At 38.9% G+C, this 144,179-nt stretch overlaps 4 protein-coding genes, 1 non-coding gene and 1 pseudogene across 7 annotated transcripts; 5 read left to right on the top strand and 1 right to left on the bottom strand.

Moving 5' to 3' along the window:
• The first annotated feature begins 39,677 nt into the window (after window positions 1-39,677).
• Window positions 39,678-39,783, top strand: LOC132629555 (small nucleolar RNA R71). The gene has a single exon (XR_009578325.1). It is a non-coding gene; the product is annotated as a small nucleolar RNA R71 (small nucleolar RNA).
• Window positions 39,784-43,727: 3,944 nt separating this feature from the next.
• On the top strand, window positions 43,728-48,556 carry LOC132626602 (probable glycosyltransferase At5g03795). The gene is made up of 3 exons (XM_060341521.1): window positions 43,728-44,271; window positions 46,641-47,208; window positions 47,795-48,556. Exons 1-3 carry the CDS (start codon window positions 43,815-43,817, stop codon window positions 48,276-48,278), a joined length of 1,509 nt encoding a protein of 502 aa, XP_060197504.1. The 5' UTR covers window positions 43,728-43,814; the 3' UTR covers window positions 48,279-48,556.
• A 6,286-nt stretch (window positions 48,557-54,842) lies between these two features.
• Window positions 54,843-56,827, top strand: LOC132626601 (large ribosomal subunit protein bL34c). Its single transcript, XM_060341520.1, has 2 exons — window positions 54,843-55,120; window positions 56,418-56,827. The coding sequence occupies exons 1-2, from the start codon at window positions 54,928-54,930 to the stop codon at window positions 56,672-56,674; spliced, it is 450 nt and encodes a 149-aa protein (XP_060197503.1). The 5' UTR covers window positions 54,843-54,927; the 3' UTR covers window positions 56,675-56,827.
• Window positions 56,828-75,179: 18,352 nt separating this feature from the next.
• LOC132626600 (probable glycosyltransferase At3g07620) lies at window positions 75,180-89,102 on the top strand. The gene is made up of 3 exons (XM_060341519.1): window positions 75,180-75,528; window positions 86,484-87,051; window positions 88,451-89,102. The coding sequence occupies exons 1-3, from the start codon at window positions 75,255-75,257 to the stop codon at window positions 88,983-88,985; spliced, it is 1,377 nt and encodes a 458-aa protein (XP_060197502.1). The 5' UTR covers window positions 75,180-75,254; the 3' UTR covers window positions 88,986-89,102.
• Window positions 89,103-90,511: 1,409 nt separating this feature from the next.
• On the top strand, window positions 90,512-91,183 carry LOC132628665 (probable glycosyltransferase At5g03795; annotated as a pseudogene).
• A 33,167-nt stretch (window positions 91,184-124,350) lies between these two features.
• LOC132626598 (syntaxin-132-like) lies at window positions 124,351-143,616 on the bottom strand. 3 transcript variants are annotated; one of them, XM_060341516.1, is made up of 13 exons: window positions 143,457-143,616; window positions 137,141-137,260; window positions 136,914-136,970; window positions 132,364-132,412; window positions 128,641-128,729; window positions 128,487-128,560; window positions 127,782-127,824; window positions 127,639-127,699; window positions 127,524-127,549; window positions 127,343-127,420; window positions 125,923-126,003; window positions 125,203-125,268; window positions 124,351-124,845 (listed from the first exon to the last, which is right to left on the bottom strand). In XM_060341516.1, the coding sequence occupies exons 1-13, from the start codon at window positions 143,472-143,474 to the stop codon at window positions 124,672-124,674; spliced, it is 936 nt and encodes a 311-aa protein (XP_060197499.1). In that variant the 5' UTR covers window positions 143,475-143,616; the 3' UTR covers window positions 124,351-124,671. The 3 variants fall into 3 exon arrangements, with proteins under 3 accessions (XP_060197499.1, XP_060197500.1, XP_060197501.1); XM_060341517.1 differs by lacking the exon at window positions 125,923-126,003; XM_060341518.1 differs by lacking the exons at window positions 124,351-124,845; window positions 125,203-125,268; window positions 125,923-126,003 and adding an exon at window positions 127,000-127,256.
• Between the last annotated feature and the right edge of the window lie 563 nt (window positions 143,617-144,179).

The following is a 144,179-nucleotide window of genomic DNA, read 5'->3' as shown; positions in this document are numbered from 1 at the left end:
TATCATATCTCTTATCTTATATAGCCAATTATGAGTATAGGCTTTTAGCTTTCCGGAATATAGGAACTCATGAAGAGGAAGGAAAATCATGCTATGAGATTCATGCCATTAGAAAGAAAAGACTAGCTTCACATACCTTTGACGTTTAACTAAGCTATCGCTTGCTTTCTCTCCTTCGATATCACGTTTCTACCTTCAAAAGAGAGTTCGCACTATCGTTAGTTAATTCGACTATAAGAACGCGTTACTAATTCTAGGAAAAATTTGGGCAGTACTTCCTTTGTTTATACTACTTTTCCCACATGCTATATCAACTCCCACACACTCACAACAACATTCACAACATCGCAATCAATAATCATCATTTATATACATTGACCACAATCCACCATGTTTCTCCAATTTCTCCACATTTATGGGTTTTAGCTCATCATCACATTTTCTCATACATCACACATATTCCATGTTCTACACGTCATTTATAGCATATTTATACTCCCAACTCATCAACATTCATAATTCAATCCAACTATGGCATTCACATTTTATGACCCATTTACTACACTCTTCTATAATCCAAGTGTTTCAACGTATAAATACTTCAATCATCATGAGGAAGTCATAAAACTTACCTTAGATGTGGTAGGAACGAGCCTTGAGTAGCAATACTCTTCTATACCAAAAATCCTACTTCACTTCTTTTGCAATTTCTTGGTGCAGATGAACTTTGATGAGTTTCACACTCTTGATTTCATGGGTTTAGTGTTGTTGATCTTGATTTTTCCTTTGCTTCTCTTGTGGATGAATATTAGAGAGTATTCTAGATGTTTCTTGAAGTGTGGAGTGAAAATGAAATGAATGGAATGAAAAAGGATCCCTTATACTTAACTTAAAATCTGATTTTTATGAACAGTTTTCGAAGTGCACAATGGCCGTAAACCCAGTTTACGGGTCATATTCTGGTTTACGATCTGCCTTTCACGACCGTATTTAAGCATAACAGAACCAGAAAGGTTTGCTGGAGGTCATGGTAGTTTACGGTCACAGTTTACGGGTCGTATTTCGATTTACGGTCCGTATTCTGAGTCGTATTTAACCATTTAGTCATTTGGCAGAAAGTTGAAGTTTTGGAATGTTGAAAGACGATAGCAGTTTACGGTCCGTAAACCACTTTACGGGTTGTATTCTATTTTACGACCAACTGAGCCGAAGTGCAAATCTGCAACTTTCGCATTTTCAAAGCTCATAAGTAGTCATCCCCTTCTTAGTAAACCATCGTACATTCTTACTCTTCGTTGGTCTATTCATGGTACGTTCACGGAGAAATTTCCGAGGTGTAACATAAACACTAATATACTAAAGTTTTAGATACGGAGTACAAACTACAATGCTATATTAATCGTGTTTTGAACATAGTATGTATATATATATATATATATATATAATGTCCAAAAAAAAAAGTGCACTCCATATTAAAAAATTAAACAATATTCATGTAATTTCCAAAGTATCTCATTAAGTCAATAATGATGGATTCATTACCACGTGCGTATCAATCCATTAGTGGGAGCAAATGAAATTGTTTTTCTTCAAAAAGTTAAGTAGTCAAACCATACAGTTTTCTTTTTTTTTATATATTAGCCTGAGATCTAATCTAGATATTAAACTGTTGTATTTGCTATTCCGCCATGTCATTTATTTGTTATGTTCACTAAAATAAATATACTTAAAATATTTATATTTTAAAATAAGATAGAATTTAATTACTTTTTTATTTGTATTCTTACTCTAATAAATGTGAAAAGAGATTAATGTCGTAAAAAAAATATATCAAATGGAGATCAAATAATGAATAAGGTAAATTAGTCAACTTATAATTCTAATCGACGTTTTCTTAAAAAACCATGCAAAAGACAACATGACAAGTAAAATGAGCTAAACCGAGAATATTTACCAAAAATTAAAATAGTATTTCTTCGTTTAAATAGAAAACCAATTTCTACTTTGTTTCGTTTTAAACATGTAAAATTAATTTAATAATTTGAATTAGAATTATCCAAATCAAAATTTGATAAAAAATAATAAGTATTTTACACCTTTAAATTAATCGAATTAAAATTGAAAGTATCAACTGATGCTTAAATATTGCTATTGCTTTATCTCAAAGAGAGGAAAATAGTTTCCTTTTAAATAAAGTCTTCTCTTTTAAAAAATATTTATAAATTTTTCGATTTTGTATTCGGAGTAAACATTAATATAATAAAATTTTAGATACGGAGCACAAACTACAATGTTATATTAATCGTGTTTTAAACATAATATATACTCTCTCTCTCTCTCTCTCTCTCTCTCTCTCTCTCTATATATATATATATATATATATATATATATATATATATCAATCAATTTCTACTTTGTTTCGTTTTAAACATGTAAAATTAATTTAATAATTTGAATTAGAATTATCCAAATCAAAATTTGATAAAAAATAATAAGTATTTTACACCTTTAAATTAATCGAATTAAAATTGAAAGTATCAACTGATGCTTAAATATTGCTATTGTTTTATCTCAAAGAGAGGGAAATAGTTTCCTTTTAAACAAGTCTTCTCTTTTAAAACAAATATTAATAAATTTGCCGATTTTGTATTCGTAGCAAACATTAATATAATAAAATTTTAGATACGGAGCACAAACTACAATGTTATATTAATCGTGTTTTGAACATAGTATATATATATATATATATATATATATATATATATATATATATATATATATATATATATATAATCACTATTCAAAGATAACTACATACACATAGATGCACTATAATCTAAAGTGTTGGGCCCGTGCGCAGCACGGGCATAGGCCGTCTAGTCCCAACAATAAGCTTGAGATGGCCCATGATCTTACAAAATAGTTGGTATATTTTTTCTCATTTTAGCCTCGTAACACATTCTTATGCTCAAATCAAAATTAGAACTTTTTCTTAGGACCTTTAGTAAGCTTGAACTATTACATAAAGAATCTCTATATAATCTAACCCAAAATGGTAAGCATTTACTCCCTCATTCATTTTTCGGAGTAATATTAGAAGTGCTTATCGTGCTAAATAGGTCGTATCATAAAGTTTTGAGTCATATGTTAGTCATACATCAAGGTTGGAAGTTGGAAGTATAGCGGGTTGTGATTAAGAAATCGACAAAGGTTCGTCGAAAGTTAATTTTGAAGTCCATTAGAATATGACCAGTTTCCTCAGAGCTTTACTCCCAGTATACTTAGAGTTACGGAGTGATCCACCTATCAAATTAAAGGACATTAAATAATATGTTTGAGTTTTACTTTATTTATTTTTGAACTAAATTCAACATATAGATATCTTGAAAGTATCTCTGTCACCCTCTTTGTACATTTTATTTTCTTTTATGATACTTTAATTGTTTTTTCCTTCTTATTATGTTACTAAACTAAAATATATCACATTTAAATTTTTTATTTGAGTTCGTATAAAGTACAAAAAAAAAAAAGTATATCTTGAAAGTATCTCTATCACTCTCTTTATACATTTTATTTTCTTTTATGATACTTTTATTGGTTTTTCCTTCTTATTATGTTACTAACACTAAAAAATATCTTATTTAAAATTTTTATTTGAGTTTGTATAAAGTACAAAAAAAAGTACTTTTATTCTAGAACACATATGCTTAAATTGTATCCAATTTACCTTTGTTTTCTTTTTATTTATTAGATTAGACTGCATATACATATACAGTGAATACAATTTTTTTTAAATGGTAATCTCTCTCTCTATATATATATACACACACACACAAGAGGAAAAGACATACATGCAATATAATAGCCATATAAAATAAAATCAAACTTGAGAACATAATACAAATAAAATTTTATTTGCACAGCGTTACTGATATAGTGAAAAAGGACTTTTATACATTCATAATATTTTCACACTCATTCTTTGCTTGATTGATTTGGCAAAACTCTTCCATATATTTCGGTTCTCCATCGTACTTGTTCATTTTTCAGATATTCATTTTGCATTTGTGAGATATTTATATACATCGGATCTATTGAAACTTCAAATTCCTTAGTTACACCTGTCAAAAAAGATGAATGTAATGTTAATTGTAAACAACCGCGAAATAATAACAATAAAAAAATTAAATTAAGCATGAAAATATACCTTGAATATTAATTAGAGAAATTTGATGTGCATAACCTATAATCCTTTTGCCCATTATAGAAATCCTGTACGACAAAAAAAATCATAAAAGTATTCTTACTGTTTAATTTACTGCGAGCGTAGTATTTTGAATAAAAAGAATATAAGAGGCATAAATATGATCTTATTAGTACTAAATAGTGGGAATTAAAACATCTTTCCGCTATCCTACATAGTATATATGAATAGAATAATATTATGACGTGTAGAGAAAGAAATAATCAATACCCTTGTGAATGAAATGTTCTCAGAAAATTCTCTTGAGATAAACAAAAGTTAAATTTGAAAATAATTTAGCAATAGAAGAGAATAAGAAAGATTACATAGATTTATGTGTCATTAAAAGGGTATATATAGTAAGAGGTTAAGAGCTGAAACTTCATGCCAACTTAATTGCATTTAAATTCAAATTCGAATACTTATCGGTTAGTTAAACAATATCTATTTGATAAGTTAGGATTCTAAAATATTGTTATCATATAATTATATATTTGAGTTTGAAAATGATATTTAAATTGGTTATCCTTATCTTATAATTACATATTATGTTAACTTCTTTTTCGAATTAGAGATAGGATAAGTACCCTTTTTTTTTTCTTTTTTTTTTTGGCTGAATGGGATAAGTACTTCATAAGTGATGGAATTGTAGTCACTATCAACTATCGGGTTTGTTAGCAATTTAAACGGACTTGAACTTGTGAATAATTTTAATTCTGGCATTAAACATTTTTAAGACATTAAATCTCATATTGTGTGTATTTTGTTACACTTTGAATCTTAACTTTTTTTCCTAATTGATTGAATTTTTAGAAAGTTGAGAAAATCAAATCTATTAAATTTGAATATATTTTATAGATAAAAATTCTTTTAAAACATGCAAAATACAGAAATACACATATATATCTGAAAGAAATTGATATGAGTACTAAATTATTTGTTAGCTTGCAATTCCATTGGTTAACAACTTAAAATTCAATATCATTAACCGAATGAGTTTTTAAATGTGCATAGTTCGAATAATTTCTTCTTAATGTGCTTTTTAATGTCTCTTGTTATGATAGATAATTTTAAATAGCTAGCAACTAAATATATACCGTTAGAATTAACATCTACTACACTTGAAATATATATATATATATATATATAAGCATTAGATTATTCGTGATAGCTTTTTTTTTGCGTAAAAGATTGTTCCTAATAATTTAATTGCAAGCACTGAAGTGACATTTGTTGCCTATTGTTTTCATAAAGCTTGATTTATTAGAAATATATAAAGTAAATTGAACTATATAAAAAACTCTGGAATTGTGCGTAGGGTCGTGCTAAAATGTACAATTAGGATGTGACTACACAAACTCAAGATAAAATCACTAAAGCAAATGTGATATCCGGATATATACCGTTACAATTAACATGTACTACACTTGAAATATATATATATATATATATATATATATATATATATATATATATATATATATATATATATAAGCATTAGATTATTCCTGATAGCTTTTCTTGAGTAAAAGATTGTTCCTAATATTTTAATTGCAAGCACAGAAGTGACATTTGTTGCCTATTGTTTTCATAAAGCTTGATTTATTAGAAATATATAAAGTAAATTGAACTATATAAAAACTCTGAAATTGTGTGTAGGGTTCGTGCTAAAATGTACAATTAGGATGTGACTACACAAACTCAAGATAAAATCACTAAAGCAAATGTGATATCCGGACAATAATTCTTAGAAGAGTTTCAAAGAATTTTCTCAACATGAAAGAAGTGGAGCCTTGACTTTTCTTAGCCCCAAAGACTTGACAAAATTTGAGAAGACCAAAAATACACCAAGTCCTGCAACCGTAAATGTGATGGCAAAGTTATTCCTCTAATCAGTCCAAAGACTTTCCAAGTTTTCTGTTATATCCCGTGTTTTCGCACATTTGGAAAATTAGAAATAATCTTGACTTTTAAGAAGTAAGGCCATAATTGATTCTAATTAACACATGAGTTGTTTATGAAAGAATATTAATGTGGAAGTGTCGAGGAAGGCCAAGGGCAAAAATTGGAATTTCGGAAATTAGTTTCGGGATTACAAAATAAATTTATAGCCAATTGGGCTCACAAAAATGGAAAGAAAAATGAGGCCCAAGAAGTTGAGGGTGGCCGGCCATGGACTTGGTCTTGGCCCAAGTCCATATAGTTGATCATGTGACTAAGCATGTGATCAACTAATATAAAGGGGTCCAATGTTCATGAAAATTCAAGAAACAAAAAGAAAAATTGAAGAACACCCCACAAGGAGGCTCTCGGCCGAAACCCTTAGGAAAGAAAAAAAAAATTCTAAGTCCTTCAATCTTCTTCTTAAAATCTTGTTCTTCTTGTATTGGTAGCAAGTTCAAGACGCTCTCCGGCGTGATATAATTGGTTTAGCGAGAGGGCGACGTTTGCGGCAAGATTGAAGTTTGAAGAAGAGGTAAGAATTTATCCCTTATTATTGTGTTATGAAGTATTGTTTGTGTTGTAGCATGTAGAAATGAGTTGAAATTTATGTTGTATTCTAGTTGTATGTATGATAGAATTCATATGGAGAATGAAAGTTGAATAAATTTGGTTGAAGTTGAAATATAGGGGTTTGGCCGTGTGGTATGGTGTTGGAAGGATGCCAATGAAGTAATTTTGTTTAATGTGTTAGTTGTGTTATTGTGATGCTTGCAACGTAAATGAAGATAAAATGGTATAAGTTTGTATTGAAATGGAATGTAGAAGCTTATGTCGTTTTAGTACGATCTTACGACATTGCGAAAATGAAGTTGTTAGGTTGCAAGTCATGATGATTATTGATGAATTTGGAAGATGAAAACATGTCATGAATATGTATGCCAAAGATTAGAAGTTTTGAATGAGTTATGACTTCGGCGGAAAGTTCGTATATTATATATATCGTGTGTATAATTTAAGGAAACGATATGAAACGCTTCTAAACTATGTTGTGATGATCTAGTTTGATAATGAATGTGAAATCATTGAAATTGGTTTGGAAATTGAAGTTGAAATGAAGATAATGGCATTATGTCGGCAAGTAGAACTAGTGTTGCCATATTGTGTTTCTAATGTTTGTTGTTGATGTTGATGTTGTTGTTTGGGTTGTTGTTGATGATTGTGAGCCGAGTTAAGTTCTCGGGGGTGCTATATGTATAGGGGAAGTGCTGCCGAAATTTCGGTAGACAAATATGAGTTGAATTGAATTCGTAGCATCTATAGCTTACAATTGGTAAATGTGACCATTTGCAGATTTTCGACGAAACGGAGAGTGAGCTTGGATAGGCTTAAAAGCTCCAAAGGTATGTAAAGCTACCCCGATCCTTCTTTTGGCATGCCTAAGTGTATTAGGATCGAATTCGGGCCTCGAAAGACTTTCTGCCCCTCGGAATCCGCAAGTGAAAATATCACTTTTTCTTTCAGTAAGATTGAACTCTTTTGGTATGTTTTCTTGGAAATTATGCAAACCTTCTCTAAACTCCTTGGAAAGCTACAGAATGTCCGTAGAACCTTTATAGGTGATCCCATAAGCTTAAAGGGCGTAATTTGGACCCATCGCCTTGCTTGTCTCGAGGTGGGCCCACTATTCCCGGTTTTTCCCTTAATGTACTTAAGTCTTCTTTTCGAATAGTTCTTAAAAGAAACGTTTTGACTACCATTTTAATTACCTAACAAACGTTGTTTTAAATATTCCATTAAGTCTGATAAATTGTTTTGATACTCGAAACTCATTTACTATGATTCCTTCCGACTTCATTGGATCGGTTTGTCTTTGATATGCCTCATCGAGTCTATGGAAACATTTATGATATTTTAATTGCATTAGTCTCTCACTACTCCATTCGTGGATGCCCCAATGTTTCCCACACTGAGCCCGGGCCAGGATATGTTGTCAAGCGTAATCCCCTGCATTGTTCGCCGTGCCTCGATGTGAGGGGGCAGGTATACGCGTACATGGGTTTGTGGAGTATGTTGTGCCATGTACGTTTGTTCTGATATGATTTACTATGGCCATCTGATATGACATATTATGTTACGGGGTTATGCCCCTATTCTGATTCTTCTGTGTTGTGGCACCAGCGTCGGGAGGGTGGCCACGTTCTGTCTGCCGAGTCCCTTGGCAGGGGCCGGATTTGATATGACATATGTTTCTGTACACACTCCGCATGTTTTGAAAATATATATCTGATACTTTGTATTTTCTGTTTACTTTCTGTACGTTCTATACCAGTTATGATTTTGTTTCTGTAACTCAGGTTTTACATATTCAGTACATATTTCGTACTGACCCCCTTTCCTCGGGGGCTGCGTTTTCATGCCGTGCAGGTACCGACGACAGGTTTGCTGATCCGTCCGCTTAGGATCTCATTCTGCTATTTTTGGAGCGCTCTTTTATTCAGAGCCATCTTTTGGTATAGTCTGTCACTTCTATATATGTATATTCTCGTTCATGGGTACGGCGGGGCCCTGTCCCGTCATATGATTCTGTCGGTCTGTTAGAGGTCTGTGGACATGTTTGTGGGTTGGGGTCTTTCTGTACAGATATGTGTATGTGTTGTGTTTAGGAGATCCCATTCGCCGCGGCGGCCGGTCCGCATATATTTAGATGTTACTCTGTTGGCCCTGTGTGGCCTTTGTTGGTATTTTCTACGTGCAGGGTATATGGGATAGTCCGTAAAACAAAGGAAACTCTGCCGAAATTTTTCTGGAAATTATCTAAATTGGAAATAAAGCCTTGTCGGCTTCTGCTTTATTCTAGAATGCGTTTGATACAATTTGAGATAGCATTTGGTAGATGCGTTCGGGTGCCCAGATCGGGCACTAGTCACGGCCTACGGGGTTGGGTCGTGACAAAAGTGGTATCAAAGCGGTTCGTCCTCGGAATGTCTACAGACCGTGTCTAGTAGAGTCTTGTTTATCGGTGTGTTGTGCACCACACCTATAAACAGGAGGCTACAGGGCATTTAGGATACTACCCTTCTTTCTGTCTTAGATCGTGCGATAGAGCTGTGTTATCAGGATGATTCCTCCCTAACAAATTGTTACATTTGCAGTTATGCCTCCAAAAAAGGCGACAGCGGCCCAAAAGGCCAAGGCAGCAGCTGTGGGAGAGACTAGTCGGGCCCAGAGGGTTACCAGGGCCCATGCTCATATTGCTCCTGATGTTTTGCCCCCGGCAGAGGGCTCTTCCACACCGCCACACGTAGAGGAGATTGGAGCAGCAGCAACTGCAGGTCGAGGGGCGGCTCCACCGCCAGCTCCTGAGATTCCAGTACCTGAGCCTCCAGCTCCACGGCCAAGGACTGAGGATCAGACTATGAGAGAGGCAGTCCAGCTATTGACCAGACTTGTGGCGGGACAGGTTCAGGGGCACGAATTGGGAGGTGACCGAGCATATAGGCGCGACAGTTCGAGAGCTCGTGAGTTCTTGACTTGTGGCCCTCCAGAGTTCTTCGGGACAAAGCCCGAGGAGGATCCCGAGGAGTTTATCAGGAAGATGCGGCGCACCTTACATTTTATTAATGCTTCCGCGACAGAGTCAGTCACATTGGCTTCGCACCGGTTGTATGATGTAGCGGCAAATTGGTACGAGTCATGGGAGTTATCCAGAGGCGACGGCGCTCCCCCAGCAGTTTGGGATGATTTTTCTCAGGCTTTTCTTAGTCATTTTCTGCCTCCGGAGTTACGGCGGGCCAAGGCTGACAGATTCTTATTGCTGAGACAGAGGGGTCGCAGTGTTCGAGAGTACAGTATGGAGTTCGACTCATTGGCCCGATACGCACCTGCAGTGGTAGCTACTATGGCTGACAGGATGCACAGGTATATTATGGGGCTGGACCGTTATTTTGTCGACAGCTGTTTGGTATTGGCTGCTCAGCCCGGCATGGATATTGCCCGGATTCAGGCCCACGCCCAGGGCATGGAGGACCGGCATAGGGAGCGTCAGCCTGATAGGAGCCAGGATCGGAGACAACCCAAGAGGGCCAGATCATCTAGGTATTCTGGAGATTTTCGGGGCAGGCAGCCTCAGCAGCCTCAGCAGCCGCAGCAGCCTAGCAGACATCTATCCCAGCCGGCACAGAGCGCACCTCCACAGCCTACAGGTCGCATATTTGATAGCCCAGGTTATTCAGGAGCAGGTCAGAGCTCCAGGGCTTCAGGTTCGCGGACAGACAGGGGTTCTGGTCAGACGAGGCCACCTAGGCCTCAGTGTTCTTACTGTGGCAGATACCATCCGGGGGAGTGCTACAGAGCCACCGGTGCATGTTTTTCTTGTGGCCATCAGGGCCATTCTGTGAGAGATTGCCCGTATAAGGGTAGTTCGGGTGGTGCAGCGCAGCCTACCGGATCAGCCGCCGGGTCTTCATCTTCATCAGTGGTTATGCGCCCTACGGGGCCGGGTACTTCAGCACCAGCGGGTCGCGGCAGAGGCCGTGGTGGAGCTTCTAGTACTAGCGGTCCTTCGAACCGCATTTATGCTCTGTCCAGCCGCCAGGACCAGGAGGCATCGCCTAATGTCGTTACATGTACATTATTGGTTTTCTCTCGGTCTGTGTATGCATTGATTGATCCAGGTTCGACTTTGTCATATATTTCGCCTCTGGTTGCTAGTAAAATTGGTATAACGTCTGAACCTATAGAGCCGTTTGAGGTAGCCACACCGATTGGGGACTTTATTGTAGCGAAACAGGTATATAAAGACTGTTCTGTAATTATATGCGGCCGAGACACTAAGGCAGATCTGGTGGAGTTAGATATGATCGAGTTCGATGTTATTATGGGTATGGACTGGCTAGCTTCCTGTTATGCTAATGTTGACTGCCAAAATAAGGTAGTTCGTTTCCAGTTTCCCGGGGAGCCAGTTATAGAATGGGCTGGTAATACAGCATCGCCGAAAGGTAAGTTTATTTCATACCTTAAGGCGAAGAAAATGATCAGAAAGGGTTATTTTTATCATCTGGTTCGGGTACAAGACTTGACAGCAGAAACGCCGACTCTTCAGTCAGTTCCCGTGGTTAATGAATTTCCAGATGTGTTCCCAGAAGAGCTTCCAGGCCTTCCTCCAGAGCGGGAGATAGATTTTACTATTGATTTGCTTCCAGATACTCAGCCGATATCTATTCCCCCGTACAGAATGGCACCGGCAGAATTGAAAGAACTGAAAGAGCAGTTGAAGGATCTGTTAGAAAAAGGCTTCATTAGACCCAGTACTTCGCCTTGGGGAGCCCCGGCATTATTTGTGCGTAAGAAAGACGGGTCGTTGCGTATGTGTATTGATTATCGACAGCTGAATAAGGTAACCATAAAGAATAAATACCCCCTCCCCAGAATTGACGATTTGTTTGATCAGTTGCAGGGCGCCAAGTATTTTTCGAAGATAGATCTTCGGTCTGGCTATCATCAGGTACGGGTACGGGAGGCCGATATTCCTAAGACAGCATTCCGGACCAGATATGGGCATTATGAATTCAGAGTTATGTCTTTTGGGCTGACTAATGCTCCTGCGGTATTCATGGATTTAATGAACCGGGTATTCAGGCCGTTCTTAGACATGTTCGTGATTGTATTTATCGATGATATCCTGGTTTATTCTCGGTCCGAGGCAGAGCACGCAGATCATCTGAGAGCGGTATTAGGGGTACTTCGGCATCAGAAATTATATGCAAAATTTTCTAAATGTGAATTCTGGCTGGCCTCAGTGGCATTCTTGGGACATGTTATTGCAACTGATGGTGTCCGGGTGGACACACAGAAGATTGAGGCAGTGAAAAATTGGCCCAGACCCATGACGCCCACAGAGGTACGTAGTTTCCTGGGGTTAGCTGGCTATTACAGAAGATTTATGGAAAAGTTTGCTTCGATTTCAGCGCCTTTGACAAGGCTAACTCAGAAGGGAGCCAAGTTCCAGTGGACTGATGCTTGTGAACGAAGCTTCCAGTTGCTGAAAGAGAAGCTGACTACAGCCCCAGTTCTGACTCTTCCAGAGGGACCCGATGGATATGTTATTTATTGTGACGCTTCTGGCGTGGGATTGGGCTATGTATTGATGCAGCACGGCAGAGTTATAGCTTATGCTTCTCGGCAATTGAAAAAGCATGAAAGGAATTACCCTACTCACGATCTGGAGCTTGCAGCGGTGATCCATGCCCTGAAGATATGGAGACATTATTTATATGGCGTTCATGTTGATATCTATACAGATCATAAGAGTCTCCAGTATATTTTCAAGCAGAAAGAGCTTAATTTGCGGCAGCGGAGGTGGCTGGAGCTCCAGAAAGACTATGATGTGGATATTCTGTATCATCCGGGCAAGGCTAATGTTGTTGCAGGTGCGCTTAGCCAGAAATCTATGGGCAGCTTGGCAGACTTACAGCCAGACAGGAGAGAGATTGTACGTGATATTCATCAGTTGGCTAATCTTGGGGTTCGTCTGGCCGATTCTGGAGGTACACGAATTTCTGTCCAAGGGGTTTCTGAATCATCTATTAAGGAAGATATCAAGCGGCATCAATATGAAGATCCTGTTTTAGCTCGATACAGAGACACAACCCATGAAAAGGAGAAGACTCCGTTCGAGTTTGCACCAGACGGGACCTTACTATACAGAGGCAGATTGTGTGTACCTGATATTGCAGGGTTACGGCAGCAGGTTATGGGCGAGGCACACTATGCTCGCTATTCTGTTCATCCTGGTTCTACGAATATGTACCATGATCTCAGGTGCCTGTATTGGTGGGACGGTATGAAACGGGATATCGCAGAATTCGTCGCCCAGTGCCCAAATTGTCAGCAGGTCAAAATTGAACACCAGAAACCGGGTGGACTGTTGCAGGAAATGGAAATTCCGACGTGGAAGTGGGAGATCATTAATATGGACTTCATTACAGGGTTTCCTCGCACTCCACGGAAGTATGATTCCATCTAGGTTATTGTTGATAGGCTGACAAAATCAGCCCATTTTCTCCCCGTCAGAACTACTTATTCCGCCGAGGATTATGCCAGACTTTATATTAAAGAAATAGTGAAGCTTCATGGAGTTCCTATATCTATTATCACTGACAGAGGTGCTCAGTTCACGGCGAACTTCTGGAGATCTTTTCGGGAAGGATTAGGGACTCAGCTGAGCCTGAGCACAGCTTTCCATCCTCAGAGTGACGGACAGGCCGAGCGCACTATCCAGACACTTGAAGATATGTTGCGGGCCTGTGTTATCGATTTCAGAGGTTGTTGGGAGGATCACTTGCCATTGATTGAATTTGCTTATAATAACAGCTACCATTCCAGCATCCAGATGGCTCCGTACGAGGCTCTGTATGGCAGGAAATGCAGGTCACCTATTGGCTGGTTTGATATTGGCGAGACAGAATTAATCGGCCCAGATATGATCCAGCAGGCCGTTGATAAGGTGAAACTTATTCGGGAGCGACTCTTGGCAGCCCAGAGTCGACAGAAATCATACGCTGACAAACGGTGTCATCCTTTGGAATTCCAGGTTGGTGATTGGGTATTCCTGAAGGTATCGCCTATGAAAGGCGTGATGCGGTTTGGCAGAAAGGGGAAGCTCAGTCCGCGTTATATTGGGCCTTATCTGATTGTGCGAAAAATTGGAAATGTCGCCTATGAGTTAGATCTGCCATCTGATTTGGAAGCGGTACATCCGGTATTCCATGTGTCTATGCTCCGCAAATGCATTGGTGACCCTTCCAGAATATTTCCTGCGGATGACATTCAGGTGACGGAGCAGTTATCATACGAGGAGCAGCCCATAGCCATTTTAGACCGCCAGGTAAGGAAGCTCCGGAACAAGGATGTAGCTTCTGTCAAGGTGCTGTGGCAAAACAATAATAGGGAGGAAATGACCTGGGAGGCCGAAGAGGAGATGAAGAAGAAATATCCTCATTTGTTCCCTATGCCCACAGGTAATCTCGAATCTTTGCTTAATTCCATTTCGATAATGAATGTGTACTAATTGTGTTGTCTATAAACAGAAACTCCCCCGAAACCATTTCAAACCCTATAAGATTAATTTACCATTCGAGGACGAATGTTCTAAAGGGGGGGAGGATGTTATATCCCGTGTTTTCGCACATTTGGAAAATTAGAAATAATCTTGACTTTTAAGAAGTAAGGCCATAATTGATTCTAATTAACACATGAGTTGTTTATGAAAGAATATTAATGTGGAAGTGTCGAGGAAGGCCAAGGGCAAAAATTGGAATTTCGGAAATTAGTTTCGGGATTACAAAATAAATTTATAGCCAATTGGGCTCACAAAAATGGAAAGAAAAATGAGGCCCAAGAAGTTGAGGGTGGCCGGCCATGGACTTGGTCTTGGCCCAAGTCCATATAGTTGATCATGTGACTAAGCATGTGATCAACTAATATAAAGGGGGCCAATGTTCATGAAAATTCAAGAAACAAAAAGAAAAATTGAAGAACACCCCACAAGGAGGCTCTCGGCCGAAACCCTTAGGAAAGAAAAAAAAATTCTAAGTCCTTCAATCTTCTTCTTAAAATCTTGTTCTTCTTGTATTGGTAGCAAGTTCAAGACGCTCTCCGACGTGATATAATTGGTTTAGCGAGAGGGCGACGTTTGCGGCAAGATTGAAGTTTGAAGAAGAGGTAAGAATTTATCCCTTATTATTGTGTTATGAAGTATTGTTTGTGTTGTAGCATGTAGAAATGAGTTGAAATTTATGTTGTATTCTAGTTGTATGTATGATAGAATTCATATGGAGAATGAAAGTTGAATAAATTTGGTTGAAGTTGAAATATAGGGGTTTGGCCGTGTGGTATGGTGTTGGAAGGATGCCAATGAAGTAATTTTGTTTAATGTGTTAGTTGTGTTATTGTGATGCTTGCAACGTAAATGAAGATAAAATGGTATAAGTTTGTATTGAAATGGAATGTAGAAGCTTATGTCGTTTTAGTACGATCTTACGACATTGCGAAAATGAAGTTGTTAGGTTGCAAGTCATGATGATTATTGATGAATTTGGAAGATGAAAACATGTCATGAATATGTATGCCAAAGATTAGAAGTTTTGAATGAGTTATGACTTCGGCGGAAACTTTATCTTTATGAAAAAAACAATACTTCAGTTCAAAGTCATAATAGATAGAGCCCTATAAATATTGATAATATCTGTTTTTAAATAGTTTTCAATTCAAATTTTATTTTATGGATATTCAATTCAAATTCAAAATCTTATCTATAAATATTTTTTTAAAAAAAAAAACTTTTTTTAACTCAAAATTCATTTTTATTACAACTCTCATTAGCTTTGTCTTAAAATTGTCAAGTGGCTTGTTATTAGCTTGCCACTTGGCTTAACCATGTTGCTTGTACCGAATGAGTTTTTAAATGTGCATAGTTTGAATAATTTCTTCTTAATGTGTTTTTTTAATGTCTCTTGTTGTGATAGATAATTTTAAATAGCTAGCAACTAAATATATACCGTTAGAATTAACATCTACTACACTTGATATATATATATATATATATATATATATATATAAGCATTAGATTATTCCTGATAGCTTTTCTTGCGTAAAAGATTGTTCCTAATAGTTTAATTGCAAGCACTGAAGTGTCATTTGTTGCCTATTGTTTTCATAAAGCTTGATTTATTAGAAATATATAAAGTAAATTGAACTATATAAAAAACTCTGGAATTGTGCGTAGGGTTCGTGCTAAAATGTACAATTAGGATGTAACTACACAGACTCAAGATAAAATCACTAAAGCAAATGTGATATCGGGACAATAATTCTTAGCAGAGTTTCAAAGAATTTTCTCAACATGAAAGAAGTGGAACATTGACTTTTCTTAGCCCCAAAGACTTGACAAAATTTGAGAAGACCAAAAATACACCAAGTCCTGCAACCGTAAATGTGGTGACAAAGTTATTCCTCTAATCAGTCCAAAGACTTTCCAAGTTTTCCTTCTACTAAACGTATGTACACTAGCTAGCTACATTAAATTTTTTTACGTGATTAGTATATTTTCTCAACATTAAAGAAGTGGAACCTTGACTTTTCTTAGCCCCAAAGACTTGATAAAATTTGAGAAGAAAAATACACCAAGTCCTTCGCCCATAAATGTGGTGGCAAAGTTATTCCCCTAATCAGTCCAAAGACTTTCCAAGTTTTCCTTCTACTAAACGTATATACACTAGCTAGCTGCATTGAGAATTTTTACGTGATTAGCATAGTTTTATATATATATATATATATATATATATATATATATATATATATATATATATATATATATATATATATATATATATATATATATATATATATATATATATATATATATATCTAAGTTTGAAAACATTATCTTTCAATTCAAATACAGATATAAGGACTTATCTTAATATTTTAATTCAAATTCAAAATAACTTCTTCTTTCAATTCAAAATAATTATCATTATACTTCATTATGTGTGTTGTATTTAGATTATTTACTTATTATTTTTAAGATAAAGTTTGTATTGATTTTAAAATAGAAATTTTGTATGTTTGTTGTTATACTTTGTATTTCTATTTTATTTTTTGTCTTTTCACATATTGATTATTGTTGTAGTACTATTAATTTGTGCTTTTACTGTAAGTAAATATTAGGAATGCAAGTTCATATTTTTCCTCATATATGTTAAAATTATAATATATTGTTAAAATTCCTGCAACGTGATGATAGGCTAGGTGATTGTTACCTTTATCAGCTTCAAATTCAAAAAATATTATCACAATTCAATTTAAACTTTAATACATTATTTTTCAATTCAAAAACTTTATCTTTATGAAAAAAACAATACTTCAGTTCAAAGTCATAATAGATAGAGCCCTATAAATATTGATAATATATGTTTTTAAATAGTTTTCAATTCAAATTTTATTTTTTGGATATTTAATTCAAATTCAAAATGTTATCTATATATTTAAAAAAAAAACCTTTTTTTTTAACTCAAAATTCATTTTTATTACAACTCTCATTAACTTTGTCTTAAAATTGCCAAGTGGCTTGTTATTAGCTTGCCACTTGGCTTAACCATGTTGCTTGTACCTCTCCTATTTTATATATATATATATATAGTAATAGATTCTCATTAACTTTGTCTTATAATTGCCAAATGGCTTGTTATTAGCTTGTCACTTGGCTTAACCATGTTGCTTGTACCTCTCTTATTTTAAATATATAGATACTTTCTACTTGAAGTATGGAAATATTACTAAAGAGGCAAACTGGAATTTCAATTAAGCTATTAAAAGATGGAAATTGATTTACCAAATCTAGTTGTATAATTGCAGTGTTATGCTATTTAGTTTTCAAAGTTACTTCTTTAATTAATGTCTCTGGGTACTTATAATATGTAGCTTGTTGGCATAGATATAATCTGCTTGATTGAGATGTGTATAACGTGCCTATACCTTATTAGTTTTCTATCTGGAGGGATGAGATAACAAGTCACTTGGATGATAGCTTGTCAATTTGCATTTTACACGAGTCTAGTAATGGATATGTCAGTACTCCATTTTACCGGATAAAATACGTGATACTGTTGAGCATTATCTAACCACCTTGATTTTATATGTATATAACAGTGTTAATATTTAATGTGTATTAATTTTTCTTTGTGTATGTAATTTCATTTGAAGATATGGATAACTCTCAAAGCAAGTTTGGACTAAAATTCAATTATGAAGATATTTGTTTGATTGATTCTGTTACTACACACACGATATTCAAAGACAAGAAATATTTTTCTCATTTACTTATGGGTAAGACAAATGTTAATACCATTTATGGTAGTACTAATTTGATTGAAGGCTCCAGAAGAGCTACCATAATTTTGCCTAAGGGAACAAAACTCATTATAAACGATGTCATGTTCTCTCCTAAGTCCCGAAGGAACTTATTAAGTTTTAAAGATATTCGTCAAAATGGATACCATATTAAAACAATGGATGAGATGAATCTTGAATATATTGGTATCGCCAAGGATGTCTCTGGCCATAAATATGTTATAGAAAAGTGTCCTGCTTTGTCTTCTGGCTTATATTGGACAAAAATTGGTATAATTGAGGCACACTCTGTCGTAAACCAGAAGTTTACTGACTCCAATACGTTCGTACTTTGGCATGATCGACTGGGACATCCTAGATCTATAATGATGAGACGAATTATAGAAAATTCAAATGGGCATCCATTAAAGAACCTGAAGATTCTATTATATAATGAATTTTCTTGTCCTTCTTGTTATCAAGGCAAGTTAATTATTAGGCCATCACCTACAAAGGTTGGGATTGAATCCCCTACATTTTTAGAACGTATACATGGGGATATTTGTGGACCTATTCACCCACCTAGTGGGTCATTTAGATATTTTATGATCCTAATATATGCTTCTTCTAGATGGTCTCATATGTGCCTAATGTCATCTCGCAACCTAGCGTTTGCGAAATTATTGACACAAATAATTCGATTACAGGCACAGTTTCCCGATAATCCAATAAAGTCTATTTGTCTTGATAATGCTGCAAAGTTTCCATCCCAACCATTTAATGATTATTTTTTATCAATTGGTATAAAATTTGAACATCCTGTAGCTCATGTTCACACACAGAATGGACTTGCAGAGTCCTTAATTAAAAGTCTGCAGTTGATAGCAAGACCATTACTTATGAAAACGAGGTTGCCCACGTCTGTTTGGGGTCACGCTATTTTGTATGCAGCAACACTTGTTCGTCTCACACCGATAAATTATCATAAATTTTCTCCGTTGCAATTGACTTTCGGTTAGGAACCTAATATATCCCATCTAAGAATTTTTGGATGTGCTGTATATGTGCCTGTAGCACCACCACATTGCACCAAGATGGGTCCCCAAAGAAGATTAGGAATATATGTTGGGTTTGAATCGTCCTCCATTATTCGCTATCTTGAACCATTAACAGGAGATTTGTTCACTGCTCGATTGCAGATTGTCGATTTGATGAGACACTTTCCCAAACTTAGAGGGACAAAAATAGTAAAATAAAAAGAGAAATTTTGTGGAAAAACCCATCATTATCTCATCTTGATCCACATGCTTCTATTTGTGAGCAAGAGGTCCAAAATATTATTCACTTGTAGAAAATAAAAAATCAAATTCCAGACGCATTTACAGATTTGAAAAGGATTTCCAAATCACATATCCCTGCAGAGAATGTCCCAATTCGGATTGATGTCCCTGTAGGACCATCTACTAGTGTCATAACAAATGAGTCCAAAGCACGCCTGATGCATGGTAGGCCATTGGGTTCTGAGGATTGAAATCCTAGAAAAATAAAAATAAATAGCCATGATGACACTACGAAATAATCTCATAAAGAAATGCAAGATTTGAACAATCCTGATATTCTTGAAGAAATCAATGAGCCCGAGACTCAAGAAAATGAAGAAATATCAATAAATTCAATTGATGTTGGGACTAATTTGAATAGATTGGAAACAAATGTGGATTATGTCTCTGCATATAATGTTGCAACTAAAATAATACAACATAGCGAGGATCTTGAACCCCAATCTGTTAAAGAATGTCGAGAAAGATGTGATTGGCCAAAGTGGCAAGAGGCAATTCAACCAGAGTTAAACTCACTTACCAAAAGGGAAGTTTTTGGACTTGTAGTCCAAACACCTAATGGTATTAAACTTGTTGGTTATAAATGGGTATTTGTGCGAAAAATAAATGAGAAAAATGAGATACAAAGATATAAGGCACGCCTTGTTGCACAAGGTTTTTCATAAAGGTCTGGTGTCGATTATGATGAGACGTATTCACCCGTTATGGATGCAATAACGTTATGTTATCACATTAGTTTCGCTGTCCATGAGAGACTTGAGATGCATTTGATGCATGTGGTTACAGCCTATCTCTATGGATCACTTGAAAATGAAATATACATGAAAATTCTTGAAGGATTTAAGATGCCTGAAGCATGTAGTTCAAAGTCTCGGGAAACGTATTCAATCATATTGTGAAGATCATTGAATGGTTTGAAGAAATCCGGACGCATGTGGTATAACCACCTTAGTGAGTATGTGTTGACGGAAGGCTATCCAAATGATGCCATTTGCCCATGTGTTTTTATAAAGAAAACAATATCGGGATTTTTTATACTTGTTGTATATGTTGACTACATAAACCTCATTGGAACTCCCGCAGAGCTCAAAAAGACAATTGATTACTTAAAGAAGGAATTTGAGATGAAAGATCTTCGAAAGACAAAATTATGCCTTAGTTTGAAAAGTGAACATTTGACAAATGGTTCTTTGTCCATCAATCTGCCTATACAAGGGAAGTGTTGAAACGATTTCATATGGATAAAGCACATCCATTAAGTACTCTGATGGTTGTTCGATCACTTGATGTGAATAAAGATTTATTCCTACCTCTAGAAAAGAATAAGTAAATTCTTGGTCCTGAAGTACCATATCTTAGTGCAATTGGTGCACTAATGTATCTTGCCAATACTACAAGGCCTGACATAGCATTTCCAGTTAATGTATTAGCAAGATATAGTTGTGCTCCTACAAGGAGACACTGGAATGCAATTAAACACATATTGCGGTATCTAAAAGGGACTACCGATTTGGGCTTATTTTATTCTAACAATTACAGTCCCAATCTTGTTGGTTATGCCAAATGTAGGTATTTATCTAACCAACATAAAGCTAGATTTCAAACAGGCTACGTATTTATATGTAGGAATGCTGCCATATCTTGGCGATCTACAAAACAGTCTATTGTGGCTACCTCATCAAATCACTGAGATAAAAGTTATTCATGAAGCAAGTCAAGAAGTTGTGTGGTTGAGGTCAATGCTACATCTCATTTGAGAAAAATATGGTTTGAAATGTGACAAAATACCCACGATCTTATATGAAGATAATGCAGCATGCATTGCTCAATTGAAGGGAGGATTCATAAAAGGATATAGGACAAAACACATTACACCAAATTTGTTCTTCACACACGAGCTCCAAAAGAATGGTGATATCAACGTGCAACAGATTCGTTCGAGTGATAATATGGCTGATTTGTTCACCAAGTCTCTACCAATTGCAACTTTCGATAAGATGGTGCACAAGATTGGAATGCGAAGACTCAAGTATTTGGATTGAAGTTCTCATCAGCGGTAGTTAATACATTTTGTACTCTTCTTTCCGTACAACGTTTTGTCCCACCGAGTTTTCCTTGTAAGGTTTTTAATGAGGCAGCCAAAATGCGTATTATTATAAATGTGTACTCTTTTTCCTTCACTAGAATTTTTCCCATTGGGTTTTTCTAGTAAGGCTTTAATGAGGCATATTATCTATCATAATAGACACCCAAGGGGGAGTGTTATAGATGTTATTTGTCACGATCCATTTATCCTAGGTCGTGCGGGCACTTACCTTCCCACCTCGGTAAGCGAACCCTTATCCCAACGATGAACTAATACATAATTTGAAGAAAGTTAAATAGCGGAAATAACAAATACGTAAGTCTCACGATATATATAGCTAGATAATAGTAAAAATGTGGAAGACAGTAAATACCCCCAAGGTCTAGTCTGAATAATACAAGAGCATCTAGGGAGAATATTACAATCCGAGAAGTACTAATACATAATGTCTATGTCTCTGAAATAAAGTAAGACATGAAATAGAAGAGTCTTCGAGGTCAGCGGGCACCATGCTCACCCTGGAAAACTCGAGTAGAAGCCGAAGAATCGATTAGCCACCGGTCAAAGAGGTAGATCTGACCTGATACTCTGCATTCATAAGAGAATGCAGCAAGTGCAGGTCTGTACAAACAACAGTACTGGTAGGCATCATAGGCCGACTAAGCATAGTTAACACAATTCAGAAAATAACGCAGATAAGCAAGTAAATCAATCAAGCACGAGACCATATAATCGCAATCAAATATTCGTCATCACCTATAAACATCTAATCCTAAGTATGATAAGTCTGAGTATATCCGATCCAACCAATCAACACGATAGAATCATCACAACCAATCAGTGTAACATAATCATTACAGTCCCGTCCTCACAACATAATCATTACAGTCCAGTCCTCACAACATAATCATCACAATCCAACCATCACAACATCTCACTCAAGTCATAATGCAATGCAGTCCAATGATAGTATGGATGCAATGCTATGCCATGCTATGCAAATGAGGTATACACATGTACTTCAGACGGAAATATCGACGTCTCGGTAGCACAACCCAGCGTGACTCGCGAAGTCTAAGTGTCACCCGTCCCGGATCTTTGCCCAACAGACAGACAGGACCTTAGCTAATTGCTCACAGGGGAAGTCACACCGGCACCACCCTGGGGGACCCGTGGAGTACATGCACTAACAACAATTTCGGGATAACATCGGAATCGACCATGCAACAACGATGCCCGAATATAACTATCGGACATCGGCTTTCTCACAATCACTCAAAAGAGTATGTCAAATATCAGTTTCATATAAACAACGATTCCAGAATGGATCTTCGGACATCGGCCTTTTCACAATCACTCAAGTAAAAAAGTTTATCAAATATCAGTTTCGCTCAATCAACGATACCGGATCATCACCGGATATCAGCCATGCATGATAAATAGGAGAAATGCGTGCAATGCATATGTCAATCATCAACAATCAAGTTCCATATCACAAGTACCTTAACGGGGTACGCCAACATTGCATCATATCACAATACCAACAGTGGATATACCAACATATATCAAACCAAGTACCAATAGTGGTACGCCAACATATATCGAGCACAAATGCCAACAACGATATATCAATTCTATCCAATCAGGACAACAACAAAACTCGATATTTACTCACTACGCATGGCATCAAGCCAATATATTTAAACAACCACGTACACATAACGGGGTGGCTAGTCCCAACACACATCAAGGCCCAACCTAAGGCAATATTCATCCCAACTTCATACCCAAAGGTTCACATGTTGTCTCCGACATCATAATCTAAATATGTGATTCACTATACGAAGTCTCACTAAAGGTAAACCATAACCTATCTGGACTGCCGAACCGCAACACCAACAAGTCACTTTTTTGCTTTGCCCTTCCTCTGAAGCTCAAAACTAAAGTAGTCTAAGCATAATCGAATTATATATTAGAAATCATGAAGAATGATACTAAGATTGCTATGATATCAACTAGGTCCATTTTAACTCTAGAAATTGGGGAAACGGGCCCACAAGGGCAAAACGGGAAGTTCTCGGGCAAAATAACAAATTAAGTACTAGGTGATCATAACCCAACCACTAATCGTTGATTTAACTCAAGAATTATCCCAAATTTGATTTCAAGTAAAAACTCAAATTGGGTATGAACCCTAAGTCTCCAAATCCGAAATTCAATGTTAAAAGTGGAAGATATATGATCAATAAGCTTAGATTTATCAAATTTTAGCATTAAAATCATTAATTTATCATACATGACCCTAAGAAAAAGTTAACCAAAACCCCCCTCCAAATTCCACCTCTAATGGAATGTTAAAGGGAAGGGAAGAATCTAACATTATTGTGATTAAGGAAAAGTAAAGGATTGGGAAAAATTTACCTCCAAGAATTCCTTCAATTTATCTCCAAGAACAGTTTCTCTAAGCTCCAATACCGAGATATGAAATAATGAGGGTCTAAGTCTTACTTGAGACACATTTAATGGATTTAACTGCCCGTCAACCGCCACAGCGGTACTGTGACCGCCCAGCGGTGCCGCCACAGCAGTGCTGCCCCAGCGGCCACCTGAACGCATCAGCGGTCAAGCCTAAATGGCTAGGACCGCTTCAGCGACAGGGCTACCGCCCCAGCGGTGCTGGTGCTGCCAAAGCGGACACCAGACACCAGAACTTGGCCTAAGTTTTTCTTTTCGATCCGATTTTTTGACTAACTCCCGCAACCATCTGCTCACATACCAAATACCTATTCCCACATAAAAATGCGCTACGAACGCACCTGTGGCCTCGAAATTCCTAACGGGGGTCTCATTGACCGAGTCAACCACCAATGACTTAATTCCCATTTCCCATCCAATGTCCCGAAATGCACCCGAATGCATTGGGAACCGAACCAAATGCACACACAAGTTCTAAATGACTATCCGAACCTCTTGGAATTGATGGAATTCCGAAAAGGTTCGTTTGTCCAAAAGTCAACTTTGGGTCAACCACTTTCACTTTTAAGCCTATATTTTCACCAAAGTTGCCCGACTTCGATCTAGACACCTCACGAAGCGTGTCAACGGTCCCCTCGGGTCAAAAGAAAGCTAATCAATGCTCGGGAGCAGGCGAGAACTCCGAAAGAAGTATAACGACCAAAAGGGTCATTACATTATCATATATTTTGGATGTCTATCTTTAGAAGAAAAGTTAGGGTTTGTGATTTTGGCACCACGTTAATTATCTCCTATAAATAGAGATGTTCTCTTCATTGTATTTCAACGCTCAAAAAAAGAAATTCGAACTTTTTTCTCTTTTTCTCTACAAATATTCTTGCTTTAGTTTATTGTTTTATAACAACATCTAAATATTAAAATGTTATATTAAAATCTGAATACTAAATAATTAATACCGTTTGTTTTCTCAATATATGAATATATAAAGTTTGTATTTATTAAAAATTAACAAATGTATAATTAAAAATACTATTTAATCTAATATTTTATCAACAAAATATTTTAAAAAAATCATATGGTGGCCGGTGGTGGATATGGGTGCGGATTAGCAGTGGTGGCTAGGGTTGCGGATAGTAACATTCGAATTCTCACATTTATTTGAAAGTTATTTAGTTAGTGGTAATAGTACTTAATAGTAGTGGTTTTGGTGGTTGATGGTAGTACTTGGTGGTGGCAGTTGATAATTGTGATCGATCATGGTGGTGGGGACTTACGAAAATCATTTCGTAGTGATGAGTATAATGGTGGTTAGTAGTGATATGACTAATTCTGGTCATTGACGATGGTCAATGGTCGATGATGCATAAATGGTGGTAGTTGATAGTGGTGGGTGGTAGCTATGTAGTAGTGAAAGTGGACGGAGTGATAGTAAAATGCTTTCTTTGTAGAGATCCTTGAATGCGTAGCATCTTGATAGACAAAACGTGCAACTTAGGTTTAGTATTTAAATATTGGCATAGCTTAGGAGTAGTTATATTACTAGGATTAGGATTGTAGAGTATTATTCTTATTGCCCGTATTTTGTACGATCGGATAATTCGAGATAATTGCGAAAAAGTCAAAGGCAAGACTATTTTCCAAAATTATTTCGATGAACAAGTTGTTTACTAGTATGGAAACGTTGAGAAAGGCTAAGGGTAAAAAGGGAAATTCGCAATATGACTCATAGAAATATGGAGGAAGGCTAAGGGCAAATTTGGAATTTGGAAAATAAATTTGTCATGAAATAAAATGGGCTTGGAATAAAAAAGAAAGAAAAAAAAGATTTGGGCTTGACTAATTTGGGCCAAAGTGGCCGGCCATGTGGGGTGGCCCAAGGCCCACATGGAGGCCTAATATGTATTCATATAAAGATGACCAATTAGTCATCTTTTTCATTCTTAACACTTAGACCTTTCAAGAAACTTGTAGAAGAGCAAAAAATAAAGGCCATTCGGCCAAAGGAGAGAAAAATTGGAGCCTCCAAATTTGATCCAAAAAAATATTTTCTTCTAGTATTCCTACTAATTTGAAGGTCCTCTTTAACGTGGTACAATTGTTGGAGCAAGAAATCCCCTCTTTGTTGCAAGTTCATAATTATAGTCAAGTGGGAAATTGAGGAAAAAGGTAAGAATTCATATTCTTTTATATGTTATGGAAGGTTTGTGTATATTGTAGTATGTAGAAATGAATGAAAATCATGAAAATAATGTGTGTTGTGTTGAGCCGTGTGGTGTGGAGTTGGTCGTGTATAGGTGTGTGGTGTAGGAATGGTAAACCAATTATTTTATATAGTGTTTTGATTGTTGTTGTTGTGGATTCTATGTTGATAATGAAGGTTGGATGATTCTAGTTGAAGTTGTAAGTGTTGGAGGGTGGTTTTGGAAGCTAATGTGACTATAATATCATTTCTTGTATTTATGGAAATAATGTTTTTAGTGTGTGAATTATTAGTATAGCTCATGAATTGAAGGAAGAAAATGAGTTGTCATTGTTTTGTTGAATTTGGAAGGTTTCGGATGAAGTAGGATGTTGAATGGGTTGTTTTGAATATTATGTGAATTGTTTGAAGTATTCTTGAATCATGTTAGAAAGATTTCGGATTTATACTTGAATGTGGGATCATTGGTGTTAGCTTGAATTTATGTGATTAAATTGGATAAATGAAATGTCGTGAATTGTGTGACAAGAGTTGTTGATGTTAGAATATGTTTTGGGGATTTATTGTTGAAGTTGTTAGTATGATTGTTGGTAATGTTGTTAATAATTTGGCCGAGTTAAATTCTCGGATTGTTGATTGTTGATTTGGCCGAGTTAGATTCACGGGGATGGTGTATTTACAGGGGAAATGCTGCCGAAATTTCGGCAGATTATAAGTGAATTTACTTGAAAGATTAAGACAAGTGTGTGACAATATGTCTGATGATTATGTAAATCTCCTTGAATGTAGACTAACGAGCTTGGGGCGAATAAACGTAGCTAATAGGATGTGGAGCAGGTATGTAAGGCTTACCCTTTTCTTTCTTTTGGCATGATCTTGTGAAACGAGCATACGGTATGTATATGATTTCAAAGAAACTTCTATTCTTAGAGCCACTAGGATGGCTAACATTCTTGACTTCCATAAACCGTTTCATATGGTTCCGATGCGTATCTATGATGTCCAAGTCTTGTTTGATATGTTTCCGGATGGCATTGAAAGATGAGTGATATGACTAAAGTTTGATCCTTAAATGCTAGCATATTCGATTGTTCCATTGAGTCTTTGATATATTTTGATATGTACATATGGTTCCAAAGGTATATTTGATTTGATCCATAATGATATCCGAAAGATACTTGATATGGTTATTGCTTTGATTTCCCAAAAATAACTCCTGAAACGCTTTTAGAAGGTTCTGTACTTCAAAAGCTCATAACTTTCGTTTACTAGTTCCGATTGACTCGAAACTTGTTTCTGGGCCTTCAGATGTCGGTAAATATATTTGTCCATCAAGTCTTGAAATTTATTTATTTATGTGCATATAGTTTCTCACTACTCTGCTCGTGCATGTGTCGTGATCTCTTTCGCCGAGTCCCGGGCAGGTATATATCGTGCGCATGGTTCAACGGGTCCCTTACTTGAGGGTCGGGTGCCATATATGTATTCCGGAGTATGATATGTTATGGTGTTATGATGTGTTCATGGTTCGCCGAACCATATATGTGTATATGTATGTTCTGATCTTATGATGTGTGACAGAGATTACGGAGCAAACCTTCTGGAGTATGATGTGTGTGGCGCCAAAGGCAGGGTGGCGCCACGTTCCCCGGGTCCCGTAAGGGGCCGGATACCGTTCTTGGCATGCATGATTCGTGTCTCCAGTAAGTTGTTTTTATTATTCTGCATATCGTGCTTAATGTCTGTACTAACCTTCTGCATGTGCCATAGCAATATAGTATGTGTATATGGATCGGGTTGCACGTTCCGCAGCAAATACATTTGTGGATCGGGCCGAACGTTCCTCGGCACTAATATGTTATATATGTGGATCGGGTCGTACGTTCCTCGGCACTATTATGTTACATATGAACCAGTTATGTATATATGTATATGATGACATACGTTGTTGGCACGCACGGTCTATGTTTGGAAAGTACGCATTTTGGCACTCTGGATGATCTACTTATTTTCTATACTTCTTCTGACTCATGACATCGGTATACACGATTGCATTCTGAAAAATAAGTATTTTGAGTATTCTGAAAATGTACTTACTTTTGTACTGTTGGTTTCGATTATGGTTCTGTTTTCTGTATTCCATGCTTTACATACTCAGTACATATTCCGTACTGACCCCCTTTTCTTCGGGGGCTGCGTTTCATGCCACGCAGGTACACCCAGATGAGCAAAGGATATTGTTAGAAGATGCTTCAGCTGGATTGGCGAGCTCCACTTCCTTTTGGAGTGTTGCCGAGTCGGAGTTTGTATGATATGATTTCTGATCGGAGTTAGAGACTTTGCAGACAGAGTCGTGGGTATAGAATGTCAGTTTTGTAAGCGGCTCCATCAGCCGATATGTCATTCTGTGTTATGTGATAAATTCTACACGATTACAAATTTTGTTCGATTTGAGAATAACGATGGAAAAAAAAATCTGAAAGTTGTACTACGTATTTCATCTTTATTTGATTTAAAGGTCTAAGAAGTTTATGTGTGCACTAAAGGTCTGAGGGTTCGCTCGGCCCTAAGTAAGGGTCGGGTGCCCATCACACCCTAGGGAGATTAGGGTGTGACAATTATAATCCAATCTAAATAGAGAAGTCATGTCTATATAATGAATTCATTGCCTCACATAAAAAGGTAAGAAGAGAAACATAAATATTGTATTTTTACATGTTAGGTTGCACGACCTACTTCTTATCCTATGCCGTATCCAATTTTTGCCCATAGGATGGAACATGTTACTCTACCCGCTCTATGCTAGCGTCTTCCAGAATATAAACAGCAGGTAAGTACATAACAAAATAATTTTTACGTGGAAACCACTCGGCTCACAAGGGCGATAAAAACTATGACCTACACCTCTGCAGGATTTTCCCCAAAACTCCACTACATCGATCCCCAACTTGAAGTTGAATTTACAACATTTTGTATCTAATTGTATGCTTCTATGAAAACGGACAAAGATACAACTCGATAAATAACTTAATACAAAAGTCTAGATTTAAGAACTAGAAAATATTATATAGTAGAATAACTCCTTCAATCTATCTTCTTGCACTAAGGACACACGCCTAGATTCTGAATATTCTTGATGTCTTCTTTGATCGCTCAATATTCTGAAATCTCTCTTTGTGGGTTGCAAGCCTTCTTCTTGTTAAGACTTGAATATTTATAACATTGAGTGCACATCAGGTCGGCAAACACAAAGCCCCTCTTCGAGTAGGCCTGATACGCTCAAATTACACCTATTAATGGCGTAAAGCGGACGTTGTCAAATATAGTAACCCAAACAAGGTTGGGGTCTAATCCCACAGGGAATATGGAGAGAAAAAGGTACTAATTGTATGCGATACTAGTCTTTAAAGGCTTTAATCCTATTCCGAGTATTTTAAAAAGGAGATTTGGTTTGTATTTGCTATTTTGAACTGTTTGGAATTTGTTTAAATTTTGAGAACCAAAGTTGTGTCCCCGCAATGATTAGACGTTATGCTATGGGTGTCAATATGATATATTTCTAATGGGTCGCGGTTATGTATGCACTTAATCTCTAACACACTTTCTAATATTTTCCAATAGTTAGAAAGTATTTCTTTTCGTGATTTTCCCAAATGCAGAAAAGTTATAAATAAGGTTGATTAAATATGCCAAGTAGAATTCATCTTATTCCTAAGCGAGTTCATTAAACGAAGGTTAGCGCCCCGAGTCCTTGTTATGTTATTTCAAATCACACCCTAGTTCATCTTTCCAAATAAACTAGGGTTTGTGCATGAACAAGTGTTTGCAACCACTTATACAACAATGAATATGAGAAATAATAAAACACATCACAACCCATTATATATATATACAATGTTAGATGTCCATTACATAGCACCCATCATTTGGGTCCACAACTTTGATTAAAGGAACTACTCACACATTATGGTCTCAAAAGTAGTAAGCAATAAATGAGACATAAAGCTTACAAATGTAATAAAGATGGTGGAAAATGGAATCTTGTGTCTTCACTAAGCTCCAAAAGGGGAGTATTCAATGCTCACCCACCAATGGGACTTTTTAAGTGAGTATAATAAAATCTGGATACCAACAAAAAAAACCTAAAATGTTCTTTAAATAGGCTCCAAAAACGCACAATAGAAAACTGACAAAAGTGCCCCCGATAGCAAGATCGACGGACCGTCGAGTGTTCCGTCCTTTGTACCTTCAGCACTGTGTAACATTCGATGGTGCCGTCGACCAGTTCGACGCTCTGTCGAGCATTCCGTCTTTTTCTCCTTTTGTTGAGAGATCCTGTTCGACAACACAAACGACGAATCGTCGATCAGTTTGACGCTTCGTCGATGCCTCCGTCCTTTGTCATCTTCAACTTTGTCATCACTGGAAAATCGAGCTTATCGACGCTTCAAAGGACGGTTCGTCGTCTGATCGACGGACCGTCGATTCTTCATTTCTGGCCAATTTTCCTTTTGTTCTTTGCTTTTTGCTTTTGGGCCATTGTTTTCCTAAAACACAACAAAACATATTAACGAGAACCAGACTTACTTGAAAACAACCAAAATTCATAGTAAAAAGGCGTTGAATGTGCCACAAATCTGCGGCACATCAATACCCCAACTTAGGATCTTTGCTTGTCCTCAAGCAAGTCAGACAAAACAACCACAAAATAAAATTGCCACTATGATAAAAATAAAGTAAAAGTGACTACGATGGTGTTTGCTCATTGCTATCGGTATGTGTATTTTAACTCAACTCCCTCTTTCATCATTTCCAAATAGGGTTCTTTCAAAACAAACTTGTTATAATTGACCTTGACGCTTCAATTGATGACATCACATTATTAGAAGCATTTATGTATGCGAGTATTCGCCATTATGCCCTCACTTAGCTTGGAAAATGTCCCACACACAATTTTTCAATAAGAATTGGGAGAAGGATGGATGAGAATAGAAAGCACTCGCACTCATAAAGAAGTTCATGATTTACAAGTGCAGATACCATATGCTTGCCTTTAATTTCAATGCCTAACACCTTCGGATGGTTCAGTTGTGATCACTATAGGACTTGTTCTTGGGTTGTAATGTAGGCTCGGGGACGGGTAGGATATTCATTTGGGAATTAGTGACTCATCCTCCTCGACACTACCGAATTTGACCTTTCTGTTCATGCCCAATCTATTCATTCTCAACTCATGACTAAGATGTGATTTTACTCTTACTAGAATTTACAACCTTTTTATGAGACAATATCATTATTGCTATAAAACTATATATATACATATATATATATATATATACATACACATATGTACATGAATTTACAACCCTTTTTTTAATACTTTTCTCAAATTTAATCCGCTATCACATCTAGTCCTTGATTATGCAACTCACACACCCCCAGCTTAGGCGATTTGCCTCTTTTCTCTAGTAGTGTCAAGGAGGGAACGGGTGCAAAGATGGAATGAAGTCATGAAATGGGGAAAAGGTTTGTTACAGCTAATCAAGAGAAAAAGTCAAAGGCTCAACATGGAAACTAGTGATATTCATATAGAACGGGTTTTTGGCTTTTTAAGGCTGACGTGACTATTCAAAAGGAAAGCCTATGATCACTTCACAACCGACTATCCTAAGCAACAAAGCATGACCTACCAGGCAAGTTCTTGATCCACATATGCTAATAATGAACACAAGAAGTTCTCACACTCACAATGGCATAAGGATTTGAACACTCAATTCATACACACTCTAATATCTATGATGTCACAAAAAGAAACATACATGTCAATTCATTACAACCTGAGATAGGCAATCAAATTTTGGAGGGGTCAATTTCAAATCAATCCATAAAACACATCATAAATATCCTTTTCATCCAAAATCCATGCCATAAGTTCAGAATGCAACAACCATGAAAGTCACAATTACTTTAATCCATAAAACAAATATAAATACTGAAAAGTACATCAGGTTACCCCACACCCAGCAAAAATAAGATGCATTGTCCCCAATGCATCAAAAATCATACCATCACCCCATGGTGGTGGTGCCGAACTGAAATACTCTAACCCTACTTTTGCTGCTGAGGTGCCTCCCCCGCAGTAGTCTGAATGGGAGCCCTCTCTGCTGCTGGTTCGGTGGACTGAAGCGGTGGAGCTGACTGGCTCTGTGGCTGCAGGTCCTAAGGGTCTATCGTGATCGGCCTGACTGGCGCTGGGCTAGCACTAGTGCTGGAAGATGCGCCAGTGAACCTCATGTCCAGGCGTGACCGCCGAATACCCTCCTGAAGCTCGAGGTCTTCATCCTCATTGTCCTCGTCCCCATCCTCATCATCAGCTCTTGTGACAGGCCTCTTTATTTTGCGACTCTCCCTAGGCTCATCCTCATTCACCAAATCAACTACTCTGATCAAATCGGAAATGCTGGCGACTGGTGCAGGTGGTGTCGGGTCATCCACAATAATCTGCTCTCTCGTCCGAAGGGCTGCAATCTCAGCTCGGATCTGGTCAAGATCGGTCTTCAAATCTCTCAAAGTACCAGACTCACTCTTCTTCTCAATAGTGAGTATCCACATCTCTAAACTGTCAAGTCGTGCATTGACTCTAGCATGATGCCTCTCCATAGCCTCCTGAAGGGGCTCCAACTCTGGTGCAATCTCTTTCTGGACGAACCTACCCAATTGCTATAGTATTCGGGTCACCAGCTGATCAGCACGCTCTGCCTTGATTGCAAACTCTCTGAAGTTGGCTCTGTTGAGGACAAAGAGATCCTCGGAAGCTGATGTGTGGTGGTCTGAGCTCTCGATCGAGTCGTTGGGACTACCGCTTGATTTTCAGAGTCAGAGGGTTCGTCCCTAAGAGTAAGGGCTGTTTGACCCCGACCTCAGCCTTGTCTAGGACCACCACCCTGCTTGACTTGCTTCTTTGGAGGCATTCCTGAGAAAAGAAAACACTTCATTGTTAAGATAACCATAAAAAACATAAAAGAATCAGCTAAAAGTACAAGACATGCGATCATTGTTAAGGCTGCCAGTGGTCCGTCGATGTGCTAAAGAATCGTCGAATAGATCGACGAAGCGTCGAAGTTCCCGTCGAACTGTTCGACGCGCCGTCGATCGCTGTTAAGCCACTGGAAATCTCAATCAAAATACGGTGAGAAAGATGCCCCGTCGATCAATTCGACGGGCCGTCGATCTCATCGTCGATCTCATTTCAGCATCAAATTGGCCACTGGAAATTTGAACTAACTGACGGTGGGAAAGACGCCCCGTCGATCGATTCGATGGGTCGTCGAATCCACCATCGATGCTGTTTTTGGCATGAACATTAGATAAGGCTCATTCAACGTTAAATAGGACGGTCCGTCGAATTGAGCATCGAATGTTTTTCGCATGCTAGACTACAGATCCTATACATTGTTTGGCCGATGTGCCAATCGTCACGTATTTTGGGGTTACTCAGACTTCACCCTATGTTGGCTTGGGTTAGACTAGGGAAAACATTTGGCGGGCAAAACAACTCGAAGGTCGTAATGCCCTCCAAGACATTGTGACCCACAATGCCCTACTTTGGCATTTCATCGAACAGTTGGTGGGCAAAACAACAACAACCTCATGACTGAGGTGTATTTATCGTAATGCCCTCCGACTTGGCTAAAAATCAATCACCCAACCACAGACAAATCAACAAACCACCCCCAGCAAAAAAATATGAGCATACCAGGCGAAAATAACACGATGCAAAAACAGGGAAAGCAATCAAAAGTAAGCAACATAAGCCCTAGAATGCAAAAACAAACAATCAGAAGGGAAAACTGATCCAGTAAGTCACATACCTTGAAGATGAGTTCAACTTTCTAGAAATGGAAAACTACTCGAAAAATCACACACAAAGAGGGATAAAGTAGTAGGGCGGGGGGGGGGGGGGGGGGGAGTGGCGGTAGTGGCTGGTGAAGAAAGGGGAGAGTGGGTAGGGTTGGGGTAGCAGTTAAGGCAAAGGGGGAGAAGTGGTAGCGAGAGAGAGAGATAGAGAAAGAGACACGTTACATATGAAAAAGGGCAGGGCAACAGACGTGGGTTATAAACCCACGTCCCTGAACCGTCGGGTTAAAAAGATGGAGGGAGTGTTCAATCGACGGAGCGTCGAGTCAATCGACGTTCCGTCTTTTTGACACGACCCTCCGTGTCTCTCTCCTCTTTTTTCTTTTATTTAAAAGAGCATAAGAACGCTCGTCGATCTGACCGTCAATCAGTTCGACGGAGCGTCAAACCTGTCGTCGATTTGCCATTATTTACAGTGACTAATCTTTCATGTTATCCACTCGACGGTGCATTCGACGTTTCGTCGATCAGATCGACGGTCCGTCGAATGTGTCGTGTAACTGCTGTCCTGGTAATTTCTGGGTTCAACACTCAGGTTCTGCAACACATCAACAAACATTAAAACAACACAACAACAAAAATCAACGGAATGAAAGAAAAATATATTGCGAAAAATGCACATGTGTTGCCTCCCAAGAAGCGCACAATTTAACGTCGCGGCACGACGTGATACCACTTTGGATGCTAAGGTCCGGTGCCATGTTTTAACCGGTGAGCATCGACAATCTTGTCTCCATCAACCATCCAATGGTAGTGCTTTACCCGATGGCCATTGACTCTAAAAGTACGCATCCCGTCGTCAGACTTTAACTCCATTGACCCATTGGGTGACACACTCACCAAAGTAAAAGGGCCGGACCACTTGGATTTCAACTTGCCCGGAAAGAGCTTCAACCTTGAATTTAACAGCAATACTGAATCACCCGGTTGAAAATCTCGCTTCAGAAGTTTGACATCACGATAGTGTTTCATCCTTTCTTTGTACAAACTCGCACTCTCATAGGCATGATACCGAAACTCATCCATTTCATTCATTTGAAACAACCGTAGCTTGGTTGCTTCGTCCCAATTCATGTTCAGTTTTTTTAATGCCCACAAAGCCTTATGTTCAAGTTCAACAGGTAAATGACAAGCTTTACCGAAAAACAACCGATAAGGAGAAGTACCAATGGGTGTCTTGAACGCCATTCTATAAGCCCAAAGAGCGTTATCAAGCTTAGATGACCAATCAGTTTGGTTTGCATTAACCGTCTTTGCTAAAATACTCTTTATCTCCCGATTTGAGACTTCGACTTGCCCACTAGTTTGGGGGTGGTAAGGAGTTGCCACCCTGTGCTGCACTCCATATTTCTCTAAGAGATTAGCGAATTGCTTGTTGCAAAAGTGAGTGCCACCATCACTAATGATTGCCCGTGGAGTGACAAACCTTGTGAATATGTTTCTTTTGAGAAATTTGGTGACACTCTTGCCATCATTGTTGGGCAATGCTACAGCTTCAACCCACTTGGACACATAGCCAACCGCGACAATGATGTATCGCATGCCACGAGAACTTACAAAGGGGCCCATAAAGTCGATGCCCCACACATCAAATAGTTCAACCTCCATGACAAAATTCATTGGCATTTGGTGCTTCTTCCCAATTGATCCTTGGCGTTGACATTGGTCACAAGATTTCACCATCAAATTTGCATCATGATAAATGGTGGGCCAATAATAGCCACATTCAAGCACTTTAGCTACTGTGCGGTTCCCACTGTGATGACCCCCTACGGGCGAGTCATGGCAAGCTTTCAATATTTCCATGGCCTCAGATTCGGCCACACATCGCCGAATGATGTTGTTAGCACAAGTACGGAATAAATAGGGCTCATCCCAATAGTATTGACGACTATCTCTCAAGAATTTCTTCTTTTGGTAAGCCTTGATATCGTCGGGGATAAGACCTGTCACCAAGAAGTTGGCGATATCTGCGTACCAAGGGGCAACCTCACAAGATACCGCCAAGAGCCTCTCATCAGGGAAAACATCATTTAACTCAAGATTTCCACTTGGTCTCCCAGCTTCCTCAAGTCTAGATAGATGATCCGCAACTTGGTTTTCACAACCTTTTCGATCTTTGACCTCAAAGTCAAACTCTTGCAACAACAAGACCCAACGAATCAACCTTGGCTTTGCATCTTTCTTTGTTATCAAGTATCTCAAGGCCGCCTGATATGTATGGACAACCACTTTGGATCCAAGTAGATAGGCCCGGAACTTCTCAAACGCGTAGACAATGGCTAGAAGCTCTTGCTCGGTGACGATATAATTCATTTGAGCTCCATTGAGGGTCTTGCTAGCATAATAAATTGGATGCATGATTTTGTTGTGCCTTTGCCCAAGCACCGCACCAATAGCAAATCCGCTTGCATCACACATGAGCTCAAATGGCATTGACCAATCCGGAGATACAATAATTGGAGTAGAGGTGAGCATTTCCTTCAACTCATTAAATGCCTTAAGGAACTTCTCATCTTGGAGAAATATTTGATGAATAGCCGATAGAAATCGGCATGTCCCAAGAAACTGCGAACCCCTTTGACAGAGATTGGTGGTGGGAGCTTGGCTATGACATCAACTTTTGCTCGATCTACCTCAATGCCCTTCTCGGAAATCTTATGGCCAAGGACAATCCCTTCTGTCACCATGAAATGACATTTCTCCCAATTAAGTATAAGGTTGGTTTCTTCACACCGCTTCAATACCTTACCGAGATTGGCGAGACATTCGTCAAAGGAGTCACCAACAACAGAAAAATCATCCATGAAGACTTCCAGGAAATCTTCCACCATGTCTGAGAAAATAGACATCATACACCATTGGAAAGTAGCCGGGGCATTGCACAAGCCGAAAGGCATGCGGCTGAAAGCAAAAGTGCCATAAGGACAAGTGAAAGTGGTCTTCTCCTGGTCCTCTAATGCAATGTTGATTTGGTTGTACCCCGAGTACCCATCCAAAAAGCAATAATAAGCTCTTCCAGCTAGCCGTTCAAGCATTTGATCAATAAAAGGCATAGGGAAGTGGTCTTTACAAGTTGCGGTGTTTAGCTTTCGGTAGTCCATACACACTCTCCATCTGGTGACTGTCCTTGTAGGAATCAACTCATTGTTGGAGTTAGGGACAACAGTGATGCCCCCCTTCTTTGGCACACATTGCACCGGACTAACCCATGGACTATTTGCAATTGGGTATACAACACCCGCATCCAACCATTTGATTATCTCTTTCTTGACCACTTCTTGCATAGGGGGGTTTAGCCTCCTTTGATGCTCTACACTCGATGAACTATCCTCCTCAAGCTCGATTCTATGTTCATAAATACCGGAGGGAATTCCTCTAATATCCGCAATAGTCCACCCAATAGATCTTCGATAAGCCCGCAACACTTCAAGCACCTTTTGAGTTTGTTCCTCACTTAACAAAGATGAAAGAATAACCGGTAAAGTATTATCTGGGCCAAGAATAGCATACTTCAAATGAGAGAGAAGTAGCTTGAGCTCAAGTTTCGGAGGCTCAATAATCGAAGGCTTAGCCGGAGGAGTGGTTCTTTTATCAAGATCAAGAGATAATTTCTTCGGCTCATAAGAGTATGAACCCCGGCCAATGAGAGAATTAACTGTTTCAATATACCCCTTCATGTTATCCGCCTCGAAGTTCACCAAAATAGCCGAAAGAGTCTCGTCAAAGTGCTCCTCTTCTAACTTATGCTCCACCGCTTCGTCTATCACATCGAACGAATCAATGACCGAAATGCTCTCATAAGCACTAGGAAATTTTAACCCCTTACTAGCTTGGAAGGTTACCTCTTCATCATTGACCAGGAATTTTATTTCATTCTTTTCCGAGTCCATTAGGGCTCTCCCGGTGGCAAGAAATGGCCTTCCCAAGATAATTGGGACTTCTTTGTCAGCCGCACAATCAAGGATGACAAAATCTGCCGGTAATAAGAATTCCCCTACTTTAACAAGGATGTCTTCAACAACCCCTACCGGTCTTTTGATCGTTCTATCAGCCATTTGGAGACGTATGCTCGTTGGTCTATGTGTTCCCAAACCAGCTTGCTTATATATGGCCAGTGGCATCAAATTAATACTAGCTCCATTGTCACATAAAGCACGAGCAAAATCATAATGACCGGTGGTGCAAGGGATAGTGAAAGCCCCGGGATCTCCCTTCTTTTCAACCTTTGATGACGAAATAATAGCGCTCACACGGTGGGTGACTCCCACCGTATCATGCTTGATTGGCCTTTTCTTCGTCAACAAATCTTTCAAGTATTTAGCAAATCCCGACATTTCTTGGAATGCGTCTAGGAATGGGATATCCATTGACAACCCTTTTAATTGGTCATAGAATCGTTGGCACTTGGCATCCTCCGTTCTTTTCATCAATCTTTGTGGGAGCGGGGGAGGAGACTTATATGTTTGAGTCAAGGGTTTAATTTCCCCCGTGACCTTGCTCTTTTGAAAGCTCTCACCGGTAGTTTTTCAACACTTGGCTCCTCGTCACCCTTTTGAACACTAGGGTGAACTTCCTTCTCTTTCTCAACAATAATAGGCACTTCAATTGGTGCCTCTATTTCTTCTTCAACCTCTTCTTCAACAACCTTATCAATAATTGGCTCGACAATGATAGGTTCAACCACTTTTGATTTATCGCGTCAAGGATCTTTCCGCTTCTAGTGGAAATAGGTTTGCATGAGGCAGTGTGATCGCCTCTACTACCCCTTGGGTTCGGAACTGTGTCGCTAGGAAGGCCCCCTCTTTGCGGTGGATGTTGCTCATGAGAAAGATCTCGCATTTGGGACTCCAGTTTATGAATTGAAGCGGTGTGAGAGCCTACCACTTCGGTCAAATTCTCCATCTTCTTGTCACTCTTATGCTGGTTGTCCAGTATCTTTTCAAGCATAGATTCCATCGAGAAGTCCCTTGATCATTGGAAGGACCTTCTCGCCAATTCTGAGAGTTAGACGTGCGACCCTTTGGTGGAACATAGGCATTGGGATTCCGATTACCATAATTGTTGTTGTTGTTGTAATCCCTCCTGTCCGAACCACCATATTCATTTCGGCCATAGTGATTGCTTTGTGGTTGGGGTCTCCATTGCTTTTGATAACCCCCTTGAGAGTGATCGATATAATTTGCATCCTCACGTTGTGGCTGCCCCTCTAGATAAGCTTCTTCCGAGACTTGGTACATTCCGGGAGTATGAGGTGGCATCTCTTCGACAACATTCACACTTTTAGCTTCTTTCTCCGTAAGCCTCTTTGACAACAAATCCATGGTGGTTTGCAATTGAGCAAAAGCATGATCTCGCTCATGATTTTCTTTGGCCACCGCGGCAGCAGAGGGACTACCATATGACAGAACTTCACTATCACTCGAGTGCCAAGCTTGATTGTGGGTGGTGAGCTTATCAAGCAAACGGGTGATAATGATAAATGACTTGTCCATGAAGCATCCTCCTGCGGCAGTATTGACAGCAATCTGATTCATTGTATCTAAGCCCTTGTAGAATTTCTCCGTAAGAATAGCATCCGGAAATCCGTGACTTGGAGATTGAGCTAGATAATACTTTAAACGCTCCCATGCTGAATATAATTATCCCCCCGGAAGTTGTTTGAAATCAAAGATCTTATCCCGAAGCTCAGCCTTTTTGCTTGGAGGGAACCATTTCTTCAAAAATGTATTGGCTAACTCGTTCCAGGTATGAATAGAATTGCTGGGGAGCTTTTCATACCATTCCTTGGCTTGGCTAACCACGAAATATTTAAAAACCCGTAACCGAAGTGCATCGGCAGAAACAACACCTTGGGATTGTTGAGCTCATACATGCAAGAAGTTCTTCAAATGTCGAAGTGGACAATCCTCCGAAGAATTTCGGAAATAACCTTCAAGTTTCAGCAGCTGATAGATAGAACTATCAATTTTGAAGGTAGCATTTCCAGTTCTAGGAGGAACCACAGCAGAATCATAATCAGCTTCATTGATGAATTCCGCAAATATATTTTCATCCTCATCCTCTTCTGGTGCAGGTGGGTTCACTTGGAGTCCACCTTGGTTTCCTTGATTCCGATTCGGTCTTCCTGCCATGTTCACCTGGTTCACCACAACAGCAAACAAGGTGTGATGGAATAGAAAAAGTTTTAAAGAAGAGTATACAACAATCAGTAATTTCTAAACCGTATTCCCCAGCAACGGCTCCAAAATTTGATACGCTCAAATTACACCTATTAATGGCGTAAAGCGGACGTTGTCAAATATAGTAACCCAAACAAGGTTGGGGTCTAATCCCACACGGAATATGGAGAGGAAAAGGTACTAATTGTATGCGATACTAGTCTTTAAAGGCTTTAATCCTATTCCGAGTATTTTAAAAAGGAGATTTGGTTTGTATTTGCTATTTTGAACTGTTTGGAATTTGTTTAGATTTTGAGAACCAAAGTTGTGTCCCCGCAATGATTAGACGTTATGCTATGGGTGTCAATATGATATATTTCTAATGGGTCGCGGTTATGTATGCACTTAATCTCTAACACACTTTCTAATATTTTCCAATAGTTAGAAAGTATTTCTTTTCATGATTTTCCCAAATGCAGAAAAGTTATAAATAAGGTTGATTAAATATGCCAAGTAGAACTCATCTTATTCCTAAGCGAGTTCATTAAACGAGGGTTAGCGCCCCGAGTCCTTGTTATGTTATTTCAAATCACACCCTAGTTCATCTTTCCAAATAAACTAGGGTTTGTGCATGAACAAGTGTTTGCAACCACTTATACAACAATGAATACGAGAAATAATAAAACACATCACAACCCATTATATATATACAATGTTAGATGCCCATTACATAGCACCCATCATTTGGGTCCACAGCTTTGATTAAAGGAACTACTCACACATTATGGTCTCAAAGGTAGTAAGCAATAAATGAGACATAAAGCTTACAAATGTAATAAAGATGGTGGAAAATGGAATCTTGTGTCTTCACTAAGCTCCAAAAGGGGAGTATTCAATGCTCACCCACCAATGGGACTTTTTAAGTGAGTATAATAAAATCTGGATACCAACAAAAAAAAACCTAAAATGTTCTTTAAATAGGCTCCAAAAACGTACAGTAAAAAACTGACAAAAGTGCCCCCGATAGCAAGATCGACGGACCGTCGATCGTTCGACGATCCGTCGAGTGTTCCGTCCTTTGTACCTTCAGCACTGTGTAACATTCGACGGTGCCGTCGACCAGTTCGACGCTCCGTCGAGCATTTCGTCTTTTTCTCCTTTTGTTGAGAGATTCTGTTCGACGACACAAACGACGAACCGTTGATCAGTTCGACGCTTCGTCGATGCCTCCGACCTTTGTCGTCTTCAACTTTGTCATCACTGGAAATTGAGCTTATCGACGCTTCAAAGGACGGTTCGTCGTCTGATCGATGGACCGTCGATTCTTCATTTCTGGCCAATTTTCCTTTTGTTCTTTGCTTTTTGCTTTTGGGCCATTGTTTTCCTAAAACACAACAAAACATATTAACGAGAACCAGACTTACTTGAAAACAACCAAAATTTTCATAGTAAAAAGGCGTTGAATGTGCCACAAATCTGTAGCACATCAAGGCCCATGAAACATATTAGGGTTTGTGTTGAATTGGGATTCTTGCCTTTGTAGTCGGCTACTTGTCCTTGTAGAAGTCTGAATAATCTCGACAATTATGGCAAGGAATCCTGCATACTTGACCACCAAGTCTTTACCAATATAAATCTGCAAATCCTAGTTGTTGTAGGCTTTGCGCTAGAACATGTTCACGAACCTGTTTCATCCACCCGGTTCGTCTGACTTTGAATCTCTACACTGTCTGAGATGGAACATGTTCATGAACCTGTTTCATCATCCCCGTCTCGTTCATTCCTGCTACTCAACCTTGAACCTGCCTTTGTGATAGATGATGGAACATGTTGACAGACTTGTTTCATAGCATCATTATCTTCGCTCTTTGTCTGTATTCTTCAATCAGATTTATTCATTGCTGGAATAAATCTTGTCTTCAGCCATGTCTAGCTTTGTAACTCTAACCATGTTCTTGCTCTGTATTAGAACATGTTTGCAGACCTGGTTCATATGCTTTGTCTGCAACTCTCTCTATTCAAACCAAATAGTTCTGAGTCATCTCCATTTTTTCTGCTTCATGATTTCTTCTCGTCTGATTCATTCATCCACTGCACCTTCTCCTTTCATGATCTCTTCTGATTCATTCATCAACTGCACCTGCTGACTCTTTATGATAGAACATGTTTTCATGCTTGTTTTATTCTTCTACTTAACTGCTCATGTGATTGATTCATCTTCATCTCCTTTGTTCGGCATCTGTCTTGTGATTGATTATGTATTGGCTCACTCTCTTTAATCTGATCATTGCACTTGTCTTTGCATTGACACACATGTTTGCAATCTGAGTTCATGTATATGCTTTTTTCTGTAGCTTCGCAGTGGAACGTGTCTATGGACCTATTCTAACCATCCTGTGTTGCATGCCTTTTCAGACCTTTTATATTGTCTGGATTCTCTGCTTCATCTCAGCCAATTTGTCTAGCTTTGTTCAATTATTACATATATCTAGCTTTGGTTTCTTCTGCTTTATTGACACTCTTTGTCTGAGCTGATTCACTAGCTCTTTTCCCATATTTCTTGATCAGCTTTAGTTCAGCTTTCAACATGCCTTTAAGCTGGTTTACTTGTTCCGAGTTTTTACTTTGTCAATCATCAGAACTTCACATATGGCATTCTGCCAACATTATAGTACTCTCTTTTAAGCCTTTGTCACAGATCTTAAACATTCAAATATCTATTCAAAACTATTAAGTGATTGTAAAGAAAAAATAATCACACTTAGCTTAATGATTAAGATTCATTTTTTAAAATAAATAGATATATCCTTAATGATCGATATTTGAATAATTAAGATTCGGATCTTCATTAAGTGCAAATATATGAGGTTGTGGTTTCTTTGTGGTCTTTCGTAGGGACTTGCTTTAGTATAGTAATTTGACTTTTAGATCTATATTTATAGGGAACAATCATATAATCACTTAAAAAATTTATACATGCATTTTGTGTGTTGCCAGTCACTAGTAGAAATATATTTTTGTTCCATAAATATTGAAGCTCGAAAAAAGAATCCTTTGAAATAATTCTGCCATCCAAAGTTGAATTGAACTTATCTATTTATTTTCAGTTTTTCAAAATTTTAACTCATATTTTGCTTCTCGATAGTCAACTCTAATATATTTATTCAGTTTTACATATTTTAAGAATTCGAAAACTTTCCTCTTTTAAAAAATTTAAGTAGTTTTTAAATATATATTAGTACTTCATTTTTATAAAAATAGAATTCGTTATATTTGATGGGATTAGGTCAAGACCCCTAACCGTTTATTAATAACGAAAAAGAGAATAGATGCAAATTTCAATCATCATTTATTAACATCGAAAGCGATATATCAAGTACTTGACACATCCCCAATTAATTCAACATGACATTTGATTTTGCATTACATGTACACTAGAACATATAGAAAATCCAAGAAACAGAAAGGCTGTTGAGGGAAGAAATATACTTTGATCAAACTTGGGGGCTCATATTACAAGAATAGTATACCAACCGAAAAAAGAAATCAAACTATTAATATGTCTTGGTTTAAGACAAAATATTGCTACTTAAGTAACAAGACTTCTCATTCTAAGGTTCCTATCATCATTTTCTTCTCTACACAATACAATATGGCAGTTTCATCTCCATGGAATCGAAGGTTCAAAGGTTCCTTCATAAAACCAACAATTCTAGCTTTCATAACTTCAACTTTGATAGTATTTTACATTTTGTGTACCTCAAGACTTCTCCTACATCTTCATCAAACTCTGATTCACGTAAAAGCGCCATTAGATTCTTCTAATTTGAAAAGTTCTTCATTACCCAAATTAAGAGTTTTTGTTGATCATCATCATAATATGCCAAAAGAAGATGATGAAACTGTAACTCTTTTATTAGCAAATATTAGCAGTCTGCCTTTGCCAGAGCCATTTCCCATTGCTAACGAAGAGATTCATTTAACTAAACAAGAGATTCAACTCGGTTCATCAAGAGGTGAGAAAATTAATTAATTTACTCCCTGTCCCTCTTTAGATGTCGACCTAAATTGATTTTGATATTTACGTCGCCAGTATTTATATCTGTTGCTATCTATCTCGCCTTAATGATTCTAAGTTTTAGAAATACTAGTAGGCGGCTAGGCCTAGGTGCTTGTTAAATTATGACATAATTGCCGTCATTTCATAAAGTTATTTCCAAAATTTTAAATACATCAAGAGGAGTTTGACAATTGACCATGAACTTTACAATGTAAATTTTCAATAATTAAAGTCAAGTTTTATGTATTAAATTTGGAAAGAGGTAGCAATTTGTTGTTTCTCTTTATTATGAATTTTTTTCTTATAATAAACTTACAAAATTGCCGATATATATTTCATGTTAGACAGGTCTAAAGAAGGGAACGATGGAAAAGTCCGTAGTTAACCTCTATATTTTGATAGCTTGAATGAGGTTGCCAATTCTAACTGATAATGATACAAACAAATAGCACGTTTTCTACAATAATTTTATGTAGTTGTGGATGATTTGGCTTTTGTTTCTTCATAGTCGTTCATTTTTCTGCCCATGATTAGTATATGGGTCTCACCTGCATGATAGTGGCTGCTAATTCTCTGAAAAATATACTTTGACTATTCGAGGGAGAAAGCATAAAATATCTCTTATATAGGCAGAACTGTGAGAAAATCTTAAATGAGAAGCATCTTAGTAATAGTAACTGTAAGAGAAGGGACCGAGATAAACGTGCATGCGTCAAGTATATACCAAATGAATAAATAGATAACATGTGCATCGCTTATCATAGTATTGTTTCTTCGGGATTAGTATAACCTCATTTGGCCCGGCATAAAATTTAAGAAAAAAAACTTTTAAAATTTATGATATATGATCTAAAATAAGTCATAAATATTTATATGGTTAAAAATCATTTCATTAAGGTAAAATGAAAAAATTTAAAATTAAGTCATTTCTAATATGAAAAGGCATTATTATTTTTTGGACAAATTTAAAAGTAAAATGTGCCACATAAATTTGGAAGTAATATATATTCACATATTATTTTACTATCTAATTATGATGAGTTTATATGATTTGAAATAAGTATCAAGGCCGAATAAGTATTTTTGGGAGGAAGGTATTTTTCTCTTTTTATTTAATTCGTTAGAGAAGGATGACGACGTCATACGATAAATTTCAAGAGCCGACTTCATCTTATCTGTTGTTCGTTACCTTATTATTTAATATTAATTAATTAAATCATTTTCATAGTTCTGCTTTTTCTTTCAACTTGTGCTGTTGAGTATGACGAGAGGGTTGGGGGAGGGAAGAGGGTTTTTGTTGGGGGGGGGGGGGGGGGGTGGTTGGCGGCTAGATTCTTCATCCTTCGTTAACATATTAGTTGACCATTTTAGAAAATTATTCTTTCTAGAGAAAATCAAATTCCCTTTATTTCATTTTACTAATATTATTTTCTTATTAATTTATGACTTTTCTTTTTCTTTTTTCTTTTTTTTTTTAATTTTTAATGATATGATTATATAACCACATAAATATCATAAGTTGTTTACGACAACAAGTTTTAAGGTCGCATAAATAATCATGTCTAGTTTAAAACTATAAGTTTCAAAAAGAAATTCTTTATTTCTTAATTTTCATGCCCTCTCGGTTCCACATCAAATAGCAAGTATGCATCGATTTTAAAGTTTTGGTCAGGGTGCTTTTAATAATCAAAATCAATTTCAGAAATCTTTTAGGCCCTTTTGATTATGACATGTATTGTTTTTTTTTTTTTTTTTTTAAGTTTAGACAGAAAAAAAAAAAAACAAAAAAGAGTGTTTCAATTGATTAAAAAAAAAAATTGGCTTCCAAAAATTATATCATAACGGATTTCGTACATCAATTTAAGCTGAATTTGTAGGCATTTCAAACATTTACTCAGGGCAAGTGAGAATAAGATGATCATGAGTGTTTGATTTGTGTTTTCGTTTTCTTTGCATATTTATAAATTTACTTCATACTTTTTCTTGAACAATCTTAAAAATATCACTCCATTGTTTTAAAACGGTTTGTCAAGTAATTAAAATAGAATCTTTAGGCCGTTTAGTTAGAAAAGTTGTCTTAAACATCTTCCCAAAACTTAAAAACAGCAGCGTCTCAATCAGAAAGAAAGTATAGACAAAATTTAACTAGAATTATCAATTCTAAAAGACTGGAGCAACTATGATGGTGTGCGATTGTAAACTACGTACTATGTGTAGATAGCAGGCATTATCATCATCATGCATAGGACGAATTTCATCAAAATGGACAAAAATGCTATAGTGTATTATTGTGTATATTTAAACTGATTGGTTTTTGCCTTTCAGAGAAATTGGTTCAGAAGAAAAACGTGTTTCATGACAAGGATCTCTTTGAGGAAGAATACAAGGAAATGAATAGAACACTAAAAATATATGTGTATCCCCACAAGAAGAACGACCCTTTTGCAAATGTGTTACTACCAGTTGACCATGAGCCATCAGGGAATTATGCAAGTGAGAGTTATTTCAAGAAAGCCCTTTATAAAAGTCATTTCATCACAAATGACCCCAAAGAAGCTGACCTTTTTTATCTTCCATTTTCTATAGCAAGTTTGAGAAATGACAAGAGGGTAGGGGTTGGTGGGATCCAAGATTTTGTCAAAAATTATGTTGTTGAAATTAGTGAAAAATACCCGTATTGGAATAGGTCAGGAGGGGCTGACCATTTCTATGTTGCTTGTCATTCTGTTGGAAGGTCGGCCATGGAGAAAGCTATTCATGTGAAGTTAAATGCTATCCAAGTGGTTTGCTCTTCAAGTTACTTCCTATCTGGTTATGTTGCTCATAAGGATGCTTCCATTCCTCAAATTTGGCCTAGAAAAGGAGTACACCCTACAAATGGTCCTTCACAGAGGTGCATTTCTTTCTCACCCCAAATGCCATACTTTCTTTTGGCAAGAACTTTGTTAGAGATATTTACGATTCATTATGCCCCAAAATTTTATGTGAAACATTTTCAATTTGTTTTAAAAAAAATGATGCCCTTCTCTAATTAAAACCAATTGAACTTGAAGTTTCTCAACTTACTCTTAATGACATGCTCTTATAGCCATAATAATGTTATAAAAGTATTTAAAACCATAAGTTCTAAAGAGATATTTGACATGTGTCAGAAGTATTTTTTTTTATTAATTATATTGGTCATTCAAATAATATCTACATATAAGTCTCTTTCAAATGTGAAATTTGAAATCGTGCAAATAAGATATTTTACCTGTTGTAGCAGCTAAAAATGACTTGATTATGTAAATATTATTTAATTAACGGTGTATATTATTTAAACTCCGGCGAGAGTGCAATTCATTCTCAGTAGAAAAGTATCACCACCTTTTTCTTCTTCTCAATGATTCTTAGAATCATAGAATGTCATTGTAAATCTTTTTCTATTTTGGCTTGGTCTTTTTTATTTTTTTATTTTGTTTGGAAACATGAAACTTCAGGAAAAAGCTAGCTTTCTTCGCCGGAGCAATGAACTCCAGAGTGCGTGGAAACCTGGTCCAAGTATGGAAAAACGATTCCGAGATCATCGTTCACCGCGGCCGGATGAAAACACCGTACTCAGATGCCTTATTGGGCAGCAAATACTGCATTCATGCTAAAGGTTTTGAGATCAACACTGCCCGAATTGGTGACGCCCTTTACTATGGTTGTGTTCCAGTCATATTGGCTGACCATTATGATCTCCCCTACGCTGACATTCTCAACTGGGAAAGTTTCTCTGTCGTTGTTTCATCTCTTGATATTCCAAAACTGAAGAAAATTCTTGAAGAAATAGAGTACGATCAATACATGAAGCTTCAAAAGAATGTAATGCAGGTGCAGAAGCATTTTCAGTGGAACTCTTTTTCCAAAGACTTTGATGTTTTTCATATGATTATGTATGAGTTGTGGATTCGAAGAAGCCATTTGAGACAGATCTACTGAGAAATCTCTAGGAGGAGAAAACCAATAAATTTTCATCTTTTCAATCGTACCACGAGAATTGTTGGTATTGTAAAATGTTTTACTGTATCTTTGTCGATAAAACATATTAGGTAGATAATTGTTCTAGTATTATTGATGTTCTGTTTTTAGCTATTGTAGCAAGTACATTTGAGGCCAGCTGACAACGAACATTTAGCTAATGTATATATATTTTTCCTCCTTTGTTTCTCCAACATTAAATGAGGTAATAAAAGCATACCATCAATTGAAAATTTTGGGATTTCATATCTAAGGATGTACAACTTGTCATGAATTTTGAAATTATAATTTCTTTTTCTTTAACTTGTGTTGTACTCCATCACTAGCTCCTAGCCATAGATTTTGGAAGCCTATTTTCAAAATAGTTATTCAAATCGTTTTGACCATAAAATATTGACAAATTTTGAAAACAAATCTTCCAATCCCAAATTCTGGCTCGAACCTGTTTTGGGCTAAGATCTATCTGTTGGCCCTTTTAAAATTTTAAAAAATCAACCCAAACTTTTATATTTTATAAAAAAGCCGCCAACTAATCCGCATCTACTATGTTTCCCCCAGTAATCAAGAATACTTCAAAACATAAGAATGATTTGAAGGCTTGAAGTTGTCTCCTAAGCAGTCACTATTATTTTAATCTCAAAAATTATTTCACTTTTGTAATGTTCAATAACTAATTATTGTGTCTCCATATCCAAAGACATCTCACATTTGCACAAATTAATGATATGCAGAAAATAGTACGATTCAACAATAAATTATTACACAAATTGAGATGCACTCAACAAGAAAATTACAAAATTAGTAAAATAATAGTACTGAAATCTCCAAAAGGCAAAGGGAAGTATAATAGAATCTATGTACTCCCTACAAGTGGATCTGGTAAACCAAGAATCACAACAAGAAAACCTAGCAGAGATGATTGACGGTCTTAGAGAACAAGTTCATACTATGAGCAAGGGAAGCAAACACTAGAACTTGAGAAAGAAGAGCTTGGGTCCACTATCACAACTATGAAAGACTAAGTTGAGCAATCTAAGAAAAGCTCCCTCAAGACAATAAAGAAGGAACTACAGGCTAAATAAGCCAAAAACAAAATCTTATTGGAAGATCTAGAGGGAGTAAAAGAAGAGAGAAGCTTCCAATACAATAAGGTTCTCAGAATACAAGAACTTGTGTGTATCCAACTACACAATTGTGAAAGCTCCCAACATCCATATCTAATAGAAGCCAGGGTAACTTAGAAGAGCAAGCAGCACCTAGGAGAACCCATATTGAAAATGACTCTACATCATAGGGCACAAAACAAATCGAAGAATGCCCAAGTCAATTGTCATCCAGAAGAAAGGGACCCAACAAAAATCCGGTCCTTAACAGTGATTATTGATCAGAATAAATATGCATGAGTGAGAGGAGACAAGAACAAGTCGGGATGGTCTGCGCATAGAGAAATAAAAGGAATAAATCCTCTCACCAAAGGCCTAGCATAAAAGGAGCTTGGAAACCGGGCAACATCCACTCCCATAAAGAAAAAGAAGATTAGTTTTGATAAACACACGAAAGAAAGCACCAGGATCTGTCTTCCTAAATATCATCACTATGAACCTGGTATTTGGAAAAAGAGATAGAGCAGGAGGATGAGCTATGAAGAAACAATCATAGAGTCTCACCAATATGTGGGGAAAGAAGGTAATATCTGTTGTAGATGGACAAGAAGCGGACCACACAGACTTATGGTAATAAAATACTCCCAGAGAAACCACATGGAGGGACTGGATCTCTGAAGGATAGTAAATATATAAGCCAGGACAACCTATCATGAAGAACACCTATAAAGAAACAGGTTCTAGCAGAAAATGGTGTTGAAGAAGCAGGAATCAACACATTTATGCATTGATAGAAGAAGCAGCTAAGGAGCAAAAATTAGAAGAAGAACTGAATACAACAGTTTTCTCCCTAATTGTCTATGAAAAGAGAGTGCTTGAGACAGATCTATGTAGAATAATGTCTTACTCAGTCTTATACTTTTACTTGTATGCACTCATGGCATGGTGAATCGAGCACATACAATACATACAGTGAGAAAACTAGTCAAAGAACCTGATTCTTATGACTATCAGGTATGCACCTCCCTTACAATTGAAAGTTGCATAAATATGTCTATACTGCCAATCCATCCTAGTCAGCTATAAAAATCCCCTCCAAAAAGAAATCAACTTGAGTTACATTATACCAATACCTAAGTTCACAGAGCCCCTCCCTTGTTCGCAAGTCCATATATATTTTTCAGTAGACACCTTAATCCATATCAAATGATCATCAATAAAAAAAAAAACTCTCAAAGTCACATATGCTAAGAAATTGAAATATCTATTACTATAGAACATAAGAGTGACCCACGGGGAATGATAGAAGCGAGTTTAGAAAAAAATGAGGGAGAGACTAAACATGGAGAAACATTGGAAGAGTTAGTGTCTAGGGGGTAAAGGGATTAACAAAAGGGAAGTTTTCCAATTTAGAATATAGAAAAAAGCTTGGCCCAAAATAAAGTCAGTAGATATGAAGAAAGACGAAGATGATGATTATTGAAAGAGGGAACTACATTGAATAATAAGAGTATTAAAGGCGGATATATGTACTCACCAACATAGGGACTTACTAACTAAGTTGAGCTTAAACAAAGAACTTGGTTCCTATCCCCTCAAAGTTTATACCAAGCCTAAATTCTACCAATTACCAACTTGAACTATATATCTTTGCTGGCAGTATAGAATGATATGTAACAATCCTTTGGTTTGGTCTTATGACTTTAAGTGGTGCATGGGAATATTTCTCCTAAAAGGATGCAAAGAGTGCAAGGCTAATTCCTGAATGAGATTACGCTGGTCATCAAAAACTTGCTTTGTCTTGCGAGTGAGCTATTGCGAGATTACAAATCCCATATAATGAGCCTTAGTTATATCAAAATGAAGTTGTAGTGTTAGATCAACATGGATCTGGTTCTAATGGGGAAGATGGTCAACATAGAAGCACAATTGAAGGGGGAGATTTGATCCAGAGTTGAAGAAGAAGAATAAAGAAAGCTGAACAAAGAGCACTTGAAGATATATGAAGCTATTATGTGTTTGTCATCATCAAAAAAGGGGAAATTGTTGAGTAATTGTTGGCTCAATGATAGGTTATGAGCTTAATTGAAGTGTTGATGATTTGACAAACAATGTACCCAAATCAAGACACAGATAAGGAAGGATTCATTGAAGAACCAGATATCCAAAGGATTCAGTGAAGTTGTCATATCAGCAAAGGAACTGATTCTTACTATCACGCAACTGAAGACCGAAAAGCTATTTCATGCTGACACAAAAAAAGACGGAATATTACCTGATTCATATTCGATGAAAGGTTGAATTTCAAGTTATGGTAATATTTTAATAAGTACCATAAGTTGATCAACATGGAGTTAGCATTGAAGTAGGAAACAAATTTGTTGATGCGTATACAAGGAAAGAAGGAAGATCCAAGTCAAACAAGGTCTGATTTTCGGGTACAATTATCACACCAAAACTTGGTTGGATTCTACATTCAACAGGCAGCAACTACTTATATATAAGCACAACACCAACAAGCTTTTAATCTTAATCACAACCACAAATCACAACATTCCAACGAGAGGCTAACTGAGCGCAATCAACACTTTGTCTTAAGAGAGCCAACTTCAAGACGACGAAGAACCAGAGCTTATTAAGAAATTATCATTAAGTTCTTTAGTTTGTCTAGGTTAGGTTCTGTTTAGCGTTGCAAGTATTTAACGCTGACATCTTTTTATCATTGCAAGTATTGTGTAATAGGTGTTCATTGGTTAAATTATTGTCATAGGCGGACTATTCGAGAAACAGGTCCTTAGGATAACTGTAACCTTTATAAGGCTCCTGATTTAGTAGAGAATTTGGATAAATCCTATAAGAGGCATGTCATGGTTTTTGACTCCCTTGAGGAAGGAGTTTTACACGTGAAAATACTTGTGCTGATTTTATATTCTGTGGCATTACCTTCTTATGCGACTACTCTACCAGATTCTTAGCTAGTGTTTGGCCATAGATTCCCAAAAATTTTGAAACTTGATTTGGGTTTGAAGTTTTTCAAGTTTTGAAAATGTATTTGGCCATAGTTTTTCTAAACATATTTCACTTTTTGTTGTGGAAAACATGAATTATTACTTATACCCGTAATTTCAAAAGACTATCAAGACTACCCAACCATGCAAAACACACATACTTGCTAATTCCAAATTATGCGGAACATGATATTTTAATAACAATTGTTAAATACCACACTTACTAGCTACTACAATTCAAATTACAATTCAAAGATCCATCCGTTCAAGAAAAGAAAAAAAGGGTATTAACTAGCTTAGCTCGTTCACTTTATGGAAGAGACTGTTTTAATTGTGGTAATATGATAGATATGACTTTAATGGAGGAACATGGTAGATAGAATTAGTTGATCATAAATAGATGGGTGTTTTTTTTACATAAAATATAAAAGTTTTTTTTTATCCAAAACAACGAGCATGAGACTGGTTGTGTTTTATTCATAAGAAAAAAAGTCTGTACAGAAAAAGGAAAGCAAAAAATGCAACAAAGGCCAAAAGTGCCTCACAATAGACTAGAAACATTAATCTGAATACTAAAATTGACATAACTATGCTGCTAATCCAGTCTTGGTTTGATGCCATTTCAAATCACCTCAAAGCTCAAATATTAAAGTTTGGGGTAGTTTTTAAAAGTTTTGAAAAGGCCAAAACATAGATCTTAGCCCAAAAATAGGTTTGAGCCAGAAATTGGGATTTAAAGATTTGTTTTAAAAAATTGTCAAATTTTTATGGCCAAACAAAAATCTTCAAAATATGCTCCCAAAATCTATGGCCAAACGGGATCTTAGAGTGCATAGGAATAGCCCAATCCTAACAAAAATGAAGGTAGAACCACTCAGTCACTCACTCAAGCAATCTTAGGGGTCTACTTTCTTCAAAATGACCAGGTTATCTTGTCACATTACTTCAAAAACTTTCAAAATCAAAATGGAGAAATATATTCGCGCATTTGGAGAGAAGCATATAGTTCGCATTTGTCTAATACTCCTCAATCCGGCTTCTCTTCATTACCCACCCTCTTCATTTCCTCAAACTTGTTCATGCCGCCTCGTTGGTTTCAATTAAAAGTTAAATAATTTTCTCAAAATCTCAAGATTTCTTATTTATTCCCAATAACCGTAAGTGACCAAATTGCAATTTATTCCTTGCATCTGCATAAGAATAATTTGGGGAATTTATGGTAGATGTAATAATAAGATGAGCACAAAAATAAATTTGATCATCCAAGTAATAAATCCGAATTAATCGTTGAAATAAAGAAGGCAAAACAATTCATGTGTGCTAAGGAACAAATATACCCCTTAACTTTGCGAAACAATGCAAATTTACCCTTACAATGGATTTTAATTTAATTAACAAAATTTCGTTGCAAAAAGGATATATTTGCACCATTTGTATAACAACAGGGGTATATATGCACCACTTTTTGAATGAGAGGTATATCTGCTCTAAATCTTAAAGTTGAGGGGTGTATTTGCACATTTTCCCTTTCTTAAATTAAATAATAGGATATACTAAAAAGAAAGGGAATATTAGTCAGATCATAATATTTTATATTAATAATTAATAAGATAATGAATTGTTATGGAAAAAAAAAAGTTAAAATAGGGGAGGTAAGTGTAATATCATAAATCACAAGGGAGGTGAGTGTTACGAAGCTCAACCTGATTATTCCAAAAAATTAAAATCAATAGATAGATTTATTTAGGACCCAACCCACCCTAAATCCGACCCAATTCTTGATTAGACCCGATTAATAGGCTGATTATATAAACATGCATTTAATACTATTTAACTAAAAAACATGATTGTTTTTCAATTTCTATACAAAAGACAAATAAATTACCACCGGTGTTCTTTAATTTTTGAAATATTCTCTTCCTAAAAATTTACGTCTGCTACTTAAATAGATATCAAAAATTATATTTCCAGCTAAAATAACTATAGAAGCTAACTAGACAAAGTTAAGCGACTTTTAGAAAACAAAACAAAGTTGAGTAATTATGATGATCAGTTATTAAGTTGAGTGACTATCTAGGCCATTAACTCCTAAATAAGATAAGATGTGAAAATATAAGCTCATTTAGTAGTATAAACTTGTGCCAAATGATAATTAAAGAGTGTAAAAATCTCTCCTTCCATTATTAAGGGTAAACATTTAATGCTAATGAGTAAAGGGGCTAAGGTGGTGTTTGGAAGGATCAAAAGCACTTCTTTTAGGACAAAAAAGTATAAAAATAAATCAAATTTCTCAACTTTTAACTTTTAACTTTTAACTTATAAGCTACTTTAAAAGCCGATCCAAACGCCCTCTAAATCCATGTGTTAACCCGTTATCCATTTCGGGTTCCCCAAACAGACCCTAGGATTGGAGATAAGGCATGAAAACACAATAAGTGGGGGGAGTTGTAGATTAGATAGAAGAGGGGAGTCGGGAGAGTTTATCAAGAGAGAAATAAAATGGCGTGTTTGTCAATGGTCTGTTCAGGAATACGAAACCATGCCCCATCTGCATCGCTTTCTCTACATAGTGGTTCTTCAAGAATGACAACTTTGAAAATGGGTGGTTCAAGCGGTCGTCCAGGGTTGCTTCACTGCTCTTTTGTTCCTTCCTCTGCACTCTCCACCTCATCTGCTTCTATTTCCTTCTCTGGTAACTCCCATCAATTTCCTTCACTCTTTTTTCCCTGCAAGGTTCTATCTTCGTTTTGCAACTTCAATCCTTGTACATAGTTTTGATGTGGAAAAAGAGAAATTAGCTTATTTCTCTAGTTTGGTGAATTGGGTCTTGTCCAAAATGGAGATTTCACTTCCTTATTTTAATTGGTAATGTGGGAATGTTTCTTGTACCCTGTTGGAGGAATTGGGCTGTATGGACACAGCTCAATTCTGCATTTGAATTGCTTCTTTTTGCTACATTGTAGCTGCCAATTATTGTTCGTGTGTTATCTCTAGTCCTATTCTATTCTATACACTTAGGGTTGTTTGGTACGCGGGAAATGTGGATATCTTTGGATTAAGTTTGGAATTAAATTTATACTGTGTTTGGTTGATGTCAACCACTTTATACCGTCAACCAAATACAGTATAAATTTACTCTCAAACTTAATCTTGGATATGCCACTTTAACCCATCAAACTTGAGGTTATTTTATCCCACCTTATCCTGTCAAACTTGAAATTATTTTATCCACCTTTCAGGTGAGATAAATTAGTCCAAGGAATATAATCCCATGATAATTTAATCTGCAAACCAAATAACCGGTGTATTAACTAGGATAAGGATAATAATCCCGGGATAGAATTTGTATTAACTTTATCCCATGTTTGGTTATGGGTATTAATTAGTTCCGGGATTATTTTATTCCACCATTTATATTAAAATGGAGGTATTACTATCCCATATAGAAGGTGCGATAAAATAATCTCATGGGAAACAAGAGTACGTTGCCATTCTTGATTTTGATGTTTAGTATCCCATATATAATTCAAATTGGTAGTGTCTATTGTGGATATTTTAGGTTTGGCATTGGTTTGCTATTAATATTGAATTGTGTTGCTGGTTATATGGTCAAAATCCATTGGTTAAAGCTACATTATAAAGCAAATGAACCATAATTTACTTTGAACAGGGAGGAAACCCTTGGGGCTCGTTTGGCACGAGGGATAAGGGATAATAACCCTGGGATTAAATTTGAGATGAGTTTATCATACGTTTGGTTGGAATAAAATTGCAGTATAACTAACCCCGGGATTAGTTATCCTGGGATTGTAGTGTTATTTTTATCCCTGTGGGAGGGTGGGATAACAACCCCGGGATAATTAATCCTAGAATAACTTGTTCCCAACCAAACGACCCCTTAAGGGTACAGATGGAGGCATATGATAAATTTTGTATTAAATTGGCATGATGAGTAGTAGCGAGCTAATAGTTAACTTCTTCTGGCTTAGGTTCATCATTTGGGTTTGGCTTCAATTCCAGCATTGGAGTGAGCACCCCTAAAAGGCGTGGCCTGGTGGTGAGGGCAAAGAAGTATGCTCTTTGTCAGACTAAGAGGAATAGATCAAGGAAGTCGTTGGCTCGAACACATGGTTTTCGCAAGCGTATGAGCACCACCAGCGGCAGAGCAGTTATTCAGCGCAGACGTGCAAAGGGCCGATGGGATCTCTGCCCAAAGTCTTCACCTAGAACTGGGAAACGAGCTTGATCTTTATTCTTTTCTCATAACTGATTTTTGTGGGTAATATGTAAACTTTTTTCAGAAATTTGCTTGCAACAAATCTGCTGTAATTTTCGTTTGCTTTATTCAAAGAACTAACTCGCTAGTTTCCATTTATTCTATTATCCACTATCTCTTTGATTTTTTTTTTCTTGCTTCTTCTGATTTGATCTTCTTGTTGTTAATTCATACATGTTTGCGGAGTTTTATGGTCATGGAACAAGGCTCCTATAACGGTGCTATTTTGTTCTCAGAAGTCATTCTTCACTTGGTGGAGCATGTAGTTGGGTGAGCTTAGATTGTAACTGCAATTATTTCAACATTTGGTGATTTCCAAACTTGCAAGTTGCATCTGTCTTCATGGTGCATTTACTAAATTTTGATTCATAAGTGAGGATTTACAACAATGCTGCAGAAATCATTTGGCTGTTGGCATGTGTAGAGTTGAAATATGATGTAGGAGTCATTTGGTGGTATGAATAAAGAATGTTTGGCTTAGTCTATCTTTATATCTGAACTGATAAAACACTAGAGAGTATGGAGGATATCCTCGGTTTAGTTCTCAGTGTCTTAGTTGCTAATGATTCCACCATGTCCAATGAGTTAAAATTGATAGCTATGGCATTTTATAGAGACAATCACTTGTACTCTTACTGCACAAATGGACTAAATAGGAATACTTGTAGCATTGTTTAGAAAGTGGTTATGCATGCCTTAAAACATTTATTTTGACAGCTTCAATCGAGCCAAAAACTGACCCATCAATGCGTATTAGACGATTACTGTATATCATCCATGTCTATGCACATGAACTTTTTAACATGAACCTGAATTTCCTCCCGTATTAGGTTCTTTTTATCTATATTAGTAGCTAGGCAAGACAACATAGATTCTATTCCTCATCAATCTGCTTATACTGTATGGATAAGAAGCATCCTAATGCAGGCACCGCATGGAAAAGTTTCTATGAGCCAGCCGATGTTAAGAAGAGCGGAACATTTTTTATTTGAATGTTTTTAGTAGACTTGTATTCAAATATTCACCAGTAGGTAAGCTGAAAATTAGGTCTTCTTCATATCAACCAGGATTATATACCCCAACTCATTTCTTGTTGGCACTGCCTGGGATTTTACTACACTTCGAAACAGTTTTGTTTACAGGATTCAAACTCTAGACGAGCTTTTAATTGCTTTAATATCCATTTCTCCAAATCAACTGCACATCCAGCTTTTGTTAGGAAATGACTCGAGAAACCATGATTTGCAAATATCAAAACGTCACTTCTTCAAGCCTAACTATGCAAAATAAGGAAAACTGATACTGGGAGCAAGATGTTTCTAACCCAAGCTTATGTAAAATCCCTCGTTAAATTTTCGTTTTTATTTCTTAAAAGTTAGAAAGTTAAAGAGTGTGTTTGATATGAGGGAAAATGTTTTTGATGAAAAATGTTTTCCTAAAAAGTTGTTTTTTTTTTTTAAAAAAAAAAAAAGTGATTTTTGGCTTATTTTCTACTGTTTGGGAAGTAAGCAGAAAATATTGTTCTAAGAACATTTATGTATAATCAAAATTCTTTTAACCAAATACTATTAGAGAAAATATTCTAGTTTTTGCAAAAACTATGAGTAGTATTTCAATTATATTAAAAAACTGATTTTTTTTCTTCAACATGGCGTATGGTTGAGGAGAATTTTTTTTTCAAAAATCCTCAAGGTCCATTTGGATATTGTAAACAACATAGGGGATTCTTTTTGTACCTTAAGCTGAGAAAGAATGTAATGAGGAATGGGTACCTCATTTGTTTACCCCGAATTTAGGTAATCAATTGAATTTGTGAATGAGGTATAGGATACGTGGAAATTTTTTAATCGATTTAGTTGGAAGAAAATGGATATGGATATGCTATGAGCAAGTGAATACTAATCGATGATTTGCACTAAATGTATGTATTTAATAATATATGAATATTGTTTAATTGAATAAAGCTAAAGAAGAACACACTAGATCCGGACCAAAATCAGAGAATGAGGGGGAGATTTTATATATTTTGCTATTACAATGTTCTAGAACTGAAGAAGCCAACCCTTGAAAGTAGGGTAATGCCCCCTATTTATAGTTTTGCCTTATGGGCCTCATACAACATAAAACCCTTTTGAATAAAGAAAAACCCTAAAAGGATAAGGTTGGGTCGTACGGTCTGACACCCGTACGACAGGCAGTACAATGTGGCAGAACGGTCTTGACGCATGGCAATTGTGTAACAGATCACCCGAACCAACGGCCACGAACAACCGGCCAACGACCACGATCAACTCGGCTATGGAGAAACCGGACCAAACGATTTTCTTCGCTTTCATCGAATCAAGCACTTCTCCGGTCCGAAAGAAAGTCTTCATGCTCGTGTTTGTTTCTCTCTTCTCTCGATCTCCGGTCTCACCGGTCTAGCATATGTCCAGTTTTTACCGTATACAGATAGTCCCCACACTTTTCGGACCGTAGTTTTATCGGAGTAACGGGAAGTGGATGAATCAAGAACTGGTGGTTCCATATGCTCGTTATTATCTTTTCATTTTGGCGGGAACAGTTGCATCACGTCCCTCTGTCATAAGCCACGTGTCTCATCCCGGATAGTCAGCTCTGACAACCGCCGTAACGCACGTCGTTTCAAGTCATTTCTCATTAATTGTGGGACATGTGGCTGTTATATCCTGCATTTTACGTTCGGATAATTCGAGATAATTGCGAGAAGTTAAGGGCAAGACCATTTTCCAAAGTTATTCTAAAATACAAGTTATTATGAGTATTATTGGGATGGAAATATTGAGAAAGGTTAAGGGTAAAAATGAAAATTCACAAAAGAGTTTATGGTAATATTGTGGAAAGGCTAGGGGTAAAATGAGAATTTCACAAAGTGTTCAAGAAAATTCTTAGAATGTCACTTTGGCCATGTGACATAAAAAGTGGGCCCCACCCATAGCCATGTGTCCATGTTCTTACTTAAGGGACCAAAGTTTATACAACAAGACAAGTGGATGTATTTGTTATTTTAAGAAAATTCTAGAAAAGAGGAGAAGACCCATGTGTCCATAACTTTTATTTGAGGGACTTAAAAATAAATAAGGATAAATGATGGAAAAAGAAGGATAAATAAGACATATTTCTCATCTTCTTTCCTTAAGAAAAATCAATAAACTTGGAGAAGCCCCAAGTTGAAGGCCATTCGGCCATGTGCACCCCAACAAGAACTTTGAGAAAAATTTGTTCAAAAATTGTTTTCTACTAATTGGAACCTATTGGAGCAAGAAAAACATCTATTCTTGCAAGTTCATAACCATGGTCAAGTGAAGAAGTTGAAGGAAAAAGGTAAGAATTAATTTCCTTTTATATGTTATGGATGATTTATGTATGTTGAAGTGTGTAAAAAAGGATTAAATTCATGAAATATGTGTGTATATGTGTTGGCCGAATGGAAGTGGTGTGGTGTAGAAAGAATGGATTAATTTTACTTAGTATTTAGATTGTTGTTGTAATGTATAGAAATAGATGAAAATTCATGAAAATATGTATGTTGTTGTTGTGGGCGAATAAGGGGTTGTTTTGGTAAGTTATGGTGAATTGATTTCATTTGATACTCTAGTTGTTGTTGATGTGGATTCTACGATGAGAATGAAAGTTTGATGGCTTGAAATGAAGTTGTAATCGTTGTAGGATTGTTGAAGAGGTTAATGCGACACTAGCATGAATTCTTATAATTGTATGGACGGTATTGTAACATGTGAATTTTGATATAGTTTATGAATCTAGAATAAGGAAAATGTGTTGTTGTTGTCCTTGTTGAAGTTGGAAGATTTCGGACTATGTTGTAAGTTGGCTAGGCCGTTTAAAATATTGTGTGAGTTGCTTGAAGTATTCGTGAGTATCGTTCGAATGGTTTTGGATTAATACTTGAATATGTGAGCAACCATATTGGCTTGATCGTATGCGGTTGGATTGAATATAATTGTTGGTATTATTGTTGATAATGTGGCCGAGTTCCATTCTCGGATTTGTTGTTGTGAAACTGACCGAGTTAGATTCTCGGGGATGGTGTATTTACAGGGGAAATGCTGCCGAAATTTCGACAGAATATAAATGAATTCATTTGAAAGAATAAGACTAGTATATGCCGATGAACCTAATGATTATGTCAACTTTCTTGAATGTAGACTAACAAGTTTGGATAAATAAGCGTAGCTAATAAGGCGTGGCACAGGTATGTAAGGCTTACCCTTTTCTTTCCTTTGGCATGATCCATATGAATAAGTATATGATGTATATGCATGATTTCAAGAGATTCTGATTCTTAGAGCCACTAGGATGGCCACTATTTTTTATCTCCGTAAGCCACTTCATATGGCTTCGATACGTACCCATGATTCCAAAGCTCTATTTGATAAGTTCCCGAAGTTGTCTACGATTCTTATTGGTCTATTGATATGAGTATGCTCACTATGGTTAAGATTATTACATAATTGGATAATGAGCCAAGCAGAAGAGTCATGTTTTTAAAATGGTTCTGTAAGTATTAATGCTTCTAACTTTGGTGTACAGTCTTGGATCGGGCCGAACGTTCCTCGGCAGTAATATGTTATAGCATGGATCGGGCTGCACGTTCCGCAGCAACACTCTGTTTGATGTTCTATAAGTATGCATGCAGGATTCTGTTATGTGTATATACGATACATGATGTCGGCATATTGATTTGATTCATAATAATATGAAAAAGGTACTTAATATGATTTTTGCTCCGATTTTCCAAGAACGGCTTCTGAAAGGTTCATAAAAGGTTCTGTACTTCAAAAGCTTGTAACTTTCCCATACTAACTCCGATTGACTTGAAACTTGTTTCCGAGCCTTCAGATGTCGATAAGTATATTTGTCTAGCAAGTCTTGATTTGTGTGCATATGGTTTCGCACTACTCTGTTCGTGCAAGTCTTGATATGTCTGTTCACTGAGCCCGGGCCAGGATATGTTATCGTGCGCACTCCTCTGCATTGTTCACCGAGTCCCTTAATGGGCCGGGTACGATATATGTATATGATGATATGATTATGGCACCGAGTCCCATGATGGGCCGGGTCGGGTATATGTGCACATGATTTCTTTTACCGAGTCCCTTAACGGGCCGGGTACGATATGATTTCATTTACCGAGTCCCTTAACGGGCCGGGTACGGTATGACTCCATTCACCGAGTCCCTCACTAGAGGGCCGGGTATGGTATGTATATGTATATGTATATGCATGCATGATGATATGAGCGCAGGATGACATGATTTTATCACCAAGTCCCTTAACGGGCCGGGTACGGTTTATGTATGATATACGATGTTCGCACGCATGATTTCATTCACCGAGTCCCATAACGGGCCGGGTACGGTATGTGATAATGATATGCATGATTTATGTTCTAAAGGTAACAACTTTGGTATTCTGGGCATTGTATATGTTTCTGCACTCCTCATGTCAGTTACGATTCTTTTATTATGATTCTTGCCTTACATGCTCAGTACATTTTCCGTACTGACCCCCTTTCTTCGGGGGCTGCGTTTCATGCCACGCAGGTACCTACAGATGAATAGAAGATTTGTCAGAAGATGTTTCAGCAGGATTGGCGAGCTCCATTTGCTTCTGGAGCGTTGCCTAGTCAGAGTACATGTATGTTCTGGTTTCTGGATTGATGTTAGAGACTTTGCAGACAGCGTCGTGGGTATTGGTTGTCAGTCTGTAAGCGGCTCCATTAGCCGATATGTCATTCTGTGTTATGTAATAAATTTTATATAATTACATATTTTGTTTAATTTTGAGAACGATAAAAGAAAGATTTTGAAAGCTTAATATGTATTTTACTTTTATTTGATTTTCAGAGTCCGAAGAAATTATGTGTGTAATAAGAATCTGTGGGTTCGCTTGGCTCTGGATATGGGGTCGGGTGCCCATCCCACCCTAGGGATATTAGGGTGTGACAGTGGCATTCCCCTGTTGGCTGGGATCTGAAACCGCCTCGATCCCCATATCTATATAAAGCCTTTCATCTCTTCATTTTTCCATTTTACATCTGCATTTCACTTCACTTCTCTGTTTTATTTCTTCACTTCATCACTTCTAATCATCCTCCATCTCATATTTCTTGCTGATTCATTGCTTATATTGCGTGAGAACAAACCAGATCCGCCAACTTCTTTAGCTGTTTTTGTTTAGAAAGTGTTGCTTCTTTTTCTTCCTACTCTTTACCATTTTGAATTTTTTCTTGACTGCTCCCTTACTCTATTTTTTTAACTTCTTTTTCGAATTCGCCAAATCTCCTTAACTTCCAAATGTCTGCCAACACCGAAACCACCTCCCACGATATTCCCTCGGTTTCTTCTCAAGGAACCGAGCCAACTTATCAATCCAAGGGAAAACCCGCCTTTAAGCCCACTGCTTTGGGCATTGTACCGTCCAAACCCAACTATAACAAGGATTTCGAGGTTGAGAAACCTTCTCTGGTTTCCGACAGAGGGTTTGATGTAAGACAATACCCCTCGTCCATTACCGAGGACAAACTTGATCTAGTCCGGGATGATTACGGATGGGATAACCGTCCGGTACAAGTTTTTGCCCCCGGACCTGATGAATCAATCACCGACCATCGGGAGGGATTCTTATACGTTTACACCTACCCTTTCACACTCAAGCTCGGCCCCCCGGTCGACCCGGTTATTCTAGATATGTGCCGGACTTACAATGTAACCTTGGCCCAGATTGGTCCGATTGTCTGGAGGACCGTGGCCTGCCTCTTGGCCAATAACTTGAGAAAGGAGTTCACGCTGGCTCACTTCATCCGGTTATACTCCCCGAGGTTGTTCCGGGGAGGTGTAATAAAGCTCGGTAAGCGAAGCCGAAACCCAATCTTTTCGAAGATGGACGAAGATAGAGACCGGGGTTGACTGGAGTGTTACGTCCGGGTGAGGACCGCGGACATTATTCCGGCCAACTACATGCTCTTCCCGGAGAGGTGGAATGATAATCGTAAGTCTCAGTTCTTTTAATAACTGCCTTTGAATGCTTTGTCAAACACTAGTCCTATTCACATTCTCACTGTTTGTCCCCTTCTTTATACCAGCCGTGGCGTGGATACCTCCGGCTGTCCGGAACATCAACGAATGGGTTAGTGCTCTTCTTAGCCAGCACACCTACGAAGCACGGACATGGGGACTCCTGTCGCGTGGCCGATGGGTCGCTCACAACCACAGTAAAACTTTGCTTCTATCGATATTCATTGCATTTTCTACCTTTCCCTTTTGTAACATCTTCGGTACTCAGGTTTACCCAAGGGCTCGGTGAATCCAAGACCGGAGCCAGCGGCCGAACCCACTGCGTCGGCACCCGAGTTCGATTCAGCGGATACATCCCGTATCATTGCTGCCGCTAACAAGAGAAACAATCCCTCTGACAAAGGGCAGAAACCGAAAAAGAGGGCGAGGAGCGTCGTTCGGACTCTAAGAGATGAAACAGAGCCCGAATTCCTCGTTCGGAGGATCGGTGTGACCCCTCCCGTTGCTTCTATTCCAGAGGAGGGTACCACCATTTCATCACTTCCTTCAGCCGGGGAAGGACCGTCAGTTCCGGCCTTGCACACAGGTGGGGAAGAAATTCATTACCCGACTCCTCTGAAGGTCGATTGAATTTGTCGATATTTCAGGTGATGGTTCATCCGAGAAAACCCCCCTGCAAAGGACCAGAAGGTCCGGGCGTGCACCCGAGACCGATCTGAGGACTGAGCCGGTCCCCGAGACCGAAGTTCCAGTGGATGTGCGCCCACTGCCCGGCTATGAGACTGCTGCAACTTCCGAGATCCCTGCCTCTACTGAGTCTGCTGAGGCCCGCTCGAGTTCTCCAACTCCAGCATGGTCGGATAACTTTGATGACATGTTCTCGGATACTCCTCTTACTACCGGGGAAGCTGCCGGTTTTGGACATCTCCCAATATCACGAGCCACGAGGGCGGCTAGCCGGACCACCGAGAGTGGAGCTAGGGATAGCCTGGTGCGTATCTTCCCGGCCCGAAGTGTGGAACCTAGGAGGACCAGATTGGCCGTAATCATCGTCCCCGAGGACTGCAGCTTTTTGTCTCGCCCAGTGGGAGTAGCAAGCTACCTGAGGCCGCTCGTCTCAGACTCGGACAAACGGTAGATGAACGGAGTCCCCTGGCAGTGTCTCATTAACGAGGGCATGCATGCGGGCAATCGAGTAAGTTTATCAGCCATCCTTGCATAATTCATTGTGAATTTTAGTTTCTCGTTTATCCGAGTTTTAACTTGTTTGTTTTGTAGAGTGTGGTGCTTGTTAACGAGACCTTCGTCCGCGCTCAGCAAGAAGTTGACGATCTCAAGGGCCAGCTGGATGCCCAAGGTCGAGAAACAGAGAAGTTCCAGCACCTTTTGCAGGTGAAGGAGGATGAATTGAACCGAGCAGTTACTCTTTCCAACCTTCAACCCGAGCTCGACGCGGCGAAGACCAAAAACCTTCGATTAAAGAATGAGTTGGCCGAGATGGTCGAGAAGAACCGGCTTCTTGAAGCGGACAAGGTCGGCCTTAGCCAGTACAACGCTCGTTTTTCCTCAAGGCTTGGTGAGCTCGAAGCCACTATCTCTCAACTCCGGGGGAGCTTGACTCGATCAAGTCCGATGCCGTGAGCATGGCCGAAAGGCATCGGCTGCTTGAATCTGAGAGTGCCAAGTACAAGGAGCGGATGAGGGTGTTTGAGCAAAATGCAGAGGACAGGGCCCGGATTTGTGATGAGCTGAAAACCGAACTCGAAGAGACGGCCGAGGCTAATGACCTTCTCAAGGCCGAGCTCGAGTCAGCCATTCAAATCCAAAGGGTCTTCGATGAAGAGCGGGATGAACTGGTGGCAAAGCTAGCGCAGGCTGAGGCCGATTTGGCAGAAGCCCTTAGGAGTGTAGAGGTTGTCGAGGCTCATACTACGATTGCGGTGGAGTATGAACGGTGGAAGTCTCGGAGGGTCACCCTTGATAAAACCGGGCATGGCTTTGCGGATCTTCCGGCCCTGATACTCGAAGCTAAAAGGGTAGAGAAAAAGCTAAGAGAGTCGTCGATACTGACTCCGAAAATTCCGAGCGGACATTGTCCGAACACTCCGGATCCAGCCATACCGGATAGACCAGGGCATGTAGTTAGCCTTTATTTTGTTTTTTGCCTTTTTGGCTTGATTTTTGTTTTTCGACCTCGTAGGGGGTCTCAAGTGTAAAAACCTTATATAAATGGAACATGCGTTTTTTCCTGATTTTCTTTATTTCTTTTGCTTAAATGCTTATGACTTCTGCCCCAATTATCGGTCCGTTTTTAGGACAAGCAGAGACTCGGAGTCATTATTTTGGACTGTGCCTGAATATTGGCTTTTCTCTTTGTCCGGTACATTTTGTCCGGGAACTTGATCGAGTGGTTTGCCCGTGGGACTTATTTATTATGCTGTGAATTCAGACGTCTCCGAATCACGTTAGGCATTTTTTAGGGCCGGTATTTTTCGGCTATTCACTTGTCATAGATTAGGTTCGGACACCTGAATCCCAGCCTTAGCAAATTTTGATGTAGCAGTCCCCATTCGAGGGTGTTTAAAGTTTTTGGCTCGGTTCATTGTGAGCTTGTTGCCTTTGTCGAATTTCAACCGTAGTGCCCAGAATAGGGTATATGAATGAAGCAATGCTGAAATACGACGATAATCACCGAGGTAGGGTGTTTTAACAAGAAGACATCCGAGATACAGTAATCCGAACTTTCGATAATCTTTGTATTGCGAGTATTTGTACGTACATGATATAATTTCTTCTGTTTCCTTCTACTTTTAACGCAGCAAATACTAAATGGACACGATTCATCCTGATCGTTTGATCCTTACATCGAAACCTAATACAAAAGGTCCGGTTTTGGTTTTGCCGTAGCAAATACTAAGTGGACACGATTCATTCTGATCGTTTGGTCCTTACATCGGCACCTGATACAGAAGGTTCGGTTTTGGTTTGTTGAGATCCTCCGTTTTCGATTAACCGGGGTAAACCTCGATGTGGGTATAGTAGTCCCCTAGTGCTTGTCCGAGCTGCAAGATCAGGTAAGCACTATCAAGTCCCCACTCATAGGGTGTGGCCCCGAGTTTTCGAGCGTTTGTTCTTTGTCTTTGCCAAGTAACACGTTGTACTTGTTGCCTCATTAAAAACCTTGTCGGAAAACCCATTTTGGGACAAAACCGTACTAAGGAAAAGAGTGCAACACGTGTTTTCAGACCTAGATCCTAAATTTATCCGGAACTTGACTTTCTGCAAAAAAAAAGGTTAATAAATAAACACGAGGTGTCCATACCTTAGCAGTAGTATCTCTTCAAATGAGCCACATTCCAGTTATTATGCAACCGTTGCCCGTCCATGGATTCCAGCTGATACGATCCTTTGTCCGTTACCTCGGTTATCTTGTACGGTCCTTCCCAGTTCGGACCCAGTTTTCCCTCATTGGTATTCTTGGTGTTCAAGGTAACTTTCCGAAGCATCAAGTCCCCAACTTGGAAATGTCAAAAATTGGCCCTCCGATTGTAGTACCTCTCCATTCTCTGCTTCTGGGCTGCAATACGGACCAACGCATTTTCGCGAAGTTCATCTGTGAGATCGAGTTTTATGGCCATGGCGTCCTCGTTTGACTCCTCGGTGGTGTACCTGAACCGGAGACTCGGTTCACCAACTTCTACGGGAATGAGAGCTTCGGCCCCGTAGACCAACGAAAAAGGTGTTTCCCCCGTGCTTAATTTCGACGTGGTTCTGTAAGCCCACAATACCTCTGGTAGTACTTCCTCCCAGTGATGCTTTGACGCTTCGAGTCTTTTCCTCAGATTTTGAATTACTGTTTTAATCGTGGATTCCGCCTGTCCGTTCGCACATAGGTGATATGGGGTTGATATGATTTTATGGATCTTCAACCTTTCGAGGAAATAATTGACTTTGCCGCCCACGAACTGAGGACCATTATCACAAGTTATCTCGGCCGAGATGCCGAAACGATAAATTATGTGGTCCCGTATGAAGTCAATGACTTCCTTCTCTCTTATTTTTTCGAAGGCCTGCGCTTCAACCCATTTGGAGAAATAGTCAGTCATAAACAAAATAAAACGGGCTTTACCTGGTGCCCATGGCAATGGACCAACAATGTCCATTCCCCACTTCATGAAAAGCCAAAGTGACACCACCGAATGCAGCAACTCCCCGGGCTGATGAATCATCGGGGCATGTCTTTGACATCCGTCACATTTTCGGATAAAATTCTTTGAATCTTCCTCCATCCGGTTCCAGTAGTAACCGGCTCTGACAATTTTTCGGACCAAGGCTTCAGTACCGGAGTGATTGCTGCAGGTTCCCTCGTGCACTTCTCTCATCACATACTCCATTTCTCCGGGACCCAAAAACTTGGCCAGGGGTCCGAAGAAAGACCGTCGATACAATTGGCCGTCTACCAAGCAGAAACGCGCAGCTTTTGTCCTTAGTGACCGTGATTCTTTTGGGTCACTCGGGAGCTTTCTGTCTCGCAAGTAGTCGACGTATTTGTTGCGCCAATCCCAAGTTAAACCCATTGTGTTTATTTCGGCATGCCCGTTTTCTATCGCTGAATTCATCAAGTGCATCGTAGTCCCGGGATTGATTTCTTCCCCTTCGACCGAAGATCCCAAATTGGCCAATGCATCGCCTTCACTGTTTTGCTCCACGGTACATGTTGCATGGTCTATTCTTTAAACCGGTGTAGTATCACTTGGATTTTTTCCAGATACGTTTGCACCCGTTCATTCTTGACCTCGAAGATGCCATTCACCTGGTTGACGACCAAGAGAGAATCGCACTTTGCCTCAATTATTTCGGCCCTCATACTCCGGGATAATTCCAAACCTGCAATCATAGCCTCATACTCGGCTTCATTGTTAGTCAATTTAACAGTTCTAATGGATTGTCGAACGGCATCCCCGGCGGGGGTTCTAAGGACGATTCCTAGCCCGGAACCTTTGAGGTTCGAGGCTCCGTCCGTGTGTAGCGACCAAATACCCGAAGCTTTCCCCGAGGTTAGCAGAAGTTTTTTCTCAACCTCGGGGACCATAGCCGGGGTGAAGTCCGCCACAAAATCGACCAAGATCTGGGACTTGATGGCCGTCCGAGGCTTGTATTCGATATCATATCCGCTAATCTCTACGGCCTATTTAGTTAGTCTACCCGATAATTCCGGTTTATGCATGATGTTCTTTAGGGGGTAAGTAGTCACTACACATATCGGATGGCATTGAAAGTAAGGCTTGAGCTTCCTAGAAGCGCTTACCAATGCCAATGCCAACTTTTCCAAGTGGGGATAACGGGTCTCCGCATCCCCTTCTACTCACATAGTATATGGGGAATTGCGTACCTGATTCTTCTCGGACCAAAACACCACTTACCGCTACCTCGGAGACGGCAAGGTAGAGAAAAAGCTGCTCGTCCACTTTTGGTGTGTGCAGTAGCGGCGGGCTGGACAAGTACCTTTTTAATTCTTACAAAGCTCTTTGACTCTTCGGTGTCCAAACGAATTCATTCTTCTTTCTTAGTAAGGAGAAAAAGCGTGACTCTTATCCGAGGACCTTGATATGAAACGACTTAGCGTCGCTATCCTTCCGGTGAGCCTCTGCACTCCTTTGACGTTATTTACCACCTCAATATCCTCGATGGATTTGATCTTATCGGGTTGATTCCAATCCCCCGGTTTGACACCATGAAACCCAAAAATTTACCGGACCGTACACCGAAGGCACATTTTTTCGGGTTAAGCTTCATGTTGTACTTGCGGAGCACATCGAAGGTTTCCTGCAAATGCTTTAAATGGTCTTATGTTTCCAGGGACTTGACCACCATGTCGTCAATATAAACTTCTATTGTTTTCCCTATTTGTTCTTCGAACATTCCATTAACTAGGCGTTGGTAAGTTGCACAGGCATTTTTTAGTCCAAAAGGCATGACGTTGTAACAGTAAGTCCCATACCGGGTAATAAAGGATGTTTTCTCTTGATCCTCCGGGTGCATCCGGATTTGGTTATACCCGGAGTAAGCATCGAGAAAACTTAACATCTCATGTCCGGCCGTCGCATCGATCATTCTATCGATGTGAGGCAACGAAAATGAATCCTTCGGGCATGCTTTGTTAAGATCCTTATAATCAATGCACATTCAAAATTTATTACCTTTTTTCGGTACCACTACTACGTTAGCTAGCCAATCCGGGTACTTTACCTCTCGGATAGAGCCTATTTTTAAAAGCTTCGTTACCTTGTCCTTTACGAAGGCGTGTTTCGCCTCTGCCATGGGCCTTCTCTTCTGCTTCACCGGGGGAAACCTCCCGTCTAAGCTGAGCTTGTGAGTTGTTACTTCCGGTGGCATACCTGTCATATCTATATGGGACCATGCGAAGCAATCGACATTAGCTCGCAGAAATTTAATTAACTTGTTCCTGAGCTCCGAGGTTAACCCCATGCCCAGGTATACCTTTCTGTCCGGTAGATAATCTAACAAGGTGATTTGCTCCAACTCCTCTACTGTTGACTTGGTTGCATCCGAGTCATCCGACATGACGAATGATCTGGGTACACCGAAATCATCCTCTTCATATCCCGGATCCAACCCCGTGTGCTTTAGTTGCTATTTGGTGTCCTTTCCCTTGGTTGAATCTTCTTCCTTTTGATCCCATTTTTTTGGCTGAGGTGTCGCTTCCTCGACCGCGAACATCTCCCTTGCAGCGGGCTGTTCACCTCGGATAGTTTTTATCCCCTCCGGGGTCGGGATTTTTAGCAGTTGATGTAATATCGACGACACGGCCCTCATGCTATGTATCCAAGGTCGACCCAGCAATGCATTATACTTCATATCTCCTTCGATTACATAGAACACCGTTTGCTGGATAGTGCCATCAATATTAACCGGCAAAGAGATCTCCCCCTTTGTGGTTTTGCTCGCCATGTTGAACCCGCTGAGCACCCGGGCTACCGGAACGATCTGATCGAGTAGTCTTAGCTGTTCGACCACTCTCCACCGGATGATGTTGGCCGAGCTACCTGGGTCAATCAAAATACGTTTAACTTGTGTTTTAAAAATAAGTATAGAGATTACCAATGTATCATTGTGCGGTTGAATGATGCCTTCTGCATCCTCCTTGCTGAAAGAGATGGAACCCTCGGGTAAGTAATTCCGGATGTGCTTCTCACGCACAATAGAAACCTTCGTCCGTTTCGTCACCCGCCCTCGTGGGGTATCGGTGCCCCCGATTATCATGTTGATTATATGTTGAGGTTCTACTGGTTCGGCCCGTTTATGAGACTCTCTTTCCTTGTAGTGACCTTTGGCTTATTCACTTAACAATTCTCGGAGATGGCCATTCTTCAGTAATCGAGTCACCTCCTCTCTTAGCTGACGATAATCCTCAGTTCTGTGTCCATGGGTTCCATGATATTCACACATCACGCTCGGATCCCGTTGGCCCGGGTCTGACCTTAGTGGTCTCGGCCATCTTACATGTGCAATACGGCCAATAGCCGAGATGAGGTCCGAAGTGTTGACGTTGAAGTTGTACTCCGATATCCTCGGCAAGTCTTTGTTGCTGGCCGAGCTTCCGGCATCGCTCCTGAATGAAAGACCTCGACTGTTCAATGGGCGCTCGGCCTATTTATCACCCCGCCCGGAGAAATGACTCGGGCCAACCCTTGATTTTTCCGACCTGAAGCTTGGCTTTTCCGAATGAGAGTATGGCCGATACCTTTCCCTCGATGGTCTGGACTCCGGTTCGTAATTCTTTCGCGATCTCTCCGAGATTTTGTTCATATTTACGGGCCCCGGGGGAAGCTCGAGTTGGTCATCGTCTACCCAAATCTTTGACTCGTATCGGTTATGGGCATCAGCCCAGGTCACAGCCTCGTATTCCAGCAAGTTTTCCTTTAGTTGCCGTCGAGCTCCGAGGATTGAGCCCTTTGGTGAAAGCTTGTGCAGCCCATTCCTTCGGAACCGGAGGGAGATCGTTCCCTTTGGAATCGGTTGACAAATTCTCGCAATAACTCGTCATCCCTCTAGCTATACGGAAAATATCTGCCTTACGGGCCTGCACCTTTTTGGCACCGGCGTGAGCTTTTATGAACGCATCGGTGAGCATTTCGGAAAAAGTGATTGAATGCTCGGGCAGATGATCGTACCAAGTCAATGCTCCCTTTGACAGAGTTTCCCCGAACTTTTTCAGCAACACGGATTCAGTTTCATCCTCTTCCACATCATTGCCTTTTATAGCGCAGGTGTATGAAGTCACGTGTTCCTGAGGGTCTGTTGTGCCGTCATATTTCTGGATATCCGGCATCTTGCACCTCTTAGGGATCAATTTCGGAGCTGCACTCGGAGGAAAAGGCTTCTGAATATACCTCTTCGAATCCGGTCCTTTCAGAATAGGCGGAGCTCCCGAGATTTGGTCCACCCTAGAGTTATATGTTTCCACCCTCTTTTCGGTCGAGTCTACCCGCTTCGCCAATGCTTCGAGCATTCTCAGAACTTCGGTGGATGAACCAGCTCCGTACCCATTGCTCTCAACCATCCGCGTCTCGTCTCTTCTGGGTTCAGCAACACCTTTCGCCCTCTCCGGGGTCGTTTTATCACTTTTGTTTTGCAACTAAGCTATTGTGATTCCTTGTTCGGCAATCGCTGCTCTCTGTTCCTGCAACATTTCAAAAATTAAACGTAAGCCAATATTATCATCCGGGGTATCCGGTACTTTCTGGCCTTGTGTCAGGGACAAAGTAATTGAATTGTGAGTATTTAAAGGATCGGTGGCCGGCGGGGCCGCATTCTCCTGATTCACGGTATTTTGCCGGTTGAGGCCCTCCCTCGAATTAACGAGGTTCGGGTCAGCGAGATTTGCTGGTAATCCTCGTGGCCCACTGTCTTCATTTTTCGGCCACAATCTCGTTGTTGTTGACGTGACCAGATTGTCCACTGTTAGCCATTTGGTCCGTTTTCACAGAGACGAATAAAAGATATTTTCGATTCTGACGGGTAAGATAGAAACCAAGATCAAAGACCACTATTATCCTAGCCCCACGGTGGGCGCCAAACTGTTTACCCCGAATTTAGGTAATCAATTGAATTTGTGAATGAGGTATAGGATACGTGGAAAATCTTTAATCGATTTAGTTGGAAGAAAATGGATATGGATATGCTATGAGCAAGCGAATACTAATCGATGATTTGCACTAAATATATGTATTTAATAATATATAAATATTGTTTAATTGAATAAAGCTAAAGAAGAACACACTAGATCCGGACCAAAATCAGAGAATGAGAGGGAGATTTTATATATTTTGCTATTACAATGTTCTAGAATTGAAGAAGTCAACCCTTGAAAGTAGGGTAATGCCCCTATTTATAGTTTTGCCTTATGGGCCTCATACAACATAAAACCCTTTTGAATAAAGAAAAACCCTAAAAGGATAAGGTTGGGTCGTACGGTCTGACACCCGTACGACAAGCAGTACAATGTGGCAGAACGGTCTTGACGCGTGGCAATTGTGTAACGGATCATCCGGACCAACGACCACAAACAACCAGGCCAACGGCCACGACCAACCGGACCAACGGCCACGATCAACTCGGCTATGGAGAAACCGGACCAAACGATTTTCTTCGCTTTCTTCGAATCAAGCACTTCTCCGATTCAAAAGAAAGTCTTCATGCTCGTGCTTGTTTCTCTCTTCCCTCGATCTCTGGTCTCACCGGTCGAGCATATGTCCGATTTTTACCGTATACATCATTTTCAGTTGATAGTCGGAGCAAATAGTGCATTCTGTAAAGTGTTGTACGAAATCCCTAAATGCTAGTACCTCAACTATCAACATTAATGCTAATCCACCTAAGGGCATGTCCAACCTTGTACACCATTTTTTACACCAAAACGGTGTAATCGTTAAAATGGTGAAAATTAACTTCAACCCATTACACTATTTTTTACACCAAAAAGAATATTCCTTTTATATTCTTCTCTCTCTTCTATATTATATTATTTTCTTTTATTTAAATTCTATTTTTTTATTTCATAAAACAAATCCTTTCTTTTTTTCTTTTTTACATATTCATCCATGTAATTCATATTCTTTTGTTATATAACCATTTAATATAAAATTATTTTATACCATAAATTTTTAAATAATATAAATTGTAAGCAAATATTATATGTTATACATATTAATGGATAATTCAAATTAAAGTGAAATATTGACAAAATATAATTAAATAAATATTACATTATGGTAAAAGTTATTTTAATTTCTACATAAATATTCAACTTCCACGATTAGTATGTTGTTCTCATAAATGCTCTATTAATGCATTTCGAAGTGCAAAATGAGCATCTTTGTTCTTAGTTTTTTTGTGTCCAGCTAAACTTGTTCAAATCGGTAATTTTCATCTACTACCATTTCTACTGTTGGAGTTGGACCTTCCCAAGCATCTTGAATTGGTGCATTAAGATCACTCTCATCCTCGATTATCATGTTGTGCAGTATAATACATGTAGTTAATATATCATGTAACACTTCTTTTCTCCAAAAACGTGACGGCCCTGCAATAATTGCAAAACGAGATTGCAAAACTCCGAATGCACGTTCAATATCTTTTCGACATGATTCTTGTTTCGTCGCGAAATATTTCTTCTTTTAAGATTGTGGCTCATGAATAGTTTGCACAATTGTAGATCATTTTGAATATATACTGTCAGCTAAATAATAACCCACATCATATTCGTTTCCTTGAATAACATAATGGGCGGGAGAAGCAATGCCTTTAGCAAGATTGAAAAATAGATGTGATGATTCTAAAACATTAATGTCATTATTGGTGCCGGGCATACCAAAATATGCATGCCATATCCAAAGGTCACAATCAACTACAACTTCAATAATAATTGTTGGGATCCACTACGACCTGCATATTGTCCGGTGCATGCAATCTAGACTACCTAGCATTCCTGGAAAACCACATTGCTCGCCGATGTGAAGAAGCCTTGCTACATTGTTAGTTGTCGGTGATCTCAGATATTGCTGTGATGGTTATATTTTTTTATACAATTATAACTTATAATAAAATTAACTTACAATTTTATATAAAAATATTATATATGAAAATTAATTTATAAAAATTACACTTCAAAATTAAGATGAAAAATTAATATTATAAAGATATTACATAAAATATAATTAGGTATATTAGGGACTTAAATGAAAAAATTAAAATTTATAATATGTTAAATTAAAAGTGTTATATTATAATAAAAAATATGATAAATAGTAATGGTGTTAACGAATAGTGTAAGATTGGAGCTCTAAAACACCAAATATTATATCAAAATAGAATTTAGCGTAAAAAATGGTACAACGTCGGAGATGGCCCGGTGTATAAATATTGGAATGTGCAGTCTCTCACTGGAGTAGAAGCAGCAGCTTCAAATTTCAATGTACTCAAACTCAGCGCAAGCCTTCATTTTCATACCCACAGCCTTAGCTCTTGTTACCTCTCTCCTCATTCTCTTTTACATTTCCTTCACTTCCAATTTCTTCATCCAAACACATCATCTCACATTCACTCATTCCACTGGCTATTCAACACCCCTTTCATCTTTCAACTCCACTTCACATAAACAGCTGAACATTTCATTTCTTGGCTCTATACAACAAAGTGTTAATACTCAGAGTAATATTCAGAGTCAGAGGCATATGGAGTTCAATGGTATGAGCAAAAAAGAAAATTAATTTACAATCTTTCACTTTGTAAAGTTTTCTCTCAAAATCTTGGTCAGTGGCTAACCCTACTCTCTGGGTCTAAGCTACTTTTTTATAGTTCAGATTTTTGCATTCATTTTTGCTTCCGGAAAAGAGTAGAAAACGTAAAAGAAATTGAAACATATTATATGGTAATTAGGAATAAGAAAAATCGTTAAAATAATTGATTTTATATCCTCAATTCAAATTCTAATTGACCAAATGTGAACCTGCAAAAGATAGAGGGACAAAAACTGAGGCACATAGAGAGGATTTGGGAAGTCCATATATAGTAGAGGGTTTGTTCTGTGTCACTTCTCATTTATAAGTGGAAAGAATTGCTGATTTGGCTACACTAATCTAATTCTTAGAGGTTTGGGGTACCAGGGACTTTTTCAAGATTGAGTTTTGTGCTAAAGGTTCATGCTCTAATTCTCTGGTTTGATGCCACATGGTGATGCTTAAAGGACTTACCTATTTAGCATTCAGAACCTCGTATGTTCCAACTATTTGGTTTCCAAGTTCTTGATGCATTAGGCAGCTATTTCAGTAGATTATTGATTCATTTAGTGATTTGGATCTCCTTTAGAGCATCAAGTGCTTATAAGTAGCTAAAGAAAGTAAGGAAAATCAATTAGCAGGAAATGAAATTAGAGAAAAAAGGTTTGAGAGAAATGATATCCAATTGTAGGAGATGACAATGTTCTGTAAGCATACATTCAAGGATATTCTCAGAACAGTACAGTAGGGGGAAGGGAGACATTGTCGGACGGTTGCCTGCCATAACCTAAAAAAAAAGAAAAAGGAAAATAAAATAATACTCCAAATCTTATGCAAGATTTCACTTCTATCTTTACTTTCCTTTTTCACCTCAAAATTTGAGTATGAATATACTCATCTGAATCTTAAGTAATTACTTTATTTTAGGAAAGGTAGCGAAATCGTGTGAAACAGGAAAAACTGGGCCATTGTATTCTCTTGACTCTTGAGGTTCCTTATGTCATCTGAACTAGGTTGTTTTCTCATTTTTTCTTGTTCTTTTTCTTTATTATATCAGATAAGTGCAATGACTTTCTTCAATTGATAGCAAATAAAAACAGCCCCTCTCTCTTCTAAATCTTGAGTGGTGGTCAATAGAATCTGAGTATTATCCAGCAAAATCAGAGATTGGGCACAAATGGGTCAAGGCTTTTGGGGTACCGCTAAATGGTTGGAACATGGAATCTTTCCGATGTATCGGAGAGAAGTGCGGAGGTTTCATAGGTGCAGATGCAGACACGAAGGCAAGATCTCATTTTTTCTGGGCGCGCATCTGTGTTAAAATCACTATGGAAGAAATCCCAAAGGAGATAGACTTGTATGTTGGTGGTTTGAGATATCTGGTGGTGATTGTGGAAGACCAGATTACTCGAATCATCCCTGACAGACAGAGAGAGATGGAGAAGATGGAGGCTGCTACTCCAAACCCTAGAAAGGTATCGCATGTTTATCCTTTGGACAATAAGAAGAAGCTCAGTTATCTGAGCAACTTTAATTCAAAATCCCTGGGTTTGACAGAGAAAAATAGAGGTCACGTGCCACAGTATAAGGGGAAGGAAAAAGTATGGGCTAATGGGGCCAGCAACATTCTGGGCCACAATTATACTCATTATTTCCAAGGCCCAAAGAATAAGAAGCAAAAGAAGAGAAATAATTATAAAAAGATCTGGAAGGTTGCTGGGCCTGGTTTTGATCCTTATCAGAATAAAAGTAGCCCATATTCTCACATTAATTATTTCGACCCTCTTTCAGTCGAAATAGAAGCTGCAGAAACCAGAACAAGGGAGCAGTTGCCTGTGGTTTTTGCATGCGATTCAGAATCAGAAGCAGATGATGAAGCAGAGACAGCAAGACCTTTAATTCCAAGAGCCCTTGCTTTGAATGAGTTCGAATCAGTAAGTTGCTCGGAACTTGATCTCTCCTCTTGCGATGCTCTCTCTCTTCCATGGCACGATGAGAACCATATTGGATCGACGCACATAAGCACTCCGAATGTAATCGATACGTCGAGGTGGGCCAAGACCGTCATGTTTAAAGCGTGCAAGGCTTTTGGGATTCATGCGGCAGGGTTTGAGCACGAAATTCTTTGAATGGTCTTAAGGATGGAACAAAAAAGACAAGAGCAGATTGAAAAGCAACAACAATCATCACCCTCGGCACTGAGAAAGGGGAAGAAGAAGAAAACATTGGAATTGGGAAGGCTTAAATGGGAGATGAACTCAGATGGGAAGATAACAGGTGATAGAGGCAGGTACTACAAAGCTTCCTCTACATGAAAATAAAAATTCTGAGTTGGAATGTGCGGGGTCTCAATGAGGCAGAGAAAAGAACAACAATCAAGTCACTTATCAACAAATGGAGACATAGTTTGCTTGCAGGAAACTAAAGTTGAGGAATGGTCAGCAAGCTGGATTAATCAATTACGGGTTAACAGATGGATTGAATGGGCTAATTTAAAATCAAATGGAAGAAGTGGGGGCATCTTAATCCTTTGGGATAAGAGACAGTGGACAGTCAGAGATATTCATAGGGGCAGCTACACCGTTTCTTGTCTGATGGAGAGTACACAGGAGGATTTCAGATGGGGATTTACAGGTGTTTATGGGCCTCACAGCAATCCAGAAAGAGAACTACTATGACATGAATTGGCAGCAGTAAGGGGCTTATGGAATGAACAATGGGTAGTTGGAGGAGATTTTAATGTGTGCAGATATGAAAGTGAAAAATACAACTGCCATGGAAGATCCAGTGCAATGATCAACTTTAATGAATTCATTCTTGATCTGGACATTATTGATTTGCCTTTACAAGGAGCAAATTTCACATGGTTCAGGGGTGAGAATTCTTTGCAAGCGTCCAGAATAGATAGGTTTCTAATCTCTCCGGAGTGGAATGATACTTTCAACGCTATAAAACAGCTAGCTATGCCAAGAGTTGTCTCAGATCACAGACCTCTGCTTCTGGAAAGTGGTGATTGGGCTACTAATTGCTCTTACTTCAAGTTTGAAAATATGTGGCTTCAAACAGAAGGTTTCTCTGAAATGATCAAAGGCTGCTGGCAAAACTACAACATCGCAGGTAGTCCAGACTTTGTCCTATCTCAGAAGCTTAGAATTTTGAAGAAAGATATCACTAACTGGAACAGAGAGACCTTTGGAAAACTAGAAACTCAAAGGGAAAGTATGCTGGAGGAATTAACTATCATTGAACAAGCTACTGAAGGTAGACTTATGTCACATGGGGAGAAGGAGAGATCAGCTCACCTAAAGCTAAAACTGGAAGAAATAGCAAAGATTGAAGAGGTATCTTGGAGGCAGAAGTCTAGATGTTTGTGGCTTAAAGAAGGAGATAGGAATACCAAATTCTTCCAAAGAGTAGCCAATTCTCACAGGAGGAACAATCAAATTGACAAGCTTATGATTAATGGGGAGATCTGTGAAGACAAGGGAGAAATCAAAGCTGAAATTTTAAGATTTTACCAAGCTTTGTATAAGGAGGATGAGCAGTGGAGACCCAAAGTCAGCTTTGAAAATCTCAGCAGTATCACTCAGGTAGAAAAGATTTGGCTAGAAAGAAGCTTTGCAGAAGAAGAGGTAAGAGCAACCATCAACTCTTGTGCTCCAGACAAGACAAGAGCCCAGGGCCCGATGGGTACACAATGGCCTTTTATCAGAGTGCTTGGGATTTCATCAAGGATGATATCATGGGAGCTCTCAACCATTTTCATCAGCATTGCCACATGGTCAAATCCAACAATGCTTCATTTATAGCTCTTATCCGAAAAAGAAAGGGAGCCTTACACCTTAGGGACTTCAGACCTATAAGTCTCATAGGGAGTGTTTATAAGATCTTGGCCAAAGTTTTAGCTGAGAGGCTCAAAGCAGTGATCTGGAAGCTGGTGTCAGGGGAGCAAAATGCCTTCCTTAAGAACAGACACATCACTGATGCCTCTTTGATTGCAAATGAAATGCTAGATGGCAGATTGAAAGCAGGAACACCTTGGATTTTATGCAAACTAGATGTGGAGAAAGCCTTTGACAAAGTGAGCTGGTCCTATCTGTTAGACATGCTGAAGCAAATGGGTTTTGGAGATAGATGGATTAAATGGATCAAATACAGTCTTTCAACTGTAAAATACTCCATTCTGGTGAACAGGGGGCCAGTGGGTTTTTTCTCTCCTCAAAAAGGAATAAGACAAAGGGATCCTCTTTCTCCTTTCTTATTCATTCTAGCCATGGAGGGTCTGAGCAAGATGCTAGACAAAGCCAAAGAAAATCACTGGATTGAGGGCTTCAAGGTGGAAAGCAGGCCAAACAATTCTATCTCAATTTCCCACCTTTTATATGCTGATGATACCCTGATCTTTTGTGGGGCAGAGACACTTCAAGTTCTATATCTTAATCTTACTCTCATGCTATTTGAAGCTATTTCTGGACTTCACATTAACATGATGAAGAGCAAGATCTATCCTGTCAATGAAGTTCCAAACTTGAATATCTTGGCAGGGATCCTGGGGTGTGACATAGGCTCCTTCCCGTCGACTTATCTGGGCCTTCCGTTGGGTGCAAATTACAAAGCAACTGAGGTTTGGAATGGAGTGGTGGAGAAGGTGGAGAAAAGGCTGGTAAATTGGAATATGCAATATCTATCTATGGGAGGAAGGCTGACTTTAATCAATAGTGTATTGGACAGCATACCTACTTACATGATGTCCCTCATTCCAATGCCTTGTGAGGTAAAGGAGCAGTTGGATGGCCTAAGAAGGGCATTTCTATGGGAAGGAAACAGTGAAGATCATAAATTCCATCTTGTCAAATGGGATAAGGTCATAATGCCAAAGGAACAAGGAGGTCTGGGAGTCATAGATCTCAGCAAGCACAACAAAAGCCTTCTTTTGAAATGGTGGTGGAGATATGGCCAAAGAGGCACTCTTATGGAAGGAAGTGGTGAATGCAAAATATGGCAGGCTAGATGATTGGCGCACCAAAAAGAATACAGCCCCTCATGGTGTTGGCCCTTGGAAGCATATCAACAATCTTCAGTATGACTTCTTCAGGGAAGTATCCTTTAAGGTTGGAAATGGTTCTAAAGTCAAGTTCTGGAAAGACAAGTGGGTGGCCAATCAACCCCTCAGAAACTCTCACCACAGAATATTCCTTTTAGCTGTAGAACCTGACTCATCTATCGCTGACAATAGAGATGGCAACATTTGGGATATTCACCTTAGAAGAAACTTGCAAGACTGGGAGTTGGAGGAACTAATTGATCTTTATAGGTTACTGGCAAACTACTCAATGAATCCTCAACTTCCAGACAGCTTAAGGTGGGGGAATTCAGAGAAAGGCATCTTCACAGTAAAAGCAAGCTACAACCAGTTGAATGCAGCAGAGGGAGTGACAACTTCATGGCCTTGGAAGCTGGTTTGGAAGACAAAGCTCCCCCCCAAAGTTAAATGTTTCACCTGGACAGCTCTTTACAATGCTATTTTAACCCAGAACAATCTCATGAAGAGAGACATTACAGTGGTGAGCAGGTGTTTTATGTGTCACAACAGCCTAGAGACTGTAAACCATTTGTTACTGCATTGCCCTGTGGCAGCTGATCTTTGGACTATGTTTTTGGCTATTTCTGGAATTAGTTGGACAACCCCCTTCAGTCTAAAGCAAGCAGTTGAAAGTTGGAGTTTGTGGAAAGTGGACAAGTCCATCAAGAAGATCTGGCAGATGATTCCAGCATGTATTTTTTGGTGTATATGGACAGAAAGGAACAAAAGAGGTTTTGATGGGATCTCAGCTCCTAACTGCTCTCTTAGGCCCAAGTGTTTGATGAATCTTTTTAGTTGGAGCAATCTTTCCCCCGTAAATGATGTCATTTCCCTTTTAGATTTTATCAGCTCACTCTCAGTGGCTTAACAGCCTTGAGTTTTTGCTTCTGGTTCTTAACTCCCAGCTCATACTAGTTTTTTTTTTGCAGTATTTGGAGTTATAACCATATGATTTGTAATCATTCACGCATCTTCTTGATGCCTTTTTAATACAACAACTTACTTCATCAAAAAAAAAAAAAAAAGCCACAATGGGATTATTCATCACACCGGTCAGCACAATTTAGGGTTCTCTTTAAGCAACTATTCATAGACATTTTAGCATCACTACTATACTCTCACTTAGATGTCTAAGGAATCCTAATTTTGATTATTTGAAGACCTCATACCACAATTAAGGTTGTTGCTATGTATATGTAAATAAATAAAACCTTTGGCACCCAGAATTTTTTGTAGTGACATGTCTTCACAGCAATTCCCAGTTTGCTAGAGTTACTGTCTAGGTTTATATTTTCTACTTTATCACACCTGAAATGCAATCTTATTCTTACTTCAACATGTTTAAATTGTTATACTTAAGTCATTCTATCTGGGAGACATGTTTTGCAAGCTACTATCACCTTCAGGGTCGCATTAGTTGTTTTCAGTTTTCCTAGGGATTGTGAAAAGGAGACCTTTCAAGAACTTACCTACTGTTGTAGTGATATTCAGGAATGGATATGTAAACAAGATAACAATGTAATATTTCGTTGTTGTAACCGGTCATATTATGTTGATTAATCACAGCGTCTAGGTTGATGTACCAGTCTAATCTTGTTCCAGTTTTCCACTGGTTGGCCTTTTATTTATAAGTCATGCTAACATGGCTAAACCACTATCTTCGACCCAGTTTATCTTTGAACAGCAAAATAGATTGTAGTGTAATGCAATTGTGGATTCCAAAGACTCTCACAGTTCTCTCTCGGCTACTGATCTCACAGTTCTCTCTCGGCTACTGATTCAATGGAAAATCTGCATGCAAACAACTTGATTCTCTCAGATGTTTAAGAAAGGGAAGACGTATCAACTCTGCAATTGACAACGATGGAGGGGGTAAATTGCAAGGAAAATCAAATGGAGGAGGTGGGTTCTCTACAACAACTGGCAACTCTTGTCTCTGGGTCTAATTGCGATTTATGGAATATAAATGAGGCCATACCTATTCTCACAGAACAAGACGACTCTTCTATTGATAAAGCAAGGGAGGCGACAGTTTGGGTCCAACAACATCTTATCAAACTTAGCAAGATTTTTGGCATTGATTTCAAAGGTCATGAAAAAGAAGCAACTAAGCTTCTTATGCAGATAGATGCGTGCCGACAAGCAAGGAAAATGGAACCAACCTCGGCAATCAAGAAAACCAGGCCCAAAGGCATGCAGGAACTGAAGAATTTAATTACTTTTGATGTGAAATTCAAAAGTAGTGGGAACAGAAACAAGGGGAAAGGACACCCACAGGTTGAGTCATGAGACTCAAACTTGAGTCATGGAATGTTAGGGGATTGAATGATTTGGGGAAAAGAAGGTTGATTAAAAGCTTTCTAGATCAATGAAAAGCTGATATTATATGTTTCCAGGAATCAAAATTAGAGGGGAATTTTCAGGATCTTATTAAACAAATTTGGGGTGGAAGGTGGGTGAATATGCATGCTTAGAAGCTAGTGGTACCAGAGGAGGGATTCTTATGCTTTGGGATTGCAGAGCTATGTTACTCAGACTCTCCTAAAATGTCACAGGTGCGGCAACACGTTCGAAGAGTCTGAGTAACTTAGTGGCAGAGTATGGAAGGGGAAGTACTTCAAATAGGTGCATACACTTTAACCTGTAAATTTGAGGCTCTGTTACAGAATTTTAACTGCCACATATCAGGAGTCTATGCTGCAAACTACAAGAAGGAAAGGAGGAATGTTTGGGAGGAACTGGGAGCAGTCAGAGGACTGTATGTGGTGATTTTAATGTTTGCAGGTTTGCCTCTGAGAAGAGGAACTGTCTGAGGAGATCCTCAGCTATGGTAGAATTCTCAGATTTTATTGATGACATGGAACTTCTAGATTTGAAGTTAGAAGGAGGAACTTTCACCTGGTTCAGAGGGGATACTAACAATACATCATCCAGAATGGATAGGATTTTGTGCTCAGCTGAATGGAATGATCAATTCAGTTACATGAAGCAAACCAAAATCCAAAGACTGACCTCTGATCATGTACCAACTTCCCTATTGTGTGGTTCTTGGGAACATAGTAAATCATATTTCAAACTTGAGAATTAAAGGCTGAATACTGAAGGTTTTGTACAGAATCAGCTCTTGGTGGAACTCCTCTGTTTGGGAATCCTGATTACCTTTTAGCTTGCAAACTTAAAGCTCTAAAATGTAAACTTAAGGAATGGAGCAGAAGTGAACAGGGGAATTTGAAGATCAAAAGGGTCAATTTGCTTAATCAAATGGCAAATTTGGACTCTGTGCTTGATAGAAGAGCTCTGAAAGAGAAGGAGGCAATCAAGAGGGCCTCTACACTTATGGAGTATGAAGAGCTACTTAAAAATGAAGAGACTGCATGAAGACAAAGATCCATGACTTTGTGGTTGAAAGACAGTGACAACAACACAGGATTTTTCCATAACACCGCTAATGCTCATAAGAGAAACAACAATATTGATCATCCGGTTGTACAAGGGAATCGCATAGCGGAAGCAGAAAGAGCCAAGGAGGAAATCATTTCTTTTTATAAACAACTCTACACAAAGACAGAGACCTGGAGAGGCCTAATGGAGACTTGATTAATTACCCCTCAATTTCAGCAGCATAGAGGGATTCCCTTCAAAACAGATTTGAGGAGCAGGAAGTATATAGCTGCCTGAAGCAGTGTGCTATTGATAAAGCACCTGGTCCTGATGGGTACACCATGGGGTTTTATATCAAGTGTTGGGATGTTTTAAAGCAAAGATATAATGGGGGCTTTTCACAATTTTTATGATCAGGAAATGTTTGAGAAAAGCTTCAATGCTACTTATATTGCCTTGATTCTCGAAAAGGTAGGGGAAAAGGAGCTGAAAGATTTCAGACCTATAAGTCTGATAGGAAGTTTCTACAAGCTTTTATCAAAGGTTTTGACTGAAAGGTTGAAAAAGGTGATGGATAAACTAGTGGATTCTCTACAGATGACCTTCATTAGAGAGAGACAGATAATGGATGCCGTGTTAATTGCTAATGAAGCAGTGGATTCAAGAATGTCATAAAACAAGCCTGGCATTTTGTGCAAACTGGACAGTGAGAAAGCAAATGATTATGTGAATTGGGAGTTTCTTCTTAGAAATTGCTGAGAAAGCAAATGATCATGTGAAAAGAAGTTATCCAGATCTCAGTATTTGTCTCTGGGAGGCAGGCTTACTTTGATTAATGCAGTGCTTGATGGTCTACCAACTTACATGTTATCTCTGTTCCCTATCCCTTCTGGAGTGGTTCAAAGACGGGATAAGATTAGAAGATCTTTGTTCCGGCTAGGGAACAGTGACAAGAAATTTCCACTTAGCCAAGTGGAAAGAACTGATTACTAGCAAAGAACAGGGTGGTCTTGGTATTAAAAATCTGAAGAATCATAGTAAGGCATTAAAGTTGAAGTGGCTATAGAGGTATTCTAAGGAGCCTCAATCTCTTTGGGTAAAGTTGATCAAGATAAAGTATGGGAAACTAGATTGCTGTCACCAAGGAGGCAAATAATCCATATGGTGTGACCTTATGGAGGTCCATCTGGCCTTTCTTAAAGAGGCACTCTGTCATTAGAGTTCAGAATGGTAACAAAACACTCTTTGGATAGACAAGTGGTTGGGCAGTAGGAGCCTGCAGGACTCCTTTCCTGATCTGTTTATTCTGGCTCAACATGAGAATAAGACAATGGCTGAGATGTGGCCACCTTAAGGTTGGGAGCTAATTTTCAGGAGAATGATGAATGACTGGGAAATTCCCAGGTTGACTGAACTTTTTAGCCTTCTGGAAACTTTTCCAGAGGTGCAAGATGGAGAGGACTGTTTGTGGTGGACTGGACATTCCAAAGGGCAGTATATGGTGAAATCTAGGTACAAGGTTATGAATACAATAGAGTCACAAACCTTTATTTGGCGTTGGAAACATATCTGGAAAGTAAAGATACCACACAAGGTTGCTTGCTTTACTTGGTTGCTAGCTACGGAGGCTGTGTTGACACATGAGAACCTGATGAAGAGAGGCATCACTTTAGCATCAAACTGCTGTTTATGTGGGACTGAAGCTGAAACTGTTAGACACTTATTTCTACATTGCAAGGTCACAGGCCAGTTGAAGATTTTTCTCAATCTCAGGGGCATCTCTTGGATAATGCCTTGCAAGATTGTTGAGACTCTTTTTAGCTAGGAGGAGGCTGGGATTGGGGGCACACAGCAGAAGAAATTCGAGGATCATCCCAGCATGTGTATGGTGGACAATCTGGAAAGAAAGGAATGCCAGATGTTATGGGAATAGAAGTAGTACAGATAAAACTCAACTGTGTTCTGCTACTTTGTTTTTTGTGTACAAATGCATACCCTGAAGATATAGAGACAATCCTAGATGTTCTTGATTCAGTTTAGGATTGCAGCTATGCTTCAGTGACTCTTGGTTAAATTTTTTTATTTTTTTTCCCTTTCTCTCTTATAAAGGGGTTTTCAGTACTTCCCCAGTACTGGTCTATAATACAAAATGTTACCTGTTTCAAAAAATAAAAAATATTTGTGGATTCCAACCATGTCATTTTGGCCTTCTCTAAGCTGTAACTCTTTGCCATATTGATAACCCATTTTTTTCTTAAGTATGATATTTAGAAAGTCTATTATCTGAATAACTATATTCTATGAATGCTATATCATCTACTGCATATGTAACTACCTTCAGCTCGATAATATACTGTCCTTATTGGCATTTTGACAGGGTTTGTCAGCCCTGATTACTGTTTTGTCTGAGCTTTGTCACTTATTTTCTGGATCTAGAAATGCTTAGCTTTTATTTTCAGGAAACTATGTGAATGACAACGAGGTATTCCATGACAGAGATGACTTTATGGACAACTACAAAGAAATGAATAGGAGCTTGAAGATATATGTTTATCCTCACCAAAAGGGCGATCCCTTTTCCAATGTACTCTTGGCTGTTGATTTTGAGCCAGGTGGAAACTATGCAACTGAAAGTTACTTCAAGAAAGTTCTTGTGATGAGCCATTTTATTACAAAGGATCCTTCCAATGCTGATCTCTTCTTTCTACCTTTCTCAATTGCACGGTTGCGACATGATCCACGAGTGGGGATTGATGGTATTAAAGACTTCATAAAAAGCTACATCTTCAATATTAGTCATGAGTATCCTTACTGGAACCGAACCAATGGGGCTGACCATTTCTATGTTGCCTGTCATTCTATTGGTCGTTTTGCCATGGAGAAAGCAATTGATGTTAAGATCAACGCCATCCAAGTCGTCTGTTCTTCAAGTTATTTCGTATCAGCATATATTCCACATAAAGATGCATCCTTGCCGCAGATTTGGCCAAGGCTAGGTGATGACCTAAATCTTGCACCTTATAAGAGGTCAGCTGAGTCCTTTCTAGGTATTAACGTGTTTCATGCATGTGTTTCAGATATGGAATTACTTACCTGAGGTTAATATCAAAATTATGACCTGTTTGTTGATAACTACATGGAATCATACAAGATAGTTTTGCTTATCTTGTCATATAATCTTGGAAAACTTTTGCTGGCATTCATCATATGCCCATTTTTGGGAAAGCTTTTTATTGGCATTCATCATATGCCATTCTTTCTGGGCTCGTGCGTATTAAACCTTAATAGATTGTATACCTGCATGTGAAACCTGCAGATTGACTTGTCTTGTAAGGAAGCTGTTCACAGAACTTCAAAGTAATCAAATCCATTTGCCAACTAGATGTTTTTATAGTTTTAACCTTTACTCTTAATTCCATTTTCATGGTTAAATATGGTCTATATTGTTTAGTCTTTTCAGTTACTCCTTTTGGTCTTTTGGCTTTTATGGAGGATCGGCAACCCCTTGGGTCCCCATAGTAGTACAAATATTCCTGTTACATATTAAAGAAAATTGTTAGATGTGGACATCCCACCAGGGCCTAAATGGATATTCGTGCCATCAATTATAAAAACTATCCCCATATTTTACTTGGTCTTGGGTAGTTTGCTGAGCCAGTGAGGTTATCCAACATACAAGAACAACAACATACCCAGTGCAATCCCACAAAGTGGGTTCTGGGGAGGGTAGAGTGTATGCAGACCTTACCCCTACCTTGGGAGGTAGAGAGGTTGTTTACCGTAGACCCTTGGCATAAGGACAAGCAATTTAAAGCAGTATGAAAAAGGAAATAATGAAAGCGAATAAGCCATGATAAAGTAGTCCGAAAAAAGGAGCACTAGGTACCACGGATAAATAAGATAATCGAAGTACAAGAAACAACAGATAGTAGCAGAAACTAAAGGACAAGAAACTATAAGAGCAATACTACGACTACTAGTATGAAAGGATAACCGGGACACGCTCAACTACCTACTAACCTTTGATCTGTGTCCTCCATAACCTCCTATCTAAGGTCATGTCATGGGTAAGCTGGATTGCGTCGTGTCGTGTCTAATCACCTCTTCCCAATACTTCTTCAACCTACCTCTACCTCTCCTGAAATCGTCCATAGCTAACTTCTCACACCTCCACACTGGGGCATCTGTGCCTCTCCTCTTTACATGTCTAAACCATCTCAACCTCGCTTCTCGCATTTTGTCCTCCACCGAGGCCACTCCCACCTTGTCCCGAATATCTTCATTCCTAATCCTATCTCTTCTAGTATGCCAACACATCCATCGCAACATCCTCATTTTCGCAACTTTCATCTTCTAAATGTGAGAGGGATACTTTGCAATGGAAAGCTGATAGTAAAGGGAATTTTACTGTTAAATCTGGATACAGAGACTTGTGTTCAACAACAAATCAGGAGGCAGGATGGCCTTGGAGGATGATATGGAAAAACAAAATACCTTACAAGGTAAACTGTTTTTCCTGGCTTTTGGCAAAAGAAGCGGTGCTGACTCATGAGAACCTGAACAAAAGAGGATTTCACCTATGCTCTAGATGTTACTTATGTGGGGAACAAGCAGAGACAGTCAACCATCTTTTTTTTTTGCATTGCAAAGTGACAGACCAATTGTGGCAGTTCTTTCTCAAGATAAAAAAAATCAACTGGGTGAAATCAGGAAGTATAAAAGAAGTAATGAAGTGTTGGAACAGAGATGGTAATGCAGCAAAGAAGGAAGAGAGATGGAAGATTGTCCCAGCAAGCATATGGTGGACAGTTTGGAAGGAGAGAAATCAGAGATGTTTTGAAGATAAGCAGAGCAGCAAGCAGAAAATGAAGATGAATTGTTTAGCTATTTACTATTTTTGGTGTAAACAGGAAATGTTAGATCAAACAGTAGATATTTTAACAGGTTGTAATTTAGTGTAAATAGGAAGGTAATGTAAGCTGTAATACTTTTGAAGGGGGACTACACATTTGGATGTAGCTATACCTGTGGAATTACCAAAATTTCAAAAGTGAACAACTTTTGAAGGATGTTTTCGAGGGCAAAGAGCCCAACAAAGGTGTCAACCTTGACGAAGCAGTTGCATTTGAAGTAGCCGCACGATGAAGAATCTCGAGTAGAGAGGTAGCGAATGATATTGCTGCCATGAGAAAGATGGATATGAAAATCCACTCTCGGATTGATGAAGAGATGTCAAAGAAGGTTTCTTTTTATGAAACCCGAGATGAAGATGTTTATGATTTTAAACATGAGAGAACATGGTGTCGTGACAACTCAAGATTTGAAGAAATTTAATGAAGTGAATCCTGAAGAGATGGACGCTTCTAAAATATTATCTATCGTTGTATAATCTAAAAAGATTTTCACAATAAATACGATAATTGAGAAAATGATGAAAAAGAACTGCTCATGCTACTGAGAAATCTCCAAAAGGGGAGAGCAGTAGTGAAGAGAAAAGTTATGATGAAACTGATGATGTGCCTTCTGAAGCACAATTAGTAGAAATGACAACCTCAATCTCAAGAAGAAAACATCTTCCGAGAAGATTAGGATCTTTTGAAGAATGATGAGATCACATAACAAATATGGTCTTGAGCTAGCTTTGCAAGTCAAGGTTGTGATCGATTCAAACTCCTTACTTTGTGAATTCCAACCACAAGTTTCAAGGGGGAATGTTGAAATGTGAACCTTGTCTTGAAAGAAGAAAAAGACTTTTTGATTTTCGTGATACATGAATTATCTTAGTTCATGAATTAGGAAGGTTAATGTATTAGTCTTAGATACATGCATTGCTTTATTCATGAACTAGGGAATAGGAAAAGTCTAGAATTAAATTAGATGCATGTGTTAGTCTAGGTGCATGCTAAAAAATTCCTATAAATACCTAGGTACTATAGCCATATGATATGAGATGAGAAGAAAAACTGTAGTCTTTTATGTAAGTTAAGTTGGTGGAAGAATATATTCCCCACTTATATTCAAAAAGAGAATTACTGAATTTGTAAGCCAAGTTGAGTGGAACAAAGAAGATTCATTGCCTCACTTGTTTGCAAGAGAGAATTTGAGTGATTTGATTGCTTCTCCTGCCCCGATTTTCCAACGCCAGCTTCCTTTCATAGTTGTCAATCACCCCTTGCAATACAGTAATATCCTTTAATTTTAAGCTTAAGTTTGTTTTCTTGCAACTTATACATTCGGTTGACTATGTGTCAAGCTGGATGCTTCAAGAGAGTAGAGAAAATTCGAGCTCTAGTGTAGCTTTGAATAAGGTGGCATGTAGCTCCAAGATAGGAAGCTCATGGACAAAGGTTTCAGAAGCTCCTTTGATGTTGTTTCCATTTCTCTGTTGGGTTTGCCATCCGTAAAAAGTATTAGGTTTCACCATCAAAGATAATATTCACTTTGTACTGTTAGAGAAGCTTTTACATGAATATATTGTTCATAACTTTGTTTTCCATGTCGGGGGTTTAATGCGGACGAAGAGGGCACTCTTCATGTAGAGAAACTCATTTTATTGAATGGTTTCACGAAAAAGCTGGGATTTTTTGCTGGATCACCAAATTCTCCTGTACGTGAAAAGCTTCTAGAGTCGTGGGGAAATGATTCCGACATCTTTGTGCACTTTGGTCGCCTTGAAAGTTCTTATGCCAAAGAACTTCTTGATAGCAAATTCTGCCTTCATGTGAAAGGCTATGAAGTCAACACTGCTCGCATTGCTGATGCCTTGTTCTATGGCTGTGTACCTGTGATTATCGCGAACCATTATGATCTTCCATTTGCAGACATATTAGATTGGAAGCATTTTCATCGTTGCCACATTAGACATCCCTTTATTGAAGAAAATCCTAAAAGGCATAACTAAACCGGAGTACTTGGTATTGCAAAGCAAGGTTCTGAAGGTAAGAAAACACTTCCAGTGGCATGTTTCTCCTGTTGATTTTGATGCCTTTTATATGGTTATGTATGAGTTGTGGCTAAGGAGAAGTTCTTTAAGGCTTCAATGAACGTTTTACCAGATCATACCAGCTTGATTTTGTATATTAATCCGATTCTTCATTGGGGTTCCAATGAACCCTTTAACTTTCTTTCCCAATACAACTGCCAAGGAAACTATACGAGATGACAAGGTACCAGAACAGTGAGTAGGTGAATTTTGGAAAACCAATTGAAAGAATATATTGAATTTGTTGGAACATTACACAGTAAGGATTTTAATCTACTAAAACATCATTGCAACTCTTGACAAGTAAAAATTTGCCGTTAGCCGCTTTTGGAACCAATTTCAAGCATACATGACTGAATTTATAAAATTTCGTATATAATGTTTGGTAGCAAACGCTTGACATTTTTGTTTCAAGTTTGACTTATCAAGCCCAAACTTTTTATTATTGTGCCTAAAGTTTCAAACGTGTATGTTCGAGACTGAAAGTAATATATTTTTAAAAATTTGAACTATCAATCTTTATCCAGGCAATATTTTTAAGTTTTTTCAACAATATCCACTTAATTTGAACTTAAATTTTCATATTCGCTTAAGCAAAAATGAAAAAAGTCATATTTGAAATTCAAAATATATCTTTTGTGACCTGCAATGATGGGCACTATTGATGTTGAAACCCCATAACTGGCTAGGAAGGCAAAATTTTGAATAAGGTAGGAGGCATTATAAGAAACTTCAAAGGAATTAATAGGATTCTCTAGAACTATAAATAATGTTACTTCAGGCCTAGAAGCTGAAACCCAGAATTGAAACAAGGACCGAGATCGCAAGAGTACTTAATCCAAGTCTCACTACGAAAAAACACTCCAATTGCGGGGTTTAAATTTACAAATTGCATTTGTTGTTTCGATAGTTTTTCAAACTCCCGCTTAAGTTCGCCGAAATTAATTTCGGGGATTATAAGAAATTTCAAAGGAATTAATAGGATTTTCAAAAACTACAAATAATGCTACTTCATGCCTAGAAGCTGAAACCCAGGATTGAAACAAGGACCCAGAATCGCAAGAATACTTAATCTAAGTCTCACTACGAAAAAAACACTCAAATTGCGGGGTTTAAATTTACAAATTGCATTTGTTGTTACGATAGTTTTCCCGCTATACTTTTATTTTTATTATAATTTTTTTTGTTATATTTTGTGGGGTTCTAACCTCCACAATTTATTTTTATTTTTTAAGACATTACATTTCATTTTCTAACGTTTATTACTCCCGCAATCTATCCAATATTTAGACTTTCTTATAAAAAATTTATTATAATTTTTATTACTTACAACTAATGCATATATCACGTAATTTTATAATTAAATCACCTATACAATCATTATTATAATAAAATCAATAAGAGTAATTTTGTAATAAGTAACATCAATATTTAATTGAATCATAAAAATGTTTACAACATCACAAGTTATCAGATTCTATGTACACCTTTATACGCAAAGAAGATAAGAAATGAAAAAAAAAAAAAAATACTCAACACATCTTCTCTAGACGCATACTAACATTTAATTCAAATCAGTAGTTCCGTAGCCTCCTTCAGATACTTGTTCTCTAAACTGGGCATTCTTCACGCACTTGTGAGCAAATATTACGCATCGAGGAAAACACTTTGCATCTTCAATTTTACTCCCTCCCTCCGAATAACAGCAAAATCACCATCTTTCATGGCCAGTAATATTGGGGAAGTCTGCAATAAGTTATTAACGACTTAACATCATGATGTATAGTGACAAATAAAAACCAGAATTAAGCGGCAGTGTCTATCTCGAGAAAATGCAGCATATCCTAACCTATGGACTAAGTGGTAGGAACTGGAACTTAGTAATCTGACAAACTTGCAACCAATAAAAAATTATTGGAGTAGATTTTGAACTTCTCAAAATCCATACTAAGAAGAGACCATTTGAGAAAATCATTTTTAATTGCAATTAACACCAAAAGATTTAAAAAAAAAAAAAATCAAGACCAGGTAATTATAAGACACTTGTCTAATAAGAGTGCTTACTTCAGATAGAGAGAACTGAATTTGTTACTGGAGACATTTTAAAAGTTAGAAAAATAAACTTCAATAGCTTTCTCAGCATTAGAGACTATCCTATGAACCCATAAAATTAGTCTTACTTCAGTTATAGATTGTCAAAGAAAAGAGAGGAGAAATTGAAAATCAGGATAAGCTCACTGATCTTTACTTCTCTCGTGAAGGAGAAATAACAAAATGAGGAAACAAATACCACTGACTAAAAAAGAGCAAGCAAAAATACTGTTTACCCCAAATTTGGATAATCAATTAAATTTATGAGTGAGGTATAGGGTATGTGGTTAAACTTTAATCTATTCTTTAATTGAGAGAAAATGGAATAGAATCAACTATTAATGATCTAAATAGTAATTGATGGTATGTGCTAAACGTATATGTTAATATATTGAATATTGTGTGATTGCACAAATCTAAAGATGAACACAATATATCCGGACCAAAATCAGATAATAAGTAGGAGAATGTTGTATATTTTGCTATTACAATATGTTCTAGATCTGAGAAGCCAACCCCTAAAAGTAGGGTAATGACCCCTATTTATAGTTTTGCCTCATGGGCTTCATACAACATAAGGCCCTAAAGAATAAAGAATAACCCTAAAATGGATAAGGTTGGTCGTACGGTCTGACACCCATACGATTGGCAGCACAATGTGGCAGAACGGTATTGACGCGTGGCAATTGTGTAACAGATCACTCAGACCAACGGCCACGATCAAACGGACCAACGACCACGACCAACTCGGCTATGGAGAAGCCGGACCAAATGATGCCCTTCCTTTTCTTCGGTTCAAGCACTCCTCCGGTCCAGAAAGAAAGTCTTCGTGCACGTGCTTGTCCCTTTCTTCCCTCGGTCTCCGGTCTTACCGGTTTAACATATATCCAATTTTTACCGTATACAGATAGTCCCCACACTTCCCGGACCATAGTTTTATCGGAGTAACGGGAAGTGGATGAATCAGAAACCGGTGGTTCCGAATGCTCGTTCTTATCTTTTCATTTTGGCGGGAACAGTTGCGTCACGTCCCACCTTTCATCAGCCACGTGTCTCATCCCGGGCGGTCAGCTCTGACAACCGCCGTAACACACGTCGTTTCAAGTCACTTCTCATTAATTATGAGACACGTGGCTCTCCCCGGTTGGCTGGGATCTGTAACCGCCTCGATCCCATGCCTATATAACGTCCTTTACCTCTTCATTTGAACATTTTTACCTCTTCAACTCACTTCTTCTCTGTTTTCAATTCTTCACTTCTTCTCCATTTCAGTTCTTCACTTATCATCTTTCAACTCACATTTCTTGTTGATTCGTTGCTTATACTACGTAAAAAGGAACGATTCTGCCAACTTCTCCACTAGTCGTTCTTGTAAGTGTGTTGCTGCTTCTTCCTCTTGTTCTTCACCATTTTTGAATTCTGATTGTTCCCTTACTCCACTTTTTAACTTCCTTTTCGACTTCACCCAATCTTTCTTTTCCATATTTTCAAATGTCTGCTAACACCAAAACCACTTCCCATGATGTTTCCTCGGTTTCGTCTCAAGGAACCGAGCCAACTTCACCGCCTAAGGCAAAAATCACCTTCGAGCCTACTGCTTCGTGTTGTGAGATAGAAGACTCATGCATGGATATGAAGTCTTCCATCTATGAGATAACCTAGTTGACTTACAATAGGTTTTCCTAGCTTAAGTGTACATGCAGTTGTATACATATTAGGAGTGTATTTCTGTATTTCCTAGTTGTTTACTACTTAGGACTCTACAATTACTATGTGTATAAATAGAGCTAATCGTACATGATCAATTAATCAATAATACTCAACCTTCTCTCATCTCCACGGCTGTGTAATTCTACATGGTATCAGAGCATTAAACACACATCTACGCTGCAAAAACTTGTTATCAGTAAACACAACAATGGCCTCAAACTTTGCCTCCTCTTCCTTGTCCCTCTCTGCTTCCTCACTGCATCACCTTATGGCTGCTTGTCCTATCAAGCTAAAGCCTACAAACTACCTTATTTGGAGAACTCAAATCATGCAGTTGATGCAAGTCATAAAAGTGACAAAAATAGTCCATGAAAACAAGCCCGAGACAGGTCCATCTGAGGACAAAGATGATACTGGAAAGACTGCTGATGAAAAAGAGAAGGAGAAGATCTCTTAGAGGACTTGGATATCAGGAACAATGACTGAGGAAAGTATGTACCTCATTGTTGGATGCAACACTGCCAAAGAGATGTGGGAGTGCTTGGAGGAAGCCTACCTTCAAGCAACAAAGGATAAAGAGTTCCAACTTAAGCAACAACTGCAAAACATTAAGTTAGGGACAAAGAAACTTGATGAGTATTTGAAAGAATTCAAGGGCATATGTGATGGCCTTGCTGCTATACACAAGCCAGTCGATGAAGATAGCAAAGTCATTAACTTTGCCAGAGGTCTAGGTTCAAAGTATAAGACCTTTAGGACTGTCATGTTGGGCAAAGCTCCATATCCCACACTGAATGAATTTTTCAACTCTCTTAGAGGTTTTGACATGAGGGAAGAAGAGGAGGAGATCCCACAACAAAACTACAATATGGTTTTCACTACACAAAGAGGTAGGGGAAGAGGAAACTATAATCAAAGAAGAGGAAACTCCAACTACAATTCAAGAGGAAGGGGTTTCAGACCTGCAGGACAGGCTACCACAAACCAAAACACTCAGAATAACCAAGGCATGCAGGGTTCAAATAATGGAAAAGGAAAAACTAGTACTGAGGCCTGTCAAATTTGTGGAAGAAACAATCATTCAGCCTTGAAGTGCTTTTACAGATAGGACTACTCGTATCAGGCTGAAGAAGATCTTCCTCAGGCCTTAGCTGCTGTCAACCTGCAGAATCCTACAGGTGAGGATGAAGCCATGTATATGGACTCAGGTGCCACTACACACATAACAAATACAACAGGTAATCTGTCTGATCTCCACACTTATAAAGGAACTGATAAAATAATTGTTGGGAATGGTGCACAGTTAGATATTACACACGTTGGCAATACAAAGAAATCAGGATTGCATATTAAGGATATACTTGTAGTTCCTAACATTGCAAAAAGGCTTCTGTCAGTTAGTAAAATTGCAAAGGATAATTGTGCAAAACTTGAGTTTGATGAGTTTGGTTTTTCTGTTAAGGACAAGAAGTCAGGGACACTACTGGCCAAGGGACCTAATACAAAAGGACTATATCAATTGGAAGATAACAACCTCTATGCCTTAGCAACAACACGGGATTGGAAGAAGTCAGAGAGTATTTGGCACTCTAGATTAGGTCATCTTAGTTTGAAGTCTTTAAAATTATTGAGTAGTAGCAAGAATATTGATGTTAGAAGTTAGAATAAAGTGCCTACTGTCTGTACTAGCTATCTGTTAGGGAAAAGTTGTAAACTTCCTTTTGATTCAAGAAATAAAATTGAGAAGTTTCCTTTACATAAGATACATTGTAATCTCTGGGGTCCAGCACCAGTTGTGTCCTCTCAACATATGAAGTACTATGTGGTCTTTGTGGATGACCATACAAGATATACATGGCTTTATCCCTTAAGAAAGAAATCTGAGTTTTATGAAGTGTTTCTTAAATTCCAAAAGATGGTTGAAAAACAGTTTTCTAACACTATTAAGATATTCCAATGTGATGGAGGTGGTGAATTCATTCAGACTGATTTTGTCAAGCACTTGGAAAACTGTGGTATTATCAGGCATATACCTTGTCCAGACACCCCAGAACAAAATGGCATATCTGAAAGAAAACACAGACATATAATAGAGACTGGATTGACACTTTTGTTTCATGCTAGATTGCCTTAATTTCTGTGGGTTGAAGCCTTTTTTACAGCTGTGTTTTTGATAAATAGGATGCCATCTTCAGTTCTAAAGAATGAAGTTCCTTTTGTGAAGTTGCATGGTGTTGAACCAGACTATAACAGCCTGAAAGTCTTTGGTTGTAGGTGTTATCCTTATATAAAGGGACAAAACAAATTTTCACCTAAAACATACCCTTGTGTGTTCATTGGCTATAGCAGTCTACACAAGGGATGTAGATGCTATCATTCACAGACTAGGAAAGTCTATGTGTCTAGACATGTTATTTTTGATGAGCTTACTCTACCCTATGTTCAAACAGATCAACCAAGTGCCACAGTGTCCTCACCTCACCTAGCTACTTTCCATGAGTTCTTTCCTAATATACAGGAACAGGCGGAGCTTTCAGGTCACAGTAACATCTGAGGGGAAGTGTTGTTAGAATCTAATAACAATGTTGAGACAAGAGATGATGTGAGCCTTGTGGAAGAACTGCAGACGACTAACACAAACACTGAGTTTGTGCATGAGCTTGCTCAAGCTGCTGCCCATGATGTGGAAGGAAATGTGACACAAGATGATAATCCTAACAGCAGTGAAGATGACACAAACAGTGTCACAAGTGATGATAATGTTCATGCAGGTGATGTTCATACAGGTGGTGATAATGCTCATACACAAGAAAATGGAGGAACTCAAGGTCCTAACAGTGTTGCAGTACAGGATCCACAAGGCATACAATTGGAAGTTGACAATATACCTATACAAGTCCCCTCAGATCCAAGTGAACCTGCTCAAACAGGTGAATTAGAAGCAGCAGAAGGACATCACATGATGACTAGACACAAGGCAAAGAAAATGCCCATGACTCACACTTCATTGACTGCTGAAAAGATAGATGTGGAGCCAAAAAGTGTGAAACAAGCACTTGCTAGTCCCCACTGGTATGCAGCTATGCAAGAGGAAATTGATGCACTAAACAAGAATCAGACTTGGATTCTTGTTTCCAGAACTGCAGACATGAATATTGTTGGCTCAAAATGGGTGTTCAAGACTAAGTTGAAGTCTGATGGCACTATTGATAGATACCAGGCCAGGTTGGTTGCCAAGGGATACTCACAACTTGAAGGCATTGATTTTGAAGAAACATTTAGTCCAGTAGTCAAAGCTACAACTATAAGGGTGGTTCTGTCTATTGTTATAAGCTTGCACTGGTCTATAAGGCAATTGGATATTAAGAATGCTTTTTTACATGGATTTCTTCAAGAAGAAGTGTATATGAGTCAGCCACCAGGGTTCATTGATCCAAGATATCCAGATCATGTATGTCTCCTCAAGAAGGCATTGTATGGGCTCAAACAAGCACCTAGATCCTGGTTTGACATGTTTAGTATTTACTTACTACACCTTGGTTTTCAATGCAGCAAAGCAGACTCATCATTGTTCGTCGTTAAGAATAGAAGAGGTATTATCTTACTTCTTCTATATGTGGATGACATTATTATCACTGGAAGCTCAGATGAGTTCATTAGTGATATAATTTCTGGCCTTGCAAAATAGTTTGCTATGAAAGATCTTGGACCATTACACTTCTTCTTAGGAATTGAAGTACATTATTTCAAAGGAGGGATCCATCTGAGTCAAGGGAAGTATGCTGCAGAATTGCTGAAGAAGACTAATATGGCACTTGCAAAACTAGTCGGCACACCTTTGGCACAAAAACATGGTCTACAACTAGCAACAGGAAACACAGCTGATGCACCATTGTATAGGAGTGTTGTAGGAAGTCTCCAATATCTGTGTCTAACTAGGCCTGATATATCACATGCAGTTAATCTAGTTATCCAATTTATGCAGGCTCCAAACACTGAACATTTTCAGGCTGTAAAGAGGATTCTTAGATATGTGAGAGGGACATCAAACTATGGTCTGAGGTTGCTAGCTAGATCACCACTTACATTATATGGATTCTCAGATGCAGATTGGGGAGGTTGTGCAATAACAAGGAGGTCAACTACAGGTTACTCAATATATCTAGGTGCAAATTGCATTTCTTGGGCCTCTAGAAAGCAGCATACAGTGTCAAGGTCCAGTGCTGAAGCAGAATATAGAGCACTGGCCTCAACAACAGCTGAAATGACTTGGATAATATACATTCTTAATGATATAGGAGTGTACTTGAAATCAGCACCAACACTATTTTATGACAACATCAGTGCATTATACATGACAGTAAATCCAGTTTTACATGCTAGAACTAAACATGTGGAAATGGATTATCACTTTGTAAGGGAGAAGGTAGCTAGAGGACAGCTTGTGACACACTTTGTGAGAACTAAAGATCAACTGGCAGATATTCACACTAAGGCATTGACAAAGCAGGAGTTCACAAGATTCAGAAGCAAGCTAGGAGTGTGCATACCACCACCTCACAAGCTTGAGGGGAAGTGTTGTGAGATAGAAGACTCATGCATGGATATGAAGTCTTCCATCTATGAGATAACCTAGTTGACTTACAATAGGTTTTCCTAGCTTAAGTGTACATGCAGTTGTATACATATTAGGAGTGTATTTCTGTATTTCCTAGTTGTTTACTACTTAGGACTCTACAATTACTATGTGTATAAATAGAGCTAATCGTACATGATCAATTAATCAATAATACTCAACCTTCTCTCATCTCCACGGCTGTGTAATTCTACACTTCGGACATTGTACCGGCCAAACCTAATTTCAACAAAGATTTCGAGGTTGAAAAACCTTCTCCGGTATCAGATAGAGGGTTTGATGTGAGACGATATCCCTTATCCATTACCGAGGATAAACTCGACTTAGTCCGGGCTGATTGTGGATGGGACAACCGTTCAGTCCAAGTTTTTGCCCCCGGGCCAGACGAATCAGTCACCGACCATCGGGAGGGCTTCTTATACGTTTATACTTACCCTTTCACCCTCAAGCTCGACCCCCCGATCGATCCGGTCATCTTAGACATGTGCCGGACTTACAACGCAACCTTGGCGCAGATTGGTCCGATTGTTTGGAGGACCGTGGCTTGCCTCCTGCTGTTGGCCAATAATACAGGAAAGGAATTCACGCTGACCCACTTAATACGGTTATACTCCCCGAGGTTGTTCCGGGGTGGTGTAATAAAGCTCGCTAAGCGTAGCCGGAATCTAATTTTTTCAAAAATGGACGAAGATAGAGACCGGGGTTGGTTGGAGCGCTATGTTCGGGTGCGGACCTCGGACATTATTCCGGACAACTGCATGCCCTTTCCGGAGAGGTGGAATAATAATCATAAGTCTGAACTCTTTTAATAATTGCTTTTGTATGCTTTGCCAAACACTAATTCTTCCACATTCTCACTACTTTGTCCTCTTTACTGTATCAGCCACGGGTTGGATACCTCCGGCTGTCTGGAATCTCAACGAATGGGTTACTGCTCTTCTCAGTCAATATACCCATGACGACCGGACATGGGGACACCTTTCTCGTGGCCGATGGATTGCTCAAAACCACGGTAATACTTTGCTTCTATTGGCGTTCATGACATTTTTCCACCTCCCCTTTGTGTAACATCTTCGACTTTCAGGTTTGCCCAAGGGTTCGGTGGATCCGAGACCGGAATCAATATATGAACCCGCTACGCTGGCACCCGAGTTCGACTCGACGGGTGCATCCCGTATCCTTGCTACTGCTAACAAAAGAAAAAATCCTTCGGACAAAGGGCAGAAACCGAAGAAAAGGGCGAGGAGCGTCGTTAGGACTTTAAGGGATGAAGCAGAGCCCGAGCTCCTCGTTCGGAGGATCAGCGTGGCCCCTTCTGTGGCTCCCATTCCGGAGGAGGGTATCACCGTTTCACCATTTCCTTCAGCCGGGGAAGGACCTTCAGTTCCGGCATCACACACAGGTGGGGAAGAAATTCATTACCCTACTCCTCTAAGGTCGATTGAATTGGTTGATATTTCAGGTGATGCTTCTTTCGAGGAAGCCCCTCTGCAAAGGACAAGAAGATCCAGGAAGGCATCTGCTGCCGAAGCCGCTCAAAGGATTGAGCCGGTCCCCGAGACCGAAGTCCCCACGGATGTTAGTCCGTTGCCCGATTATGAGACTGCTGCAACTTCGGAGGTCCCTGCTTTTACCGAAGCTGCTGAGGCAGCTCTGAGTTCAACTCCAGCTCCAAGGTCGGATGAGTTTGATGACATGTTCTCGAACACCCCTCTTGCTACCGGCGAAGTTGCTGGTTTTAGACATCTCCCGATCCCTCGAGCCACGAGGGCGGCTAGTCGGACCACCGAGTTCGGTGCTAGGGATAGCTTGGTGCGCACCTTTCCGGCCCCAAGTGTGGAACCGAGGAGGACAAGATCGGCTGTGATCACCGTTCCCGAGGATTGCAGCTTTCTTTCTCGTTCGGTGGGTGTGGCAAGCTACCTGAGGCCCCTTGTCTCGGACTCAGACAAACGAAAGATGAACGGAGTCCCTTGGCAGTGCCTCATTAACGAGGGTATGCACGTGGGCAATCGAGTAAGCTTATCAACCATCCTTGCATAATTTCATTGAGAATTTTAATCTCGTTTATTCAAGTTTTTACCTTCATTTGCAGAGTGTGGTGCTTGTCAACGAAGCCTTCGTCCGTGCTCAGCAAGAGGTGGACGATCTTAAGGGCCAACTGGATGCCCAAGGTCAAGAAACGGAGAAATTCCAACACCTTCTGCGGGTGAAGGAGGACGAGTTGAACCGAGCAGTCACTCTTTCCAACCTCCAACCCGAGCTCGACGCAACAAAGGCCGAAAACTGTCGATTAAAGGGTGAGCTGGCCGAGATGGTCGAATATAACCGGCGTCTCGAAGCGGACAAGATCGGCCTTAGCCGAGACAACACTCATTTTTCCTCAAGGCTTGGTGAGCTCGAAACCACCATCTCTCAACTCCGGGAGGAGCTGGACTCTGTCAAGTCCAATGCTACGAGCATGGCCTAGAGGCATCGGCTGCTCGAATCTGAGAGTGTCCGGTACAAAGAGTGTATGAGGGTGTTTGAGGAGAAGGCGGAGAAGAGGGCCCAGATATGTGATGATCTAAAAACCGAGCTCGAGGAAACGGTTGATGCTAATGACTCTCTCAAGGCCGAGCTCAAGTCATACATTCAAATGCAAAAGGTCCTCGAAGAAGATCGGGACGTACGGGTGGGAAAGTTAGCCCAGGCCGAAGCCGATTTGGAAGAAGCCCTTAAAAGCGTGGAGGCCGCCGAGGCTCATACTACTATTGTTGTGGAGTATAAGAAGTGGAAGTCTCGGAGGATCACCCTTGAGCAAGTTGGGCATGACTTTGTGGATCTTCCGGCCCTGATACTCGAGGCTAAAAGAGTCGAGGAAGAGGCTAAGGGTGCTTTCGGGGCTGACTCCGACGACTCCGAGCGGACAGTGTCCGAACACTCCGGATCCAGCCATACCGGATAGATTACGGCCTGTACTTAGCCTTTTATTTTTTGCCTTTGTAGGAGTCTCCGATGTAAAATCCTTTGTATAAATAGAACATGCATTTTTCTTGATTCTTTACTTTGTTTGAATGTTTGTTATGACTTCTGCCTGAATTATCGGTCCGTTTTAAGGAGTCATTATTTCTGACTATGCCTGAATATTGGCTTTTCTCTTCATCCGGTACATTTTGTCCGGGAATTTGATGGAGTTTTTGCCCGTGGGACTTATCTTATGCTTTGTGAATTCAGACGTCTCCGAATCACGATGGGCATTTTTAAGGCCAGTATTCTTCGGCTATTTTTTTGGGCCGGTATTTTTCAGCTATTTTTTAGGGCCGGTATTTTTCGGACACCTGAATCTCAGCCTTAGTTAAATTTTGATGTAACAGTCCCCATTTGAGGGATTAACGATTTTGGCTCGGTTGACTATGACTTTGTTGCTTTTGTCGAATTTCGACCATAGTGCCTGGAATAGGGTATATGAATGAAGTACTGTCGAAATACGACGATAATCATCGGGGTAGAGTGTTTTAACAAGAATACATCTCAGATATCATTATCTGAACTTTCGTTGATTTTTGTATTGCAAGTATTTGTACAAGATATGAGAATTGTTTCCTTCTACTTTTGCCGTAGCAAATACTAAATGGACACGATTCATTCTGATCGTTTGGTCCTTACATCGAAACCTAATGCAGAAGGTCCGGTTCTTGGTTTTGCCATAGCAAATACTGAGTGGACACGATTCATTCTGATCATTTGGTCCTTACATCGAAACCTAATATAAAAGGTCTGGTTTTGGCTTGTTGAGTTCCTCCGATTTTCGCTAATCGAGGTAAACTTCGATGTGGGTATAATAGTCCCCTAGCGCTTATCAGAGCTGCAAGATCGGGTAAGCGCTATTAAGTCCCCATTCGTAGGGTGTGACCCCGAGTTTCCGGGTGTTTGTCCTTGTCTTCGTCGAGTAACACGTTGTACTTGTTGCCTCATTAAAAACCTTGTCGGAAAACCCATTTTGGGACAAAACCGTACTAAGGAAAAGAGTGCAACACGTTTCAGACCTAGATTCTAACTTTATCCGGTACTTGACTTCCTGCAAAAAAGAAAGGTTAATAGAAAAACACGAGGAGTCCATACCTTAGCAGTAGTATCTTTTCAAATGAGCCACATTCCAGTTATTGCACAACTGTTGCCCGTCCATGGATTCCAACTAATGCGATCCTTTGCCCGTTACCTCGGTTATCTTATACAGTCCTTCCCAGTTCGGACCCAGTTTTCCTTCGTTGGGATTCTTGGTGTTCAGGGTAACTGTCACACCCCGACTTTACTAGGGTGTGATGGGCACCCGACCCCATATTCGGAGCCGAGCGAACCCTCAGACTCTTATTACATACATAATCTTTGGACCTCTAGATCAAATAAACATGAAATACATAACAAAGCTTTCCGAAATATTTTCTTTGTTGCTTTCAACTCAAATAAAGTCTGTAACTGTGCAAAACTTTTATCATAATACAAACTGACTCCCGAAACCCACGACTCTGTCTGCAAAGTCTCTAACTTCGAACAAAGTGTCATAGTACATATACTCTGACTCGGCAGCACTCCAGGACGAGTGGAGCCTACCAGCTCCGCTGGAACATCTTCTATGCTAACTTTGCATCATCTGGGTGTACCTGCGCGGCATGAAACGCAGCCCCCGAAGAAGAGGGGTCAGTACGAGCAACGTACTGAGTATATAAGGCAGGAATAGTAACATAGTAAGAAATGTGCGTATGAATAATAACTGCCTGGAAACATAGAACATGTCATAGGATAAAAGAGCAACCTGTACATATGAGTGTCGCTGAGGGCGAATACCGTGCATGCTTGTCTTTCCCTTGTAAAAACATTTCTTTTTCATAGACATAGAAAATAGAACTTATATCATGTCATGTCTTATCATATCATATCGTATCGTATCATATCATATCATGTCATATCATATCATGTTATATCATAGCACCGAACAACGTCGGCTCGCCCACATTGCACCGAAATACATCGGCTCGCCCATATATCCCGCGTCCGGGATGATAAGCCAGCTAACCAGGTGGCAATGAAACATGTTTCCCTTCCCATGCCCATGTATCCCTTCCCCCACCCCATGTACATATACATATCTTATATACATATGTCATATAAGCATGAAGGAGAGCCCAAAGAAAATCATGTAGCCATCGGAGTGACGTAAGGTCGGTGACCTCCGATTACATTATGGAACAATCGTGATCGCTTTGTCTCACCTTGAAGGAACGAGTATTTTAAGGCGAGACTACCAACGAAGAATAGCGCTAGAAGAAAACATAGTATGAAACCAGGGGCATCATAGACATCAATTCATGTTTTGAAATCTTCAGAAAATAGTGTCATGACCAAGGAATAGAATTCAAGATCAAGAACTAGTTGGACACTTTCATACTCATATTGAATCCTTCGCTTAAGACTCTTAGTCATGGAATCATTCTTGTCATACTTATCATAGACGTATTCTCTTCCTTAGCGTCATCGTTATCATGGTCATCATAGATATATTTCCATTAGAATGGTACAGTATTTATCGTTTGATAATCGGGATAAGGATCAAAAGTTTCGTTTGGATTCTGCTTCAAAATAGGTCAAGCGGAACAATAAGGAAAATCCGGGAACAATGGGCCCACCTCGGGCCGAATGAGGTAGCGTACACAATTTGCATATGTTACGTGTCATGGCGTTACTTGTGAGGGTTTTAAGGTAGTCGGGTCCTATTTATGCAAGTTCTAGAGGTTTAGGAAGTTTTTCCAACATTTCACACAATTTTTAATTCAATTCTTCTGAATGAAAAAGGGGTAACTTTAGGTGCGGATTCCGGAGAATAGAGTTGTCCCCAAGGCTCGTATCCGACCTAGTATGCCTAAGACATGCCAAGAAAGAAAGGGTAAAACCTGACATACCTTTTTCCGCTCCTTATGCTACTCCAAATTCAAGTTGCAAATCCGCCAAAATCTACAATTTGGTCACATTTACCAAACATTGATTAGAGCATTTAGAAGTTAAATCTTAAAGTAACACTTTGTCTGCCGAAATTTCGGCAGCATTTCCCCTGTAATTATACCGACCCCAAGAGTCTATCTTGGCCAATTTCAATCAACAACAATCCGGGAATTCAACCCGGCCAAACCAACAACAACACTAGCAATTATTCTAGCAACACTCCAACATTCAATTCTATTCAATTCAATTCTATTCAATTCAATTCACATGACTTTCAAAACAATTCAATCAACATGCTACTTCATCCAACACTTTCCAATTCCAACAAGAACAATAACTACTTAACCCCTTCTTTCACATTCAATTACCACCACCCAACTTACAATCTTCCAAACAATGGCTCACTTTCAAGTTCATGAATTATATTTATAGCCTACACATTAACAATATCATTCTTACAAATATAAGAAGCCATAACAAAGTCGCACTAACTCCTTCCATAACACACCAACAATTTCATATTCATTTCAAACCATTAAGCCTTCATTTATCATAAAATCCACCACACAACAACAATCAAAATGCTACATAAATTCGATTCATCATATCTCACAACATCACCCCTATTTTCGGCCACAACAACTACACACATATCCTCATGAATTTTCATCCATTTCTACACATTATAACAACAACCAACATACTACATAAAATTAATTCATCATTTCTATACCATGCAACACATTTTCGGCCAAACACCATACATATGCATATTTCATGAATTTCATGGATTCCTTCATTCTACAACACTCATAATCACCCATAACATATAAAAGAAGGTTAAATTCTTACCTTTTCCTTTCAAGTTTCCTCTTAGTCAAGGTTATGGATTTGTCCAAGTGAAGGATTTTCTTGCTCCAACAACTCTTCCATGTTGTAGAGGACCTTCCAATTACTTAGAGTACTAGGAGAAAATATTTTTTCTTGATCAACTCCATGGACTCCATTTTAGCCAACCTTGGCCGAATACTACTATATTTTCTCTTCAAGTTTTTCTTGAATTGGAAGATGAATATTTTGTCTTGCTTGGCCATCTCTCTCTATGTATATATATATATATATATATATATATATATATATATATAGTTATTATGAACATGTGAGGGGCACATGCCTTTCTCTCCATATTTTTCTAGAAATTTCTTTCTTTTTCTTGAATTTTTCCAAATTGGTCAAAGAAGACTAATGGTCTTCTTATTATATATTCTTTCCACCACTTCTTCTATTTATTTTTAAGTCCCTTAAATAAGAATATAGACACATGATCCCCTTCCTCCATTTCTCTAGAATTTTTTTTGAAAATAACAAAGAAGACTAAATGTCTTCTTGTGCAAGCTTTGGCCCATGCATCTTTGTAATTTATAATTAGCCCCCATTAAATAATAAAATGTGGACATATACCACTTATGCCACACGGCCAACTTGGAATTTTTCATGAACTTTCAAGACTCTTTGTGAAATTTCCATTTTACCCCTAGCCTTCCACAATATTACCATAAGCCATTTTGCGAATTTCTCTTTCTACCCATGGCCTTTCCAAACATTTCCATACTAATAGTAGTCATAAATAATATTCATAACAACTTGTACATTAAAATAATTTTTTGAAAATGGTCTCGCCCTTAACTTTTCACGACGACTTTGAAATATCCAAACGTACAAAATACGGGCTATAACAGTAACTTTTCGAAGCACCAAGTCCCCAACTTGGAAATGCCGAAAATTAGCTCTCCGATTGTAGTACCTTTCCATTCTCTGTTTCCGGTCTGCAATACGGACCAACGCGTTTTCGCGAAGTTCGTCCGTGAGGTCGGGTTTTACGGCCATGGCCTCCTCGTTTGACTCCTCGGTGGTGTAGCTGAACCGGAGACTCGGTTCCCCAACCTCTACGGGAATGAGGGCTTCGGCCCCGTAGACCAACGAGAAAGGAGTTTCTCCCGTGCTTGATTTCGATGTGGTTCTGTAAGCCCACAATACCTCCGGTAATACTTCCATCCAGTGATGCTTTGATGCTTCGAGTCTTTTCCTCAGATTTTGAATTATTGTTTTGTTCGTGGATTCTGCCTGTCCGTTCGCACACGGGTGATACGGAGTTGATACAATTTTCTTGATCTTCAACCCTTCGAGGAAATCGTTGACTTTACCGCCCACGAACTGAGGACCATTATCACAAGTTATCTCGGCAGGGATGCCGAAACGACAGATGATGTGGTCCCATATGAAGTCAATGACCTCCTTTTCTCTAATTTTTTCGAAGGCCTATGCTTCAACCCATTTGGAGAAATAGTCAGTCATAAACAAAATAAATCGGGCTTTACCTGGTGCCCATGGCAATGGACCAATAATGTCCATTCCCCACTTCATGAAAGGCCAAGGTGACACAACCGAATACAGCAACTTCCCGGCTGATGAATCATCGGGGCATGTCTTTGACACCCGTCGCATTTTCGGACAAAATTCTTTGAATCTTCCTCAATCCATTTCCAGTAATAACCGGCTCTGATAATCTTTCGGACCAAGGCTTCAGCACCGGAGTGGTTGCCGCAGGCCCCCTCGTGCACCTCTCTCATCACATATTCTGTTTCACCGGGACCCAAACACTTGGCCAGGGGTCCGAAGAAAGACCGTCGATACAGTTGGCCGTCTACCAAGCAGAAACGCGCAGCTTTTGTCCTTAGTGACCGTGATTCTTTTGGGTCGCTCGAGAGCTTTCCATCTCGCAAGTAATCGATGTATTTGTTGCGCCAATCCCAAGTTAAACCCATTGAGTTTATTTCGGCATGTCCGTTTTCTATTGTTGAATTCATCAAATGCACCGTAGTCCGGGGGTTGATTTCTTCCGCTTCGACCGAAGATCCCAAATTGGCCAATGCATCGGCTTCACTGTTCTGCTCCCTCGGTACATGCTGCATGGTCCATTCTTTAAACCGGTGTAGTATCACTTGGATTTTCTCCAGATACCTTTGCATCAGTTTGTCTTTGACCTCGAAGATGTCGTTCACCTGGTTTACGACCAAAAGAGAATCGCATTTTGCCTCGATAATTTCGGCCCCCATACTCCGGGCTAATTCCAAACCTACAATTATAGCCTCATACTCGGCTTCGTTGTTAGTCAATTTAACAGTTCTAATGGATTGTCGAATGGCATCCCCGGCCGGGGTTCCAAGGACGATTCCTAGCCCGGAACCTTTGAGGTTCGAGGCTCCATCCGTGTGTAGCGACCAAATACCCGAAGCTTTCCCCGAGGTTAGCAGAAGTTCTTTCTCAACCTCGGGGACCATAGCTGGGGTTAAGTCTGCCACAAAGTCGGCCAAGATCTGGGACTTGATGGCCGTCTGAGGCTTGTATTCAATATCATATTCGCTAATTTCTACGGCCCATTTAGTTAGTCTGCCCGATAATTCCAGTTTGTGCATGACATTTTTTAGGGGGTAAGTAGTCACTACACATATCAGATGGAATTGAAAGTAGGGTTTCTAGAAGCACTTACCAATGACAATGCCAATTTTTCCAAGTGGGGATAGCGGGTCTCCGCATCCCCCAAAGTTCTACTTACATAGTATATGGGAAATGTGTTGATTCCTCCTGGACCAAAACGCCACTTACCGCTACCTCGGAGACAGCAAGGTAGAGAAAAAGCTGCTCGTCCGCTTTTGGTGTGTGCAATAGCGGTGGGCTAGACAAGTACCTTTTTAATTCTTGTAAATATCTTTCGCATTCCGGTGTCCAAACGAAGTCGTTCTTCTTCCTCAGTAAGGAGAAAAATCGGTGACTCTTGTCCGAGGACCTCGATATGAAACGGCTTAGCGCCGCTATCCTTCCGGTGAGCCTCTGCACTCCTTTGATGTTATTCACCACCTCAATGTCCTCGATGGCTTTGATCTTGTCCGGGTTGATTTCAATTCCCCGGTTCGACACCATGAATCCCAAAAATTTACCAGACCGGACACTGAAGGCACATTTTTCCGGGTTGAGCTTCATGTTATACTTGCAGAGTATATCGAAGGTTTCCTGCAAATGCTTTAAATGGTCCTCTGTTTCCAGGGACTTGACCACCATGTCGTCAATATAAACTTCTATTGTTTTCCCTATTTGTTCTTCGAACATCCCATTAACTAGGCGTTGGTAAGTTGTACCGGCATTTTTGAATCCGAAAGGCATGACATTGTAAAAGTAAGTCCCATATCGGGTAATAAAGGATGTTTTCTCTTGATCTTCCGGGTGCATCCGGATTTGGTTATACCCGGAGTAACCATCGAGAAAACTTAACATCTCATGCCCGACCGTCGCATCGATCATTCTATCGATGTGAGGCAACGGAAATGAATCCTTCGGGCATGCTTTGTTAAGATCCTTATAATCAACACACATTCGAAATTTATTACCTTTCTTCGGCACCACTACTACGTTAGCTAGCCAGTCCGGGTACTTGACCTCCCGGATAGAGCCTATTTTTAAAAGCTTCGTTACCTCGTCTTTTACGAAAGCGTGTTTTGCCTCTGCCATGGGCCTTCTCTTCTGCTTCACCAGGGGAAACCTCCCGTCTAAGCTGAGCTTGTGAGTTGTTACTTCCGGTGGTATACTTGTCATATCTGTATGGGACCATGCAAAACAATCGGCATTAGCTCGAAGAAATTCAATTAACTTGTTCCTGAGCTCCGGGGTTAACCCCGTGCCCAGGTATACCTTTCTGTCCGGTAGATATTCGAACAAGATGATCTGCTCCAGCTCCTCTACTATTGACTTGGTTTCATCCGAGTCATATGGCATGACGAATGATCTGGGTACACCGAAATCATCCTCTTCATACCCCGGATCTAACCCCGAGTGCTTTGATTGCTATTTGCTGTCTTTTCCCCTGGTTGAACCTTCTTCCTTTTGATTCGATTTTTTGGGCTGAGGTGTCGCTTCCTCGACCGCGAACATCTCCCTTGCAGCGGGTTGTTCACCTCGGATGGTTTTTATCCCCTCCGGAGTCGGGAATTTTAGCAGCTAATGCAATATCGACGGCACGACCCTCATGCTATGTATCCAGGGTCTACCCAGTAATGCATTATACTTCATATCTCCTTCGATTACATAGAACATCGTTTGCTGGATAGTGCCATTGATGTTTACCGGCATTGAGATCTCCCCCTTTGTGGTTTCGCTCGCCATGTTGAATCCGCTGAGTACCCGGGCTACCGGTACAATCTGATCAAGTAGCCTTAGCTGTTCGACCACTCTCCACCAGATGATGTTGGCCGAGCTACCTGGGTCAATCAAAATACGCTTAATTTGAGTTTTAAAAATAAGAATAGAGATTACCAATGCATCATTGTGCGGTTGAATGATGCCTTCTGCGTCCTCGTTGCTGAAAGAGATGAAAACCTCGGGTATATAATCCCGGCCGCGCTTTTCACACACAGCAGAAACCTTGGTTCGTTTCATCACCGGCCCTCGTGGGGTATCGGTGCCCCCGATTATCATGTTGATTATATGCTGGGGTTCTACTGGCTCGGCCATTTTATGAGTCTCCCTTTCCCTGTAGTGACCTTTGGCTCGTTCACTCAGCAATTCTCGGAGATGGCCATTCTTCAGTAACCGGACTACCTCCTCTCTTAGCTGGCGACAATCCTCAGTTCTGTGTCCATGGGTTCCAGGATATTCACACATCATGTTTGGGTCCCGTTGGCTCGGATCCGACCTTAGAGGTCTCGGCCATCTTACATCCGGGATACGGACAATAGCCGAGACGAGGTCCGAGGTGTTGACTTTGAAGTTGTACTCCGATATCCTCGGCAAGTATTTGTTGCCGGCAGAGCTTCCGGCATCGTTGCTGAATGAGAGACCTCGACTATTCGACAGGCGCTCGACCCGTTTATCACCCCTACCGTAGAAATAGCTCGGGCCAACCCTGGATTTCTCTGACCTGGAGCTTGGTTTTTCCGAATGAGAATATGGCCGATACCTTTCCCTCGATGATGTGACTTCCGGTTCGTAATTTTTCCTTGATCTCTCAAAACTTCTGTTCATATTTACTGGCCCCGGGGGAAGCTCGAGTTGGTCATCCTCCTCCCGAATCTTTGACTCGTATCGGTTATGGACATCTGCCCATGTCACAGCCTCGTATTCCAGCAAGCTTTCCTTTAATTTGAACGAAGCCGTCGAGCTCCGAACATTGAGCCCCTTTGTGAAAGCTTGTGCAGCCCATTGCTCCGAAACCGAGGGGAGCTCCATTTGTTCCCTTTGGAACCGGTTGACAAATTCACGCAGTAACTCATCATCTCTTTGGGCTTTACGAAAAATATCCGCCTTCCGAGCCTGCACCTTTTTGGCTCTGGTGTGTGCTTTTACGAACGCATCGGCGAGCATTTCGAAAGAAGTGATTGAATGCTCGGGTAGATGGTCGTACCAAGTCAATGCTCCTTTTGACAGAGTTTCCCCAAACTTTTTCAGCAACACGGATTCGATTCCATCTTCTTCCATATAATGCCTTTTATAGCGCAGGTGTATGAGGTCACGCGTTCGTAAGGATCCGTTGTGCCGTCATATTTCTGGATATCCGGCATTTTGAACCTCTTCGGGATCAATTTCGGAGCCGTACTCGGAGGAAAAGGCCTTTGGATGTACCTCTTCGAATCCGGCCCTTTCAAAATAGGCGGAGCCCCCGGGATTTGATCCACCCGAGAGTTGTATGTTTCCACCCTCTTTTCGGTCGAGTCTACCCGCTTCGCCAATGTTTCGAGCATTCTCAGAACCTCGGTGGATGAACCAGCTCCGAACCCATTGCTTTCAACCATCCGTGCCTCATCTCTTCTGGGTTCAGCAACACCCTTCGCCTTCTCCGGGGTCGTTTTATCTCTTCTATTTTGCAACTGGGCTATTGCGATTCCTTGTTCGGCAATCGCTGCTCTCTGTTCCTGCAACATTTCAAAAATTAAACGTAAGTCAATATTATCATTCAGGGTATCTGGTTCTTTCCGGCCCTGTGTCCGGGACAAAGTAATTGAATTGTGAGTATTTAAAGGATCAGTGGCCGGCTGGGCGGCATTCTCCTGGTCCACGGTGTTTTGCCGGTTGAGGCCCTCCCTCGACTTAACGGTTGAATCTCAGACAAGGGAATATGAGCGTCCGGGAATATAGTCTCCGTTTTAATTCCCTATCCAGGTATGCCCCAGCTATGGTGGCTAATATGGGAGATCATGTACACCGATTCGTGGGCGGATTGGGGCCGCACTTAATTAAGGAGTGTTTGACAGCTTCACTCCAGGACGGGATGACTATTACTCGTATCCAGGCCCACGCCCAAAACCTGGAGGAACAGTATCAGTTACAGAGAGGGGAGCGTTATCCAGATAGGGGTTCCAGAAAAAGGGGCAAATTTTCCGGGACTAGAAGCGAGTACAGAGGAGGGCAGGCACAGGGGAAATCTAGGTATTCAGGCCAATCAGTGGCCAGTGCGCCACCCCGATTTGCGGATGGGGGATTTGGTCGCTTTACTTATTCGGGACTAGATCAGGGTACTAGAGCTTCGGGGTCCCAGTATAGAGTTGATTCCAGCAGGACAGGGCAACCCCCACCACGGTGTGCTCGGTGTGGCAGGCCACACTCTGGACAGTGTTACCGGGATACAGGTGCATGTTATGCCTGCGGACGGACCGACCATTTGATGCGAGATTGTCCGCTAAGGAATGAGGGAAGTAGAGCCCTACCCGTCGGGTCAGCAGTGGGTTCGTCACCGTCTGTGCGCCCTCCGGGACAGGCCTCCCAGGCTCCAACAGGTCGTGGTCGAGGCAGAGGAGGGGCATCCAGTTCAGCCGGCCCTCCGCACCGTATATACTCATTGACAGGACGACAGGATCCTGAACTTTCCGCAGATGCGGCCACAGGTACACTTTCGACATTTTCTACGATATGTGGGTGTTAAATTGAACTGGATTTTACTTTATCATGCACCGTTCCTTGTACTACTGAACGTATTAGGAATTCGGGAAATCTAGGACAAAAGTAGCCATATACATAGGTAAAAGGATGAATATTGGGGATTGCGGAGGTTAGAATTGTAATTAAAAGAAAAGACGTGTTACGCGAGCGTTTTGAAAACTGCTAAGACCCCAACTTGTCCCATATTGTGTGATATATGTAGTGCGGGGGAGTGGAGACGAAAATACTAACACTAAGAAAGCGAAATGCATTAAAGTTTCGAGGTTAAGCGTGCTAAGGCGGGAGGATGGGTGACCCCCTGGGAAATATGCTGAAAATTCCATAAATATGGGAACAAGAGACGAATGTGAAATTAGGTAGCCTAATGTAAATTAGAGTGTGTGGAGTGGTCAGAAACCCTATAGAAGTCATGTAGCCTGAGACGGACTAGACTAGCAAAAGGGGACTTATTAACGCAGGGCCAGTGTTTGGAGCTACCTCAATTGGCCTACGACATAAAGGCAATTTAAGCTCCTAAAATGGATGTGTTAAGCGACATGTGGGATATCTATGAAGGAGACCTCCCCGAAGTATTATAATACACTATGAGGCCAGTTTATCATTCGAGGACGAATGTTCTAAAGGGAGGGAGGATGTTATATCCCGCATTTTTGTACAATTGGATAATTCAAGACAATCGCGGGAAGACTACAAGCAAGGCCCTATTTTTGTTTTGCTTGGCATATGAGTTGCTTATGAAGAATTTAGAAATAGGAATATTAAGAAAGGTCAAGGGCATAAAGGGAAATTCGCAATATGATTCGTGGAATTATGGAGGAAGACGAAGGGCAAATTTGGAATTTGGAGAAAAAATAATTTTTCATTAGTTGTAAGACCAAAATAATATATGGGCTTGGAAATTAAATGGACCACCTAGTCATCCATATGGTTGGGCTTATGCCCATAAAGAATTAATGAATGGTATTAAAAGATGAATTAGTCATCTTAATTCCATAACTTTCTAGAGAATTCAAGAGCAAAAAAAAAAAAAAAAAAGGAGCAAAACTCCATAGGCATTTCGGCCAAGGGCAAAAATTGCCAAGGAAATTGACAAAAATTTCTTCAAAAATCATTTCCTACCAATTGAAGGGCCCCTAGTAAGGTGGAGTGGTCTTTGGAGCAAGAAAAGTCCATATTCATAAGTTGGAAATTCAAGCAAGTTGGAGAATCAAAGAAGGAGGTAAGAATTTATACTCTTTTATATGTTATGGATGTATATGTATGTTGTAGTGTACAAAAATGGATGAAATTCATAAGGAATGTGAACATGGGAGTGGTGGCCGTGTGATATATGTGTGTGTGTGGAAATTATGTGCCAAGTATTTTGTTTAGTGTTTGGTTGTTATTGTTGTGAATGTTATGTTGATAATGGAAGTTGAATGATTTTGGAAAGGTTGTAGTTGTGTATGCATAATGGTGGCCGTGTGGTGTATATTGTATGTATAGCCGTGTATATGTGTTGAATTATGAAGGAATGGTGAGCAAGTTTTATTTGGTATGTTGGTTGTTGTGTTGTGAACTTTATGTTGCAAATAAAAGCCTAATGAGCTTAGTGAAGTATTAGTAGTTGGAGGCTTGTTTTGGAAGATTATGTAAATTGAAAATTATGTTCTTACATGCATGGAAGACAATGATATTAGTGTGGTGTTGTTGGAATATATATTATAAGGTTGTTATTGTTTTTATTGGAGTTGGAAGGTTTTGAAAGAAGTAGCAAATTGATTGAGTTGTTATAATGTGTCTTGGATTGAATACGGAAATTGTTAGTGTGATTGGTGATATTATGTTGATAGTTTGGCCGGGTTGAATTCCCGGATTGTTGTTGATGAGAATTGGCTAAGTTGATCTTTGGGAATCATGTATTTATAGGGGAAGTGCTGCCGAAATTTCGGTAGCCAAGTATTATCTTAAGATTCCAATTCTAAATGCTCTAATCAAAGTTTGGTAATTGTGACCAATTTGTAGATTTTGGCGGATTTGCGACTTAAATTTGGAATAGCGTAAGGGGCGGAAAGAGGTATGTAAGGCTTCACCCTTCTTTGTATGGCATGTCTTAGACGTAATATGTTGGATGTGAGCCTCGGGGATAACTCTACCCTCCGGAATCCGCGCCTAAAGTTTCCCCTTTTTCATTCAGTAGAATTGAATTAAAAATTGTGTAAAATGTTGGAAGAACTTCCTAAACCTCTAGAACTCGCATAAATAGGATCCGACTACCCCAAAACCCTCACAAGTAACGCCATGACATGTAACATATGTAAATTTGGTACGCCGCCTCATTTGACCCGAGGTGTGCCCATTGTTCCCGGATTTTCCTTATTGTTCCGCTTGACTTACTTTGAAGCTGAATCCAAAAGAAACCTTTGATCTTTATTCCATTATCAAATGACAAGTACTATACCTATTCCAACGAGAATACTTCTATGACGATAACGATAACGATAACGATGATGTTAGAAAAGAGAATATGCCTACGATAAGTATGACCAGAATGATTCCATGACCAAGATTTCTAAGCAAAGGATTCAATGTGAATACGAAGGTGACAAACTAGTTCTTGATCCTTATTTCTATTTCTTAGCTATGACACTACTTTCTAAGGATTTCGAAGCCTATGAACGGACGTCTATGATGCCTATGATTTCATTCTATGTTTACTTCTAATGCTATTCTCCGTTGGTAGTCTCGCCTCAAAATACTTGTTCCTTCAAGGTGAGACAAAGCGATCACGATTGTTCCATAATGTAATCGGAGGTCACCGACCTTACGTCACTCCGATGGCTACATGATTTTTCTTTGGGCTCTCTTGCATGCTTATATGACACATGTATATAAGATATGTATATGAACATGAGGTGGGGGAAGGGATACATGGGGATGGGAAGGGAAACATGTTTCACTGCCACCTGGTCAGTTGGCTTATCATCCCGGACGCGGGATGCCCGGACGCGGGATATAAATATATATATGGGCGAGTCGATGCATTTCGGCGCAATGTGGGCGAGCCGACATTGTTCGGTGCTATGATATTACATAATATACTATGATATGCTATGGCATGTTACACTGTGAAATAAGCTCTATTTTCTATGAACATGAAAAAGAAATGTTTTCAAAAGACAGTCAAGCATGCATGGTATCCGGCCTGAAAGGGCAGTCCCATGTACAGGTTACTTTCTTGTCTTATTATATGTCTACGACCCCATGATATTGGTAATCATAATCTATGTTCCTGTTTGTATTAATTTCCATGCCTTACATACTCGGTACACTATTCGTACTGACGTCCCTTCGTGTGGACGCTGCGTTTCATGCCGCGCAGGTCAGCAGGTAGACGGACCTGATTTCTAGGAGTTCTATCAGCAGTTATCGGCAGCGCTCCAGTTGTCCCGGAGCCTCAGATCCTTGGTACTATTTTGTGTATATATGTTCGGGCACGGCAGTACTCGGCCCTTCCTATGTATATGTATACTATGTTTAGAGGCTCGTAGACAGATATGTACAGTTAGATGTTTTGTACTTTTGATGGCCCTCGTTGTTGTATAAAGTGCAAACCGAGTTTGTTAGCCTATGTTTATAACTATGCTACTAGTGTTAATGGTAAGTAGAACAGAAAAAAAAAATGGTGTAGTTCATACGACCCACTTAGTAATAAGAATACGATATGAGATAGGGGGTGCTCGGTACAAGTATCGGGTACTCGTCGCGGCCCTAGTTGGGTCATGACAAGTCCTTTCTAACTCGTTACTCGTAATTCCTTTCCAACACTTATCCAATACTTTGCCTTCTCCTTACCAATCCTCTTCCCCCATCTCTAACACCTTTGAAATCTTCTCTAGAGTTCGTTAAGCGTTATCGCTTACTCATGAACATATCGTATACTCGTACTCCTTACTAGCTCATTTACTTGCGTACCAACGGAAGATTTTTCCGAGGTGTAACAGATAGAGAGCTAGATCAAAGACCACTATTATCCTAGCCCCACGGTGGGCGCCAAACTGTTTACCCCAAATTTGCATAATCAATTAAATTTATGAGTGAGGTATAGGATATGTGGTTAAACTTTAATCTATTCTTTAATTGAGAGAAAATGGAATAGAATCAACTATTAATGATCTAAATAGTAATTGATGGTATGTGCTAAACGTATATGTTAATATATTGAATATTGTGTGATTGCACAAATCTAAAGATGAACACAATATATTCGGACCAAAATCAGATAATAAGTAGGAGAATGTTGTATATTTTGCTATTACAATATGTTCTAGATCTGATAAGCCAACCCCTAAAAGTCGGGTAATGACCCCTATTTATAGTTTTGCCTCATGGACTTCATACAACATAAGGCCCTAAAGAATAAAGAATAACCCTAAAATGGATAAGGTTGGTCGTACGGTCTGACACCCGTACGATTGGCAGCACAATGTGGCAGAACGGTATTGACGCGTGGCAATTGTGTAACGGATCACCCGGACCAACGGCCACGATCAAACGGACCAACGGCCACGATCAAACGGACCAACGGCCACGACCAACTCGGCTATGGAGAAGCCGGACCAAATGATGTCCTTCCTTTTCTTCGGTTCAAGCACTCCTCCGGTCCAGAAAGAAAGTCTTTGTGCACGTGCTTGTCCCTTTCTTCCCTCGGTCTCCGGTCTTACCGGTTTAACATATATCCGATTTTTACCGTATACAAATACTTCCTTCCAAAATTTAATAGAATCATAGGTACTCTGTTTTACTGCTTTGCACTAAATGTAATTGTAGTGTGAATCTTACAACCAAGATAAATTAGCAAGAAGAATAATATTCTCAACTCGCTTTTTTACTTTTCTCTTAACATTCTTATAATTTCTTTTTCTACATACAGCAAAGATCTTATATATAGTAATCTTGTACAGAGGATAAGCAGATAATTCTAACCAAGAATCAAGCCAAAATGTCGAACATAAAGTGTTATGGAGTTCAATTGAATAAAAATAACCATTAGCTTACATACCTGTTTATTCTAATCAATTCCGTAGAGTACAAATGAGAGTCGCACTGTTTGCAAAGCAAGTTACGCAACAATTATTTTTTCCTTACATGGATAACCATACGTTGTATTATCTTTTGTGACATTTTATGCTAAAATCAAGGACCGTTTCGCCATGAGAATTATTCACTTTTTTCCGGAAATTCTTTTTTTAATTTTTTTTTAAAACTAGTGTTTGACCATGAAAATTTCAAATACAAATTGAAGTTGTACTTGACATTTGGAAAACAATCAAAACCTTGTTTTTACTATTTCAACTTTCTGTTTCTGACCCTTGCTTTTGTTTTTTCTTTTTCAAAATTACCCTAAATTTTTTATTTTTATAAATTTAATCCCGTTTATTCTAGTATTGGTAGTGTTTACAACTATTTGTTTTAGTTCTTGTTCGGTTTTGGTAATGAAAAACAGGATGTTGGTCTAGATATTGCAATAACCAGAAATTTGCAATAGCATATAAGATTTTGGTAACCAAAAATTTGTAATAACAAAGATTGTTGTGATGTTTCGTTATTAACTTTGCTTTCTTTTTTAATTTTTTCTCTATTAAAAAAAAAAGAATTCTAGACCATAGTTTATTATCTATGATTAATTTAACTGAGATAAACACCCGGTGCGGATAAATTTTTACCATTCCCTCTTCCTCAAAGGGGCTTTGGTTCCCTTTTTTTTAGGGGTGGGGAATTGATGGTCAGGGGAGGGATTTTGTTATGTGAATTTCAAGTTTCATTCTACTGAAAGTTGTTTTCACAAATGTATAAGTTATTTTGATGTAATTGTGTAATCGCTTGTTCCGATTCAACCAATTGGTTATGTTTATGAATTGCTTTGAGTGATTTTGTTAGTTTTTAGAAATTGTGGATATAAATCATATTTCACGTTTTTTTAGAAAAAGTGCATTCAAACAATCAAATATTATTTGCAAAAACTATAACCAAACACAACTCCAACTTAAAAAATTCCAAATATAGTGAAAAAAAAATTGGTCTCCATGGCCAAACGCCTACTAAATTTTAACTATATAGAAACATGAGTTTCAGAAGTGGATCGTCGACATGTCTGCTTCATTTAGCAGAGGGCAATTTTGGATTTTCAGTATTTTCATGGTTTCAGGGTATTGCACCTAACTGCTTTATACTTGTACTTTTCCACCTATTGGACAAAAAGCCCAGTCCACTTTCATTTAATTACTGTTTGAAAAAAAAGTGCGTGCAACTTTTGTGAAATTGTGCGACCCATTTAAGCTATACCTTTTAATTTTTAATTGATAACCTTTAACTGTAGCTTTATTACTTTAGCTGCCACTGGTATTTATGTAAATTTTGTAACTACTTAGAGCTCTTTATAAATATTCCAAAAGCATGAATACGCTGAGCTCATATTAGTAAGTACACAGCTGCTTTTTCCTGGGACTCTCTCTGTTGTTCTGACACTTTAAAATTGATTATTATACACATTTATAATTCTAGCAGCTAATGCTAATACATGAATTTGTATATATGCACAAAATAATTTTGCATTGATCATTACTATTTGTTATTGTCCTTAATGGAGTAATATTTTTACCAATATTATTAATATTTATCCGTTATACATTTTACGTTTAATGAGATGATTTATTACCATACAAATATATATCTTCTCGAAGCATTTTAAATAATCTGAAACAAAAAAATATATATCATAACACAAATTTTTAAGCCTGTACGGGCTCCCAAAACTTCTAGCTTTTCACAGTCAAGAAACGTCGTGCAATATATTGAAAAATTCTTGAAATTATATAGAGATTAAATTAGTAAAACTTACATAAACAGTTACCTTATAATAGCTTCTAACAATTTAGAGCTACTTTTTCTATATTTACAAATCGTAGCTAGTTTTTGTTGTATTCGGTTGTATTTCGCGTTTTTGAAATACACGAAATACAAAATCTGGCAGAGTTCGCTTTTTTGAAATACATAGAAATACAAAATCTGGCATAGTAAAAATAGGTTGTATTTATGGAACAAATTCTCTTCTTTCATTTTAACTAGTAAGTCAAATTAAAGCAACCATGTATCACGCATAACGGCTGAAGTTCCATAACAGCTCACGTTTCTCTCTCCAAATTACTCCATTCCAAACTTTTAGAAAATACGTAAATACACCAGCGGCTGTATTTCGTCGTTTTGAAATACAGTGAAATACAAGAAACGCAAATCACTGGAGAGTAAAATCAGGCCCTATTTATGGAGTATATTTTTTTAAGAAAAACTTTGGGATTCAATTTAAAACTTCTCATAAATCACGCATAACGTCTGTTCTTCCATAACAGCTCACGAATCTCTCTCAACTTTTATCACAATCAAAACTTTTTGAATTCAAAAACCACTAAAGATCTAAAAACTTCTAAATACAGAAAAATACACACTGGAATACAATGAAATATGGTTGATTGTTTAAGAAATATAAAATTGTAATATGCGTACAACGGAATACAATGAAATATATCAGAAACTATTTCATAAATTAGAAATACATTGAAATACAGCGAAATATACTGAAACAGTACACTGAAAATATACTGAAACATTTTATCAAACGTTTGGTGGGCATGAAGCTCCACAACTCTCATTGAAGGTGGAGTATGCGTTGGATTCATGCCGGAGGGGCGGTAGTATAGCGTGTTATCAGTGAGAGAAGAGATTCAACAATTATTAATGAAAAACAGAGAGCAATTCGATCAAAAGAGCACCAATTGGAATAACCCAATTCATCGTCTTCTTTATTGCGTCGGCTTTGATAATTTTCGACCAAAACCTTATAAAATCAATTCGACCTGGTCCAGAACTACGAATTGAATCGTATTGAAGTTTCCAGCCAGATTGATGAACACCCAGTCGATTTAGGTCACAAATATATCATATCACACATGGCAGCTTCTTCAACCGACAATAATGGTATTCACACTATATTCTTCCTCAATCATATTTACTTGTTTATATATTTTCTTGAATTTATAGGCAGAGCAAATGACAAAGAACCAATTGAACCAGATCCAGAATATCAAATGATAGAAGGTTGAGGACTGAAGAGGGATGGGCATCAGAGATAATGAACAGAGACATTCAATTGGACTAGTTGATAAAGCTCCACTCCGTCGTCCTCCACCGTTGTTAAAGCTCTTCTTTTCATCGATCATGGCTGCTGCTACTACCGTAGGATTCTTCGAATTTGTAAGAGAAAATGAGATCTAGGGTGGGAAATGGAACTGAGAGAGAAAGAGGGGTGAGGGAGAAAATAGATTTGATAAGTGAGAGAAAATCAATTTAAAAGAGTAGGAGATGGAACGGAGAGAGAAAGAGGGGCGAGAGAGAAAATAGATTTGGTGGTGAGAGAAAATCAATTTGAAAGAAAAACTTGTGAAATACAGGATACTAGTTATGATGTGTAATATAAGAAAATATTTTAGCTACTAAAAAGAAATAAAATAAAAGGTAGTTATTATTCATAAATAAGTCTTAGAGATAGCTATGAAAAGTAAATTATCTATAAAATTATAAAATATATTGGGCCCGTGCTGGCACGGGGTCTGGTCATTTTTTTGTGCGGATTGCTCTTCTTTTGGGGTGGTCTTTAAATTTTGTCCCTCATATTTGTGGTCTTTAAATTATGCCCCTCATATTGCTGGTCTTTAATTTTTTCCCTTCGCGTTGCAACCCTGAGTGTTCACGTAGAAATCATGAGGTTTTGGGTTCGAACCCCCGCTCAAGCATAAATTAAAAAAAAATCCAAGGCAAGGTTTGGGTCGCGTGTATGCCGGACCCGGCATACACTTATTAAGGAATTACCAAAGTTATGCCGGACCCGGCATACTCATGCCTTATGGTTAGACTGGGCATAAGTATGCCGGGTCCGGCATAACTTTAGCAAAGCCTTAATAAGTCTATGCCGGGTCCGGCATACTTATGAGCAAACTTTTAATGGGCAAACTTTTAGTTAAGCCTTAACTAAAAGTCTTTTCCTAGTTATGCCTTATGGGGCAGACTTTTAGTTAAGGCACAACTAAAAGTATGCCCCATAAGGCATAACTAAAAGTATGCTCATAAGGCGGAACTTTTCCTTAAGGCATAACTAAAAATTTGTCTTATAAAACAAAGTCTATACTTTTAGTTATGCCATAACTAAAAGTATGCCCCATAAGGCATAACTAGGAAAAGACTTTTAGTTATGCCATAACTAAAAGTATGCCCCATAAGGCATAACTAGGAAAAGACTTTTAGTTAAGGCTTAACTAAAAGTTTGCCCATAAGTATGCCAGACCCGGCATAAACTTGTGAAGGAATTACCAAAGTTATGCCGGACCCGACATACTTATGCCAAGTCTGCCCATAAGGCATAAGTATGCCGGGTCCGGCATAACTTTGGTAATTCCTTAACAAGTGTATGTCGGTGGGAGCACAACGAAATTTAAACTCTGTCTTGCAAATTTTTTTAAAATTTTTGACTGAGTGGGGGTTCGAACCTCAACACATGGATTTTAGCCGAAGGGCAAAATTTAAAGATTTTAAATATGAGAGGTAAAATTTAAAGACCACCCCAAAAGAAGGGCAATTCATCTGGTATCTAGTGTTCTAATACATTTTTTTGCACGGATTGCCTTTCTTTTGGGGTGGTCTTTAAATTTTGCGCCTCATATTTGTAGTCTTTAAATTTTGCCCTTCGCATAGCTAGCTGAGGTTCTGGGTTCGAATCCCCGCTCAGGCATAAAATAAAAAAATAATTTGGCTGGGGGGAGTGTATGCCGAATTCGGCATAAAGTTCGTAAGGAAAAACTAAAGTTATGCCGGAGTGGGCATAACTTTTCCTCAAGGCATAGTTCAGTTATGTATTATGGGGCAAAACTTTTCCTTAAGGAACTATGCCTTATGGGGCAGACTTTTAATTAAGGCATAACCAAAAGTATGCCCCGTAAGGCAGAACTTTTTCTTAAGGTATAGACTTTGCCTTATAAGGCAAACTTTTAGTTATGCTTTAAGGAAAAATTCCGTCTTATGTGGCATACTATAAAAGTTTGCCCATTAAAAGTATGCCCCCACCGGCATAAACTTGTGAAGGAATTACCAAAGTTATGCCGAACCCGGCATACTTATGCCAAGTCTGCCCATAAGGCATAAGTATGCCGGGTCCGGCATAAGTTTGGTAATTCCTTAACAAGTTTATGCCGGTGGGAGCATACTTTTAATGTGCAAACTTTTATGTCAGGTCCGACATAAGTTTGATAATTCCTTAACAAGTTTATGCCGGTGGGGGCATACTTTTAATGGGCAAACTTTTATGCCGGACCCGGCATAAACTTGTGAAGGAATTACCAAAGTTATGCCGGACCCGGCATACTTATGCCAAGTCTGCCCATAAGGCATAAGTATGCCGGGTCCGGCATAACTTTGGTAATTCCTTCACAAGTGTATGCCGGTGGGGGCATAGCGAAATTTAAACTCTGCCTTGCGATTTTTTTTTTAAAATTTTGACTGTGTGAGGGTTCGAACCTGGAACCCATGGGGTTTAGCCGAAGGACAAAATTTAAAGATTTCAAATATGAGGGGCAAAATTTAAAGACCACCCAAAAGAGGGGCAATTCTGCGAATTGCCTGTTCTAATAAAACCAAACGACCCCTAAATGATTGACTGGGCTTGGGGGTCATTCACCGGGGCTGGGAGGAAGCTTTTGAAAAGAATTAACCAGTGACTACATGGAATAGAACAAACAGTGTAAAATTTTATATGACACGGATGAGCATAGTAGACAGAACTAATTTGATATGAAATACAACGGAACCATGAAAATCGTAGTCCTCATCATATTGAACAGGCTTGTTGGAGTTTGCATCACCACCAAGAAACACACAATTACTTGCATTGACAACCACGCCACTGGTAAAACAGTACAACCAACATGCAACTCATCTTAGCTACAGTGAGATGAGTTTGTATAAGTGATGTTACACTAACCCGAAAAAAGAAACAGGTTTGTAAAGAATTAAAATAATACATCTCCAGTGACAGTTTCAAACTCAAATTTGATGTAGAGAGAGTTTCAGGTTCCACATGCACAAAACCAAGAAAGGCTGTAATTGACCAAGTGTGTGCAGATATAGAACTCATTAACTTGCAGTTGTATTTTATACATTGTTTATCTGGGTGAAAAAGTCAAGCACCCTTGTTGCTATTCCATGGCTTGAGCACGCCAACAACTATGACTGCAACGATTATCAGAAGGATAATGATGGCGATGCACATCCATTTTCTTGAATTCCTTTGTAAACTCTTTGCCTTTTGTAGAGCGGTATTCCCTGATTGCACATGGTCAACTGCAGTTGAAACCTGAAAATTGGATTGTCAAGCAATGATGAAGGAAAAATAAACATAGGGAATATTTCCAAAAAAAGAAAAAGAAAAAAGAAGAGTAGGTACCAGAGTAGGATTCATACAAAGATAATGAATTTTCAATTGGATTGTCAATGAGGAAAAGAAAATATTAAGACGCAGAAGATTTAAAATATGCAAAGAAGAAAGAGAAGGTACCAGGATAGGGGTCATACTAGGTAATGAATTTCAATTGGAATGTCAAACAATGATGATATGAAACATAAAGATAGAGAACATATAAAATGCTAGACAAAAAGAAAAAAGGAAGTATCGATACTAGCATATAGGGGTCACACAAAGATAATGAATTACCTGTGATTCTATATTATCAAGCATGTCCCCTTGAGCATCAACTAACACAGCCATGTCCATGAATATCTGCATCAAAGATAGTAACGAATTTTAAACCAGATATCACTGCCTGTTTTTCTTCTTTTCTGTCAGGCACTAATTCCGTAATGGCATCATCACTTCCCACAAGGCCTGTCACCTTCCAGAGGAAAAAGAGAATTTTATGGAACTGTCACTTCTGTGATTTTATTTCATTGGGTGTGTTTAAACCAACTGATATTATCTTGAACAGAGATGATCTCAGAAACATACGCTAGGAGAGACCACATGATCAGCACTCTGAGGCCTGAGCTCATGTTTAGTCCATATCAGAAGATAAAATAAATTAATAAACAAAAATATCTATATATACACACTTCTATTAACTTAAATATATCTTCGACATGTGCCCTTCACGTACAGGCTGGATTCTTATTTATGAGCTAAGCATGTGGAAATTCCTATTGATAATGGGTTGCGGTGAGACTTGACCGTCTCATCCAATAATTTACGCTGTTTTAGATGATATATTTTTATTTGTTTAATTATATCTTCAACTGAATAGAACAAGAATTTAATTCTAATTGTTCTTCTATATTTCTGTGTCCCTTGTCCCCTCTCTCTCCCCCTTTATGGACAATTAGGGATTTTCAAGCAATTTTGTTGTTACTTTGTCCCTCATCATAGGGTTATGTGTTATACCTGTTGCAACTCAAGAAGTTTCCTCTCTAGCTCTCTGACAGCATCATGGCGCTCTTGAATTTCCGCTAAGGTATCCATTAGCTGCAAAGTAGTAACATAGAGAACCAGTGATGATGGACCTAATTACTATAATTTCAAGTGTGCATATTAGCTTCGTGGTTAGTGAAACTAATATAACAGAGCCAGAGGGATAAAGGCCAAAGTTTGCATAACTTTATTCAGAAGAAAAATGACGAGGGAAAAAGAAAGAAAACATCCAGCAAGGTCGAGAAACTGCTTACAGTTACAGTTGATTGTATGAAATATTGGTGACCAAAATGTGATTTCTTACCAAAATAATGCTATATTTTGACATCTCACCAATGACCAACCAAATAACTCCCTCCGACTGATATCTGCTGCCTACCCATGCAGTTCGAATTAATTGCCAATCTCTCTAACCCTACATCTTTTGCCCAGAAACAGTCCTACACATATGTAAGAGAAAACATTGTTCGAGTATGATGCGTTACATCACTGTTTTTTTATCAGTAATCTGCTGTTTTGCTACTTCAAGCGTATGACACTTGTCTGGAAATAGCAGCCTGAGGTTTAAAGAGACCTTAATCAACTAGGCAAATCATCCGGCTTAGAAGTTTAGCAAAAGGATTGAGAGTATAAGATGCTACAGCAATTTGGGAATCACTTGCTTTCTTATTCTACCGAAGTCAAATCATGCATCCCCTTTTTTTTAACCTTTTTGGATGAGTCTCTATTACTTTATGATGGCGCCGAATTCGAGAGAGCCAGAATAGAAAATGTAAGGCACCAGAGGTGTGAGAGTTATAAGGATATGATGGTAAGGAAATATCTTATTTGAATATTGGTACGAAAATATTGTCTGCTTAACTTAGCGGCAAGAGGCTTCCGTTGGGAAGCTATTGATTCCATTACAACCAAACAAAATTATTCTTACGTCCTATTTACCAATAAGCTCAACCTTCTTTCCTTCTCGCCAAAACTGTGCAAAGATGGACTATTCCTGTATCAATAAACTGCTGACATGGTAAAAATTGGTGGGAGGGAATAGAGAGAATATCAAGGCCCTAAAGGTATGTTATTCATGAAAACCCTACTTAAATATACGATTATATCTAAAAGAACAGAATTCAAACAGCACTAGATAGTACAGGAAGGTCCTGTTGACCATAAAGGAAATTTTAATAGAAACCTAATTGGTCAGCTTTAAAAGCGCAACCACCGTGACCCAATGCGTTTAAAAAGATGCAAGTTAAAGCATTATATAATGATCCTTTGTCATATGTGAACTTGAATAGGACACCATTGTGAAGCTGCTGAACGAAAAGGATGCATAATATTAGGACACCATTGTGAAGCTGCTGAACGAAAAGGATGCATAAACAGCTGAGCAGGAGCATACCTGTCCTCGCCCTTGTTCCCGAATAGCTTTCTGGAATATCTGCTCACTGTCCCCAGTTTCTATCAATCGATCAATTGTCTGCATGGAGGGGAAGATAAAGGGATACAAGGCAGGGAAATTAGAACATGTGCACAAAAAGCACTACTGACATTTTCAAGAATTCAACAGCACGTAGTTTCACCTCTTCATCAGCTCGATTTCCCGTCACTGTCATACACACCAAAAGAAAATAGTTACAATTGGATGAAAATCCTAAGTAATCGATTCAGAAACTCAAATCCGGTTGTTCTTAACACCTGTATATACACGCCTTTCAACAACCTCACGATATTCTTGGTGGATGTTTTCTCGTAGAGTCTGTTAACATTTTTTATCAACTAAACCTGAAAAGAAGGAAAACCCAAGAAGAGAAAGAGCCATCATAATGTAGCTGGCATACCTGAAACTCGGACATTTTATCTTTGAACTTCTTTTTCAAGGAACTGCAAGCAAAGATAGCAGGCTGAGTTCACTCATAAACCACATGTGTAATAAGACGAGCACTAGAGAATCTGAATTGTTGGAGGAGAAGAGAAGCATGAGGAAACACATTACTATTCTGCTTCATTTTTCTGACACATTGAGCATTATGACAAACTGGAAGATACTGACTTCATGTGTTTTAAGGTGTGTGCATTTAAGAGCTAACATTTGTGCTTTAGGAGCATATAAATTGGTAACTACTTTTGTAGTACGAGTCAGAAGTTGATGTTCATATAATTTAGATATGCAATCTTAACAAGGCAAAAGCCAACCATAAGTATGTTGCTAAGAAGAACTAGAGACCAACATTCAATTGTGTATAAGGCAGTAATAGAGCAATCAGACCCTTAAGTAGTATGCCATAACTGTACTTCAAGGAGAAAAAGAACATAGCATGCAATCATACTAGCAAATGCATGGACATAGACTAAACATACCCTCAACTTATCCACTGTCTGTCCCAATACATTGTTTTATGCCAGCACCCAATCAGTGCGTCCATGTAAAAAAGTTATTCAGTGATACACCCACCCACAAATGTCAAAATAACATCGAGGTGTGACCATATCAAAAAGGAAACAACTATTGAGAAGACAAAGGAGATGTAAGCACTAAAAATTACACTGTTGTTGCCGTTCTTGATCTATCAACAGCTGATCCTTTACCACATCCTGGTTTGCTTCTATTGGCCAGATTCTACAATGTAAGAAAAACAGATGATAACCAAAAGAAACACAAAAATCACAGAACTAAGAGATGAAAGCATTTAACGTTACTTCTTTGTCAAGTTCCTCAATCTTTGATTTGATGAGCCGAGCTACTTTGCTAACTTCGTCAACGTCTTTTTCCATTCGCTGCTTAATTGCTGCATTTACAATCTCATCATTTAGAAAGACCTAGTTAAAAATAGTTATCAACACGCCATGAACATGAATAAGAGAAGCAAAGAAAGATGATTTTTCCAACTAAACAGAAAAAGCCTATTCAATGCAACTTAGAGCCCGCTTGGATTGGCTTATAAGCTGTTTTCAGCTTTTTTGAGTGTTTGGCTGGCCAGCTTATAAGCCATTTTGTGCTTAAAATAAGCCCAAAAAAAGAAGTTGGAGTAACCCAACTTATTTTTTTTTGCCTTATAAGCTGCTTTTTTTAAGCTAAGCCAAACGGGCCCTTATTCCTCCTTCAGTTGCTGATTCTTATTCACTATATTTAGTAAAATCAATACATAATTGGACCTATATCTTTCATCACTCACAGAAAGAATATCAAGGTTCCTATAATCAGGACCAAGCACTAATCCACTATGTGAATACAACAACAACAACCCAGTGAAATCTCACAACGTGAGGTCTGGGGAGGGTAGAGTGTACGCAGACCTGACTCCTACCAAGGTAGGACGGCTGTTTCCGAAAGACCCTCGGCTCAATAGAAAGCATAAAAGCATAAAAGAGGTCAGATAAGGCCAAGAGATTCAAAGCGATATGGAAATGAAAATAACTAAAGCGACTAAGCCATGATGAAGCAGTTTGTAAAGGAGCAGTAGCTATCACAGATAAAATAAGATAATGAAAGTACAGAATAACAAATAGTAGCAGAAATCAAAGTACAAGAACTTATATCGCGATAATGTGACTACTAATATGAAAGGATAAACGTTACTATCTACTAGCATTCTGCCCTAATCTGAATCCTCCATATCCTCCTATCTAAGGTTATGTCCTCGGTAAGCTGTAACTGCACTATATCCTGTCTAATCACCTCTCCCCAATACTTCTTCGGCCTACCCCTACCTCTTCTGAAACCATCCATGACCAACCTCTCACACCTCCGCACTGAGGCATCTGTGTCTCTCCTCTTCACATGTCCAAACCATCTCAGTCTCGCTTCCCGCATCTTGTCTTCCACCGGGGCCACTCCCACCTTGTCCCGGATAGCCTCATTCCTAATCCTGTCACTCCTGATGTGCCCACACATCCACCTCAACATTCTCATCTCGGCAACTTTCATCTTTTGAACGTGAGAGATCTTAACTGGCCAACAGTCCGCCCCATACAACATAGTCGGTCTAACCACCACTTTGTAGAACTTGCCCTTAAGTTGTGGTGGCACCTTCTTATCACATAGCACTCCGGAAGCGAGCCTCCATTTCATCCACCCTGCCCTAATACGATGTGTGACATCATCGTCAATCTCCCCACTGCCTTGTATAATAGACCCAAGATGCTTGAAACTACTTGTCTTCTGGATGACCTAGGTACCAAGCCTCACTTCCACGCCAGCCTCTTGAGGTGCTTCACTGAACTTGCACTCCAAGTACTCTGTCTTGGTCCTACTCAGCTTGAATCCTTTAGACTCCAGAGTCTGACGCCAACCCTCCAGCTTAGCGTTGATTCCGCTACGAGTCTCGTCGATCAAGACTATGTCATCCGCGAAAAGCATACACCATGGCACCTCACCTTGAATATGCCACGTCGATTCATCCATCGCCAAGGCAAATAAAAACGGACTAAGAGTTGATCCTTGATGCAACCCCATCACAACTGGGAAGTGCTCTGAGTCTCCTGCTACTGTCCTTACCCTGGGCTTGGCTCCCTCATACATGTCCTTGATCACCCTGATGTACGCCACAGGTACACCTTTAGCCTCCAAGCATCTCCATAGGATCTCCCTTGGAACTTTGTTGTAAGCCTTTTCTAGGTCGATGAATACCATGTGTAAGTCCCTCTTCCTCTCCCCATACTGCTCCACTAGACTCCTTACAAGATGGATGGCTTCTGTAGTTGAGCGTCCCGGCATGAATCCAAACTGGTTCTCTGAAATAGATACGCCTCTCCTCACCCTCATCTCCACCACCCTTTCCCACACTATGTGAATAGATTGTGTAAATAGAATAGACTTACATGTAATATATAAAAAGTGTAAGTGTTCCCCATCAAAAAATGTAATAAAAGTGCATTGTAGAGCGTGAGCCGTGAACATAAAAGACCCAAATGTAAGACATCTGTCTTCACACATTCTCTGAATTCTTTCTCCAGTCTCGCTTATATACTTATAAATATTAGTCTTGGACTAAACACAGACACACAAATACACACACACAACACACACAAATATTTGCACTTTTTTTCATTAAAGCCCACGCTTTATTTGCGCTTAAAGCCCTAGTAGACCTTAGAGCTTTTTTGCTCTTTTCGCTTTTGATAACACTGCCTTAAGTTCCTGCTTGTATTTGGTGGGTGGAGATTGGTTCCTGCTTGTATTTGGTGGACAATTTAGAAAGAGAGGAACTCTAGGGTTTTTAATGATAGGGGTAATCATGTGCAGGATATTAAGATGAGGTGTCTACTTTTGTTTCACTTTTGGTGTAAAGAATGCTACTTGGATGAGGAGGTTTCCTTAATAGATTTTATAGCGCAATTGTAACTGTTTTTTAGGATTTTTGTTGGCTGCCGGAACTTCTCCTCTGTAAATATGGCTTAAGCACTGCCCTAGTGCTATCAATACCAATGTCACCAATTTCAAAAAAAAAAAAAATCACTGCCTTAGGTACATGTTTAAAGTGTTACTCGTTCTGATCATAATCCTCATTCTTTTTATACATTTATGTTATCCTCGTCTTTAATTATCCCAATATGGCGTTGTCTCATCTTTGTCCTATGTCATTCATTTCTAGGTCTATAGGCAAAACTCTTTCATGTCATGTCATGTTTGTCATCGGTCTATGTCCAACTGATAGAAGCTTGTTTATTAAACATATCATATTTTTTTATAGTTCTTTAGGGGTGGAATAGCAAAGGTTCCTCCACCTATAACCACAATAGCAAAGGTTCCTCCACCCTTAACCACAAGTTCAAGCCCTAGGATACTTTTACGCAATCCAAGTTAGTCCGATCAGTGAGACCCCGACACCAGGTGGTTATACCAAAAAATAAAAATATTCATGTTGGTACTAAAGAAATAACAACACAGCCAGAACGTAGGCAAAAACTGACTAGTTGCTTTAAAATTGACGATTTTCCCATCTATAAAGAGATTAAACACTTGGGACTTATGTACACTAAGAATCAGCTGATGGAATATAACTGAATAGGAAGGCCCAAAAAGCATGTTAGCTGAACCTCAAGTTTTTAAAAAATTTTCTATCTGAAAAACAAAAGGAAGGGGTCAATTGGTTTTGTAGCCCTTTATAAATTTGTTTTCAGTTGTCTTTTTACAAGAGAACTTTAATTTTAGAGATCTTGAACTAACACACGAGATATTTGTAGGATCGTTTTCTTCAGACATTTCCTTCTTTATAAACTAAACCACCTCTTAACTTTCAACTATCAAGTGGAAATTTTTTGTAATTTAACTCAGGTAGCACATTAAAGGTTTCTCACTCCACCCTTAGCTGAACTAATTTATAGGGCATCTACTATGTACGAGAAAATTACATATCAGTCATGCAAATCAATTTCTTCCAGCACGTGCCACAGCAGCATAACCACAAGAAAATGGATTACCTTTCATAGCGGAAGCTTTCGTGACAGCCTTTGATTCCTCATGAGCATCCTGTGAAGAGCATTGGAAAAGATCATGAGGTTCTTAACTGTTAAATATTTAAGGAAACTATTAAGATCATATATGCTCCTTTGGTCCCTATGTCTTTGGTTTTTTCCCCGTATGGTAAGTACCCTGGTCCCCATATATTACATCAACTAACCTACAAGTCGACTTGTAATTCTTGGAGTTACCTTTTCAACCCCCTTGAGGGGGTTTTAGTACCAAAAAAGAGACTGCATTTTGTGGATTATAAACACGGAAGAGCTCCTAGTCATGTGGAAAAATAAATTACATTATTTGCACTTGAAGCAAGGCATACAAATAAATTCAAAATTTTTATGAGGAATAGTGTAGTAACGATGCCCAGGGTCTTCTGAATTGTTGATATTGAATGAGTAATTATGTAATTCCTGCAATTCAAAGTTAGAGGGGTTTAGAAGTCATATCCTATAATTGTTGGGGTCAGGAAAGAATGTCCCATATCCTATAATTGGCGGGATTAGGAAAGAGTGTCCCATTGTCAATATAAAATCTCTCTCTCTCTATATATAGGCTATATTATATTGCATACATAAATAAGGGTTAAGAGACATTGTTCTTATGCATTCTCAATTGCACTTCTTTCCTTTCTCTTATATTGACCAGGTACGATAACAGCAAAGGAGAGGGAATTCCAACCTGTTAACATCATTTGAATTTGTGGTAGGCCGATATCCGCTACAGTCTGCCCGTTCTCAAGTCATATATTTCCTACTTTAACTCTCCATATAATCTTTCAACAATGTTGACTACGGGGAATCTTTCAGTTCCACAAAAACCACTTTTATAGCTGTCCAATCTACTCCCTCAACTTTGCATACCCTTTCCAGGATTATTTCGACACTAATCTTCACTCTTGAAGTTCTTCAAATCTCTGGTAACTCTAGAATTATACTGCAAAAATGTTACTTGGGTCACATAATGCTACTCCTGGTCTAAGTTTAGGGACAAGGAGTCATCAACCATCTGACTACAACTCTTCAACAGATTTCAGAGAAAGAATAGACTGTGCGCGATAGAGTTGATGCTCCATCGTGTAGTATGATGAACTTGTTCCATCTGTTGGAGCCAGGAAAGTTTTTAGTATACCAGCGATATCTTTAGATTTTATCCTACCGATGATTTTATCCTGTTTTTGATAAGTCGAAGAGTTTGAAGAATCATGCCGAAACATGGAAACTTACCAAAGAGAGGCTCAAGGCCTTATGTTTTAATATAATACTCTTGTGACTACTATTAATAACCCTGTAGAACAATTGGAAGCCAACAGAGAAGTAAATTGGACTGACTATGAAAAAGCTCGTGTCATAATTGGTTGTGATACGATTCTCACAGTAGACAATCTCTTCAAGAATCTTCTCAACCACCTGATTAGGCAAAGTTTCATCTAGTCCAACTCCTCCAATGGACTATTCAACTTAATCTCTTAAGTGCTTGTCCAAAACAGGTACAGAAATCAGGATAATTGTCCCTGCTGTACATATTGCAACAAGTAGACATACTTGAGATGGTGTTATTTTCTATATGGCATACCACAATCACATAAGGCTAATGTTGCTCAACCACCAACTATAACTTTTGAGAAGCAGCCACCAACTATAACTAATGTAGCTCAATCTAGTAATGATAGAGTGAGAAAGTACACTAATCCAGGAATTTGAGGAGATTCTACTCTCATGAGGCTTCGATTTAGTGCTTCTGAATATATCTCTAGCAATTTCACACTATTTACTCATATTACTTGTTCTGAGTCACCGTCTTCAATCATACTAGGATACAGATCTGAACCCACTACTATAGCATTGCTAGCCTATTCCTTCTTTGCCATAATCTTATGTTCTTTATTTGTCCTAATGACCTTTCAATTTGTCTTCAATATGTCAACTAACTTGAACATTATATTATTCAGTGACATTCTTCTGATTTTGTTGTGCTGCAGGATTGAATTACAAGTCGACGCTCGGTACCTGTCACGGGAGTGAATCTCATGGACTTCACCATCTCCTTCCCGTACTACTTTTTTTTAATGAAAATTACCTTCTTCCGATAGTATTGTGGCCTGTCCTTCTGTTTCTAATTCCCTATCACTCACCCTCTCAAAGTTGTGTCAATATCAACTAGTTTTATTGCTCACGGGAACGGTATGGTTTGTCGCCTTCGGGATGCCCTCTATCGTCTGAAGCAGTTCCACAAGCTTAGTTCATCAAAAATCAAAATTAATATAGTTGTCCATCAATTTGATTTACTGTGGAGTTATGTCATTCATTATTAAACACCATGAAGCTAACTAATATACTTATCTCAGTTCACCCTCAATATTGTCATCTTAGGTGACTCATGGCATGATCCACTTGTAGCACCATCGGAATCATCGTTTTTAAACCAATGATTTTGGCAGATTGAAGTATTTTCCTTGGAATTGAGACACAATCTGGTCATGGCATATGCCTTTCATAGAGGAAGAATGGTCTAGATATTCTCGAGGCAGGGATGCTTGACTTAAAGCTAGTCATAAACAGATTCGTTTACAAACGGAAATAAATAAGCGTGTCCCCTCTCTAACAGTTTAAACTTTTAGATAAAGTGGTTCGCATAGTCCACATGGTAAAAAAGCAGCCAATGGTCATGACTTCAGATATACTGCCACCTATCAACAAAATATTTCCCATAAAAGATATGCACATAATAGTGTATAGCAGACATAAATAAAGAAATAATATTTGCTATTTAATAGTTTAAATTTTCAGATGAGAAGATTCACAGAATTAATCGATCCCAATGTCAAGCTTCTAGGTCTAGCAAGATAACGGGAACCAACTACCTAATCCAGGAAGGTATAGAAGATTGGTTAGAATGTTGAATCATTTGACAACTACTCGCCCAGATATCTCATTCAAGGAAACTGTTGGTAACAGTTCTTGGACAAATCATGTGATCGTCATTGGAGGAATTATGACTTGTATTTTGAGGTAAGCAAAAGGCTCTCCAAGCAAAACATTATTATATGAGGATAACGACATACTTTCACATAAGTAATGGGTAGGTTGTCCTTCATATAGACTTTTGAGCACTAGGTACTACTATTTTAGTTGGAGGCAATTTTTTTTTTTCTGGAAAGGCGAGAAATAGAGTGTTACTGTCCATTACAGAAGCAAAATAATGGTCAATGGCCCTTTGGGACTTTGCGAGAGTTAGCTTGGCTAAACCAGTTGGTTAATAAGAAGTACCGTGAATTATTACCCATGCAGTTGATTTGTGACGATTAGGGTGCCTCGCAATTGCATTCACTCTGATCTTTTACGACGAACCAGACAAATTAAGATTTATTGTCACTTTGAACGGCAAAATAGCGTCTCAACTTATTTTTCCTTTGAAACTGGTAACTTATATAAATATAATTACAACTTTTATTTGACAAAATGATCAACTTGCGGATCTTTTATCCTAATCACCTTCTTTTTTTTTCCTTTTATCCTAATAACCTAAAGGAAGGGGAATTATATATTATATGTAACAAGCTTACAGCATGTGATGTATATGCTTCATTGTGAGAGGCAACGTTGATTTTGAATAGGTAATTATGTAATTACTCTAATATCATAGACAGAGGGATTAGGAAGTCACATTCAACAATTAGGAACAGGATTATAAACAGGACAGGATTCAACAATCAATGGAATAATAGTAAATAAGGTTATGTCTAAATACAGAGGTCTTACGTATTTCAAACTTTTTACACGTATTTCAAACTTTTTACTTCTCTCCCTAGCTTACTCTCTATGTAAACACACAAAGTTGCACTTAAAAATATCATCTTTCATAATGCAGAACTTCGTACGAGTAGTGACAAAAAGAGACACTATATGGAAGAAAGAGGCTTATGCACCAGGTGGACAATACAAAAATAATCAAATATTACATAAACAAAAACTTTACAGGATTAAAATAGATCTTCGAATAACAAATATTAAACCCCCTAAAAGTGAAGGACAAACAATTTGAAAGTGAGATCATAATTGATGAAATACAGATATCAAGATACAAACAGGAAAAAACCCAACCTCACTAAAAGAGGTCAGAAAGGAAGAGACGTACTCAAGAAACATGAGCAAGTGCTCTAATAGATGGGAACTGCTTTGACAAGAGAACACATGCACACAAACCTCACATGTTTTGCATATAGAGCTTCAAACACTTGTCAACATCATAATCGCGGTTTCTCACATAAATCTCTACTCTGAGTAACTGGTGAAAGTATGTCACAAATAAAAATATAAAATAACAGATAAACTGTTCATTCCTATCCTTGTATGCCCATTAACTATGCATGAATCAGATAAAACTAAGAAAACTTAACAAACTTAAATGCAATCTTCAAAGGGCATTACATGCCACTCACTGCATGCTATAATTGCAGTCAAACTGAATTAGGAAAAGATGGGCACGTAGTATAACCGAAGGACATTTATACCTGAAGCTTCTTCAGGAGCTTTTCCAACTTTTCATACTGCTTCTCAATTTGGTGAACCTAGCAACGTCGGAAAAAAAAAAGAGGCAAGTAAATGAGGAAGCAGGAGATTTTAGGAGATCAACTTCAACATATGGGAAAAGAAAGTAATTGAGGAAAGTAGGGGAAGATGAAATTATCACACTGTTAATTTTCCAAGATAAACATATAATAAGATTTTGCAGCAAAACCTGCTTAAAGAAATCATCAAGACCTAGTTCCCCAGAGTCCATTGGTCTTTGAATTCCCATTTCTACATCTCCAGTTCTATCATTTTGATTCCTGGGAGCCTCAAAGGTATCAAAATCATCCTACAACACAAATCAAACAGATACATAATGAAAAACAACATTCTTCTTTTTCTTTTTACAAGCACAAATCAGAAGAATCTAGAATTTTAAAAGGAATACATAAAGTGAAATGCGTCAGGGGTTTAATCAATACCAACAATATTTTAAGAAAAAAATTACTTGTAGAGCCTCTGTGACAAGCAAAACCATTTCAAACATGAAAAGAGTACAACGGTCACCATAGATTGACAACCAACGTAAATATAATTTAACTATGATGAATCCTCCGAATTTGAGCCTAAACAAACTGGATTACATATAGAGATTCATATAGTCATCTCAACTAATTTTGGGATTAAAGTGCAATTGATCGGTAAAAATTAGTAATACCAAAAAGGCACAGAAGTGTTCTAAGATCTCAAAGAAGTATATCATGACACATATCAAATATGGCCCTAAACTAATTAGTCGAAGCGAAAGGAATAATCTCAGGACTGCCCAAAATTTTCACTCAAATGGAATTTTTGAGAAAAGTTACAATGCGACCTACATAGCATTGATCCCCAAGAAGACAAGGTGCTAAAGAGCTGAGAGATTTCAGGCCTATAAGTTTGATAGGCAGCATACACAAATTACTCTCCAAAGTACTGACACAAAGTACTCTCAAATTTTCAGTTCTCATGTGGATCCCCCGAGGGATTCCTCCCAGCTCAGAGAGGTTTAAGACAGGGAGATCTACTATCTCCTTTTCTCTTCATATTAGCCATGGAAGCTCTGAATAATATGGTCAAGATTGCAAGAACCAATGAGTGGACTAGAGGTTTTGAGGTGACCAGAAACTCTAATATCAGCATGGAAGCCACACACCTCATATGCATATGACACCTTAATATGATGCTGCAGAGAATCAACTGAGATTCTTGAGAACCATTTAAGTATTGTTTAATGGAATGTCTGGTCTTCATATAAACTGGAAAAAGAGCCACATGTATCCTATCAATGAAGTTCCTGATAACAATTGACTATGATTCTGGGTCGGGAGATAGGGGCCCTGCCTACCACTTTATCTTGGTATGCCCCTAGGTGCAAAATCCAGATCCAAGGAGATATGGAACTCAATCATTGGAAAATGTGAAAAGAAACTAACTAAGTGGAAATCTCAGTATTTGTCTGTTGGGGCAGGATCAGTCTTTTTTTTTATCAAGTAAATATATTTCCATTCATAAACATGGCCAAATTGGCCATATACAAGGGGTATACCAAAAGGTAAAGCATCTACAAAAAGATATGATTCTCTACAAACTCCACCCAATCATCTATACAAGGAACTTTCTTTTCACAACAAAAGAAAATAAGGGAACGTAGAATACTCCTTAACTGAGAGAAACTCGACTCCACCCCTTCAAAAGCTCTCCTATTTCTCTCCCTCCAAACTACCCACATTAAAGCAAGTGGAACCACGTTCCAAGCCCTTCTTCTTCTCTTCTTTCTTCCGTTCTTCCAACTGAACATCAAATTTTTCACGGTTTTAGGCATTACCCAAGGAGTACCAAACCATCTAAACATATCCCACCATAGCCTCATGGTTAGCCTGCAATGCAATAGAAGATGGTCCACGTCCTCACCCGTCTCCTTACACATGTAACACCAACTGACACAGACAACCTTCCGCTTTCTAAGATTTTCTGCTGTCAAGATCACTCCTCTCGTAGCTAGCCAAGTGAAGAAGCACACCTTCCTTGGCACCCTTGGAATCCATATTGCATTACATGGAAAAGTCATCTCTTCCCTAACCAAGAGTTTCTCATAAAAGGACTTCCCAGAGAACATTCCATTATTTCCCAAGCCCCACCTCCAGACGCAGGAATTATCAACCGGATTGATTTGCCTATGAAGTAAGGCTAGCAATCTTTGAAACTAAGCCACTTCCCAATCTTGAAATTCCCTTCTAAATCTCAAGTCCCAAAAAGGTACGCCTTGTGTCCCCCTAATTTGCTGAATGGACAAGTCTCTTTGGCATGATATTCTGTACAAACTCTGGAATTCGTCTTTCAATAAAAAGTCCCCCCACCACCTATGTCCGCAAAAACACTCTCCTCCCGTCTCCGACCTTGAATGAGATATTTTCCCAAAAATAATCCCATCCCTTCATGATATTCCTCCACAAACCACAACCGAAAAGCAAATTGATACCTCTAGTTCTCCATCCCCCTTCCGTCACCCCATATTTATCAACCATCACTCCCCTCCTCAAAGCTTGCACCTCCAACCCAAACTTCCATAGCCATTTGCCCAATAAAGCTTTATTGAAGACCTTCAAATCTTTAATTCAAAGGCCCCCCTAAATTTTAGGAGAAGTGACGGTCTCCCACCGCACCAGGTGATGTTTCCTTTCTCCATTCGCCGCATCCAATAGGAAATCTCTCTGAAACCTTTCCAACTTTTCAATAACCGAAGTTGGAGCATGAAACAAAGACATATAGTAAGTGGAGATGCTCGATAAGGATCACTCTTATAAACTCAGTGCTTGATGCACTTCCAATATATATGATGTCTGTCTTCCTCATCCCTGCTGGGGTCATCCAGAGACTTGACAGGCTTAGAAGGAACTTCTTATGGCAAGTTAACAGAGATAAAAGAGCTTTCCATATAGTCAAATGGAATACTATCCTACTTGGGGAAAGGCGTGGTGGACTAGGCACTAGAAATTTTAAGCTGCAAAGCAAGACTCTCAAGCTAAAATGGCTATGGAGGTACTCCCAAGAGCTCCAAACTTACTGGGGAAGTGTGATCAACGCTAAATATGGTGAGATTAACAGGCGGATGTCATAAGTGCACTCAGCATATGGCGTTAGTTTGTGGAGATCCATAAGAGCATTTAGCCAATTATGAGGAGACACTCTTACATTATGGTACAAAATGGGTGTAACACTTCCCTTCTGGGATGATAGCTGGGTACTGGTTGCCTAAAGGAACTTTTCTATGACATTCATGTCTTGGCCTTACACCAATAGAAAGCAGTAGCAGAGGTATGGACTACCCATGGATGGGACATCCAATTCAATAGCAACTTAAATGACTGGGAAGTGTCTAGATTGATAGAATTTTACAAACAGCGGGAAGAATTCAAAGGTATTCAGATTCAATAAATTTTGTATGATTTCTCTTGCACTGCCCTTTCCAATGGGTTTCGAAGATAAAAATCCTATATTGAGTAGCCCATAAACTGACCTAGGTAAATCTAATGGAGCAGACAGATTATGGTGGCAAGCAGACAATAGGGGCCTTTTTAAGGTGAGCTCAGCATAAAAGCTCTTGAACTAATCCAATCAGCAGATGACTCATTGGCCATGGAAGCACATATCGAAAGTGAAGATTCCACATAAGGTAGCATATTTCATATTACTACTAGCAAGGGAAGTTGTTTTGACACAAGACAACCACAGAAGGAGAGGGATATCCCTTTGTTCAAGATGTTATCTTTGTGGTGAATAAGCTGAGAGTCAGCCATCTATTTCTACAATGCAGGGTAACAGATCAGCTATGGAAGATATTCATTTATCTCAGAGACATAGCCTGGAGCCCTGGACAACACCTAGTAAGATTACTGAAGTTCTTTTCAGCTGGAAGGAGGCTGGAGTTGGAGCAATAGATAGAGAGAGATAGAGGATTGTCCCAGCTTGTATCAGGTGGGCAATTTGGAAAGAAAGGAACTCTTGATGTTTTGAGGACAGTAATAATTCAGTACAGAAGATCAAATTGAATTGCATTAGACTTTTTCGTTTTTGGTGTAAACAGATGTTTTCGTAGAAGATCTTGATTCAATCATAGAAATCCTAGTGAGGTGGATCAAACCTCCATTAGATTGGATAAAAGTCAATACGGATGGCAGCCATAATAGCGAGGATTTGATAGGAGCCGGAGGAATTATCAGAGATAACAATGGAACAATCATCTCAGCATTTGCTAAAAATCTGGGCAAGGGAAGCAGCAACTTAGCAGAGACACTTGCAGCAAAACTTGGATTGCAATGGTGTATTTCTCAAAGATTTCAAAACATAATCCTGGAATGTGACTCCTTGGTTATTGTTAATATGCTCAAGGGCAATACGAACATAGCATGGCAACTCCAAGACTCTATAGATGATATTAAACAGATGCTCTCTCAGACAAATCATAGAATTCAACATTGTTATAGAGAAGCTAATCAAGTCGCGGATGCGCTAGCCAAATGGAGTATCGAAGAACAAGATGGGCAATTTTTGAGTCCAAAGTTCTTCCTAAAGATGCGGTAGGACCATACATTCTTGACAAGGCTAACATGGCATCAATCAGACATAAACAAAGGAAGAACATCTTGGTAAAATTGTAAATTTTTTTCTTTTGGTAGCCTAATGTTTTGCTTAGAAGAGTGCATCTCTACCTGTAAAGCACCACAAGCGAGCAGTTGGTTTGTAAATGCTCAGCATCAGAGGCTAGTCTTACCCTCTGTTTTTGTACTTTCACTTCTGATGAAATAAAAGGTCCACTCCACCTTAAGGTGTAAAATTATTCAGTACAGAAGATCAAATTGAATTGCATTAGATTTTTTTGCTTTTGGTGTAAACAGATTTACATAGAAGATATTGTTTCAATCATGGAAATCCGAGGATTTTGCTAGGACCACTGAACAGTTTTCTTCCTTCTGTTCTACAACCAATAAATATACACAACTGTTAACATTACCATTCTCCAAAAAAAAAAAATATATATATATATATACACAACTGTTACTATCTCAAAATAAAAGAAAATAAATAATCTCATGATAAGTATTTCATAAGTACTTAAACATGACAAGATAAAGGTTTTGTTTCTACCACATATCTTATTGATCGGTCAGAAAAGAAAAAATATTTTCAAAATTCTATAGCAAAAGAGCGTTTTGATGCTGACAATGAGAACGAAAATAATTTCCAGATGCCCCACACAAGCTAAGAGAGTATATACAACTGAGAATTTTAACCATAGATCACAATAACCAATTAATTTCTGGATCAAGTCTGAGATTCAGATTCTGCATAAAGCAAAATGGATCTGATCTGTAAGGTTGTTGAAACCTACAGTTCTTCATGCCAATAGGATACCCAACGAACTTTCGTCCAGTAAGCTTGTCATAATGATAATTCATCAGCATTAGCAATGTTATGGTCAATACAAACTCTTTTTGTTTTACAACGGTAGTGTCTGGATTAGATTGCGCACCTCTTTCAATCCTCAGGCTATCCGCTACCTCCTACCACCAAAGATATATGACAAATCTACCATACCAAGGCTAGAAGATGGAATATATCATTTGACATTTTATGCCTCCGCTGAGATTGGCCCTTGGTCTCCATGGCCAATTCCGACTTGTTTGACCATTAGGCTACACCTTTGGTGTCGGTCAATACAAAGTGGCATGCATATATATTTCGTAGAACTTAGGAGGATGCCATTTATTAAGACTTTGATTTAGAGAAACCAATGATTAAGACCTATGGTTCCACAAAGTGAAGATCAAGCTAAAGTATAAGCCTTGTCCCTCAATAAACATGTTTAAACGGAACTTCATATGTCTTTCCCGACCAATGAATCCAAAAAAAAATTACTTTTTTTGTTATGTCGAAACATAACAGTCTCTCTACCTCCCAAGGTAAGGGTAAGGTCTGCGTACACTCTACCCTCCCCAAACCCCACTTTGTGGGATTTCACTGGGTATGTTGTTGTTGTTTGTTATGTCGAAACAGCATTTTGTTAGGAGCCACACTAAAATTTGCATTCTTTGCATACCCAATTGTAAAAGGCAAGTAATATAGGAGAAAGGGAAGGGGAAATCAAGGAATTTGTCATAGAATTCTTAGCACACTTACAAAATACATTATTCATGATCAAGCAAATCAAAAAATAGGAAATCAAGAAAACTGTTTAGAAATCAACTTCATCACAGTAGCTAAGAAAGTCACAATTCAAAATTGTCATTTTTGTGCAGTCTAATTCCCATTTAGAGCTACAAGTCTCACCACATAATGCTTACTACACATATTAAGCCTATTCTTAAAAACAAATTAAGAGCAGAAAGAAAGAAAGAATAAATAAATAAAATTGCTGAGAAATAGAGGTAGAAAGTAATAATAAGATTTGTATGTAATTATGCAAAGAAATAGATGTAGGATGGGGGGAGAAAGAAGGAAGTTACATTTAAAAGGTCGTTCATGGTGATAGAGAAGAATCAAGGCTCTCACTCTCTCTCTCGCAGGTTTTGCTTCAAGATTTAAGAGAGAAAGAAGAGAGAGAAAAAGTAATACTAAGAGAGAGAATGTGCTTTGCTGTTGTGACAAAGGGCGAGAGAGACCGAAAATTTAACTCCACGTGACTTTTAAGTGTGGAAATTAGTAGAGGTGACTTGAAGGCACCAAATCAAGTTAAAATTCAATTAAATTTGAGATTAAGAAAATTGAGGTTAAAAATATATTTTGCCAAACTTGTTAATTCTTTATAAAATATAAAAAAGATCCCAAACCATTTAATCCAACTCCTCATTTATTTCAAACTCAACATCGGTCCATATCAAAACACACGAACTTCATTCAAAACACACGATCATCTCAACTACTCCTTTAAACTTTCAAGTTCAAACCCACGAACTGATCTCAACTGCTAAATGTGCCTCTTCAAACCGTCGTCAACCTCTTCAAAAGCCGACTCAACAACGAATTGCTGCTCTCCATTTCTCTCAAGTAAAATCGCTCAACTTTTTCTTCTTTTAAAGTTAGGGTTTTGAAATCAAAGTGAGAAAATGATGATTTTGGTCAGAGAAGAAGAAGAAGAACATGGGTTTGTCTACAATGTTGTTTATTTTGTTGTTCAATGCTTGAGAAACCCTTATTTGTTGTATTTGTTCGAGTTGTTGGGGTTTGTG

Source organism: Lycium barbarum, chromosome 2 (assembly GCF_019175385.1).
Source record: "Lycium barbarum isolate Lr01 chromosome 2, ASM1917538v2, whole genome shotgun sequence".
Lineage (NCBI taxonomy): Eukaryota > Viridiplantae > Streptophyta > Magnoliopsida > Solanales > Solanaceae > Lycium > Lycium barbarum.
Note: the sequence above shows the minus strand (reverse complement) of the source record. Positions and strands in the feature narration are given on the sequence as shown.

Coding starts and splice junctions, on each gene's coding strand:
- LOC132626600 (XM_060341519.1), top strand. CDS start 75,255: ATGTACTCAAACTCAGCGCAAGCCTTCATTTTCATACCCACAGCCTTA. Junction 75,529..86,483: donor GAGGCATATGGAGTTCAATG/GTATGAGCAAAA, acceptor TTTTATTTTCAG/GAAACTATGTGAATGACAAC. Junction 87,052..88,450: donor AATCTTGCACCTTATAAGAG/GTCAGCTGAGTC, acceptor ATCTGGATACAG/AGACTTGTGTTCAACAACAA.
- LOC132626602 (XM_060341521.1), top strand. CDS start 43,815: ATGTCTTGGTTTAAGACAAAATATTGCTACTTAAGTAACAAGACTTCT. Junction 44,272..46,640: donor TCAACTCGGTTCATCAAGAG/GTGAGAAAATTA, acceptor TTTGCCTTTCAG/AGAAATTGGTTCAGAAGAAA. Junction 47,209..47,794: donor ACAAATGGTCCTTCACAGAG/GTGCATTTCTTT, acceptor ATGAAACTTCAG/GAAAAAGCTAGCTTTCTTCG.
- LOC132626598 (XM_060341516.1), bottom strand. Junction 136,971..137,140: donor TTGATGATTTCTTTAAGCAG/GTTTTGCTGCAA, acceptor CGACGTTGCTAG/GTTCACCAAATTGAGAAGCA. Junction 127,825..128,486: donor TCAAGAACGGCAACAACAGT/GTAATTTTTAGT, acceptor CTTTGCTTGCAG/TTCCTTGAAAAAGAAGTTCA.
- LOC132626601 (XM_060341520.1), top strand. CDS start 54,928: ATGGCGTGTTTGTCAATGGTCTGTTCAGGAATACGAAACCATGCCCCA. Junction 55,121..56,417: donor TGCTTCTATTTCCTTCTCTG/GTAACTCCCATC, acceptor CTTCTGGCTTAG/GTTCATCATTTGGGTTTGGC.